At 39.5% G+C, this 144,179-nt stretch overlaps 1 protein-coding gene across 1 annotated transcript; it reads left to right on the top strand.

Annotated features, from left to right (window-relative positions):
- Window positions 1-39,715: 39,715 nt before the first annotated feature.
- Window positions 39,716-120,150, top strand: LOC122774707 (glutamate receptor ionotropic, kainate 3). Its single transcript, XM_044034185.1, has 16 exons — window positions 39,716-39,851; window positions 56,779-56,952; window positions 58,129-58,386; window positions 58,866-59,047; window positions 61,854-61,907; window positions 67,490-67,660; window positions 68,744-68,887; window positions 75,070-75,177; window positions 78,328-78,441; window positions 81,995-82,198; window positions 91,509-91,732; window positions 101,944-102,062; window positions 109,943-110,160; window positions 114,918-115,143; window positions 115,398-115,648; window positions 117,330-120,150. The coding sequence occupies exons 1-16, from the start codon at window positions 39,716-39,718 to the stop codon at window positions 117,693-117,695; spliced, it is 2,949 nt and encodes a 982-aa protein (XP_043890120.1). The 3' UTR covers window positions 117,696-120,150.
- The last annotated feature ends 24,029 nt before the right edge of the window (window positions 120,151-144,179 follow it).

Genomic DNA, 144,179 nt, shown 5'->3' with positions numbered 1-144,179 from the left:
TGAGCGGCGGCGTTCTCGGTGCGTGTGCTGTGTCTGCTGTTAGTTAGTTATAGGTGGCCTGTGCACCGTCTGGGTAATGGTGGGCATCCACAGTCGAGTTGTTGCCATTGATTTTAGTGCTTTTAGAGCGCATTGCTCTAAGTTGAGGGCCAGATGGTCGCTCTCTCCGTCTCATTCTGCAGCCTCTATTTGCTGGAGGGAATAAAAGACGACGTCCTCTTAAATGCTGAGTGTCGCTCTACTCTCCCTCTCCCGACCTTTTGTATTTTTTTTTTTTTTGTTTTTGGTGTCTCTGATGACATGTTATCATCTTCTAATCCCATCGAGGAACCATTTAAGATCATGATGCGATCTAGGTTTAATAAAAATGAATGTGCTCAAGGATATTCCTTCTCTCTCTGTGGAGACTGTGCAAATAATTTGTCAACATAGAAATAATGCAGATATTAATATGCACATTAAAGCAGTGCACTGGTGGTTTCTTTTATTGTTTAGTTCAGTGAACATTGTTCTGTCTGTGCAAGTCACTGATTTCCCCCATGTACAGTCCTTTTCTCCCCATCAGATTTGTTGTTATAGTAATGCTATGATGATCATATGTGTTACATTAGGACAACAATGTGATACATAAAGTGTGTATGCAGTTTAAATAAAACATACCGTTTTCTAAATAGTGCTTACATGTATTTTGAAAATGGCTGCTGTGAAAAAAAGGACTATTGTGCCAGTTTTTTTTTTTTTTCTCAGGACACACTTGAGCATCCGTGCACATGTCGTTTGAATTGAAGTTAGCAGTTAATATACTGGACCAACATCATTCCATTCAAAATTCTCAAGACGACAGATTTTGACAGATATTTTCAAGATCACTTGAAGGGAAATTCAAAGCAGTCTCCTCAAAAGAGCCCAAGATGTGCAAAGTGCCAAGGAAGGTCACACTAAATACTGACTTTCCCCTGCAGAAGCCATTTAGTTCTGACTATATTATTGCAATGTTTATGGTCTTTATATTTCCCGCATTAGTTTTGCTAAAATAACAAACTATAGGGTTAGTCCAATACCTGTGCACAGTAATGTGTATATTATAGAGTAATGGCAGATTATTATACATGTCTCTGTGGATTAATGTAACTAATTCATCATTTGTTGCGTCTCTTTACCCTTTTTTCCCTCCTAGTTAGGTTATTTGCTGCCTGACAGGGATTTATTGAATAATCAATTACTTTATCTACCTAATACTTAAAGCACTTAATCAGTGCCAGTTAATCAGTCTCCCTCATGATTTCATGTTGATTTCATTTCCTCAGCTCGTCACTCTTCCACCGTACAACACCTGGTCCAAACGCTTTCTTTTTTTTCATTTAGCTTCCCTAAAATGGTTCAGGGCAGTCATGACTCCGGACTTAATTACTGCATGTATGCATGTGTGTGTGTGTGTGAAACGGCAACACTTGCAGTAAATGTAAGCGGAGTAAAAAAAAGGGCTGCACTTGAAGCTGCTCGCACTGTGACCGCTCTGAAGCTTCAGTGGGATAAATTGGGTTTGTGGTCACCACTTTTTTGGTCGAAGTCTCCAAACGCAGCCACTTCAGAGGCGTGTTGTCGTTATCCACGCACCAGCAGCAGAGGGAGAGACTGAGACGTTTTCATGTGATTAACTCACAGGGCTACACAGGGAGTGCGCACACACACACACTCTCTTCATCCGCATGCTCCCCAAGGTTCGCCCTTGCCGGGGTTTGTGCGGGCGTCTCATCTGAAATGACTTGAATATTTTCAAGAGACCAAAGCTGTGATGGTACTTTAGAATTTGAGTTTTTACAAAGTCGAAAACCCAAAGGGCCACTTGTAGTGAGGATTAACCTCAGGAGGATGGTGTGGTTGGGAAATGAGAGGGCACATTATGGATAAAGTGTTTTATAATGAAAAACAATGAGGAGATACTGCGTCAGAAGTTGTATCAAATCAAGACGGCCATCAGTTGCTGAGTGGAAATGAATATTTCATTTGAATCTAAATTTAATCTGTCCCCAAACACAGAGAGAGAGAGGCAGGAGAAGCCTGCTGCTGCTGCTGCTGCTGCTGCTGCTGCTGCTGCTGGGGGTGGTGGAGGTTTGGTCTATGGGAGTTGTTGGAGTGAATATGAACAAAGGCTGGTACTGCAGAGGTCACGGAAGAATTGGATACAGGGAGAAGTGTCTCTGAGGTGTAATTCCATTATCTGCTGGTGAAAGCAGAGATTGAAGGGAGGGGAATGTGGCACTTGTTTTACCTGCGCTATCACACTCGCCCTTCAGCTGCTTGTATAAACACGGACAGATAAACTAACTGCAAAAGAAATAGTTGGGGCCCTTTTTCCTGTCTCTCCCACTCTTGGGCATCTCCACACACACACACACACACACTCAATCCACAACATTTTCCGAAACATATGTTTGGTCTCAGTGGGCCCCTTGTACACAATCCAATTCCATTCTCTCTGTCAGCACACTCACGGCTTGTCATTAGCTCCAATCTCGCTGATGGGAAACGGCAGATGTTCGTTTTGTTGAGCAGAGGGTCCGTCTCCAAACGCGCCTTCTTCTGCACTCTCCTGCGATCCTCTTTAGACGCATTAGAAAAAGGAAACATCCCAATACCTCCACAAACAAATATGTCTTCCAGGTCTGTCTTCTCTGCAGTGCGGTGCCTGTGTTTAAGTAAAACCAGTGAGGCCAGTCAACTGGTATTAAACGCCCAGTTGAATCCAACTCAAAGTGTATTAAATAAGCACTTTGTTTGTGTCCTGGAATAGGCGTAATAAATACACAACGCTCTGAAATGTGCTCGTAATGTGTCTGATCACTAATACTAACAAGACTTAACTGCGTCAGGCAAGTGCAGGTACTTAGCTCCTTGTTCAGTCACACATAATAATGATCATCCAATAATCCCAGCCACTAGGGGCTAATAGAGCGGCTCTACCAACCAGTAAGATAATCCTGTGACACAGCAGGGCCTCATCTAGCCCCGGTTAGCTTAGCCTAGCTGCTACTCACACACACCAGATGGTGTTTTCATATCATACCACAAAAGTGGGTGCTCTGCAGAGAAGGGTCTGCTGTAAGCATATGCTTCAGATTTCACATTCACAAGTTCTTCAAAGTTCATGATTTTCATGCAGAAATCAACCACTTTTGCTTTTATGCAGATATTTTACATAAAATACTGCACAGCAGGGCGGAGTCGTATGGATACAATATCTATACATATGTCATGGACATAGCATATATCGCAAATGCAATTTGATGAGCTTTAGTTCAATATTAGGAAATGACACATTACCATATGATATACCATTGAAATATGAACCACTATACTCAAATGCAAGGGTTGGAACTTAGAGATATTAATTGTTTCCAGCATTTTTGTATTGCATAAAAAAAACAAAAACAAAAACAAACAACATACCCAATATACAATGATTAAATTGCATCCTTTCCATGTGTGAAGCGTTATTCGAGTAGTTGAATGTCCATCTTTGTTAACCTCACAGCCTCAACATATTCACATTCGACAGAACTTGTTTTAACACAAGATGAAGACATTATTCAAATAATAATAATAATAATAATAAAACTATAAGAACAGCAGCAGTTTAATTCAGTCAGGAGTTAATAATTGATTAATTGTTGCGGCCTTATTAAATATATTATTAACCCTGAGCCATATAGAAAGTCTTGCTTGAATGTGCTTGGTTTTTGAATTGATTTCTAGTTCAACTTTAAGGTTTCTCTTGGAATAAAATATTTTTCATTAAGAACATTTTTTTTTGTTTTGTAAATACAGAGGAAAGTCTGGTTATGAGTAAACGATAGTAAAAGAAGTGATCAATATGTGCAACGCTGTATTGATCTAAATGCACTAAGAATTGAAATGAATTCATCTGATTTTATGAAGCTGCTCTGTTACTGTTAGTATACTGCAGTTACACTTGATGAATAAAGTGATATATTATATATTTATATAATATATATATGTATATAATACATACATATGTATACATAGATATATATATATATATATATACATAATATACACAATATCTAAATATATATACAACCCATATCCATCAGAAACAATAGCCTGATTGATTCTGTCCAATATGCCCAGAGGCCCCTCAGGGACTCCATGTCATTATAGCGTCTTGGTTTTGACAGTGTTTTGAAATTCATGGCATGCCAGTGTTGGCCATTTCCCTATGAATATTTCTGTACCAAGGCAATGAATCAAATTTCATGCTCTAGCCATTTGTCTTTATTATGTGCCCATGTCCTTTTCTGTTCGACTCCGACGTGTGGGCCCTCCTCGGGGCTCTGCTGGAAAAAGTCGAATCACATCAGAACAGTTTGAGAAGAAAGCTTGATCTGCGGGCGTTTCACTCTCCGGGTCATGCTTGCAATATAGCAGTTAATTAGAATCATCTTGTTGGAGGTAATTTGGTGAGGTTTTTTTTTACATGTCAGCATGGGGGGGGCAATCTGTCTTCACTTTTTTTTTTATTTCCAGACACAGTGTATATATTGGCAAACTGCACACACACACACACACACACACCCACGCACAATAGGCACATAAAATAATGCAGCAAAAGAGACAGAGGGAGGGAAACAGAGTCAGGGTAGTTACTTAGATGAAGCTGGCGGACTCTTATTTAGCTTTTTAATTAGCTTGAACCTTTTGATCCCAATTTTAAAACACACCGTGTTGCATTGCTGGCACCTTTTGTGTGTTGCCCTAAACCAGATTAAAAAAAAAAAAAAACAGCTTTCTTCCATGTGCTTTTCAAACAGCCCATCATTTGTAGCTTTGTTTTCTCCCCCTACGTTAGCATCCGCCTTATCTATTTGCCAGATGCTCCCCGTAAACTTGGTCTAACCTGAAACACCTCAGTTACACACGCATGACAATAACAAGACCTTTTCTTCTCGATGCTTTGGAGAAATCAGGATCCGACAGCTGAGGTATCGGTTACAACACGCAGGTTTTTAATCCTATTTAACTTGGTGTGAGGACAAAGAATGGAGGGGGACACTGTTTCATTCTGCCCTTTTAATCACGCTCTCATTGTTGTAGGTGCACCGCAAATGTCAGGTCTTGGTTGCTTGGAGTCCCTCAAATTGCTGTTCCATGACTTACGGAGATGTACACACACACACACACACACAGCGAGAAAGAAAGGATGTGCTAGTGTGTGCATGACAAGGGGATGTATAAGGGGAGCTGGCATACAATCCCTGGAGGGTCGAGGTAAAGCAGGACTTACTAATCATCTGAGAGAGTCAGCTAGAAAAGGCTCACCCTATTTTTCCCCTGGAAAGGAGGGAGAAGGAACAGATAAGACAAACCTCTTCAGGCTAAAACCACTACAAATGAATGGTTATCACCAAAAATATCCAAGGAAAGAATAGATATCCTGCCTCACACATCCCTCTTGCTTCTCATCCCCGCAAGGACTACCACAGGAAGTGCATAAGACTCCGGGGTTTGCTACTCTGACCCGTTGATGGATAGCCAGGAGGTTGGAAGCCAATGTCAATTTAGTTAACACAGCCAATACCCAGAAGAATCCACTCAGCACTCGCGCTGTGCGCAGGCAAGACAATCTGCGATTGGCCTTTCCGGTCGCAGTGAATGTTTTCAGCGGCTGCCGATCTACTGGCCAGGTTGCCCCCTGGAGAGCAGTGCGGTTAACCACAAAAACGTTCCCCCGTGACTCATCTGAAGACAGCTTGTCTGCATGTGACCAGGCTTCAGATATATAGAACAAGACAGACATTATCGTCGACAGGGAAAGGAAGGAGGAGGAGAGACTGTGGGCGGCTCAAGGCTGGCAGTACATTCCACTAAAGCTGTTAGCGATGCTCATGTGAAAGTGGGCCCTTTAATGTAAAGCCAGAAAATTGAGTAAGTAACGACAATTTCAGGAGGGAGTTCGAGACGTGGAAACGGCTGTCATAGTAACCGAAGCTTGTGCAGTTGGCAAACTTGAATGTGAATTATAGTGAGGCACTGCTTGTCTTCTCAGCAGCAGGTTCTTTTTTCTTTTTTTCTTTTTAATGCAACCTCAATTTATCAATCAGTCATTCTCTTTGTGTAGCTTTTTTCATTCAAAGGTATGCTACTCAAAGGGTTTAAAGTAATTAAACAAACCACGCTCACACTCACATTCCTACAAATACACACATGCAAGATGTATAACACATGTAGCAGAACATAAATGAGAAAGTTAAGAATTGCTATTATACTTCTCAACAACCAATAATAAGGAAACACAGGAGACTAAAAATCCAAATTAAAAATGGCAGGATGAGAGTAATAAGGCCAATAAATTAGCCATAAAAAGTCTTAACATAATCACTAAGTGGATTAAAGTGTAAGAAAATGTGAAATGTTTTATAAAGAGTCAGAAAGTACAAGCTAAAATGATAAAACAACAAACTAAATCGTAATAGCAGACCTTTTAAATTGGGAAATAATTAAAGTGTGGTTTGTATGTTAAAAGCAAATCTGATAAATAAGTAGGATGACGACTTAATTAAATTAAAATGAGCTTTAAAAACCATTAAAATCAATTTAAAAAAAATCATTAAAATCAAAAATAAGTGTTCTTTTTTTCCCTTTATAATCATGGAGCCAACATTTATTTAAATGAGGAGAAACAGTAGTAAATAGAATATATGGCTTTTAAATAAGTAAAATAAGTAAAAGGATAATTAATAAAATCAACTGACCCCAGATGAACATGAAATGGGCTGCGAACATTCAAGGACATTTAACATCTTGTCCTTTGTATTAAAATGTGTGATGCTTGTATGAATGAGGGGCTTTGAAGGTGGTAAGTAATGGCAGTTTCAGGTTGAGGCTTAGGAAGAAGAAATGACTGTAATAGTAACCGAAGCTCATGCAGCTGGCAGACTTGAGTGTGAGTTATAGCGAGGGACTACTTATCATCTGAGCAGCAGGTTTTTTCTTTTCTTTAAATAAATCCATTCATGACCACAGAGTTAATGAAATATCAGCCTTGTAAATTGTTTTGTTCCTTAAATCATGTTTCGCAGCCTCAGGTGTTTGTTTTTTTTTTCCTCCTCCTTTAGTGAGATCAGTTTTCTGTGTGTGAATTAGACATGTTTAAAAAAGACAATAAAATAACTTATTGTCATTATATGACCAAGCATACAATGAAATTACCGTCTCCCCTCAGTGCAACTATTAATTGATAAAGATTGACTTTGACCTCTGTTGTATTCACTGTATTCTTAGCTGATTTTATCACGCAGGTTGAAATATGCAACACATTCAGAGAGAAAGAAAATGCAGTTTTTGAACTGTCCAGAAGAGAATTCATTTTTTTTTAAATAAAACTGCACAATGTTGGAACTCTCCTCCTCCTTGCTTTTCACTGAGAGTGAACAAAATACCACGATGTGTGTCTGCAATCAGTGAGTATTATATGGTTTGATGGAAAGGATCAATGGAACTAACGCTGCAATAATGATATGCAAATTTAATGCAACATCAGCACTGTATTAGGTTAATTATTCTCATTCTCAAGCAAACAATGCACGTCCTTTTCACCTGCTGTTTTAGTCGAAAATGCCACTCACAGGTTTTTTAATAAAATGACTATTTCCAATGATTTTACCTTGTACAATATTTAAAACATGCGTTGGTAAACTGTAAAAGGGTTTGAAAGGTATTTGCATAATCTGACCTTCGTTTTGTTGCACTAAATGCTCCTAAAGGCTTCAAAACAAGGGAACAGCACTTCACTGTAATTATACATATAGACTTAACCATTAAGATAATTTAGAAGGTAACACTGTTTAGAAATGTCAATATTCTTAACGGCCTGAGAGGTCTATTAGAAATGTTACAAATTGTCGGTAAGTGGGTGCAACAGAGGTAAATAATATAACCGTCTTTACATTTGATGCCAATTTTAATTCCAGTGTGATTTATAACGCCTACAACATTTATTTTCCTTTTCCTTTTAACAACCAAAAGGCTTTTCTCTCTTTTGGCCGGGATTTAACTTTTTAATTGCATTTTCCATTTGCATCAAGGGACTTTTGTTTGCTCGACTGGTGCTTGGAGAAATTTACAATCGTCAGAACACTGACCACGTTTAAAATAATTGCCATCACTGAACTAATGCTCGGTTAATGTCCTGCTCGGCCTCCCTCTGCACTGTTCACATATGGATCGCTTGTCAGCGAGAGGGCAATTACCTCAAATGTGTTTAGGGCCGTCGCCATACTGTGTGGAGCACAAAGGCTGATACACAACGCACAGAAAAGAGCAGTCTTTTAATGAGATTATTTAACAATCGATCAGTCAGACAACAGAATATCTATGTATATATATATATATATATGTAAATGTGTTTATATAGCACTTCTCTAGTCTTGACGACCACTAAGCTACAGTTTTACCATTCACACCCACATCTATGTGCAGCACATTATCTATCACTCATCTTTTATACCCTACCAGCTGTCAGCACAGCCGTCACGAGCAACATGGGATTAAGTGTCTTGCTCAAGGACGCATGGGCATGTAGATTAGCAGAGCCGGGAATTGAATCCACAACCTTTGAGTTGAACTCACTCTACCGCTGATCTACCATCGCCTGCTGTGCCTTTTCGTATGTTAATTATTGTGGTGTCACTCTTATCGTTACATTATTTAATACATTACTTTTGCTGTTACCTACACACACATATAGGAAAGAATGGTATGAATATTTTTTTTTTTTACATTTCGTGGAGGACAAGAAGACAGGTGGTGTGACAGAAGAGGACACAAGATGGAAGCAGATGATCTGCTGTGGTAAAAAAAAAAGAAAGAAGAAGACAAAGAGATATTGCTCTGACCAAATAATGAGTAATTAAACTAAACATTGCACTTGCAGCCTGAATGAAAACAGCTTGTTCATCAACGATAAAGCTAATTGTTTACTCGCCGTAAATGGTTTTAGTCGAGACTCACGTTGACATGGAAACCAGCACAACAGCCCATGTTTTAGGTGTTCATATCTCCTTGGTGCCCATGCAGCATTATAGAAAATCCCAGACTCTCACCGGCAACAAGGAGGAGGGGATGACTTGAAAAAAGAGAATGGGGTTTTCTTTTCTCTTCACTTTTCCAGGCTGCAGTGTGGCTGGCTCGTGTGCCGACAGATCAGAGGCCTCACTTGCTCTGTCAATATTTTGGCTAAGCGTCGTGGGACAGTGTGAGATGACAGGACGGGCCTGGGGTGCGTATGTGTGCTTTTGTGAGTGGAGCTTATTAGTGCGGGGAGCTTCTCCAGCCACTGTCAAACTCAGAGCAGAGCAAAGGAGGAGATATTACCTCCAATTATGTGCTGTGGTGCATCTGTGAAGCGCTGTCAAGCTACTGGCCTGTACAACATCAGGGACTATTTAGTACATTTTTCTTTGAGATTATACATTAAATATCAGTGTGACAGAAGGGGAGGTCCCTCTTACCTGTTTCCTGTCTCTTTCCTTTAGAAAATGAATCATGTATTTCAAGTCATGTTCTTTTAAGAGGGCAAATGATAAGCTTTTGTTTCGGTTTCATTCACTTGCTCGTGCTCTTTTCTTACCAGACAGAAGACGTGACCTTGCCAGCGTAGACTCATTGTAATAATCCCTTGCCAAGGAGATGAGAACTCCCTTCTCCTGCCTCCGCTGACCCATACCCCCTCTGTTTCCTCACAAGACTTGCATTTCAATTTGTCAGCCCAATCACTGGAATCTCATGAGCTCCTGGTTGGAAAATATCCCCCATTCAATCCCTTCATTCTTTCAATCAATGTATGATTATTTAAAAGAAATCAAATGGCTTAAATAATCGGCTTGTGCAGCAGTTTTTCATACTTTCTTTTGGTCTCTTTTTTAGCACTTCATTTGATTGCATGCGCTAGTCAACGGTGCCTCCACGCAGCGCTTCCCTGGTCATCTGTGCACCTTGATTTGAGGCTCAAAGGCAGGGGGTGATGGTGAAAATAGCAGCACATGGAAATGGGCTGGTGATTGCCTTCCTCCCCATGTGGCTTTTGAGGGCTTGAGTGATCGTGCCCCTCAAGCCCCTCCTTGGTGGTTGATTAGCTGTGGCGCCCTGGAGTTCCGGAGTGACACACCGGCTCATCAGACTCCACTCAGCCTGTCAGGGACCCCCTTGATTGCACGTTGCTTAATAATTGTTCCGAGCACCATTCTGCTTCACTGTCCGGCGTGCTGCCACCTGATTTTTATGTCAGAGTCTGCGTCGTGCTATGCTTTTACTTTTCCCAATTGCTTTTCAGAGGACACGCCGCAAAGTTTCTGCTTGAGGGCACTGTGTCATAAAACACGCTCTCGATCCAGACGCTTCCAACAGGTGAACATACGATAACGATCGTCTGGACGTTCTGTGATTCTAAAATGTATTATCTCTCTGACTGTGTGTGTCAAATATGATACGGCGGCACGCATGAACACAGTGAGGCGTTACATGATTTCCCACTCACTTTTTAAATTAAGCAATAAGGTGAAGGAAATGATAAGGTCCGTGGATGCCAGTCAAATAATAAATGCTGTAATGATGTACAAAGACTTGTATTTTGTTCCAAGTTTCAACCAGAATTGCATCTAAAGAACGGTGGGACATTTACTTGATGCCGAACAGTTCATCTTCCTCCCTGGCTGCCAGTGCCAGCAGCTACAAATAGCTGCAGTATAATGTCTTTTTTAGTAAGGCATTTGGAGAAGAACTGCCCTGGCTGCATTAATAATCATGGAGTTAGTATTCGTGATTCAAAAGATAAAACCGTAACAATGGAGAATCCTGAGGGCTCTGGCCTGGGTTATTGATTCATACAGCTTATGTGGGTGAGCTGCCCCGAGGTGTGGAACTCATCAAATCATAAACTGTATTAATTATTTTTTATGTTCTAGCATCAGCCTTCAGTGACACTTGAATTTCTTAAAACTGAGACTTGTGCTCCTGACTATAAGGCACTGGCTGACTTTAGTGAGAAGTACATTTTTTAGGACTGAGTAGCCTTAAAGGGATAATTCAGATCTTTTGGAGTGGGGTTATAAGAGGTTTTGACACAGAGAGAGAGCCAATGCAAGGAACCAGCCTGGAGCATCAGTGTCATTGAAAACATGCACACCAGTGAGGACACAGATAGTTTTTAACCACTTAACAAAAGGCTGACCTGTTAAAATCTATGCCTGTGTAAGTCTATGCTAACACAAGTCACCTTGTTTATTTTACTCCGGAAACCACTTACTCCTCGTACTTAATTCCATAGAGAAAATCAGCATTTTTACATCACCTCACACAGGAGTGGTTTATTCACTTCCGCCTCCATCAGTTAGTTCTAATGTGTTATTTTGCAACTTTAGTGTTTGAAAGCCTCCATTCGGATTTAGCTAAGTGACAAGAGAATTACTAAATGAGGCCGCAGGAGACCAGCAAACTAAAAACACAGATTTTGGTTTGGGAGATTGAATAGCTGAGTTGTTTACAAAAATCAATTACTAACACCGGCAGCTCACCAAGGGCATGCATGTGTCCATGGTCTGGACCCTGCCTTTTACCCTATGTCACCCTATGTCACCAGGGATTGGCTCAAGCTTTAAGTCTGATGATGTGATTTGATGTCTCAGCAATGTACTTCCCAGACCAGGTGGCCTGTTAGGATGCTTTACACATACATGCCTATATAGAAAGTCCTGGTTCTGAATTCTTTGAAGCGGTCTGAGGCACTCAATGAAAAGTCTTTCTCCCCAAGGTGCCAGTGGGCAAACCTTGTTAGATAATGTGGACTCCCACATAATTCTCTAGTGCATGCAGTTCACCTGCTGCTTCCTCCGCCAATCCACAACCGTCCACTTGGTTTGTGGTGGGTGCCCCACAGCAGCGCTGTGGTATTTATTCCCAGCTCCATCAGCTTTGCCATTAGGTGTCACTTATTCTTGCACAGTTGGTCAGATATGTATTTGATTACACATGTATGTGGAACATCAGCAGTTATTATGATTTCCTTATCAGATCATTTCTGTCTTCTTTTTTTTCTGGACTGTGGCAGCACCATGATGAATACAATAAAGGGAGGGTTACACTGACAGGGTGAACTTTTATTTCTGTTGGAATTAAACTGAATTTGATTTTGCACTTAAAGACAGGGGCCACACGGTGGTTTAGTGGTTAGCACTCTCGCCTTGCAGCGAGAAGACCCGGGTTCGAGCCCCGGTTGGAACAAGGGCCTTTCTGCATGGAGTTTGCATGTTCTCCCCATGTGTGCGTGGGTTCTCTCCGGGTTCTCCGGCTTCCTCCCACAGTCCAAAAACATGCAATGTGGGGATTAGATGAATTGGACACTCTAAATTGACCGTAGGAGTGAGTGTGAGAGTGAATGGTTGTTTGTCTCTATCTGTGTGTGGCCCTGCGATGGACTGGCGAACTGTCCAGGGTGTACCCCGCCTATCGCCCGATGTAGCTGAGATTGGCACAGCACCCCCCGCGACCCTCTGGTGGAGGATAAAGCGGTTAGATGATGACTGACTGACTGACTGACTTAAAGACAGATGGTGTAAGCTGATTTTGTAATAAGGTGTGTGTGCTTGGTGCCTCCGAAGTAAAATAGAGAGGCATAGTGTGGTGTGGTCTCTCACTGTTAACATCTGTACATATGTCCAGTGTTTTTTTATATACTAAATCCTGGATTTTTTTATCAGTGTCTTGGCTCAGTATAAACAAGCAACCCTGTGTTTCATGTATCAGACACAAGCCCTGTCTTGGGCACTCTATTTATGCTTTCCATTGGTTTCTCTCTTGGTGTCTGCTCAAAGTCTCAGCAGGTGAAGTCTGCACGTAACTGTGAAAGGCTTTTCCACCCACCAGATAGTTGAGATGACCTCCAGTCACTCAGACCAGCAACTGCTTTTCACTCAACCAAAGCACATGAAAAAACATTTCTCCACTGTTTTTGGCTCTGTTTTCTATTTTCCATGCTTATGGCACGCACACACACACACACGCACGATGGAGTAAGACTTCAAATGTTACGAGACGACCTCCATGTTTTTCAGAATAACTCGCTTGCTTTTTGTGATGTGCAATTGCATTTTAACTGCATGCCAGCTTTTATCTTGTATTCTACCAAAGTAATGGTGACTGCAACATAAGATTTTTCTTGTCCCAAGGTTTACACTTTTACAGTACATGCATTTTTTCCTGTTGTCACTCGTTGGATAAAATCTCTCACTCTTGTTTCTAGGTACATTGTTCTAATTTTGGTTCTCATTGTCACTCGTGTCAAGGGAAATGAGAAAAAGAACTACAGGAAAGAAATAGCTGGTGATCTTAGACCACACTTATGAAATAAAGCTTTCCCTTGCTCTTTGGCACATTGATACATTTTCTTTATTCAATTACAGTGGTTTTACTTGCAAAGTGTTTAATCGAGTTTGAGCACAGAACGCTGTTGCTTTGATAATAGATATTCTGTCATAGCTGTTGACCCAAAGCGGTGTCAGTTCTTGCACAGGTTGATAGACTTTGCAGAGCCATTCTAATGAGAAGTAACTTCATCATCATATTCAAGTATTTACACGATATATAAGAGGGCTGTAGGAGATGAGTGGCTCACATTTATTATTTTATTGCATCAGACTTGAGGCCTCAGGAACAATAGTGGCTGCTTTGTCAAGGGCCCATGATGAGTAGGTACCTAATTAGTGTAATAATGACATGTTGGTTGAGACCTACTCTACTTGGTGTCGGTGTTTGTAACAGAGTGAGAACTTGAAGTTGCAGTTAAGTAAATGTATGGGAAATGCCTACGAGAGTGTGGTTATTGATATTGTTAAAGGTATTACACATATCACTGAGTGCTGTACTGCCAATGGCAAATATTATTTTGAGAGTAGCAAAAAAAGAAGGAATAAAAAAAAAAGTCTGTGCAGTGTTACCTCCTTAAAATCTGGCAGTGCTCCATGCTAGTCCTTCATGTACTAGCCTAGAGTGACATGCAGCAACGTGTGACAAAGTTCTTACTATTTTCATTCCCAACGCTGAGTGAAAAGAAGTACTTTGAATTTCAATAGCTGAACCCTTTGTCTATGACATTACTTGGTAAATGCATAGACTGTATTTAACAAATGAACATATAATCTTCCAGTTATAAAACAAATTTCTGTTTTGAAGCATTTTAGGCCACATAGACAGGAAGCTCCAATTAACGCTGCGTATCTGCGTCATGACCTCGTTTATGAAACCCTAAAGTTTCAGAACAAACAGTTCAGCCACTGCTGAGAAAATAGTGTTGTATTGTTTTCTTGGGCTCTGCGAAGCGGATCAGCACTTCTGTAATTTGATGTCGTCATCAGTAAACCTCACCACTCCTCTCACCACCGTAGCGCCTCCCGGTGCGGGCACTAGTCCGGGCACATCCGGTTGCGTACATTCAACCGCAGAAGAAGAAGAACTACTCTCGTTATAGCTGCTGAGATGCAGAGCATCCACTGTGCCAGAGGGGGAGCTGTGTATCTGAGAGCTAGCCTATCTATTACGTCACTTCCAGGTACCTGGCCAATCACAGGACAGTGGGAAAGCTCTCATTGTCTGGCCAATCACAACACAGTCCACGTTCTGGGGGTGTGGTTTTGGTCTGAAACAGCGCGGCTGACGAGAGCGTCAGTGAGGAGATATTTTGATCGGCTCGTTTGCAGCGATTAGGAGGTTTTTAACCATGAAAACAAGTTCATATATGTAAGTAGACCTCCATAACTAACATATATGTGTGATACAAGCAGTCTATGTCAACCAGAAATTCAGTGACGTCACAAAGAGACGTAACTAGGCACCTACTGGAAAACATTAGCTTGTTGTTCACTCATATGTAACGTGTTTCATCGTTTATTATCCTCGAAATGGAAAAATAATTTACAAAATTGTTTTGATTTTCTATCATAAAATAGCTGTAACTAGCGATTGAGACCGTTTCTCAAAAAAATGTTAACTTCCTGTAAATCAAATTACAGGAAGGATATGTTTTCCATTGACTATAACTGCAACAGCCATCCTACTTTCAGTGCGTCACTCTTCAAACCACAGGGCTATGTTCTTTCTCATCGACAGTCTGTGGATAAAATGATCATACACAAGTTCATATTAGTTGCCGTAAGCACCTGTTGTATCTTAATAAATCACTCTATTGTTGTTGTTGTTGCTCCTCTGTAAAGGTACTTTATATGCAGCGAAGAGCATGCAGTCACTAACACTGATGACTAAGGCAACAAGAAGCTGCGACAATGAGTATTGTATTTGCATTAACATATGCTTAACTGAATCAGACCTCATTACTGCTTTGTGCAGAGCAGACACGAAAACGTTTGAGTCTGCTTCCCCCAAAGTGTTGCGTGACTGTTAGTTGTTGTAGTTAAAGAAACCGTGTGGCGCAGAGATGACAGGAAAATGACAAAATACTGTAACTTGTTATGAATGTCAGATGGGCTGCTCAGAATAGCGAGAAAATAAGGAATTGTTTTTAAATTGAACGCACCATTTGAAACAGTTGTTTTAATTGTAAAGGCTGCAATTTAGGATTCACTGTTTCAGTAATTCAGTTATAATTCATCCTTACATTACAATATACAAAAGTTAATATTTTCATGGCCCATAGGATTTTTTTTTTAAAATCTGTGAAGTGCATTCATAAAATATGTCAGACAAATCCCGATTACACGTTTCCCTAAATCATTTAGCCCTTCATTTAAAACAAATGTGGTTGTTGCTTATATAACTCAACTGTAGTTCCAAAAACATGAGATATTGGTTTAGGTGAACTGATGAACTTACCAAAAATGATTAAAAGATGTCAAATAATACTTGTGCTTGGAATATATTTTCAGCATGACAAAAAAAAAGTGCTGGTTTTTACCGAATGATAGAACAAGCTAGATATTGACGCCACCATCCACCCTTCGTGTTGTCTTCCTATATGAACTGAATACTACCTTGTAAGGCTTCATACCTTCCTGGTTATGTGTCACTCCTGGAGCCAGATACATACACTCCCCTCAGTTCAAAGCAAGGCATGACATTTTGTTGACAAGCTGTAGCTAGGTGTCTGTGAGCGTGCCTGTGCCTAGGAAGACATGCTTTATCTTTTCTGCATATGCCATTCAGAAAAATCTGCACTGTAACTAAGGCCTTGTTTAGACTGCAGCCCAAATCAGATTTGTAAGCATATCCGATCAGAAACCGATCTTCCTGATCAACTGTTCACATTATATATTGTCAGTGATCAGATCTGATCTGCTTGTGTCCATACTGACATTGTCTAGCCTAGTCTTCCACATGGATTAATATAGATAGAGGCCACGCCCTGGCAAAACAAGTCGTCTAAACCTATGGATGACAGAACTCTATGCTTGTTTCTGGCTGCAGCTCAAACTTTCTTCTGATTGCGAGGAAGCGACAGAATTGAAGTAGACTGCTGAGTTGTTCCGCCTTTCGTGCTGCCATCACTGCTGGAATGGCAGTGGAGCGGGCAAACCAACAATTTCTGCTGTTCTTCCTCGCTTTTATTCCACTACATCAATCGCTTAACGTGCCTCCAATTAACTTCCGTCTCTCCAGATCTACGTCATTGTTGTTGTTGTTGTTGTTCGAGTTTCGCTGTGCAGAAGACACTTTGAAATCCTAGCTGAGAGACGATCAGGTTGAAACTGATCAACATCAAGCTAGATACAATCTGGATATGCTTAATAATCCAATTGGGGCTGGAGTCTTAACAAGACCATAGAGTCTGCCAGTGCTATATGTGTTCAGATCACTTAACTAGAGCATGTAGATGTGGCCAAATAATGATACTAACGCACATAGGATAATAAATGGCTATTCCCATTTTTTTATAGACCATTTTATTTAAGAAACCTGCTCTGTAGCAATATAGGAATGTAGGAGTACTGCATGGACATGGACACTATGATTAATGTAAGTTCACGTCATTTTCCCGCACTGTGTAAACATTATCGGTTGAACACACATTATTTAGTTTTAAAGAAACACTGCATGTCTCACACACAACTGTGAGAAACGACCTTCAATTAAGTCTTACACAGTGGTGTCAGTGTGTCTCCAAAATTAATCAGTGGGAAGTGTGTTCAAATATGAGAGAAGTGATACTTTCTCCATAATTAACAAACGGCTGTAGGCACTACACTCCCTCACTCGTCACCTCATTGTTGACACCGTGCTCTTTGACGAAAAACTTGTACAAAAATTCAACTTCAAATGCACTTTGTGACTATTAGCCGCCTCTCTTTTCATTCTTTCTTCCTTTCCTTCTTGTGAACCCGCTGGCACGCACTCACATCTTGACATTTATGTTTTCTTGGCTAATTTCAATCACGTTAGGAGAGGGTGAATATGACAGTTCATCCATTATGAAACTTTTCGGGATCAGTAGTGGCAAATATCACACACCAAACACACACACACACACACACACACAAGGGTTGGGCAGTATCGAAATTATAATATTGTGAAACCCCTCTACATTTCCCATGGGTGTAACATAATAATTGCTATTCATTAAAAAAAAATACATCATAGGGCTCAGAGGAAGTGCCAACATGAAAAAAAATATAAAAAGTATTCAATATCAAAGGTATCCCCACTCCACTGCTCCTGCCAGTCTCACAATCCCAGCCTGAAAGTCTGTTTTTGTCTCAGCTGAAGCAGCATTGTCACTCTTGTATCCTCTGCAGTAAAGAAGGAGCATCATTTGTGCATCAACATGAGCTTGGCAAGTATTCAAGCTGTTATTGACTTTGTTAACCTGACTTCCTTGTCTGGCGGCAACAAATAGTGTAGTGTATTTCTTTAGGATTGACCTGCGTAATGCACAGCTTAGTATCACTTTCTTTCTTTCTCTCTACTTGACGTCTCGCAAGCATTCAAAGCACCTCCATTTCCCACAATGTCGATATGTATCCAAAAACCAAAGGTCACCTGATTACCAAAACATACTGAATGAAAAGGTTTTCTGGGCATATTCAGTGATGACAATGCCAGGATTCATCAGGCTGAAATTGTGAAAGAATGGTTTAGGAAGCATGACTCATCATTTTCACGCATGGATTGACCACAACAATCCAGACATCATTGAGATTTTTTGGGATGTGCCGCAGAGGACTGAACACAGTGTTTTCAAGCAACGCTGTGGCGAATGTGTATCATGACCGAAGCTAAAGTCAGTCCAGCAAAAATTGGAGTGCGTGAGGTTTTTTCCAGGCAGTGCACAGCAAAATCTACACAACGACATAAACCTCAAAGCAACACGGGAGTAATTACATTTTGTAGCAGTGCTGTTATGCAAAACTGGGAAATCTCGCAAGGTTACATTCCTGAATTTGCATCCTTGTCCGAATCAGCACAAAAAATCGAATCAGTTCTTCCTTGGACCATGACCTTCATCCCTTGCAAATTTCATCAAAATGTATAATTTTGTACTTTTTCACTTACGCTGCTCACAGACAAACCAATGTTGCCTCGTTGGTTGAAGTAAAAAGAAAAACATACGAGAGAAAATTGAACGACAGATTTTTAGGTACGGCAGGAAAGGGATCATATTATCGCCCAACTCAAACACACAAACACACGCACACACACACTTCAGCACTGCCTCTTTTATAATTTTCTTGTCAGGCATAGCAGACAGTGTAATGTGCGAGGGCAAACACAGAGTAAACAGCGGACAGATTTTTTATGTATCACTGTAATGGAGTAATTACCCATCAGCGTACCGCTGCAGCACTCGTTCAACAAAAGCAAAATAAATCTTAAAAAAGGTTGTGCATTTTAATTACCAGCAGCATCTTTTGGCAGTTTAGTTTGTCACAGCAGACGTCAGTCCGTTCCTCACAGCTGGTGCAAAAATATTTGAATTCATTTAGTTTGCATTGAATTAAATATGTAATTTATCAAAGTGATCCGGTGAAACTTTAACTGGCTAGTTTGATAATAGATTTGTGATAACAGATTCACCACTTTTCATGCAAACAAACATATCCATGAAATATCAATCTCGCCAACGAATCAAAGTGTTGTGTCCTCTCTGCTTCCTTTCTATTTGAGCATAGTTAATAGGATATTATTGTTTGGTGACAATCACTTTTTTGTGAGTTTTGGTCATAGCATTCACGATCATGTTATTACGTGCCTCACACACAGTGCTTAGTTCACACATGATTAAACAAAGAAGTTGCGGAACTGTCATCAGTGGCAACCGATTTCAAACTGTTTGTCGTGTTTTAACCAATATCCATCTTCTCAAAGATAAAGCACTTCCACGTCAGTGTGACCTACATGCGGCAAGTAAATGATGAGACTGCAGATTATAACAAATGGAGGACTCCTGTGCTCACATCTGTCTTTCCCAAGCACTTCGGGAGACCACGGTGACCATCAAATACCAGAGGGGATGTTGTTCTTTACTGTAAGCTTCTGCTTCAAAAAAATAAAATGCATGCTGTGGCTTGTTTGTCCATTTGGGCTGCTGTAGAAAGATTGCAAATGCCCCCATAAAGCAAGGCCCTTGACTGAAGTCCACACAAAAGGCTTCTGGTATGTCCACAATAAAAGCAATTACAATTACACACAGGCAAATACTTAGTAGTATACACTTTTCTGCCAATAATCCACCCTAAACATTACACATTGAAGCTTAAACCTGTGCTTCAGTGACATGTCTCAACTGAAGCACCCTCCATGTGCTCTAGACGTACATGACTGTTAGTCTGTCCTTTTGGCGACATGACTCAGCAGATGCATGGACTTTCATGGTACATGTGTTTAAACCCACGGGCTTATTGATAAGGTCAATAAACAAATTGCTCCGATGGCAAAGCAGTCGTCAGGATTTTGGGCAGAACTGATCAGTAAGAAGGAAAATGATGCTGGAGTAGCGTCTAAGAGGAAAATGATCAAGTCTACTATACGCGCACACACGCATGGAATCACTGTGGTGTTCACAGTTTGTGTCGGCTGCTGTGCTGAGAGAAGAATGACTTGATTTAATAGTACGTAGGGGAGGAGGGAAAAAAAGCTATGAATAAATAAGAGGTTATACGGTGGTGCAATTCAAATCTGCTTTGGATTCAATTTGTCGATGGAATGGTAATAGGAAGGCCAGAGAGAGGAGGCAGAAAATAGTGTGATTTCTCTCACTCGCTTGCATCACACCATGCTAATTTGTCTTTCATGCTCTGGAAATGCAAAGCCAAAACCAACCACCCCGCTGCAAAATGACATTGTCGATCCTATTTTAATTGTTATTCTTATTATTTAATAACCAATTTAAATTGTACTCGACCACTAATTTTGTGCCATTGTGCTGGCTGAACATTTGTTTTGTGTTCTTCCTCGAAGATGAAAGTAGTCATCTCGAGTACCACCTGACATTCCATTTTCATGATGTCTGCATATGGCTCTCTTCAAAGACCTCAAAAAAAAGTGTGTGAATAAGAAAAGCACAGTGCAAATGGACCTCTTAATGACTCTCAGCAAGACTCCTCCTTATATCTTTTATGAGCCAGGAAGAAAGGCGCGCATCATTATACACTGCACATCTGAAATCCACCAGCAGTGTGATGCTCAACAAAAAGAATCCCCTCCTGGCAAATCGGGCGTAATGGGACACATTAGCGTATCGTTAGCCTGTTAGCGTGCCTGGAGGTCAGACACTGGCTGCCAAATTCCTGCTGCTGGAGAAAAAAAAGAGGAGCTGGCTCTAGATGTCTGTTCATTCATTTGCGAACAGATAAAACATGGACGCAGACAAATCTCTAGGAGATTTTGAATATTTCATCAGGATTTTTTGTGGGATGATTAATAGGTTTATATATTGTGTCAAAAATAGAGAATCGACCAATTATTTTCTGAAATATTTCTCAAACGAAGGGCTGACTCTGAAGTAGCCTCCTGTACCCCATTCTGCTGGTCAAAATTAATCTTAAATGGGTTTTTGACCAGTGGGAGTGTGTTTAATTGGCATTCCCTTCTGGGTAAAATGACTTTCTGTCTGCTTCATTTTTGACATTGATGCAGAGTCTGCCATTATTTCCAGTGTACCGCTAAGACACACGATCATAATCCATCCATGATCAAGAACCAAAGTGAAAGATAGTATGAAGTTGGGACTTTGTCTCTCATTGAAAATGTGCCAAAAACACCATAGTCAACATAATGAAAGTCAGTTCAAGTATCAACTATTGGAGCCTTTAAATTTTACTTTTTTACTTGTGTTAGTGACATGGGAAGACGGCAAAGTGACAAATCCATGAGAACACTGAACAATGCACTGAATAAATAACAGAAACTTGTCATAAACAATCCTGAACTCGATACCACTGAAATTAAAGATAATCAACTAAATTCACCTTCCATTAAAAAAAAACCAGCAAAAAACATGAATAATTCATGAACTTTCATAAATGGTAAATGGTCTGTATTTATACTTTTTTTTTTTGTCTTGATGACCACTCAAAGCTACTTTACAATAAGTTTTTGTCATCCACCAAATCCACAACCTTCCAATTGAAAGATGATTCACTCTACTGTCGCGTTTCACTCAGCATGGTGTCAGTGTTCAAACCAAATCATCTTGTAAACATGGTAAACATAATTCCACTTGGCAGTAACGTCATGGAAACCATACTGGAGCATTTTCCCCCTGCTGCATCTATTATTCATCTCTCTAGGAGGAAGATGCTTCAGGTATTTAAAATGTCACTAGTTGGAGTGCAGCAAATGTGAGTTAATTATAGGCCCATCACATCAATCAAATCAAATCATTTATGTGCTGAGAGTTGGTAAAAGAGAGTTCATTCTACATCCAGGAGAAAATAATTATGTGTTGCACATAATTATGTATATATATATACTGTATATAAGTATAAGTATAAGTTTGTATAAGTTATATATATATAAGTTTGAAGATGTGGCAGGGTTGAGATGGTTTGGTCACATGCAAATCTCCATAGAGAAGGTTCATGGATGTGATGTTGGGAAGGACGACATGAGGACTTCTGTAACAGAAGAACACACAAGGAAGAGGACAAGATGGAGGCGGATGATCCACTGTGGCGACCCCTAAGGGGGGAGCTGAAAGAAGAAGAATATTCTCACAGTGTTAGATGTGAGATAAAGTGTAAGAACTGTACTGGATTTGGGAATAAGCACAAAGAACTTGCATCACTGAAGTAAATGACTGTACAGTTCAGCAGAGATTCACAGGAAGATGGATTAAAACCTCAGCAACAGATGATGTAGATGGTGTTGGAGGAAGGAGGAAAGATAGATGGCGGCAGAGGGAGTGGTTAAAATGGAGGAAGAGAGAAAAACTGATGAGGGCTGTAACTGGAACAGCCACTCATCTGTCACTCACTCCGTCGATGGGACCGTACCTCAAAAATATCATCCAATTTGACTCACCTTCAAATTGATACGCTCCATCAGATGCATCTTACGCTGCATTACGGGGAAATGATTTTTTGAACAGTAAAACAAATGACCTGCTAGGCCCCTGCAGTACTATTGTGCAGTGTATTGTAGGATGTACTGCACTTTCCCGGGGATTGATAAGTGGCATTTCGATGCATCACGGTCCAATCTAGTAAGAGGGTGAAAGGTGGGAGAGTGCAGGAATCGTATGCCTGACCGGGGCAAGGGATAGTCAGCAAATAATGGGGAAGTCATCTGTGAGAGATGACTATCAATTAAAGGTACTTAGGGTGCTAATGATCAGCAAAGGGTCCCTAATGAGGAAATGTGAAGGTGGGATCACATCTCTGAAAGTCAAGTGCAGCGTTAAGATTCCAGCAGCTACGCTAAAAGCCATGAATGCACACAGGCCCACTCATCACACTATCAAGGTCATTTAGATGCTGTAATCAACACAGCTAGCGCTGATTCGGTGAGAGACAAAGTCGCCTCACTTTAAAGCAGTGATGGAGGAAAGCATGAGCCATGGTGCAGCAGGTGATTACACTAATTAGTTCCTTCTGTCAGCTAGGAGGCATGCTAATCAGTGAAACCACCTTGTGTAGCTTCAGAGAGCGGCATGAAAACCTGTAAACTCCTGGCTATTTCCTGTCACACGGTTGCTTATTTCTGCCTTATATAATGGGGAAGTGAGACAGTGCCAGTCTGTTCATTTGTCTGCTTCAGCATCTGCTGATAAAACAAAAAAAAAAAAGGTTCAAATATGTCCATGTACAAAAATGCAATATAACACACACAAGAAAAGAGGGGTCTCTTTTGCAAAACCTCCACGCAAGACTATGGATGACTTAATATCACTGTTCAATACCGATATCACAAGCTTGAATTCCTACTGTTACCACTATTGGTATTATACATTCTTTGACCCACTGTATTTCCTTGCTATAAACAGCCATTTCTGCCCCCGCTGTGTGGAGGACATTTCCAAAAATGAAGATAGGTGTTAGCAGAATTATGGACATGTATGATAAGGATAAACTGTATAGTTTTAATGATTTAATAAAAAAAAAAATCTTCTTGTTGAATATCTAAAAATGAGGAAACAAGAAGATTTGTGAAACAAAGGACCTCAATGTTGATATTTGTTTTTCCAAGGTGACTTGAAGGAAAGAACCTGAAAAGTGTTCATGTGTTTCAACTCCATCTTTGTTACATTGTTTTAATAGTGAAACTCTTAATCTATGCATTAAATGTGGCCTAGAAGAAGATACATTATATCATTGCTACTGTGGGGGGCAAATAAAAAGACAAGAAAACAAGCTGATTTGATGTTGCTGTATTGCCACATCTATCAATACTGCCCTCTTTTGCTACATCAAGAACCACTATGTCCGGTTGATTAGCCACTACCAGTTTGTCTGTCTGGATCTGGAGTCCCTTAAGATTTTAGCCCTGTTCTTCCATCTTGAACCTGGGAGCTCCAGTCCGTACTTGTGGCGTTCCATGTACACCTTCCCAGCGTCTTACACCCTGCTGTGATGTGCTGCACTGTCTGAGTGGCGTCTTACAGAGTGGGTCCTGTGTGCTGTGATAAACCCTGGTGCTTAGGGCCTGTTCCTGTATGTATGCATAAGTATCAGTAGTATATATATATACATACATATATATTATACTACTATTTAGTTGCACTGGTGATGTGATGGCTTTTACATCAGGACAACATTAGATATGTTTAATGTGTGTGTTCTGGCAACAGCTGTGGCCGGAGGCATTTCTGGATTGTCCATCTGTCCCGTTCATGAGCCAGTATCTCAGTAAAGCCTTGAGGGACTTCTTTAAATTCAGTACAAACATTCACTCTGTGATTAAATGAACAGATTTCTGTGGACAAAGGTCAAGGTCACTGTGACCTCACTTTGCCAATCACATTCCTATGAATTAGGGAAGGCAGGAAGGGAATTTCCATTACACCAGACACAAATGTTCATGTGGAGTCATCAATACAATCTGATGGTCAAAGGTCAATATATGGCTTTTGCCCTCAAGAATGCATGGGTTAATTATGATAAGGATTCCACACAGATAAAATGAGTGTTGACTTTTATGAATTTTACCTCCAAATTTTATGTCCAAAGTCAACTTCACTGTGACATCATATTGTTCTGCAGAGGGGGGGTAATTTTACTTTTCAAAGGATGTAAGTTCATTTTAAATCTGCAAAGATTTAAAAAAAAGAAAGTCTTAGAATATAGAACACGAACATAGTGGCATATTCCATCTATCTATCTGAAACTGCTGGTAAAGCCTCTGCTGAAGCTTCACCAATCTATAATTTTAGTTAAAAAACTGTTTATTATAGAGTTGTTTCGATTCAATGCCTCTGATACTGCCGAAAATGTGGGCATCGGTATCGGCGAGTACTGGAGACCATGCACCGATCCGATACCACGTAATTTATTAGACCTCCGTTAGCTCTGACACGGTTCTTCTTCGCTGCTCTTGAAACAGTTGCGCTGTGCTGTTTTAGAGGTGTGAAGAAGAACTGATCACCCGACACCTGTCGACAAGGAGCTAACGTTAGCTCATCATGTCGGCGGTTTGGTAGTATTTACCAGTTAGCTCCGTTAGCGTTGTTAGCTGCGCTAGCTCCGTTAGCGCGCCTACAACTGGAGCGGCCCGTTTTTTTAAACGAAAAGAGCAGCGCTGCAACGAACCAACGTACCTGTGTCCTGCGTATGTGTGCCTCTGTTTTTAAAGTTTAGCGTTACTTCAGAGACTCATTTTAACCATCTGGAGTCATGTAAAAATGATGTCACGCGCGTCTTTTCCCGGTCAGTCGTCATGGAAACATGAAGCTCTGCCAGTGCTGCGGTGTTCGGACCAGAGTCAAAACAAACGTACAAGCTGAAAGACGAAATAACATATCACTGGTAAGAATAAATGGTGTCCATTTGCTGTATTTGTTTGTGTTTTACACAGGGTTTAACCTGAGCCAAACATTATCATAATCACAGTAATGCAGGCATAGTATGATTTATTTTTTTTATAACACACCGGTATCGGTATTGGCACTCTGTATCGGCTGATACCCACAGCACAAGTATCGTAATCGGTATCGGGAGGGAAAAAATGGTATCGGAACATCTCTAGTTTATTACAGTTTTTATTGAATTACTGAGTTTTCTTTCTTTCTTTCGCTTTTGGATCCGTTTTCAACATTTTCCAGCTCAGCGCCAAGTTGATACATTTTGCAATAAGCTGCTTACTCAAAATGGTGACTTCAGGTTTTATGAAGTGTAGTTGAGTGAGGTTCTGGTATTGTGACACATAATTAGAGATGACTGCACTGTGCACATGTGCTGGGACCCACCTTCCCCTATTCCTACACGCTTAAAACACAGATTTGCTCTATGGTGTGGGAGAGTGAGCAGTTAACAAACTTCAGTTTTTAGTTTGAGAATGCTGTCTCAAGAGACTTAACATATTCTTACGTGTTGAAATCCTAAAACAGATACAGTGAAGTCAAGAAAACACTGTAGTGGTCACTCGAGATCACTACATAATTTGATTTTTGAAGCTTCCTTATAAAAAGGAATTAAATGTGTGAATATGGTGTCAGAGTTTGGATTAACCTCATCAGGATAACTTCCTGTTTTGATCATTGTTCATGAACACCTGCTTCTGATGAATTCTTTTCAGCACATTAGCAGCGTGGATTAAGGCCGATCTCTCTTGGCTTTAAGAAGAGAACATTGGCCGGGCAGGAAAGAGCACAATACCACTGACACTGTACACTTGCTCAGCACCTCTGGGTATTTGATTATCTCCGTAGCAACCTGCTCACTGATGACCCCCATTACCTACGTGGCACTCAGGTCAGACTTGTATTGCGTCAAAAGAAATGTTCTTCCTGACAAGCTCGTACATGAGGCCAAAGAAAATGTGGAGAGGCTGGAAATAGTTCTCTATTACACTGAAAACATTTGTTCCGCTCTGGATTCATTTAGACAGCTACATACTGTACTGAGCGAACCTTTTCAGATGTCTGTAATGAGTAATATTTTTTGAGGGTTTTGCTATAGGGTTCATCCGAAGTACATTGATTGGAAATAAAGGTTTTTGTAATCATGAAAAGATTTCCTTTAACACACATCTTCATGCATTTGGACAAGTTATGGCTCTATAGGATGTGAACAATGGGTTCACAAATTAGTTTTTACAGACCTGTACCCAGAGATTGATGGTGCGTTCAGGCGTCCCTGCTAAAATCAGTGTGACCATTACCTTTTTTTTTCCAAGATTTGAATTTTATGAGTTGTTATGTTCAACTTGGAATGGTTGACATGATAAAAAATAATTCATTATGTTTCATTATCTACTAACTCAACTAAAAAAAGTGTTTCCCTAACTTTCCATTACTTTTTTTATAGATGACAACTCATTGCAACCCACTTCACAATATAAATTGTATCACGAGCAAATCTGTGCATAATATAAAGTCTCATACTATTATTACTGTTATTTCTATGAATAAATAATTCAGCCATTTGCACGAGATGCATGCTTGATAAATGAATCACAACTTCATTTTATGAATGTGTTATTTAATAATTCTTAAGTAAAAAGCTGGAACAGTATTCAGCAAATTCATCTGGCGACAGAGAGAGAGAGTGTTGTCTGCAGCCTGACTTTAAGGACGAGCAGACACAAATTACTTTTTCAAGCAAGAGTCTCATCGTTTTATTAGGCCATTATTTTTTGTTCACGATTTCCTAAATGAATGTCATGTAATTAATGTGCCGCTAATGCACAATCAATATATAAACTGTGGGAAAAAAAAGTGTCTTTACATTATTTATTGTAACAATTAACTGACTATGGATTTTTTTAACCTGTTATACTATCACACAATCAAAATGCACATGATTTGCAACCCAAATTATATTTTTTTTGAAAGAAAAACAACCATTATATTACATTTTATTGTTCCTTATGTTTGATATTATATTATTTACCAGAGCAGGTTCACTAATGATTAACACCTCAGTTTTAAATGGAGAAAGATAGCTTCTCATTGAAACCACAGTACATGTGACTGACCAGGTGAAACTTTTGTACAGGCAGGTGATGGTATCTGTCATCAAAATGAATTGTCCATGTGAGAAAATGGTGTTTTCCTTTACCTTTCTTTCAGATACTATCCATCCACAGGTGTGAGCCTCATTTGCAGCAAATCTGGGCCACAATCCCTGATTAAATGTCAACAGAACTATCCGTGTGTCTCCCGGTGTTACCCTTAAGATTTCAGATTATAAATTCAGAAGCAACCTTGTCTAGATACTGGCATCATTTCAGGCAGTTCATTTTCAAGACCACTACTTGTGTTAATGAGGCCAAACCCTCCTGAGAATGAGAGCGAGAGGGATTTCGTGGATGCCAAAAACAGCAATTCTTCAGCAATGAATATCATTTTAATAGTTGTATTTTTCCCCCGTTTCCCTTGGCAAACTGAAAGCGTGACTGAGTGTGTCTTTGTCATTTGTCCATGTGGGTGTTTTGGAAAAGAGTGCAAGGTTTCACATATATTGCAGGTTATTTCTCCATCCACTCGGCTGTGTTAAAGACATGGTGGAAACATATGTCATCAGTTATCATGTTTTTGCTTAAAAATACTGTTAATGGACGATGTGATGGATGAAAGGCTTCCTGTTCAGCTTAGTTCATTTTGTATCACTGACACTCAACCATCCCTCATTCTTTTTTATGAAATAGTAAACAAATATGCTGTTTCACTCTTAATGATACTATCATGGCTACTCCTAATGGGGTAATATACTGATTGATGATGCCACAAATGCTATACTAATAGGAAAACTATTCCAGGTTTTGTGGTCTGACAATTCAAAATGACAAAATACATGTATTTCTTTTTTTTTTTTTACTTTTTTATGTAATTTGAACTATAATAATTGTCTTTTAACATGATCATTTATTTAAACCTTTATTGGTTGTGTCTACTCCCAGAGAGCACATGGTTTATCCCCTTTGTATATAAGTTACAGCAAGGATTTGCCATCATGCTGTTCAGTTAGTATTCCACTCGGAAGATGTAGTCCTCTGTGTCTCGTCTGTGATTAAATGTGTCTTTAACAGCTGCTGAGTCATCGGCAGCTCCACCACTCACTGCTATGTTCAGCTCAGATTTTCAAAAGCAGCGGATTTTTCATCTCTGCCCACAAAGATACTGTAGGTTACTGAACGAGTTACGACTGCCAACATACGTCTCGGTTTACTTAACAACAACAACAAGCTTCACCAATGAAGTTATGTATATGTAAACTACTTTAAATGATACATTAGTTCAAGGTGACCCCAGATCAAATTGAATCACTTTCATGGCTTTCATTACCGACAACCACAGAATATTTGGGATGTTAAGCCTCTACATGGGACCTTTATTGTGAATGTGTGTGTTGTTGTCGTTGTTGCTGCTCACCAGAGTATTTGTGTTATTATAATATGTCTATTATTCTCTGTTTTACTATCCAAAGATTCCCGAGAAGTGTCTACATATCGTACTACAACGATTGTGTTTTGAGGTGTGGTTGTGTGAGTCACACAAGTGCAATCTCAAAATACACATGTCAGGAATATGTTGGGTTTTTTTTTATTTAATCATTACAGAGATTTCATATACAGAAAACTCCATAGAGAAAAGCAGCAATTTTACACATCGTAACACACAGGTATTTGATCCACTGCTGCTTCCATCATAAGTTCAGATGTGTTATTTTGTAAATTCATGAATTGAAATTCCTTTATTTAAATGTATTTAAGTGACACAAACTTGAAATGAGACAGCAGCAACTTCTGTGTTCCCCTGAGCTAAAAAAAAAAAATGCAAATATTCTCTATGGACTTTGGTAAAGGACAATGCTTGGTTTCTGCCAAAGAAGGCTGTCAAACTTGAGATAAACAATTAGCAAGCATATGTTAAAGATTTTGTAGACGTGGATGTACATTTTCTTAGGTGAGCTACAATTTGTTTTTCCTTGTGTCTTCTGCAGTCAGTCCTGACAGTGTCAAGTGAATTGTACCTTTAATAGATATTCATGACAATTTGTGAAAATTACAGTATGGGCCAAGAAAGAAGCCATTCAATGTTCCTGTGGATTCAGACAAAGAGGATGATCCAGCAGTGAGCTATGATTGCACTATAGGGACTGCATGGAGTCTGCCGAGTCCCATTCCAGTCTGTTGATGTAATTAAGTGAAGTAAAGCTTTTTGTTATGTAGCTTGGTGGAGTCAACAATACGGTGGCCTACAGAGACTTCACATGGCCAATGGCACTCCAGTAATCCCAAACAGTTCTCAATAAAGTGAGCTGCAGTCATGGCCCCTATATCAGTCTCTCACGAGAAGTCCCAGGCACCCACCCACATCTGCCAGGGACAAGCCTTCCTGCGACTGCCTCTCCTCTTCCTCCTCCCACTGGCAGCAGGGCAGGCGGTAATTAATTTCTGCATTTTAACTGGGAGGCAAAACGCTTGCGTCCTGGGACTGAGGCGTGTGCCACCAGCCTACATTCTGGATTCAAGGGATTAGGATAATTAGCCCCCGGAAGAGTGGGCAAGCAGATGGAGAGAGGAGATGATGGCACCTTGTGGCCGGGGAGGATGATCCCTCCTGTTCTTTCCTCTAGTTTAACGATGAATAGAAGCTGTAAACAATTGTTCTCTGAGCAAAAAATGAAACCCAAACACTTTTGCCTCAGGATAATCCATCTGATATGTTTTTGTTGTTGTTGTTTGAGTTATTTTTATGCTTTATACAATCGGATTTCGTCCGGGGGATAACTTAAAATGCTAACATGTCGCAGGAATAGCGGGAGTGTGTATGGTATTTGTGTGGTTGTATGTGTGTATTATTATTTCCTTTACCTCTTTCGGGCGATAAACATTGACATTCTTTTTCGGGACCAGTAATCATTATGGTGACCAAAGCCTGGTCCTAATGAGGGAGAACCTTATATTGGGTGAGAGAAGGAGGGGATTATATTGAAATCTTAAAAAAACCCACATTCAAAATATAAAGCCTAGAAGTGCACCAGAATTACTGTAGATTAATTTTGAATGCCTCTTTAGAAAAGTAAAACTGTGATGTTTTATGGTTTTGTTGTGAAAATGGAGAACACAAGGAATCTAAATATCTTTGAAGGAATACTGGAAATGGCGGCCACCACAAATGTGACCAGGGTTAAGATTAGGATGAAGCATGAACTGGTTAGAGTTGAGGGTTAGGGATAAGGTTTTGGTTGTGCAGTGTACAACCCTCTGTATGTATGTGTGTTTCTGCTAATGGGCACACATGTAAGAAAGAGCTGATGTTTCACAGAACGTGTGCATGCTAATACAGTGTGGTCATGGATGGGCAGGGCGATGTGACAGCGGCCCTGCTCTCTGCTGTGGCTCAGCCTGCAGGATCACTCAGTCACTTAATGAAAAAAGAGAGTGGACTTGTTGCAGGTCACTGATGCAGAAAACAGATTAACTCAGCTGGGCTGTACTCGTCCCAATATCATGTAGAACAAAAGCAGTGCCTCGTGAAGGCACGAGTGCAGAAAGAGAATGTGGGGCCTGTAAATGTATATGGTTGTGTAGCATGTATACAGTGGGTGATACAGCTGATATAAATGTCAATGTTGCAGGGGTTGTATATGACAATAAGGTATAGAGAATAATCCTCCAATTATCTCCCTAAATTATATATCATCATATCTTTTTTTCTTCATTTAACCTGGATGTCCCTACCCTCTGAGTATTCTGTGCTGAACATACATATATTGTAGTGTTTGTGTTTGCTATTGTTCTTTTAAAATTCAATTCAAATCTCAAACATATGAACAATAATTTAAACCAGTGATTTCCAAACTTGATGATGACAAACGACTGCGACGTAAACCGCAACAAAAGCAATTGAATTTCTCAGTGATTTTACCACCGTGTTATTTTTAATTAATAAACCAAATGATTGACAAATGAATCCCTAGTTAAAGAAAGTGATGCACGTTATTTAAAACATTGAATCATATTGAAAAAATCTTGTTTCATCCGTCTGTGGCCTTTCAAGACAGGCAACCACATGCCTCACGTAATCCTCTAAACCCCTAATATTCCATCAATGGACGTGAGAGTGCCTGAGTATGGATCTTCCTGCAGATTATTCCATGCCAAAGGTGCATAGCAGACATGAATAAATAAGATGTAAGGGGTAATAATAACAAACACACAGTGAGCCCTTGTGTTTGGCGCTGTAGCGGCATCACTGACAAAACTAATATTACAGGCCCTGCAATGTGTGTACCCCTTAATGATTTCCAACGCCGGCTGACAGCTATCTGTCCTCCCCGAGTGTGTTTTTGTGCTTTCCGCTATCCCTCTCTCGCTCTCTCTCTCCTCATGAGAAGCTTGGGGAAAATAAATGACACTTAGCTCCGGAGACTCCGGCGCAGTGGTGCACTATCTCTGAGGCTGGCGTCTGTCAGACCGCAATAGGGGGCCTGCAATTGTGAATAGGTTTGACTGTAGTGAGAGGGAGTGGTGGTGGTGAAGGAGGGGAACCAGCAGTGCAGTGAAGGCTTTTGACAGGTAGACAGCAGGTATGGGTAAAAAGGATATACTTGTTGTGCAGAGTGGGTTGTATCCTCCCCAGTGTTACTGATAGTATGTTGTTGTTTTTTTACTAAATCAGTGGAATGTGTAAATGTGTAAAACTACTATGACATTTAAAGGTGCGAACCTGACTCAATGCTTTTGCATTCTATTTGTTTCCCGTTCCAGGGGAGCATTTCGGATTTAACGCTGCACTTTTAAAATGTCAAAGTACTTGGTTGTGTTTCGGCGGTAATTATAACAACCTGGTGAAATAACTCTGTCAAGCAGTGAGTGAGAAACAGCCTTTGAGGTCACTTCATAGAAGTGGTATCACTATCATCCTGTATAGACTTGCATGGTTACAGTTCAGTGTGGTGTTAAAAGGCTTTTCTCGTAATCACACCGACCTTCAGTTAGTCTGGAATTTAAAGTATGACAGCAATTATTTGTTTATTTAAAATAGCACCTGTGGCTCCATGTGAAAATAAAAACAAAATAAATAAAAGCTGGATGCTGTCAACAGATACTGAGGTAATTGTGGATCCTCAGAAGGAGTGAGAGGTGGTGCACAGTTGTTTTGCATCTTCTAAGGCAGCCATTCAAAAATGTGAGAAGGTTTCAGCCCAATTTTAATTCTGAAAATTGTTTGTGGCCTTTATCAGAACCTTAAAGACCAATTCTGATGACAATACAAGAGTTTAGGTCAAATATAGATCAAATATATCCATACATATGATTCATTTCCTAAACCAGCAGAAGTAGACATTTGGGTTTTGAGTCAGGCCTCTGCATATCAAATGTACAAAAAAAAGTGTTTCCATTAATGCAACAGAGCAAAACATAAACATACATATTAGATGTTTAAATGTACATATTATTAGTACATATATAGTTTTTTGTTGCTTAATTCAAATCTAAGCAATTCAAATCTTTAAAAAAATCTATTAGACTAGGTGATCTGGTATACAGTAAAAGTTATAAATACACTCAGATACTCATACCAGGGTATCAATCGGAATGCATGAAGAACTATTTGACCCAGTCAGGAAATTCCATTCCCTGTTGTGTTACCTTTCTTCTCAAGTCCAAATTATTTGGCTGAATATATCAAATTACAATAAATTGTGTCACTCCATGATAAAAAAAATATATCTCCCCTTAAAATTATAACAGCCCATGCATCTAGATAATACCAAATTGTCTTCTAAGATAGAGATGCACATCCCTACTTTCTATTTGTTTATTTTCATGACCTCTCACCACGCAGCTGCAGTATTCCTTCAGCCCATATTTCGAGAATCCCTGCTTTAAGGTTTGAAGAAGAAAAAAGTAAAACTGTTCTCAGTGTGTATGCTCGCTTTAAGTTACACAAACTTTTCCAAAAAAAACATTGTAACGTTAGATTTTATCAGGGCACATGTGGAAAAAACCTGGATTTACAACACTGTGCATCATACCAATCATAAATCTCCCAGGGAGATAGAACAACATCTAAAGCACATGTATCATTTTCTTGTGCTCTGCTCTAAACTTAGCTGTTTTTATCTTCTGGGAAAATACATCCAGACTTGGTTCTTTGTCTTAACAACAGCACCTGGCAGAACCTCGACAAAGCCTGTAGATCCTTTACAGCAGACGACAGCTCAAAATAAGAATAATTATGTCCAATTCACCTGGTAAGCAATCATTTCATTCTCCTTGTCACAATGAATAAGGTTTAATTTGCAGGCAAATATTACATGATGAATTATTGAATAACTCATCTCCCAAGTCAAATGAATCTTGAGGATTGATGATGTGAATGTAACCTGTGATCAGAGTAACACATTTCATGAGTCATTGGTGGCGCGCTTCACATTCCACAAGGGCATTACCAAGTGATGACTTGATTTTGACTGACTATCCCCATTTGAATCCAGGTTGTGTAAACATACAGTGGACGTCAGCGCGGCACTCGACCGAATCGTGATTGCATCGCTGCTCATCCTTTTTAATTAAGTCTGTTAACGGATTACGACAGTGCCTGAAGCATCACGCGTCACATGCAAACGTCCTTTAAAAGTCGACACGGAGGCTGTCCTAATGTTCGGGATCCGGTTTCAGTGATGCACAAAATGTATGCAGCTGCACTCTTGTTTTTGCCTACACTATTTCACACCCTACATCCAAAACTATAACAGAGCAGTTCAAATATGTAGTTTCTTCAAGTCCATCTGCTTTGATTAACAATACGGGTCCTTGAATGTGTCCATTCACTTGCCTTGCAGTGTCTAAGTTTTCACATTTCAAGTACAGCAGTTAAAGTGACTGTTACTAAACCAGTGCTCTGTGAAAGTATACTTAAAGAAGTCTATCTCAGCTGTTAGATGCTAAGTCACACTGTTAGCTCTCCTTTAGACCAGGCGCCACGCTTGCTTTGGTCTCTTGATCCCACAAGCACCCTTGAGATGGCAAGGTGGATTTAGTAGTAGCCTCCTCATACGTGGCTCTATTATATTGTTAGATAAGCCTAAGAAAACAATGGCATTCTTCTGTGTCTCAATTGGAGGTTTAACAACAGGATTTCCAAAGGTGTCCACAATAAACTTGCAGCAGCAGAATTCACCACCCTCTAACAGTGCAACCCTTATCTTCCTGAAGTTTTTATTGGCTATTTTTAATGAGCCACAATGGGTTTTATGAAACGTACGCTGAGTTAGTTATTGGACATGAAGGTAGGGAAGGTACATTGTGACCAGCCACTTTATTAGGTACATGTCATTGACTGCTTCGTAATGTACATATCTAATCAGCCAATGATATGGCAGCAACCAAGCAACAGCCTGGGAAATAAATGTGATTTAAGTGACTTTTAATGTGGCATGGTTGTTGGTGCCAGATGGGCTGGTCTGAGCATTTCAGAAACTGCTGCTGGGGTTTTTCACTCACAGCCATCTCTATGGTTTACAGAGAATGGTCTGCAAAAGGGAAAATATCCAGTCAGTGCTTCGGTTCTCTGGGTGAGAATTCAGAAGACCATCTCTGGATGCATAACACATTGAACCTTGAGCAGATTCACCACAGCAGCTTGCAGCAGAAGACCACACAGGACACTTTATTAGAATTACATAATACCTAAAAAGTAGCTGTTGAGTGTTTGTTGTCACTGCATATATGCTGGTACAGTGCTGGGAAGCATTTCACCCCTTCATCAAAAAAGCCCTGTGTGGAATTTGTGTCCATGACAACAAAACAAAAGCACAACAGTCACCATCAACAGTCATTGTTGGCATATGTGCCCCCACAAACAGCCTTTTTCTCACTCTGCTGTAACAGTTTGTGTCTGACATATCATGAAGACACGGCCAGAGCAAGCTGCTCCATTTTCTTGGGTTACCAGGGTGATGGGTTCTGCTGCCCCATCTGATTGGTTGTGAGAGAAAGAGCAAAAGGTGATAACACTACCATCGTCAAGAAAAGTCTGGAGATTTTGAGCTGGGAACAGTTGGAACAGCTGCACAAAATGGTGGCTCTCTCCTAATTGGGAACAATTGGGAAACAATATGCTCCAAAAATCCTACATAGCCACATTACACAAAATGTATGTGGTGTTGCATATTGGCTATAAATGCAATCCTTTGGGATCAGTAGCTCCCACTGTGGTATTTCCCAAGCTATCTGTTCCTTGTGTGCCTTCCGGTGTAGGTGCACATGCATGTGTTTTGTATATTGATATAGATTTGTGTTAACCTCATCCTGCTGCTCAGGAGCAGTAATATATGTCTGATTCTCTGTAACGTGTCTAATCGTAAAAATATTTTGTATGTTGTATGAACTGGACAAGCTGCAGTCTCTGCGGCTGAATAATGGAAAAAGAAAAAGGAAAAAATACATGGTTTGATGTATACCAGCAGTGAAGGAAAAGCTTAAGAGGGAAATTGTGAAATGCAGGATTAAATGCATGACCTTGATTTGACACTTTGCCACCAGCATAGTGGCAGGCAGACGGGAAATCGCAGTGTGTGCAGTTAGTTTTGAAAGCCTTTATTAGTAAAAGCCTCATAAGAAAAGCTTTCATCCAGGTGGTTTCAGCGGGTAATGAACTTGTCAGTGCTGAGGTTTTCGGACTTTGTCGGCTTTGTTGTTTTCTGTTCATTTCAGCACCTTGATTTCTCAAGTCTCTACTCGGTTGCTTGTTTTGCGCCAGGAACACATTTTAGCTTCTCCCCTTGGACCCAAGGTGTTGAATTGCCTCTCATTCAAAATAAATAATCCGCTCCCATAATGCCCCTACTGTGTATTGCCACAAATGCTAAGCAGCCAAAATACTGTTGTGTTATGACAGGATGTTGTGCTCCTTCTCAACAGCCCATCACTAGCATTATGCCTACCAGATAAAAGCACAGAGACATAACAACACAAGAAGGTATGGTTAGCATGAGGTATGGATTTGCTTCCATCATTCTTTACTTCATTGGAGATTTCTTGCCATTTCCTTTTGGCAGAGGAAAATGCCAACAGCTCCAGGAGCATACATCACTTTGCACTCCTGGTGGGATGAGGCTTTATACCTTTTATGGCCTTGTGATGCTTTTATTTAAATTCCATGGAAGTGGACCACCATATTATTTGCCATTTTTAGTAATCAACATTGGCCAATTTTGTTCTCAGAAACTTGGCAAATGCTGCTAAGTGCATTAGAATTTTATTTTTTACCCATAAGTTTATTTTTCCTTATTTTATATTTAGTCCATGCCATTACTATATACTTTATATAGGTACACTGCAGTGCAGGCACAAACTTCCAAACGATTGGAGAAACAGGCCATATTTTATCTGACGGAGGATAAAAAGATCGGCATCATATATCAGTCATTGGCTGTTTGGATCAACGTTGGTCAGGCATATTAGTCGACCACTACTGCACACACATGTCTGAATCACGAGTTCCATCATCAATAAATATTAGGAAGCACATTCCACATTCGTCCAGCTCACCTTCTCTGATGAGCTTGCATGTCCTGGATCATGCACAGACTTCACTTTTCCATCACAGGTTTTTCTCTTGGTCTCTTCAGTCAACAAAATGTCCTCTGTGATTTTGCACCTAATCTCTTTTTTTTGCCGATGAACGGTTTGCCTCTTGTGGTGTGGCCTTTATATGTCTGGTCTCTAAGTTGTCTGTGGATTTAAGTAATCGTTCTTCCTTTGGAAATGTTTAACTGTTGCATTTGTCCAACTTGGTCAATGTATGTCTTATATTGGCACACATTCCTCACCATCAATATTGCTTTGATTCCCCTCTACCGAGTCTGGACTTTTCATATTTTTGTCAATGAAGGCAAATTGCATAAGAGTAACCCAAGGCTAAAACTAATAGAGGCAGTTCATGTTAAAACAATTATGTTGTTCAATTAAAGCAATTAAGCAAGAGGTGGCAATACAGCAGATAAGAGTTAAAGAGAAATTCTCTCGTGCTGAGGCAGGACTGGGCAGGAGAAACGGTCTGACAAACAAGAAAATGGAAATGAGCAATGGGGGCTTTGAAAAGGAGAGAAAAAGGAAGAAATAAAGAATAAAGAGGAGGCAGTAAAACAAAAATAAGGAATGGCATTGGCTGTAAAACACCACCGGCATCCAACCAATGTTTAAATGGTCAAAATAAAGCGTAAAATCTGGGCAGCAAGAATTACCTGTGAGTCATAGCCAATATTTTTGCTCATCTGTTAAAATAAGTTCAAACAAATGGTGGCATGAGCAACGTTTTCAGCTCATCTATATGCACATTAAACCTTTCTACCATTTTCCTTTGATTTTAAAGCAAAAAGGGATTTAGCCTTGCCATTCCAACATTTCTCATATGGTCTGTGCTACTGTACCAGCTCATGTGTGAAAGGTGTCTGAAGCAGAAATCATTATCATACTTCAGACAGGCGAGTGTTTCCACTGTGTTTTTCAGGTGGGCGATCAGACATGATGCACAGCCTGTTGTATAGGCAATTCACAAGGTGCACACGTGTTACGTGGTCGTCCGACAACAAAGTGTCGGCTGATTGTCAGTACTCCACACGGAGCTACTTTGGCAGGGGAGCCATGTTCCATGTCAGGGATCAAAGCAAACAGTGGAGACAATTTATGCTGTGCAGTGTGTGTGACCATCACTCTGAAGGCGAGGGTGGAGCGAGCGAGGTGAGAAAACAAGTTACTGTTGTTAGGATGTCTTCGACTCTTTCAAGTCACCTTCAAATCACATTTTGTCAAGTCAGGTTTCACATGAGTAGAGAAAGAGGTTTAGACGTTATGTGTCTCTCATGTGAATGACCCGACACAGAGACAGGTTTGAAGGGAAGAGTTTTAAATTTACAAATTATTCACTTACTAGGATGATTTGTGACATAAAAAAAAAAAAAAAAAAAAAAACTGCAAATCTCATGAATGAATTTGTGTTTTCGTGGCAAAAATATGTTCTTAATTAAAAGGTAAATTCATTGCCCTTCAGGATGGAAATCTGGTAAGTGAAGTGGAATAAGAGAATATTGAGAAATGCACAGTGTAAGGGAAATTTCATGTGTGTGTGTGTGTGTGTGAAGTAGAGATCTGATGGGATGTGACAAGTATAATCTGATAGATTTGGTGAATTTAATAGAGAAAATATAAAAATCTTAAGAATATTTCTACAGCATTGCCTCAGGACTTTATCAGTGCCTGTGTAATGAAACACATACTTAATGGGTTTGTTTAAAATGGCCTAATGGTGTTCTTGGTCTGTGTCCAAAGATTCTCAGAGAGGCAATGCAGGAATAATTTAGACTAGATTTAACTTTGGGCAGTAAATTTTTGTCAAGGGCACTGATCTCATTAGAATTTTTTTTCCCCTGTGCCATAGACTGGCGTTGCTTTTTTGTGCTTTGGCTTTTTGACTCACACGTGTTTCTTTGATTGTGATTCACTGCAATCAACTGCGCGAGGGAACTTGGCACTATGAACACAGATCAGTGATGAGACTCGTTGCACCTGTCAGGGCTGACCAGATCAGGTAATGAGGAAAGTCCCTCAGGATGTTAACGAAGCCATTAAGCACTCATGTGTGAAACAGCCAGGAAGCCGGTGTTTTAAATGCTAGCAGCCAAATTAAAATTCACTTCACATGGTCCTGAAATGTAAATATCCTGCTTTTTCTGCCTCCTTCTCTGTGCTCTAATCGGCTTTGAAAAGACGGTGCAAAAGTGCATAGGAATAATGCTTGTGCTCTGTGATAAAACAGGCTGCTTTTATTATAAACCTACAATAGTCAAACCATGTTTGAAATAGAACTCAAATATAATCTCCGGCGCATTTTGTTCTCCACACTGAGAATAAATGATTCTCCTTCAGAACACAGTGTGCACACAACAGTTTTCTCAGACAAGTGTCTTGTCGTATTCTGTTTTATTATCCTGAGGACAACAATGGCATGTCTGGAAATCGTAGGCTGATCGAAAAAAGAAAGTAGTCCCTGTTCATCTGCCTGATGTAGCTTACTGTTTATATGGACATGCTCAGAAATGGAGGATATGAAGCAAAGTTGTGGGTGAGCTCTATGGACAGCACTCAGCTCATGTGTATTGGGAAGATGAAATTGACTGATCCTGCTATGACCGTTCTCATTGAGGCCTTGATCATCAGCGGAGGTCTGCTATGGTGCCATGTGATATACTGTAAATGTCATTATTCACCCTTTTGTGCGCCAACCCCTGTACAACCCATTGTTCGAAGGACATACAAACGGGGGGGGTCAAAATTGCCACGACTGGAACAGAAGAGACTGCATCAGTCCTGCATGGAACACATCATGCAAGACTGAGGAGCACACCTTAATTTCAGTATGAATGAAACCACGTTGTGTGTGTGCATGCACAAATGCGTAGCTATCAAATGAAAAATCCAAACTCTACAAGAATCAAGCCGAACAATGCCGAACTGTAGATCAGTTAAAAAGACTTGGGTTAATCTCCAACAATTACCAGGGAAATGTCTAAAATCTCAATACTTAACCAGGGAGTCTGGTATATTTATCGGCATCACAAATCCTGCCGCTGTATTTTCAGTCCAGTGACTGCTATATTGTCATGGAAACACGACCTAAATCGTGCCGTAGAGTAGAGTCAAACATGTTGATTTACACATGCAGGAATGTGCAGTGGCATTTTAGGAGACAGGGGCTCGGGTGATTGTTAGTGTGGCAAATCTTGAACTAAGAAACATCTCAATTTCAAGAATCATGCAATCGTGCAGATGCGTAATGATTCAGTATGGGACACGTAATAAATAAAGCATCAAATTTGAAAAAATAAATGAATGACAATGATTTCAAAGGAACACCTTAAACTGGTCAGAGGGCAAAACGGCAGGTGCTTGAGCGCTACCTGGAATCAATATGTACACCTGCAAGGGAATGTGCTTGTTGCTTGTACTTTTCACTCAAATGTGTTAAAATGAGGAGAGTCGACCTGCAGCGACTCAAATTTAGATGCTAAGAAATGCAGATTTTCACTCAGAAGTTATCAGTTAATGTCCCTCAGTTGACTGCTCTTTCACAGTCATTGCTCTCTGCTAATCCTCATGAGTGGCTCTCTACTACTACACACAACCTGAGGGGAATAATCTCCCTCCTCCTCCTCCTCCTCCTTATATACCACCCGCAAAGTTGGGGAGTGTGGATAAAACCGACCGCCCCGGGGATTTCAATTCTGATGCACTGCGATTGGTCTTGTTCCAGGGGATGAGAAAGTTGTCGCGGACACGGTGAAGTTAATTTCCAATTGAGTGCCTCCTGTCCCAGAAAGTAGCCAGAGGTGTCCCATATGATGTCACCTGCACCTCCCCTTCATTTGTCTACATTAACTTTGCATGTGTGGTCCGTCCAATAATAAGTGGGGCAGATTTATATTTAGCCTCGCCTGCAATGACTTTGAGAAACAGGGTGACTATTCGGACCTCTTTCACTCACTCTGCTCGAGGGTCTTTGTTAGCCTCGATAACAAAAATGTTAGCATTATATTTGAATGTGCAGTCATTTCTGCCACTAGAGGGGCTCTCTCAATCAAAACAATGACAAAGGACCTGGTTTTGAGGACCCTGGGGAGCCGCGTGTCCCCTGTGTTTTTGTGTTTAACAGGGAGAGTAACAGAACACACCGTGAATGGCAAATGTGACAAATGGAAGAAGTGACAAATGGACTCAAATGAAAAAAAATATCAAATATTCCCCTCCTTACTTTTGTTTCATAGAGGGCTTGCTCCGGAAAGTTATAGCAGAGACGGTAAAGAGGAAGGATTATGGATTTTTAATGGATTTGCAGTGTTTTGGCAAATGTAACTATACGCAACAAAATAAATAGCATTAATATGGTTGTATTACACAGGGATGGACAATATATCAATATTATATATTCTATTATTATATATATATATTAATATTATCTATATTGTGACAATTTATTGTCCTAAATTTTGGATATCAGCATGATATCTGTGATGACTCTTCCTCAAACCAAAAAACAGTAATCGATTAAAAACTGATTAATTGTTTCAGCCATCAAATGAATTATAAATACCGAGCTGCCTGGAGAATCTGTTATTAAATGGATTGCAGTGCTTTACTTCCTGTCTGTCAGTGATGTTTACTGCTTTTTATAAAAGACAAAACATCCTAGTTTCATAATGCCTCTGGCGAAATTCACTCATTTCTACAGGGTGGGGGGCAGAAGTAATGGCTCTGTCAAAGAGTTATATATGACGCTGAAGTCAAACTCTTGTTCTAATTATGTTAAGCATAAAGCAACTACGTGCCTGTCGAAACTGCATGGCAATAATGTGGCTGAGATTAAACAATGCCTCTCCATTTTAGTACGGACTTTGAAGCTACTTGCCGCAGTAAACACGGACCTTGATATTAATTGCACCCTCAGTTGTTAAAATCAATCTCAATTGCACTCCACCACTTTTGCGATCCAGCGTCGCTGCCTCGCTGTTCGTTTTAGAGACTTTAAATCCAACGTGTGGTGCTTTAACTCCACGGGGTGAGTCAATTGGTTCGGCAGCAGGTTTGCGACCGTAAAAATTAAAAGGTCCCCTTCAAAGAGCTCCTAATGAAAATGACAGCCTCAAGCCCCCAAATGACCACCACACAAAGAATGTGAACATAAAAGTGTATGTGGAGGGCCTTGAGGGTATTGAAGGCGTTTACACTTGGCCTTCAGTGTTGCTGTTTTACTGACACTCATCACTTAATATTGATTCTCACATAAAATGCAATTCAGTGGAATTTGAAAAGACTTAAAAGTAAAAGTTACTCTCCTCATATTTCACTCATGGGCTATTCTCGTATCACCTGATTGAAACGTCAGACAATGAGAATAAGAGACACTGGACTTGCTCGCGGAAGATAGTGAAAATAAAACCACTGCTGTGCTAACACAGCGGCCTCCTGGAAACAAAGGAGGGTGTTGTGTTTTTTCCACACTGTGCTGTTGTCCAGGGCCGACACTGCCTTGCTCCGCTGCAGCAGTAGCAGCTGCAATTCTCAGACAAACGCTTGTGTTCTGCTCGCATGGTAGAAAAAGCCCACTCACTCACATACAATCATACAGTAGACTCTGTCTTTGAAGCGGCAGCCTGGGAGAAAAGAACATGTCACTTTCACTTTGTGCTGTTGTGTTGTTTGCTGATGGTTTTTCGGCAAAAATGACAGAATTTTCTCTGCAACATCACTTTTGCCGTGAACACAACTGCAAAGTATTTATATGTTCATTTCCATTAAAAGCTGAACCATAATGTGTGTTGTTGAATTTCAGTTTTCAATTTCATTTTGTGGGTACACACAAAACTGTGTGAAATCATATTACCCAGGTATAAGAGGTTAAAGGGATAGTTTGGGTTTTTGAAGTGGGGGTGTATATGCTATATTGTAAAATGATTTATGTAAAAGTAGTGGAAAAGCTGAATGGTAAACGGTATTTATGTAGCACTTTTCTTGTCGTGATGTCCACTCAAAGCTACTTTACACTCAATTTTTGCCATACACTCACACATTCATACTGTGCATCTGTGTGCTGTGGTTTTCTTTCCTTCCGATTACCCATTCACACACTGCAGGCACATTGCCCAGGGATACATCAAACAACATGTTGACTAGCGGAGGTAGAAATCGAACCCTCAACCTTCCAGATGAAAGATGACTTGCTGTGCCGCATCAGCACAAATGACTTGTTAATAGCTCACTTTAATGTGGTAAAAGACTGTACTGGAGTGTTCTGTATCAATGAGAATTCAAGGTAGTGAATTGAGTATTGAGCTCAGAAAAGTGTTATTGTATAATCATATTACCACTGAAAATGTGCTATTCAAAATATAGCATGTCATTTGGATGGTTTTTTTTTTTTTTCCTCAGATAGTCCTTCAGATGGTGTCTTCCTCAGAAGTTATTTTGTTAGTTTGTGTTTAACCACAGTTGGTGTCCTTACTACCTTTGGGCATTTTTTTAAAAATATTGTCATATATTCTCTGCTGTTCCTCTTCATATCAAAAATGTTGATGTGTCACTCTTCAAACAGGCAGTGTGCTGAATGTTGTCTATGTAAATCACCTTCATACCAAGGTAAATCAAAAAAAAACTAAGCTATCCCTTTAATTACATTAGCTAATTTGATGTGACATGATTTAAACTGAATGTATTATGTTGTAATTTTCTTTTTACAATTCTTAATGTGCATACTTTGGTACTGGAGCATTTAGAAACTCTTTTTTTTCCATTAAACGAGACAAAAACTGGACATAGCAGAGTGTCTAGCACTATATTTTTAAACCAAAAGAAAGAGGAGGAGGCAATATCCAGCTGGTGAGGAAGCTAATTTGGGGTCATGATAAAATTGCTTGTTGGCAAAAGTTGCCAACGCTATGATATTTAAGTGGATGTTGTAGGTATTTTGGGGTATGTAAGTCTACTTTTCTAACACATATACACACAAATGCACATTAATATTGAGGATGCACCATCTAAAGCTTTTGTTCCTGCACAGTGCGGAGCTGTTCTCCTGCTGCTGGACACCTTTGTGTCCTGCGGTGACTAAGTGCCAAGGCTGCAGGTCTGCATAATTCTCTGCCACCATATGTGGACAAAGAGAGGTGGCAGTGGGTGAGGAGATAGATGGGGGAGGGAAGGTGATGGACACAGCAAGCTTGGCACATACACAGCCTGCATCCACCTGGTGTTAGTTACCATTGTCTCGCACACCATTTTCCTGGCACTGTGTTTGATTGCATTGGCGCTTTAGGGTGAGGATTTGGCACGGAGTGGGTTTTATGTCCATGACAACAATAGGCCACAGACAGCGGAGGTGGCTGTTTGTATTGTGCATTGTGGTACAGGATTGTCTAAAGCAGGTTCACTGTGCATTGTGCACTGCTTCTGGAAAGGATCTGAGTTTTCGAAAAGGGCACCTGAGTCACACTGCTGTGTTTGGCTAATCAATTTGGTGTCCTCTCTGGGTTCTCATACAACATGATGTTGAAAAAAAAAAAAAAAGTCTAGTAGGCCTATGTACAAATAATACATGACATGGTGTTCCTTCAAAGATTCTGTTCCTCCCCCATCCACCTGCACACAGGACAATGCATTTGGACAGTCTAAACAAAGCGATATCATCACCTAACATAACCACAATTCAAAGCTTTACCTTAAACTTTTCTGCCTCATTATGACCTGGTTTTGGTCTCCATGAGGACTACTGGTCCCAAGAAGGTCAGTGTTTATGCCAAAAAAGGTCCTATAGAGGTAGTAAATAAGTAAGGCCATCCGATGTACAGTATCAACAGTATAACTGAGTAGAGAATGTATTTTATTCCCCCGTTCCTTATTTTCTTATCAGGAAGTTGGCAACCCTAAATAGCATTAGTGATTACAACTTTCTATATCAATCAAAAACGCTTAAATCATCTTTTAGTAGTTATCAATGATGGATTCAATATGGCCTAAAAGGAAAAATGTATTTCATTTCAGTTTTGTGAGCGTACAGTACAACAGCAGAGCACTGCTGCATCCCTCTGTGCACAGCTGAATGATGAATGATGAATACATTTGATAATTCATCGCCAAATACTCTGGGTTACTTCAGCAGACACAGACTGCAGAACATCTCTGCATCTTTGACTGACAGTTGACCAGAAATATTCAGGCTGGCTTATTAAAAACCAGGAAGTGACCCATTGACACGGCAATGTTTTTTATAGCACACAGCGATAAAAATACACAGATTACCTCTAATTTGCGGGGGGAAAAGGTTTTTCATTGCAAGCACGCCCAAACACCCAAATTCATGACCGGGATGCCCTGCACAGTGCAGGGAACAAGCTCCCGTCCTGGCAGATTATCTGGTGTGAATGTTTGGGAATGATAATGAGATCAAAACACCTCACTAAGCTGGGAAGAGAGGGTGGGGACCGGAGAGGGAGAGCGAGCAGGGGAGCGGGGGTGAGCGATAGCTGCGATAAATTGCAGAAGCAGAACCACTTGAGCATAAAATTAGATTTTACAAATGTGTTGTTACCTGACAGTCCACTGACAGAGGAGATATCACAACATTATAGGGCTGCAAGTGCGCTACTAATCGTATCAAATAAATAAGAATGCCTCTCAGCTGTGATGGAGCTCGGTGGAGATTCAATGTGGACAGTGAGTTAGAGGGAGAAATAACATAATTAAAACATCCTTTCTCATTATGGACCAAATTCAATTTATATGATAATATATTAGGCTGTGTACACAACTATGCATTTGTCTGTGCAATGTTGTGACACCTAAAACGTTGGTGTCAAAGATTTTGAAGAGTAGCTGTTTTCGGTGACACGTCAAGTTTGTCATATTTGAGCGTTCAAGACTTCACACGAAGACATTGTCTCCATAGCAGTGATGCAAATATGTGTACCTTAGATTCCTGAAGACTTATGGGGATTCTGTTACTAGATACACAAGTGTCTTTCTACAAAATGGATCGCAACAATAATGAGACAATCATTTGGTGGTTACAATGTTATGGTAAATACATAAATCATTAAGACATGAATGAGTCAGTCTGAGTGATGAATGGAAGTCAGCTTAGCAGACACATCACTGGGTCTGTGTGTGTGTGTGTGTGTGTGTGTGTGTGAAAGAGAGAGAAAGATAAAGTTACTGAGGCTAGACAATACTCTGTATATGAATGAGCATCATAATACACATGTGGGCAAAACATACACTATGTCATCCCATATTCCAGCAAGTTTCAGCTTGATATTTCCAGTGGATAATGATGGTGATACTGTGGAAAAAGTCTCAGTCGTGTTGTGTAAGCAAACGTGTGTGACTTCCATATTCATTTTTTATTATCTTTATTAAGATGCATCGAGAAAATATGTGCACTGAACATAAATATAGATGAATATGCGATTCAAAGCTGGTCTAACGTAAACTGACATAAGTGACCTTTTTCACTGCAGCCATTTTTGACATGAAATAGGAACACACGCTATGTATTCTTCCAATGGCATCAAATTATCATTCCATTTAGGTTTGAGTAGCGGTCACACGACATACTTAATATTTAAGCTTGTAGAAGTTTAAATGTTCATTTTTTAATACTTCATACATATTTCCTACATTTTTTCCTTGTATTCTAATAAATAATTGGAAAAGAGATTGAGAAATTACTATATACGATCATTACAACATTATTGCAGTATTATTGTTACAGTAACAATAATACCATCAATAATTAGCATTTTCTCTTGTCACATAGTTTATTGCTGTAACTTGCAGCAGCTGGTTTCATGTTTGTTTCTTTCTTTTTGTTTTTTTCTTTTTCATATTTCCCACTAGGTTTTAAGTATAGCATTTCTTTGTGTTAACATTCTCAAATCTATACCAGATGCCACTTGTGCACACTATAAGAGGATTTCAGCCCATCTGCATGTGTTTGAGAAACTGTATATTAAGATCAGACAGACTGTCTTAGTCTGGGTTTATGAGTTTAAGTAAATTAGTTTACTGTTTTTGTGCATCTACCAAGTGCTGACGTCAGTTTTTACCAAAAATCAAATAAGCAACCAAAGGATTAGACGTAGACTTTATCACTCAAGTGATGTAACTTGAAATGTGACTTTCCTATTGTTGGCAACATTGTGGGGATTCTGAAAAAAGAAAAACGAAGCGGGGGAAGAAACAATCTAAGGACTTATTGTTCTGATTTTGTCCATTTACATGCATTATCATTGTACAAAGTCCCTGATGTAACTCATATTGTGACATGGCCCATTTAATCCTTTAAGCTTCACCATTCTTTAGCTTGTGCACTGCTTGTGATGTATGCAATGTAAGCACCCTCATTACAATAAGACACTAAGACGGCATTTTACAGCATGAACAAACTGCTTATGATCCTAATATACTTTTAATCCCATGTAAACACAAGTATAGTGGAATCATATGGTGTAATAATTGAGAGCAAATCAAAATGTAAGATGTCTGAGGTAGTGAATTTGTGTTATTTATACATATATGATGAATACTGATAGCATATGATAGCCATATGCTATCAGTAAGACTTGATGCTACTACAGTATGGCACTCATAAGCGCAGATGTGTTACTTATATATTCAAGACGCATTAGTCATTCACACAGGCAGTAGTCATTTTTTTGCTGAGAGATTTTTCTATAATTGTTCTACTGTATATCACATTAACATATTGCACACTTAATCCATATGGATTGGACTGGATGTGTGTAAGAGTCTTATTGTTCCTGTGCATGCATCATAGCTCTTCTCTTCCTCTATACTTGGATATTAAAGGCACAGTGCTGGAGCTGAATGATTCCGGGGATACATGACGTACTGCAAATGGGATTTGACTTGCAATGCATTTTAAAAATCAAATGTCACAACACATAATGTGGTGTGTGTTATAGAATTCAAAACACCTAAATCACACATACACTGTATAAACCTGGGGAATTAAACATTGCAGCAGATGAAACAACCAAAATGAAAAAAACCTGTTGAGGTCGGGATGAAAATATAAAACTCTAAACAGTTTAGCAAAAATAGCACATTGCAACCTTTCTGATTTGTAAAGTGTGTTACAGCCTCACAACTAAATCTGAAGCATCACAGGAGACACTGACCAATCGCAGCATGGTGCAGAGAGTGAGCCGGCACTCTGTTACACTTCCTGTCAACTTCCTTTGCTGCAGAGAAATCTAAGAAAGGAGGAACATTTTAAAAGAGAGTCGGACAATAAACGCAACAAAACAAATAGAGTTTCAGAGATAAATAGATTGCCTTGAGTTATTTGTCACAAATGAAACAAGTGCATAATATTTGCGCTCATTTGATGGACGCTGCTCAGGACACAGCACTGTGATCCCAGAATGTTAGTATTTTAATAACCTGGATATGAAACTCAACCCTGGTGCAGCGCTCCTGCTTTCTGCAGCTTACAGAGTCACCAGAGTAATTAATCACCAATTAATCTTTTCTCCCGTGTCCCTAATAAGGATTTTATAGAGTTACTGGAGCTTCAAAAGGAAGACATGCAAACACGGTGAACAGGTCACTGATCCTCTGCTTTAACACATAGACAAATACAATCCCACTATAAGAGCCAGTGGCAATTTAGAGTCTTTGATGCACCTGAAGTGCATGTGCTTGGACTGCGGGGAAAAAACCAGATCAGTGGGTAAGTCCCAAGTCAACATGAGGGGGGAAAAGACCCACAGCTAAGATCAAACCTAGAACCTTCTTGCTGTGAGGAACTAATGAGCCATCATGCTACCAGACAGCATTAATTAACTAGCATCCTTCATTTCCTGTCATGTCGTGATACTTATCACTGATTAAATGGAAAAGATACCTGGGCTGCGTTTACCGTGAAACGATATTGGCTAACTTCTCCCCCAGAAATTGGCTGCACTGCTAAACGTATGTGTGTGTTCTTTGTGCTGGTCATTGTTTGCTGCCGTCATTGTGAAACCGAGTGCTGTTGCACGTCCAGGGAGACATGGAACTATTCACGGGGAGATTGGGAATCCCTCCAGTGAAAAGAAAGTACAAAAGAGCAACACTCTGAAATGCAGTGGGCGATCACACATGTATCCCAGAGCATAATGAGCTGGTGTCATTGTTTGGACGCCTGCACTGGTTTTCTGGCAGCAAAGAATTGGTTCCAATGAGTTGAACGTACTGTATAACATAATGGAGAATACCTCTAAATTTAAATTTGGACATTTAATGCTGAATAATGTAACTTTTTAACAGTTGCATTTACTTAGTTTTGACTTCAGTGATCTCAGTTTTGTCAGGCCACAGTTATTTTTTTTTTAAACCCCATGAAAAGTAAGGTTTGTAAGGTTTCGAAGGTCAAGTGAAGTCATGTACTCAGTGTTTTTGTGAAACTGGTTGTCAGGTCAGATTCATGCTCGGGCAGAACATAACACAAAGGTCACTGGTCTTGCCGCTACTTTGCACACAAGGGCTATGGTGCTGTAGGTTTCACCGCAGCTGTAAAGTGTGATGATATAATAATTTCCTTGCTTTGCTTTTAAATAGTGGGTCCTGACTTTGTTGGGAACATGTGTTGGAATGTTAAAAAGCTTAGCTTATAGGTAATATTTCAGTTAGTGTTAAAATGTGTGTGCGTGTGAGGGATTACTGATATTTCCACCACAAATGTGTACAGTGTTGCCAAATATCTGTATGCCAAAGGAGAACAATGTAGTCAAATGAAGTGTATAATTTGACTCCAACAATTAAATGTACCTCACTGACAGAGAAGAAACGATGTGATCACATCACCCCGATTCTTTCTTCATTACGCTGTCATCATATTGTAATACTGGGTCGTATTGTTTTGTCTTTATTTTTATTTGTTCTTTCCATTGCTGTGTTTTTACTGATTTTATGTGATGACTTATTGTCCTTTCCCTTTCAGTTATGTGTATCGTGTGAACTACACTGATGTGTGATGAGGGATCTAAATGTCATGACCGAAATAAACATATGAATAAATAAATAAATAAATGAAATGTTGTTACTCAGTTCAATTTTTAAGCAGGTAAATGTAATGTAAAGGAGACCAAAGTGCTTTACAAAATAAAAGCATGTCATGAAACATAAACCAAAGCATGAAAATAAAACACAAAGAAATAAAAAGTGAAAATAAAAGAATAAAATAGAATAAATATTGTCACGACACTACTGGGTATTAAAAGCCATTCTGAACAAATTTGTTTCAAGTTTGGATTTAAAGAGGCCCAGGTCAAGCTTATTCCACAATCTGGGGGGTGTCAACTGAAAAGGCTTGGTCACCTCACTCTTTGTATCTTGACTTGGGCTGATTATAATCATGCCTTGATTGTGAACAGTTGAAATTTCAGTTAAATAGGCTGGAGCAAGGCCATTTAGGGCTTCAGAAACAAACATTAACAGAAACAAACATTAACAGAAACAAACATTAACATTACTGATCACAGTTTAGTGATCAGTTGCATTTTGCAGTAAATGGAAATGCAACAGGGGTTGTTTTTAAATGTGTTATGAATGAATATGCCCTTGACCTTAACATCTGTCGGATTCTGATAATCTGAAAATCATTATCTGTTATGTAGGGCTGAATAAAAAATATGTTTGTATGTTTTCACAGTGCATACATAGGATTTTGATATATATTAAACATTTATTGTGTTGATATTGAAAAAAATTATGTCAATTTTGAACATTTAATCTCTCTGTCATAGTAAAGCAGAAATACACTTAATGTAAATTACACTAACATTATCAAAACTAATTCCACTGTGGACATAACAGGCCAAAGTCGTCAAACCAAAGATCTAAAATAGTAAACGGAACCAAATGGATTTATCCATTTAATTCAGCCTCCTTTTGGCAAATAATCATCCTATAATTCAGATTACAGTCCTTGAAGTGTGTATCATTGCAGTGCAGATTAAAAATACGTTCTTGCAGTGGTTCTAACATGATTCAAACCAAATTGGCGAAGATGGCTTACAGGCAGTCTGCCACTGCAGCAGAGACTGGGTATATGCTTGTGTATTTCCCCACTTCCCACTTCTTTGTGTATTATTTGCGTGTACATAACATGCGGGGCTCTCTCTGTGCTGCATCCCATGCTTGACTTGCCTCAGCATGTATCCTTTAGGCCATGCAGACCCCTCTGCACCCACAGCGTCTGTCTCCGAATTAAATTCAGCTCAACTCTCATTTGTATGCAGGCCAAATGTTTTATTAATATATAATTTAGTAGCTTCAATAATTACATGTCTCGCTCTTGTAATCTGCATTATGATCAGATGAACTGGTTTTAAATCTTGATGAACTTGTGTTTTTGCTCCAATATCAATATTTAACACTCCAGGTATAGTGTGTGACATATTCTATCAGCTATGATCTTGTAACTGACTTTACATTTTGAGGCTTTTCCGCTTTATTTATGCCTTTGCTTCATGTGATTAGATCTACACATCTTACAATCTCTGTGCTGCAATGCTGGTACATACTCATAACACTGAATGAGCTTTATCAGTGAGAGAAGTCTCTTTGTCGTGGGCTTTTTTTTTTGTTAATACTAATATTTAAGGTATGTATTTTTTTCTGAAGTGACTTTTTGTCATCTTTATTGATTGAAAGTCATAATAGCATCAATAAAGTAATAATAATAATAATAATAATAATAATAAATAAAAAAGAAAAACAAAACACGTTATCTGTAGCCCTTACAACTGGGGCAATTCAAAATCAGGGTGCATCAAGATAAAAAAAAAATATAATAATAATAATTGGAGAATTTCCAATATTTCGATATTACTGAATGGAGAAAATGCTTAATAAGTCATATGAGTGATTTAAAAGTGCTGTCTGCCTCGCTAACATTCAATCTTGGTGATTCATTTTATGACTTTCCTGTCAGTCCAGGACTTTGTGATATATATTGATCTTAGTGAGGATTTTTCCTTTTTCTTTCATGGTAAAATTGGTATCCTTGGTGAAGTTGCCGTAACTTATATTGGGGAATCTGTTCCCCTCCATATCCGTAGGTTTTCTGAATTTTCTGAACTTAAATTGAACCAATGGAAGTTAGATTACAGACAGAAAGGTTGCATTTACAAATCTGAACCTGTCTGGAGCAGCACCAACTAAGATATGGTGCCCGAATTCCAAAAAAAACATATATTATTATTGGTAGTAGTCATAGTCACAGTAGTATTATTGGAATTATATATTTTTTTTTTTTTTACTTTACATAAATATTACCAGACTTACATATTGAGTTATATACCACACTTCTGTACACTGCTTGCTTGTATATACATGTACATTGTCCCCACCCTTAGACAATGGCACTCCTACTCTTGCAATTACTCACATTACGCAAATAAACAGGAAAAAAGAAAGTTTTGGTGCTCTCTCTCTCCACTTGCAGCCATCAGTCTTTGGCTTTTGAATGCAGCCGATCCACAATTTACTCAAAGAACATATTATGGAAATGGATGCAATTAGTGGCTGATTTATATATTGTGGCGGAACCTTGGAGACTAATTAAAGCCCTTTGTGCTCACGTCTATAGGCATGCTAATTTGAAGCCTTTTGAAGACAATTCACAAGATCTCGTCTCAGTTTCACACGTCCCAATTTCCATGCGTTCACAGTGACAGTAATGATGAACATTCAGCATAGTTGGGTGAATAGGAACTTGTAAACAATGTTCCATGATATAACAATCGCTTAATTCCAATTGTGGTGGTGCTAAAAAGTACTGCTTTTCCCTTGTTTTACATTACTGACGGCAGGAACCAAAAACAAAAAAAAATAGGTAAACTAAATCATCCACACAGGATGTGTTTGGAAGGAGAGTAGATTTCCCCTTGTTTATTAAATTGGTTAAAGTGTTTCTGAGCAATGCACATTTTATCCTCTTAACAGTCAAATTACTATATACTCCAGTGATTACTTAATGTTCTCTAATGAGATTCCCCTATGAAATGGAAGGATTCATTTATTTTTATGTGACACATTCCTCCGGGTGGTTTATGCATCACGTTCCCTTGCAATCCGGGAAGGCTTTGAGTCATAAATAGTGAGATGATCTTGGCTCCTAGACTTGCCACTCTGCTCACTGCAGCGGATATATGACTCTGTGATCCGGGCACTGGAGGTCTGTTCAGGAGCATCGGCGGGTCACAGATGCTGTTTACAAGCTCAGATCTCTGTGACCAGGTATTGTCTAGGATTAGAGAAATAATACCAGGCTGGCAGACTAGCCATGATGGTGGCAAAAGCTGAAAGACAAACAGCACACCAAAGCACAATACAACAAATCCCTCTTAGTTTTTTTACACATTTTTATTTACTATTTGTATTCATAATTTATATTTATATGGGCGATATTTTCTTAAATGTTGTATCGTTAAGCACTTTGAGCTGCATTATATGTTTGCTATATAAATAAAAAGTATGAATATTTCCCATGTTTATGTTTAATACTGATATTGAAATTTCTTTTCTTTATCTGATTCTTGATGGAGTAACAATGGTGCAGCTCTGGCTCTGTTGTTCTACTAAATAAGTTTTTATTAAATTGTTTTTCTGTGTCTTTCAACACTTTTACAGGTTTAAAAGAAGCCAGTAACTATGGATATTCTTGTTACTGTATAAATAAATATACTACTCCAGGTTTGTAGTCGTGTTTCTCTTTGGCAGTTTATCGTTAGATGGATATCTTTAGTCTTTGTAGGTTGCAGAGATCATGAGTATGAAAAAGAAAATTGTACGCTGCCGCGCAAATAGCAAATGGTTGATGGAAAAGAGTGGCTGGAACATGACCAATAAATGCGTCTTTTCAAATCAACAACACAAAAATACTTAGTAGTCACATAAAATAATAACTGTCAACACAACGCAACCAGCCATGAGTTATATTAGGGTTTCTCCATCCTGGTCCTGGCGCCCCACTGCCCTGCATGTTTCTATAAGTTTCCCTCCTCCATCACGCCTGATTCAAATGGTCGGCGCATCAGCAAGAACTGCGGAAGCCTGATAACGACCAAAGGTGTGGTGTTGGAGCAAGGAAACTTCTAAAATATGCAGCGCAGTGAGGCACCAGGACCAGAACTGAAGAAAGATGTAACTCAACATCAGCTTGGTGTCTCTACTGTATCCATAAAAGCACTTGAATAAAGATAATTGTTACTTTTTATGACAGTAAACATTTCCATTAGCGATGACAGATGGTGTCGGAGACATTTTGTTTTGTTACTGAAAGGGATACAATGATGAGAGTGCAGGTGGAGGAGACAGACTCTCCATAAGTTGATGTTCCTACAGGCTTCATTTTCAGAAGCTGTCTAAACTGATTTCTTTCAGGCTGCAGCAAGAGCCACAGCAGAACCTTGATGTCTTACATTTGACAATACTTGTAACATTTGGCACTCAACTGATTATGCAAATTGCACATTGTAGAGCACAAACTGTTTTAATGTGAGATGTGGAGGATATGACAGTGCTTTTTTTTCCAAACAAAAACACAAAGCAGGCAAAGAGTTGACTGATACAAAACTTATACATGATTAAGACATGTCACATTTCAAATATAATGGAAATGTTACTGCAGTGTATACACACACATACACATACACACTCAGCCACTCAGTGTTTGTACAGCTGGTCTTCTGAGGACTTGGCAATGAGTTCCATTCATTTGGACAGGGTAAACAAAGCATTATACCTAACTCTATAACTAGTTAATACCTAACTCTAACTTTAACCTTTAACTCCATGTCAATCTTCATCCTAAACTTTACCTGAAATTAGGTTGGTCGACTGGTCCTAAAGAGATATCAAATACTAACACACGCACATTATTGTGCAGTATCTTACTGTACTGAGGACACTCATAGACATAATGCACTCCCAAGCCCCTTAGCCTAATCTTAACCATCACAACTAAATGCCTAACCCTAACCCTAAAACCAGGTCTTAAACCTTAAGAGTTGTGAGGCCTCGACAAAATAACCTAATTTAACCCAAAATGTCCTCACCTTCTTTATATGTTTCTGGTCCTCACAAAGCACACTTACAAGAACACAAAAAAACACATTGAGAATATCAGTAGCAAAACTAATTGAAGGTACAAAGGCTGAGATAATCTGTAATCCTTACAATGGAATAAACTCCAGAAATGCTGGGTCCTACATTTCCCATAATGCTTTCAATCATTTTCTTTGATTTCTGATCTGAATCATTTTCAATTTCTGTTCTGTTCTGTTCTTGGTTTTGAAACCACGCTTAGAAAATGTGATGACATCGCTATAACAGCATTGTAGTTATCAAACTAAAAGTAGCTCATTTTAGTGCTCTAGCTATTAGATTAAATTAGATTAGATTAGACTTTATTGATCCCACAGTGGGGAAGTTCACACATTTAACAGACTTCCCCAGGAGAAATTACCTGGTCTGTGTATACAGTCAGTGCGTTTGAATTATCTTTTTTTTTAATAACATGGTTGATTGTTTCAATTGTGTTGTATTTGTACATTGGTTACCACATATCAGGTATTGGTTTGACACTATGTTCATGTACTTGTACACACAAAACTACTCTGATATAATCACACCCAATAACAAAGCGTTTCCCTACGTTCATATCAACAGACTACACGATTCGCCTACTAATTTAATTTACAGTGTTTGTGTATGTGTGTGAAGTGTTTTGCTGCTCTCTCTGTTTCTCTCATGTTGGCCCCAGCTTCAAACTGACACACACACAGCAAAGAAAGGACACACAGCTGGAGTGAAAATAAACAGCAAACTAGGTTTTTTTTTATGTGAAATAAAAGATTCTCAAAAGTAAATACGGACAAATGCCAACCTCAACATAAAAAAAACAGCCAATATAATATAATGTAATATACTATAATATAATATAATATTTGCTTTTACCTGTAGTTGTCAATTTATGCAAATTTTGTATTGATTATTTTGATGGAAGTACTCGTATCAGTACTTGGGATTCATACACAGTATGAGTTGATGTATTCCTCACAATAAAGGATGTAGTGCTGGTTCGACTTTGATGTGAACATAGACACACTTTATTTCTGTTTTGAGCAGCAGTCCATAAAAAATACTTCTGAATTTCTTGTAAAAGAAGAGTAGCAATGGCCTAATATCTGCTCCAACGATGTGGTTTTCCGTTGAAATCAAAGGACATCTTAATGGAGAGACAACACTCTGGACAACTGGCCTGATGGAACACACAGACACACGCATCCACTTCCTTAAATCCATTATGGCTTTAGACTTCAAAGCTCATACTGGTTCTTTCCAAATTCACTGAAAACAGAGAGGGTTGCTCCAGTACATTGTGTAATGTGCACTGCTCTCCTCACTGCACTGAGAGTACAAATGCCTCTCGATGTCTTTTAATGTAGCCTTAGAATCTGTATTTGTCGTTCTGCTTGTTGCAATGTTCGAGATGTCGGTCTTTACATGTCCCTCTGTTTTGTCTTTCAGGTGGGATTTTTGAGCAAACAGATGGACCTGTTTCACTCGTCAGTGCGGAGGAGCTTGCCTTTAAATTTGCTGTCAATAACATCAACAGAAACAGGACTTTGTTGCCAAACACAACATTAACATATGACATACAGAGGATTAATATCTACGACAGCTTTGAGGCGTCAAGAAAAGGTGAGTGACTTTTTTGGCGTTTAGCAAAGGCGACGGGGATTTAGACGTCTAAGGAACAAAACATTTGTTTAGTTTAATGTGTTTTTGGCTCAAGAATGTAAAGGTCCAGTGTGTGATATGTAGGAGGGATTATTTGCAGAAATGTAATATACTACCCGTAAGTTATGTTTGGATAAGTGTATAATCGCTTTAAGATAAAAAAAAAAGTTTTTCATAGCCTTATAGGCTTATTAGTCTTTCATTAAGATAAGAGCCTTGCTTTACTTATGTTTACATGTTGTAGCAGAAGCTTCCCACACAAACAATGAACTGCTTTTCCCACATAAACCCGATGCATAAGGAAATGGCAAACAGAGTGGGAGAGTGGAGAGAGTTAAAGATAAAGTGTAATTACATCTTGGTATGTGAAGGCCACCACAGTTACCTGCTTGGGAAAGGGAGGCATGAGCAGAATCCTCCATGTCACTAATTCTGACTAATTCTTGGGGTCGGGTCATACTTACTCTCAGTCTGTGTCTACAAAGAGGGTCCGCACCAGTTTAAAGTTTCAAGCATGTATACTAAATCTCACATTTCATGGTAGTAGCAATTATTTCTCACCATACTTCAGGGTAGTGGTTTGCTAGCACTTTAACCTTGCAGCAAAAAGACCAACGTATGCAACCCAATCCGACCGAGGGCCTTTCTGTATGGAGTTTGGATGTTCTTTCCATGTGCACATGGGTTTTCTCTGAGTTCTACGTTTTCCTCCCACAGTCCAAATACGCATGCACTGGTTACTAGGCGTGAATGTGAGAGTGGTCGGTTGTTTGTCCCTGCAATGGACTGGCGACCTGGGATTGTTCTCCAGCGGCCCAGCGACCCTCATGTGGAGGATAAAGTGGTAGACAATAAATGAATGAGTTGTCTTCCTTAAGCAAGTTTCCTTGGTGACCATCTGCTTTGGTGTCTCTTTTTACCAAAAACAAGAGCACGGCACCAATTGGAATTGTCTGTGTAGTGATTGGACGGCCCAATATGGAAATTTAGCGCACCGCTGTGCAACAAGTATGACCTGGCCCTTAACCACTGGACCTTTAATCCCTGCCTTTATGTTCTTCAGAATGCATACTGGATGCACTTTGATAGGACAGAACTTCCTTTCCTCTCAAACTTTGCTCTTTTCTTCCTCTTTAGCTTGTGACCAACTGTCTTTAGGTGTGGTTGCAATATTTGGGCCCTCACATAGCTCATCGTCAAATGCCGTGCAGTCCATCTGCAATGCACTGGAGGTGCCGCACGTCCAGGTGCGATGGAAACACCACCCGATGGACAGCCGGGACACCTTTTACGCAAACCTGTACCCGGATTACTCATCGCTAAGCTACGCCATCCTGGACTTGGTGCAGTTTCTCAAATGGAAAACAGCCACTGTTGTATATGACGACAGCACAGGTGAAGACACTCTTACACTCTTCTATAACACTGGGTTTAATTACACTGGATCACAAATTATAACCATTTTTTTTTGATCAGGCACAACCTGATCATGTAAATAAAGAGCACCAGTAGTTGCTTCCCTCTATATATGTAATCATTCCCTCTTGCACTAAATGATTTCCTCATTCAGTTCATATAAATCTGCTCCTGTTCACTGTATCTGCCTTCTTTGCCATTTCTGCCATTTTGTTGGAGGATGTTCCAGTCATTAAATTTGTTTCCATTGCACTTATTCACATTTACCTTTAATCATTGTGACAACTTTGCCACCTCCTTCAAGATTGAAGACTTTTTTTTTTTTTTTCCATTTAGGTTTGTTTTTAATGCATAAATTGAAAAGGTGCATGAACGCAAGCTCATAGAATCTCAGCCATATATTCTCTTTGCATTTTCAGTGGTGCTACGCCTAAACTGGTTCTGTCTCTTTTCCTCAGGTCTTATAAGACTACAGGAGTTGATAATGGCTCCATCCCGGTACAACATCCGACTAAAGATCCGGCAGCTTCCTGTTGACACACAGGACACGAGACCTCTTCTCAAAGAAATGAAGAGAAGTCGGGAGTTCCGCATCATTTTCGACTGCAGTCACCACATGGCAGCGCAGATTCTCAAACAGGTCAGTGCAAGGCTTTCATGGCATCACTGACCCACCTGTCAGAAATTGGTATTGCTGCTATTCTGTCCTTGTCCTTGAAGCTTTCTCTGACTCTGGATGACATTTATTCTATTTGTAGTGAATGGAAAATTTAAGCCTTTCTTACCAAGAACTTGGCAGTGGGTACGTGGGAGTGAAGTGCTGCCCAAACTGACTTTAATATATGTATTTTATATACATGTGTATATCAAAGATATAAACAACTGTCAGTCAACAAAACACTGTCAGTATGATGCACACAGTGGAGATTGTGTGGGTGGTCTGATGCTCTATAGATGTCAGTAGCAGGCTGCTGGATGCCACCACCACCCCACCCCCACCCCCCCCTTCTCCTCTATTCACCAGCTGTCAACTTCTATTAACATGTTTACCAAGTGTTTCATCTCCTTTCATGTTATTTAAATAACTGAGTCCTCCCAAGTTGCTCAAATCTAAGTTGACATATATGTGCTCATGGCCAGTCTGCACAATCTCGGGCCATGAAATCAGTGTCCACATGACAGAGGAAGTGAGAGAAGGTTTAGAGGCAAAAAACCTTCAGACACTTCCCGTTTCTTAAACAAATCATCGTTAAACAGTGTTTCTTTTTACATATGAGTATTGAGTATCATACAGCAATAAAAGGTTTCTATTTAAAGCATGTGCTGATTTGCTGTGGTGCATTATGGAAAACCTTTGTGTAGATTTCAGTCTGTTTAGATCTGCAATGTTACATAAGATAGTTAGGAAGTGATTTGTTTACTGTCAAGGAAGATGGAGGTAATGGCAACACTGCACCCTCTAAAGCAGGGGTGTCAAACATGCAGCCCGGGGGCCAGAACCGGCCCGCCAGAGGGTCCAATCGGCCAACAGGAAGAATTAGTTAAAATTTCACACTAATCTAAATGTAATGTCAAATGCTCCAGATACCTGTGACTAAATGTTTGTGCCTTTATAGATCCAGTGTGCTGTGTAAATAGTACATTTAGGCATGATATTGTTGAAATTGCACTTATATTTCTCAAGAAATCTCATGTTTTGTAAAATTATCCTTCAGTAAATGTAAAACAAAGGAGAAAAAAACAAAGGGGTTCTTTTTGTTCATAGGTTATTATGCTATTATTTTACTATTTTTACTGGTCCGGCCCCCTTTAGATCAAATTGTGCTGTATGTGGCCCCTGAACAAAAATGAGTTTGATACCCCTGCTCTAAAGCGAGACGGCCGCAAACAGTTTACAGCGCGACTGAAAACACAAAGAAGTGAATTCTACTGCTCAAAAAAACAGACACAAAAAAATGTTGTTCAGCAGTTTGACATCAGCTCGGTTCATGAAGACTGAACGGAGGGAGAATAATAACGGCAAGAAAATCGCCAAAGGTTTGGGGAGAAAGAGCGATTGGGACAACTCACAATTATGTTAGTGTTTTATATTCATTTTTGTTTATATGTTCTTGTTGTGCTTTGCTGCAAAGAGGAGGATAGAAATCCAACTGTATTGACCGGGAAGTGAATATGTGATCAGTCAATCGACCAAATACTGTGAAAAATAGAGAAATAGTGAAAACTCTCAGATTGTTTCTTATCCAAAGATATTCAGAAGAAAGAAAGAAAGAAAGAAAGAAAGAAAGAAAGAAAGACAATGTAACGTGATCTAACTGGTGCAGGTGCATGTGTGTGAAGCAGAATTTGATGTGATTATATTTTAAAAATGGTTTAAATGTCACATCTGAAACACTGTTTAAGGCCCTTGGGATATTTCAATTGTCATGCTATGATTCTCAACAACATGATGCATCCTTGTCTTCATTTTGACAAGCTCAGTTGCACGCAACGTGTCTGTCAGGTTACACTCCCTCTCAGTCTGGATGGTAAAAATAGTTTGCACGTCCTTGTCCTTGTTGTTGTCGTCATTATTGTTGTTGTTGTTGTAAAAAAGAACACTTTTTTTTGGCCCTACACCATCATAATTGAGTTTTAATTTGTATAACAGTGTTTGTGCAGCTGTGGAAGAAGAACATCGATGAAGAACAGAAAATGTTGACTTGAATTCTATTGCATCATCACTGTAAATGCGTCCAAATAGATTACTTTAATTAATGAAATCTCAGGCTCACGATACAAAACATCACTCACATTTTCAATGTCATGCATTTGGCTTGATGTCTCTCGATGGGAGGAGGGGGGAGGAAAGGAGGGGGGGTGAATTTGCCTCCATGGAAGCACAGCATCTTATTTACATAACCTTGGCTTCTTTTCTTTTTTCCCCCCCCCCACCAACAACAGATGGTACAATTAAATGGGAAGCACAACTGCCTTGGGAACGTGCCTGCCTTTGAATGTAGATTGAGTAAAACAAGTGGCAGTGATGGAGTGTTCATCTATGAGACAAAGATTACCGAGTCCTTGATTGAAAGCTCGTCTCTCTCTCTCTCTCTCTCACCATTTCAAACAATTTAGATGCATAGGAAGTCATCGAGTACTGTTGCCATTCTGTAAATCTCTGGACCACATATGGTGCAGAACTCCCAGCAAGTGAGAGCGGAAACTTACTCACAAAATGAACAGCATGTTCGTCAATATGCTCATTAAAAACGTTGTTTTTTTTTCTTCTTTGCAGATGAAAGTCATTTGTGTACCTCTCCAGTTTTGTTTGTTCTCACTGAGTTGTTAATTCTAAAATGGCACCACAAATTGACCGTTCTCTCTCTCTCTCTCCCTCTCTCTCTCTCTCTGTCCTCCATCATCCACTTGTTTCTTTCCCATTCTCTGTCTCGGTATCCTTCCAGGCGCAGACCATGGGAATGATGACAGAGTATTACCACTATATCTTCACCACTCTGGTAATGTATCATGCTTGTAAATGCAAATAGAGTCCCGTTTGTTCTCATCTCTCCACCGCTTGAGTTTTTGATGAATAGCAGCTAATTGCCAATGGGCTTTGGATCCAGTCCATTATATCAATTTTGTTTGACAAGCTGGAGGCATAATGGAGTCTTCAGTGTACTGTAGTAAACACTCTACTTCATAGCAAAGTCAACAAAAGTCTTGGAGGTGGCAGCATTAAAAAAAAAAAGGAAACAAACAGCCTGATTTTTGAAACTGACTGAGACTCACAAATTTACAAAAGATTTCACAGGATTAGGTCACATATTTACAGTAGACTTGGACTATTTAAATGCTTTAATAAAGTTAACTTACCTAACTTCACTACTTTGTCCTATGACCTGGATGACTGACATTGAATTGATCAACTTATGTAGGTTTTTCTGTTTCTAGATTTAGATTTTTTAGAAATCGGGCCGGCAAAAGGCTGACATATCATTCATTGGATGAAAAAATATGTTTGTCCAATTTTATTTTGCCATCACTATCTAATAAAAAGAACAGTTTAATACTATGAAATGATACACAAAACTGCGTAACTTGATAAACGTGTATTGACCAACATTAATAATGTTGGTGAAATGTTTATTGGATGAGATTTTGTGTTTTCGCCGCAGTGCAATAATCAAAAATGAATCTGTCAAATAAACTTTTGGATTAAGAATACAGTTTTAGTGACAGCATTTTTCAGGTTTCTTTCTATTCTCAACCACAATCACTCCTCTCTCCCTCCATCCAATATATGAGCAGTGTTTTTACAATATTTATTAAATTTACTTTGAAACGATGCACAGATGTGTCATTTATAAAGGTGAGATGAGCAGACATGCCCCATCCTCTCTATGTTACATGTATCGTACAAGCAGAGAGGGGGAGCAGGAGCATAATGTGGTGTCACGGTGCAACATTTTGCCAAAATGGGGCACTTCACAGCGTGTGTGCATCCAGTTCATGACACATTTTAAATGTTATATCAACAGCTAAAACTGAAGTTATTGTTTTCGGATGTCATAAAGCTTTATTTGCATTAGTTCAGAATGGCATAACATGCATGACTGTGCAGAAGCAATACTATACTGATCATACAATATAATCAATTCCCAATCATTCTATTGGAACACGTCCAGAAAATATGGCAAACACGTATGCAGTTTTAAAATGAATTGTGCATTTTGTGTGACCTCTCCTTACACTTGAACAGTAACACGACCCTGGTCCTCTTAAACCTGCAGTGGAACCTTGGTTAATGTTGCCGGTAAAAACCTTCAAGAGTTAAACTCACCAACTTTCAGTCACATCATGAGCCACATGACACTTGTACACAGTACTGTATGTCATATTCTGTTTAATTGTAATGCATATTTATAGTCTACAGTGGTGGACAGCAGTGGGTCAGGGTAGTCTCCAACAGGAAAATCAAGAGTTTGATCCCCAGCTCGTCTAGTCTACATGCCAATGTGTCCCTGGGAAAGACACTTAATATTGCCTAAGACAGGGGTGTCAAACATACGGCCCGGGGGCCAGAACCGGCCCGCCAGAGGGTCCAATCCGGCCCACAGGATGAATTTGTTAAAATTTTAAAATTAAAATTTCACACTAATCTAAAGGTAATGTCAAATGCTCCAGATACCCGTGACTAAATGTTTGTGCCTTTATAGATCCAGTGTGCTGTGTAAATAGTAAATTTAGGCATGGTATTGTTGAAATTGCACTTATATTTCTCAAGAAATGTCAAGTTTTGTAAAATTATCCTTCATTAAATGTAAAACAAAGGAGAAAAAAACAAAGGAGTTCTTGTTGTTTATAGGTTATTATTCTATTATTTTACTATTTTTACTGGTCCGGCCCCCTTGAGATCAAATTGTGCTGTATGTGGCCCCTGAACAAAAATGAGTTTGACACCCCTGGCCTAAGAGATCCAGCCACTGGGGCGCATAAGTGCATTCTTGGTGACAGTTCCAAGCTGGGATAAATGGAAAGGGTTGTGTCAGGAAGGACATAAAAAGACTGGCATTAAAATCAATGCCAACAAAAAGTAGGATCACCATTATTATCATTTGGTCTTTGTCAATTTCCTCTTAAAAGGACCACTGAGTAGGATTTGGTGGCATATAGTGGCGACGTTGTATAATTAAACTGTACATGAGAAACATGTAGATACTAATTATGGCAGCACAAAAATAAGAGATATAAACACAATAGTTCTTATTTATTTTTAAAAATATCTCCAATTTTGTGTGGTTGAGACACTTACTGGACGTTTAATCCTTCTAATCCCAATCTTCTTAATCCTACAAAAAGTTACATTTAATATTTGACCACAAACAGCCTGCAAATCCTGTGAAAAGCGCAAAACCAGCTGTATTGTCATTGTTTGTGTATAGCCTGTAACAATTAAAAAAAAACAAAAAAAACTTGTGAGTGCCAGTAAAAACACATGAGTCACAGCATGCGCGTGTTTCCTCATTTCAAAACGGCACAGTTGTCATTTTACTGTCCACTGCCCACGTTTATTAAATAGCAAATCGGACCACCCATGTGCGTGCTGGTCTAAAAATGATTGATGGTCTGGCTCATTGTTTAGTTTTTTTTTTGTTTTTTTCCTGACATATTTTCACAATTCTCACTTTTTCCTAAAATGATCTTGTCGGGCTAATATAAGCAGAGGCAGAAGAGGGACACGGCTGCTCTTCACTCTGACACTGGTGACAAACAGACTGAATTGGAATGAGTACCAGCATGTTCTGTTCTGTTCCTTTCACTCTCTGTTATTGTCTCTGCTTCTGCCTCCCCTGTTCTCACTCTCTCTCTCTCACACACACACACACACACTCTCTCGCTCTCTCTGTCTCCCTGGATTGGGCCAGTCTGTTGTGATAATACGATATGACATAGAGGTCCAAGCGTGATGGGTGTCATCTTTTACGCTCGACAGCGTGGCAATGACATTGTTCTGCCGCGCATCGTGTCAGTGTAGCAAGTGTACTACTTCAACGGGGGGAAATTTTCATTTTTTTCAAGTACACTAGTTTATGTGTTAAGTATAACAGTTTCCAGATAAATGAAATAGAAAAAAAAGGACATTTAAGTTTAAAACTCTCATTTGTTATTAGTTTCTGCATTAAAGGTCCAATGTGCAATATTTGAGAAGGTACATGTGTCACCAACACTAAAGGTCTCATGGCTAAATTAACGCTGGGACTTTTCTCGCTATTTTTCTTATTCTATTCTTTTAGCCAAAAACTGAGCTTTCTTTGGAAGTGAAGTCAGAGAGAGAGTCACCTTCAGCTGACATTGAACTATTTTCTGCCTCTACCTCATCTGGCTGTGTTTGTTGCTGCATCCAAATGAAATGTATACCATAAACTCTGAGCTTTCAGAGATCCAAACTCTTATTGCTCATGAATATGGGGATTTTTCCCATGATCTCCTCTTGTCAACATGATAAAAAAAGCAGCATTTTATATATATATATATATATATATATATATATATATATATATATATATATATATATATATATATATATATATATACATATATTCAGGTTCTGGCATTTACTCAAATGCAAATGCTGGACTGGCTACCACAAGAGAGGCAACAAACAGAGAAGGAAACATTAGTACTCTCTTATAAATGTACAGTTAAAGATCCAGTTTGTAACATTTTGAATCATTTATTGGTTAGATAATGAATATAGGACCCATATGCAAAGTGTATAATCACTTTAAAATAAATACGGGAAAAATACAACTTTTTATATGTACTTTTGGCAACAGCCTTCCATTATTGTGGCTGCCATCTTGACCGGTCATGTTTCTGGTGCATTTTGCATTTTGAAGTGCAAATTTATTCTGCAAACACAAAGACACAAAGTCTAACGTAGTTCTGTGATGCTCTTGGGAAAGTGTTGGAGTGAGGGGAGGAGTCACTATGAAATGTCACTAATTCTTACACATTGGATCTTTGGTATTTGTTTTCTGCTATCTTGTGAGGCAGAACGTTGCTTGTTGCACCTTTAACAATAAATCTTCCCTGATGGGATGCTGTATAGAATCATAGTGTAGGATCTATTTAAATATGTTGCCATATTGTTGTCAACACCATTAATGAAACCATACCTACGGGCTTGATTCAGGGGAGAATGATGAAAACATGCTATACATGGCAGTACAATTCCCCCTCTACTAAGATGTTTTATCTTCTGAGGTGTGGAAAATGCCGACTTATTAGAGCATGAAAAGGCAACAGCACAGTGGTGTGGGCTAATAACTTCCTTGTCCTTCGAAATGAGTCTGTCATTGCTCCTGTCTCGCAGCAGCAATCTCCGAGAACCTTAAAGCTGAGTACATGCAGAAACACTTATGCATGTACTCAGAGATATGCAGCGTGTTCATCCTCAGGTAGAGATTTTCTGCATAATTCTCTTGTAGGATTATGTTGATTCTGTGTCACGGATGTGTGTACAAGCAGTGCAGCGCTGCAGAATTTAAAATTGGAACAACTCGCTTCTCTGGGATTGCAAAACACCCGCAAACAAAATGAAATTGTCACGAAAGATAAGTTTGTTTTCATAAACAATTCTCTCCCAATTAGTTTGTATTCTTAGCTTCAGAGCATCTTGTAACCTGATCTACTCTGTGCGAGTGTTTCTGAGTGTCATACAGAACAATAGTGATTTACTTTGATCCATGTTCATAAAAGATAGTACTGTACTATATTCTAATGGGAAAGGCAGGAAAAAAAGGAGCAGTATTTCAGTGACTGGTGGAGACTGTTCTTTAGTAAGTGTCTTGCACGCTCTTGTTCCCCCAGCACTAACCCCACAGGGTGTTAATGAAATATCTATGTTCATCCAAATGTCTTTTCCAAGCCCCCCAGCCCTTTCCGACACGACGTGTCAACATGTGACTTCACACTTCAGCTGCAACGGCTGCCCCAGAAATTACAGCAGCTCAAATTGAATTGCTTTTTTGCTTAGAAGTTGCCAAGGGAATGCAAGTGTTGAATTATTAATGTGATCCAACAGACGTAGGGTTTTGTTGCCCTTGTTCTTAATTGTTTCATTATCTAAAAGCAATAATTACACTCCCCAAATATACAAAATGTATGTTTTTCAATAATTTATATCATTTAACTTGATGAAGAAAGACATTTTTATGGACCTGTGTATAACTCAAGCTTGTGGTTTTTGCAGCATTGTTATGCGAGTGCAAAAACAATAACAATTTGTCAATTCTAAAAGGATTTGCCAAAAAGTAACTCCGCCACAAAAGAGCCTTTTAAGATTTCATTTATTATGAAGAGACTACTTCAGACGCCTCACTTAAGTCTCCTGATCTGACATTGAAAGCTGCATTTCTCCTTCATTTCTCTCCATTTGGTCTTAATATAGAATCTCTTTAATCAGATGCAGCGTCATTGTCTTTTTATGTGAGGAGAAAGCAAACAGGATAAATACTTTATAACAAAGATGCTCAGCACTGGCAGACTTAATGAGAATCCACGCATTTTATTTCTGTTCCCTTTCAAAATAAAGGACCTGATGGCCATCGACCTGGAGCCATATCGCTTCTGTGGGGTCAATATGACTGGCTTCCGCATCCTCAACGTGGATAATCCCCAGGTTGCATCCATTGTGGATAAATGGTCGATGGAAAGGCAGCTACCACCTAAACCGGATTCAGGCCTGCTGGAGGGCATCATGACGGTATGTTTTATCACTGTGTTGTTCCATTTTATGTCGGTCGTCAAAATGTCAACGTGAAGACACCACACATAGCTTATCCGTCTCTCTTATCAATAGTTTTTGCCCATTGTAAGAAACAGTTTTAATTCTGAAAGTATCCCATCTTAAACTCTTTCACCTCAGTATTTATTATCACTGTATATGGCAGCCATTCCCACTGTAGCGTCTGTATGAATACTGTCTAATAGTTTGGCATGTACACAAATGTGGATGATTTTGCTTCAATTTTATCAAACGTGAAATGAAAAAAGACATTTCTTTGAATTTTAAATAATATGGCAAGGGGGAATAAGAGGAATGTTAAAATGCTAATACATCCAGCATCTCAGAAACAAGTACTGTTCTGGGATTCAATTGACAGTAATAGCCTCTGTTTATTCAGATGCAAAATGTCTGTTTGATTAGTAGACACAAATTAGGCAAGAGTACAAGAAAGTTATGCAAGGTTATCAAAGACAAGCTCTCTGAAGCTAAACAAAAGAAAAGGAGAAATCTTGGGTTCTGTTTTAGCATGGTGATAGCTTCCAACTCAAAACTATCCAGCTTGTGCAGCTTGTTATTAACCAGATGAATGAAATGTAGATGATCATGTAAGTATTGGAGATTTATCGATAAAAGTAACAAAGCCTGACACGAGCCACATTTGTATCAAACAGCTTGAAGAACAGCTAAAGGGAGACATTAGTCTTTGGGTTACAACATTTTAGCCACAGCAAGTTTACACTGAGCTCATTTACTTGAATGGATTCACATGTCAATCATTTCCTAATGAGCAATTTCAATTAATGTGCAGTTCCAATTCTTTTAATTTTCCCAATTGTAGAGTCACGTTCATTATCAAATGTTAATTCATTAAGTTAGTGCAGCATGTCAGTGCATGTGTCAAAAGCAATTATGTTTCCATTTTCCCTTGTGCCATTATTGAAATCTACCATGTTTTGTTTCTTTGGGGGAAAAAAACGGATTGAAATTTAAAGTTCAAATGTAGCCTTATACAATAACAATATAACCATATACTGAAATAATGTTTACCCCTTATTCCAGACAGATGCAGCTCTGACCTATGACGCAGTCCACATTGTGTCCGTCTCGTACCAGCACGCTCCACAGATGACGGTGAACTCGCTGCAATGCCACCGTCACAAACCCTGGAGATTTGGAGGGCGCTTCATGAGTTTCATTAAAGAGGTGATGGCAACACCTTTGGCCCGTTTCCATTTTGATTTAAGTTTGATTTATCTTGTAGCGTGTCGACTGTTGAACAATTGCTGCTGAGACTGGCGCCTAGTGAGTGTCGAACATCACAAAAGCAATGGTGTGAGGACAGTGTAGTCATTTGGGGCTCAGGTATTTACCCAGTAAATCAATAATATCCGCATACAAAGAAAACCAAGTCGTGACAGACACATGAAAGCAGGGTTGTTGTCAGCTTCTTATATTCCCTGTATTCATAACCTATTTTCCGAAAAGCGCGTACTGTCACCTTTTGAAAGCACAACTTGTGTAATCAGCTCTTATTTCATCTAACATGAGAGTCTGACAGTGCCTCAGAATACACAAACAAGTCTTTGCAAAAGGCAGGTGAAGGGTGCACAGAGATGCTACTATTTGTATCTTGATTTGTTCAAACGACAAAAATGATTTGTGTTTGTCTTGGGTGTGGTGTAGCAACGGTAGAAATTCCTTTTAATCGTGGTTCAGATTATTGAAGAGTTAAAGCATTAACCACACAGATTGGTGGTAATTCATACAGGCTTTGTGTTTAAATAGAATCAGTCGTCTGTGAGAGCTGCCAAAATTGCAAATATCTATAGGGTAATGACTTTGATAGCAACAGGGTGCTGTCCTGATGAAAGGGAACAGCTCAAACCCTCGCTGTAGTACAATGCAGGACAACATGTCATCAAACATGGCTTTGCCCAGAGATTTTATTCCAGGGATTGCATCCTTACTACGACGTGTTTCATTTGAAAGCTGCATTTTCAGGTAAAACTAAAGCCTCATCCAGATCAGTATGTCAGTCCTGAGAAGCTATTCGAATCACCACATGATTATTTAGGTACACTGAGCATATGCATTTTGGTGTAAACAGAAAATGGACTCCTCTGTAGTTAAAGTTTCAGAAAATAATACCAATGATATGACAATGGTACTGGCCTCATGTGGAGGATAATGCGGTAGAAGATGGTTTGATGGCTTGATGAACGCCTACAGTGAACAGATGATAGTCGTGTTGTGGGTGATAAGAACCAGGATGAATTCAGGAAGTGAATGTGGGTCACTGCGTCATCGTTTCCCAAGGTATCAGTTTTTACCTGTCCAGACTAAAATGCAATTTAAAGTTTTAACCTTCCCTGTTTTTAGGACTCTAAAATGCCAGGGTAGTGTGGCATATCTGGAGCAGAATTTATGCATTTTTAAACTGAAAACAGAGTACTATGGTGTTTCGGTATCCATGGATGAAAAACACTGCCAGTGTTTTATGAGCTCCATTTCTGGCATTTACAGCCAGTATTAAGTATGCTTTTTGGGCAGTTTGGGCCCATTTCCTAGTGGTTTAGTGATCTATTGAGCCTCACTTTGATCACAGAGATGATGTGGTTGTAGGTTTCCTGCGCCATTCTCACCCATCCATAACATGACAATGCCCTTCTTCATTCTACAACAGCCCACACTGACAAACCCCACCAGAAATGTGCATTTCATGTTTTCAAAGTGGAGGCTTATGTTGCAAATTAAGGTTGAACGACATCCTTTCTGGTATGCTTAGGCCACCATAGTTCCCCGACATGCTGCTTATAGTTTCACAATTAGATATCACCACCTTTTACAGACTGGAACTGTAACGTTAAAACTGCTGTGGCTACCTGGCAACATAAGAACGTTACAAAATGTGGATGTGACTGCGAGCGGTTGTCTGCAGGTCTGTGCCAGCTCTGTGGTTGGCTGGTACCCTGTTTAGGGTATGTCCGACCTCTCGACAAGTGCCAGCTGGGATATGTGCCAGTATCCCGTGGTGTGCAATGATACAGGGACAGATGGATACGCTGTCATTACCTGGCCTGCACTTTACCTCCAGCGAGAGAGGCTGGGGAGCTGTGAGTATGCGGCGTCTCTCTCATACAACTGGTCCAATGACCTATTTTCTTCAGTCCAGGTGCACAGAAAGCAAAGCGTGGACACACATATGGCCTCTGATGTTGTTCATCTACTTAAAGGTTCAAAGTGCAGAAATTAAATGTAAAACACAGAAGGATATGTATGTGTTTGTTTTTTGTAACCTAAGAATCAGTAACCAGAACAGACAAACCAGCCATAACATGTGCTCTGCATTGTGACAGAGAATCTCACAACACAAACAAAGACAAACAGCATCTTTTGTAATAGGCAAAGGCCACCTTAGATCTCCGGTGTGCATGAGAAAGAGAGCTTCATTCTTCAGTCATACTATTAGATGTCACTGAATGTTCCACACAAATCTAACCAAAGATAATACTAGTGATTGTGTAGATCAGTAGCCATTCCCCTTCCAGTCTTGGATACCTTGGAAACAGGGAGTCGAATATAGGGTAACTGATGACCTGTCTTGTAATCTGGTTCAGTGGTACACAGGGAAGGACCAGGAGTCATGTGTAAAAAATGAGTACCCTCGTATTTCCCCTACTGCTTCACCTTGAAAGACAGCGTGATTCCATTTGAGGTTTGGTATTTCCACCATGTGCAGCTCCTCCAGGAGACCACCTCACCAGCAGGCAATATCCTTGACATAACAGAACTTGATCTTCCAAGACTGCATGCCATTCTCTTCACTGGTATCTGAAGACGGTGTTTGACATTGCCACAGCTCAAATCAAATCAGATAAATATGAAGTGACCTACAATGTCTGTGTGTTCTGCAAATATGGGCACAGTTTGTTGTTTATGTTTTTATTCCAACTTGTGGGATCAAGGGCGGCAGACTGTGTGCACTTGTATTTCAAGACTTGTTTGTGGTCCGTCCCTAAAAATAGGAGCTGTCATATTGAAGAATGACGTGTTGAGTTTACCCACCACCATTTTACTAGACTTTACTTAACGTCTTATGGTGATATTGCGGAATATAACACGTGGAGGACTTCTCTCTCACCCTATCCTTATCTAAGCATGTCAGGATATATAGTGGCCTTTGCATAGCAGAAAGAAAATTGTGTTTCTCTATTTATGTATGCAGATTATGTTTCAAAAAAGCAAATACATATTAGTACGAATTATCATAATTATTTTTTAAAGCAATTCTACACAAATGCATCCCAATATATTCTCCATGGAAGGGGGCCCTAAGTAAAATAACTATTATTACTGTAAGTCTGTCTCTATGAACTATGTCTATCATCTGTGAAACAGACATAGTTTGTTAAATGAGAACGCAGGTCAGTGGTGTAGGACAATGTATTGATGAATTAAGAGTAGCTTTTAGGGATGAAGCCCACATGATAAAGTTAAAAAAGAACTCTCCCTGTGTACACAGATTTAGAGTTACACTGTGTAGCCATCCATTTATAATGACATATCCATGATGAACACCTTGAAGGGAGGAAAATGTAATTCTTGTCCTTGCCCTCAAAATGCGACTGTTTCCAACTATTCCCAAAACTCCCAGAATTTATTGTGCTCCGCGTGCTCTGAAATCTGATGCCTCATATTATCATGTTACTCAGCTACGCTTCCCCATCTGCTACAGAATCTATGAATACTATCTGTGTGTGAGTTGCAGGAACAGTGTGTGCACCTCTGCCAGGAGTGCAAACACAATATCGCATCAGCTCACACCATTACAATGCACAACACTGTCGAGTGTGTGTGGTCAGTGTGAAATAATGAGCATCGTTAGCCATGAAGATGCAGCATTACCAGCAACTTCATGTGATCACGATGAAGGCTAATAAACTGTTGTTATGCTGTTGTTTCTACGCAAACAAGCTGTAGTGTGAGGCTCCAAAAACACTTACTCAGGCCAGATTTACAGTGGCACCATGATGAGTGTCTGACACATTCTGAAGGTCGAGCTGGCCCTCCGGCTGTGATGTGGATGAGGCATTTATGTCACTCTTTGAATTAGAGCAGTTTGAACATGCCACGCACCTCTGCAGCGATATAGGGTGGGGGAAATGAAGTACGAGACCATGTGGGAAAAGTGGAGTGTCACAGACTTCACCTTGAAGCTTTGATCTTCTCACAACAAGTTATGGCAAACTTCAGTGAGGACAGGTTAGACCTGTGGCCTGTAGGGTTGACACATTTTGGATTTAAAAAGAAATGGGAACACGCTGCTGCTTGACAAGATTACACCAACTAATATTTTTTACATGAATAAAACAACAAAATACATTTCCTTGAAGTCAATGTGGAAAGGCTTATATAAAACTGTAATATACCACCCAACCATAAGTATGTTTTTAACCAGTGGGTGAACTATACCGCGGCTTTGGGGGGGCGGGGCAAGGACTTGCGGTGTATTTCCACCGTATCTACTCTCCTCGGCTCGGCACAGCACAACACGGTTTAGGTTGCATCTCCACTACAAAAAGAAGTACCAACTTAACTCAACTCAACACATCCATTAAAGCCTGTACGTCAACTTGCCTTAAGTGAGCACATATCACCACATATCGAACCTCCACACACACATCAAATCTGAATCAAATCAATCAAAAAACAATATTTTGCCAATATTTGCCAAAATCTTACAAATCATGTTTCCAGGGGAGCTCATGTCTCATTAAGGGGGCTAAGAACCCCCCCTGGCTCCCCCGTAGTTTGCACCACGTTTTTAACTATAAACATGACATGAACAAATCTGTTGCCCAACCAACTTTCATACAAGGTCAGTGCAAAGTTGCGTCGCTCGTATGAGGTGGCACAATGGAAGCCGCGCAGGAGACGTCAAATTGACAGCTGTCGTGCAACTTTGAATATTTCAATTTATGTGTCAAAATCAAGTGACGTGTGGTAGCAGTGATCAATCAGCGTCTATATTCTACCAATGTCACTCAATACTTTTTCACGTGTATTTAAGTCAAGTTAGTTTCAGCCATAGCTTGTGATCAAGTTATTGAATAAAGGTGGTGATATGCCCCATATCATCATGTTTGCTATTTCCAGTTCAGTTTGTAAACTGCCAAGTCCTGCCATTCATGAAATTCCGATATTATATTATTTATATATTGTATAAATATTCAGATCTTTGAGCTGGCTGAGCATAAACATGATCTAACATACCGGCCTGGATTTCACCATGTTTTACTTGTATGTTGTACCCTTCTGTGTTCCAGCTTCTTCTGCTAGTTCCATGTCAAAGCACCAACACTCTCTACCAATCAGTGACAGGCAGTCTGTTGTTGTTGTTGTTGACATTTTAGTGTCAACTCAGCTCGCTAGGAATATTGCCAGAGCAGGTACCAGGTACTGTCCCTAATGGAAAAGCAAAGCCGAGTAGTGCTCGAACTGTGTGATGGAAAGCGCCAATACACACTGGACCTTTAAGAAAAGGGATATCCTCCATATGGTTGGGCATGCAATACAAATGCAATGACACAACTAAAACCGGCAAAAACAATGGATAAAAAGGGTTTGTTTTATTCTTGTTGACAGGGTGCTACAAACAAGTACTTAGCAGAGACTGTCATCCTTGCTTTTACAAACACATCAATGGACGTGGTGGATATCAGGAAATGGTAATGGGGGCAGTTATGTGTATTTTCCCCTCATGGGGAATCAAGCAAAAGGAGATGGTTGTTAATTAACTTTGTAGTCAGGAGGGAAAACGTTTGGAGGCGTTGAGATGTAAAATGTAATTAAAAAAAAAAAAGGAAATGCAGCCTGTTGTGCTCGTACGTCTGGTCTGTGGCTGTCCATGCATGTGTGGGTGTGAATTGTCTCTCAGTCAAAGGTAAAGGGTGTTGCAATTTTGTCGACAGCCCTTCTGTACATTGATTAGGGTCCGAGCGCACAAAGTGCTATTTGCAATTATTTCCTTTGTTCATTTATGTGCACGCAAACATTGAAAACGGTGTGACGACAGAAGAGGTCGACTGACATTGGTTTTTCAATGACTGATCAGCTTTGTCAGTTTTGAGTGAGAAAAATAAAGTTTTGGTGACAGCAATTAAAAAAAAATAATCAGAATAATTAAAACATTCCAATTAATTGGCCTGACTAATTAATCAGACTCCCTCTAGACAAACACCATGGACACAGAGTTAAATCTAAACCAAACTAGGTAACAATTGATTGTGAAGAATTATGGTACTGATTTACTGACAATGAGGTTTGCAATTTTCATTTGTTTAATGAGTATGAGTCTAAATGTGTATTTATTTATTTTTTTTCAGTCCCACTGGGATGGTTTGACGGGCAGACTGTCATTCAACAAGACAACTGGTCTTCGTACAGATTTCGACCTGGACATCATCAGTCTAAAGGAGGACGGCCTTGAAAAGGTAACTGTCATTTAAAATAATCTGCATATTAACATATGGTGCGTATTTCAAAAAAAAAAGTAAAACTTCAGTGATGCTTAAAGCATAAAAATAAATTAATGGATTATTGATTTTGGAAATGCATTTCACATTTGCTCCTTGATGTGGAACGGATAATGCAAATTTGACAGTATAATTTACCTCCTAACAAGGAAGCAAATTGGTTGCCTCAACATAAGCATAGGTTAATGGATCATAAAGCAAATTGGATTAGGGCACACATTAGGGTGTTAATTGCAGACTCTCTTAATGATAATACGAGGTGATGCCCAAAATGGTGTTTGGTGGTAATGAGCTGAATAAACACGTTTTACAAAAGAGGGAGAAAATGAACTAAGAGGTTGGTAATGTAGACTGCATTTTATGTTACTGTAAGGCAGAGTACCTTCTGGACTATAACAGCTTTTCTCTTCTAGAGGGCTTTTATACATTATGGATACATCAAATAGGGATAAGACCCATTATGACTTCCTCAATAACCCCCTGAAGACTCAAGCCCATATAATAGCTTGAGCTTTTCATCTTGTAACACTTCTGTTCGAGAATGGGGCTTGTAACCCTGATGTGGTGAAATTATTCAACCTCTTCTTTTTTTTTTTTTTTTTCCCACCGGCATCTTGACCTGCATATGGTCAATTATGTTGAAGTACATTCTAATTACAAAAAAGCATTTGATGACACATTTGCATCTCCTTATGATTACTCTGACAAATCCTATGCACTCCAGCATGTTCTTGCTGATCCAGCATTACGCTGCGGACTGCAATTTCTTTTTTTTTTCTTGATATCCGTGGAATCAGCTTAACTATTTGAGCCTGTCAAGACGTCGACTTTTCTCAACTAATCCACTGTAATTGAATATTGGCCTATGTTTGACCTTGTGCTGGAAGTGCAGTGCTACGTTTCACTCGGCACCAGCGCATTCATTACTTAAATGTAACCCCCTCTGTATGTATATGCATGTGTAAATGCTTTGATATTTATTGTTTTCTTTAAACACGTTAAGTCAATTGAACTTATTGTAACTGGGTACAATCAGAGCGAGTTTGGCAAAGAGAAGAGCGTTCACTGATATTTTGAAATCTGTCTCTCCTGGAGTTGTCTTTGGTTTGCGACAAGCTGTAACTAATGTGCTTTTCAAATTAGAGCATATGCCGCTCTCTCTGGATTAGGCAGGCAGGACATTAACAGACATTTTTCATGCCTTTTTTGTGGGGCGTTGTGTGTCTCTCTAAATGGTTCCTCCTCAAGCATAAACCCTAGTGAATATTAAAAGCTGCATTTGTAGTAATAAAGAAAGTGGTAAAAATGGAAGGAGGGTTTTGGTTGAGGGCCTTGACTTGCAAACAGAGATTGTTACAGACAGCCAGAAGACTATTTTCTGCTAATGATATGTTCCAGAGTGTGTCTCTACTATATGCAGGCTTTTTGCCTGGGGTCTTCTCGCATGTATAACTCCCTTTATTTGTTCAAATCTCTTAGCTTTTCTTCCTGAGACAAAATTACACTACTTTACATTTTAACACTCCACGTTATGTATCTTTCATTCAAATAAACTGTCACCCTTTCTGAATTATGTTTGTTTATTTTAGTGTCTTTAAAGGTGGAGAGTGGGCAGGATGTTGTTGGTGTCATCCATAAAAGTTATTCAAATCAAGTGTTCTAAGAAAGAAATACATTTGTGCCCCTCCTCTATTTACAGCCTAAGGGAAATTGAGCCATGAACAGGAGACTTGAACCAATCACAGGTCATCTCTGAGAGAGAAAACACACCTACTGGCTCTTCTGCTACTCTTACTCTGAATGCATGTCCCTTATTGCTACACCAGCATCATCTATCCTTCAAAGAAACCTGAACAAAAGAAGGAGAGACAGACAATAAAAGCTATAAAACAGCAGAGAGTTTCAGAGAGGGAGATTTTGTGTGATGTAATATTTCACATATATAATATATAGTGCGTCAAACGCTCATCCGGTGAGGAACTTCAGAAAAAAGCCTTTAAAAAATATTTACAGCAACAACACAAATTTAACGCCCTTCGGATGAACACTCAACTATTTTCATGTGAAATTTTTATATTTCTAAAATAAATCCTGCATGGTAACACACAATTGTTCCAGTTTCTTGCACTTGGCAGAGTTGCATTGATTCAGTTAAAACAAAATGCAATTAAGAAAAATTTCATAGTAACAATGACGGAAAGGAAGTGGGTGAAAATGTGATCAATGTGCATAAATTGCACTGTAAAATCCACATAAACAATCTGTATGCAAGCATATAATGGTTGGCGTGGAGTTGTTGGACTTCAGTATTATATATGACCATAGACTGTGTTTATGGAAAAGTAGAAGCTGTCTTCTGGTTGCAAAACAAACTCCTAAAAAAGCCTGGTGCTTCATGATTTGACTGGATCCGTGTCAGTTTTTGAAGCTCACCGATATCACTAAAATGCCCTCTCATATTTGCTCTACTTTACTGTCTATGTCATACATTGTCTTGGAAACTTAGTTTACAAAAAAATGCATCATAACCTATTGAAGATGACCTGAAACTAGCAACTGAGACCACTGACTTCTCAGTAAATGTTTACTGACAATATAAATCAAATGAGAGGTAAGTTCACTTTCCCATAAACAGTGAAATTGGGATCTGTTTTGCAATCAGTGGTATCTCCCTCTAGTGGCGCGTCAACAATTTGCTACTTCCTAGACTGACTCACTCTGCAAACCAGAAGACTGCTCACTTTTATAAATAGCCTGTTTTTAAGTTGTGCACTCCTTTCAAAATAATTTAATGTAGTTTTTGAAAACTGGCTTAATTTAATATTTTACACTTTCTCAAAATGTGTTTCTGTACATATGAACGATCGACTTTAATAAAACAATGTGCCTGATTTATTTTAAGACATTCACAATATTACATGTTTGCTGTCCATAACACTCAGGCCTGCTCATGTGAAGGCGATTCAGTTGATACAAAGGTGACTCATCTCATGCTGACAGATATGTGTCCAACCTGTCACCAAGGTGGGAGACTGGTTGCTGCTGGGGGTCATGACCCCCCCCTACAGACACAGCAAGCTCAGCTAACACACAATTCATCTGCCACAGGTGGGGAAGTGGAGCGCGTCAGGAGGTCTCAACATCACAGAAGTGCCAAAGCGAAAAGGGGTGAACATCACTGATTCCCTGGCTAACCGCTCCCTCATCATCACCACCATCCTGGTAGGTCACCTGTACAGACCAGTGTTTATCTCTCTCCAGGTTTCCATGAATACAACACTAAAAAGAGATTTGATCATCTCTGTGACTTATTATGTTTGGATTTAAACGTATAGCAAAAACAAATCATGTCTTACGCATCTCATACTGCACTACCATTGTAAAATAACTGACTGTACCAGAACATGACATTTGTGTAATTATGCAGCAGTTCGTATGCACATACTAGTGTCAAACCAGTCATAACTAGGGGTGAACGTGATACAGAAAGATAAAATAAAATGAATGCGTTACAAAATGTGCCCAAAATGTGGTCCAGGGAGCAGCTTCCTCTCAGTAAGGGTTGCAATTAGATTCAAACATTCAGAAGGAAGTGTTTTTTCCTCTTACCTGAACGTGGACATCACTTTCCCCCAACCAGTTATATCTGCCTTCTCCCTAGCCCTGGATCCTAATATGTCCCAAAATGTAACCGAGGAACTGCTGTAAAACCAAGCAGCATTTAATCATCTACTTTTTTTTATTTTAAGTTGAGCTCCGTTCATTATACCACAGCCACTGTGCAATATATCCGTGCTGTGGGGATGCTACTAATTCAGAGTTTTGGCCGACATTAATGGCTTAGTCCTGCTCTTTAGGTGATTTGAGGAAGCTTGAATGTATCACCGCAAATAGCTTCAAGCTGACATTCTACACCGCGGTAGAAGAATTATGCTTGCTTTTTTTCTTCAATGACCAACATGGATCATCAACTGGCGAGGTGTTTTTTGTGGGATGTGCAGCTTTAGGTCATATGTTTCACTGTGTGTCTGCGGAGAGAGACCTAAAATCTCAAATTCCATTCCAACAGGGACAATGTCTTGCTAGGGCCGCGTCCCAATTTGTATGTTTTTTTTTCTATGAGCGATGCATGGGTACCAGTGGACCTCCTGTCATAATCCCAAGCAAGTCTCTTTGGTTACCGTCTTCGTCATCTTCCCTGCACTGGTATGTAAAGGTGCCTGTGTGTGATCGCAAAGATCCATTTCAAAAGTAACACTCTTACTGGAGTCTAGAATTGAAATGAGTCAGCTGGAAAGAAGTCAGTTGGGGAGTGGATTCTAAACAGCTCAACTTAATTAGCTACCTGGCTGCGGCTGATGCATCGGCGGTTCACTTGGCAATGGCCTACTTTGGTTTCCTGAACTCAAACGATGTGTCATTTCAAAAATGACTGAAAATTCCAAGAGGTACAATGATCCCTGTTATCAAATACAGCCTCGGGCTCAGGAGCAGTGTCTGCTTTGGCAAACGATCCTTTACCAGTGAATCGAATGAGATTTTTTACATCATCAGCATGTTAAGTGTAAAGTCCTAGAGGGGGAAAAAAAAAAAAGAGAAACAACAGACTTTTCCAGAGAATGGAATTAATTACATGTTCAGATGTTAAGGAAGAACTGGATGATCCCTCTCCCACTTTCACATCACACTGATTTGTAGCTCCCCGGTTGCATGTACTTAAGACTGTCACTGGATGCTTAGGTCTTTGTGGAGCTATCAGGGAGGTGCTGACGCAGATGTTCCCAGTATTGCACCTTTTCAGGGCAGATGTACAAGCTACAACAATAAACACTATCATTATGCCCATGTTGGACCACAAGGCTGTAATTATGACAAGTGAGGTCAAAGCAGGACATAATTAATGCCTACCAGGTGCCTTCTATGTTTGCTCTGTCTCAGAGAGGAGTAATGGAACAGGGATTTAAGTGGTGTAATGTTGAACTGGTGTGTATGAGGGGTGCTGGATGTGTTCCTCGCTGAGCACTTGAAGTGCTTCAAGGTTCATTTTAAGTTTTCGGAAAAACTCTGAAAAGTGCATTTGAATATCTCTGATTATTTCACTGGGAATCATTAGTTTAAGATCATAAAACTGACAACATTTGGATCGGCGAAGAGAGTTTCAGCATTAATATCAATCTCCCCTCTTAGCGTAATGACACTGTATCAAACTGATTCCAGCGATGCATGAACAAGACGTCTGACAGCTTTATAGTGATAACTTTGTCGAAGAGATTAAGGCACTTAATGTGTTTTCCCCCTTACATTAATTGTTTGCACTCCATTGCCTGTAATGTCTCCGTGCAGGCCCACCTCCCTCCTCTTTCTGTTATGCACGCCCATGCTGCGACTGTGAGCGTAGGACTGGTATAAACACTTTGATTTGAGTTCAAACCTTGGGGAATAGCAAGAATTGGAAGGCTAGAAACAGATGGTAATGACTATTTTCCCTTAACATGCAAACTTTTTTTTGATAAAGTTAATTGGACAAGTTGAGCAAAGTTTGTGGCTAAGCGCATATTCTCTAAACGCATTGTCATCAAGTATTCATATCTTATTATTTATTTAAGAGGCCATCCTAAATGTAATGTCTTAAATGCCTTCATGTTTTAATGGTTAACAATTAAAGATGTTTATCATTTGCTGTATGTTTTTCTAAGCAATTTTATTTTTGGAATAACTTAGGTGAGGTTTACAGGATTGTTTACAAGCCCTAACAAAACAAAACTGTGTCCACATGCCACCACGACGTGATGTTGTATTGTTGTTGCCGCCTCTTCTTGCCTCATCATCTACACATTCTCCCATTAAAACAATATCCCGGGGGAATAAAGAGTGCTTTGATTGCCCATTTTCTCTTTGACTGTACAGTTTTAGAAGAGAACAAAAAAGGCAGAGGGTCACCTTCACTATAGAGAATCAATTACTCTGCTTCTGAGCTCAGTTTGTAAATCATACAGCTGGCTATTGGAGGCAATAAATAGTATTACAACCTTTGCATAAATGGACTGACATGTTTTCGAATGCACAGCAGGATATGCAATCTATCTGGCAGGGAAATGGTAACAGGCACTAAATAAAGGAAATCATTTATGGATTACTCTGTGTTAGTCATCGTCACTGCAGGCAGCAGCTCAGCCGCTCTCCCTCACAGGTTGCTGACAACTGGTGAAGACAATGTCGCGTGCGCGTTCCATTTTAATGCCGTGTTCTGCTCCCGATCAGGCTCTGACACAGCCCAAACCCGTGAGCAGCGAGACAGGATGTTACAAGGCAGTAAAGAGAGTCAGCTACCTGACCATAAAATGAACCAACCTGTGCTCTGTGCTGCTATATAGGTCAATGCACAGCAGAGTGTGTGGGGAAGACAGCAGGTTTGGATAGCTCAATGCTACAAGAGCGCTGATAGCACACGCGTTCCTTCTGTGCACATCACCATCCCTGCAGCAAACAAAGGTTTGCAATGTAAAAGACATTTACTGACTGTATATCAGAGTCTTTAAGCGTCTCAGGTCTCCTTCCACTAATACCTCGACATAGGCAAAAGCCTCAGCAGTCTTTCATATTGTAACGCTCCGTGTAGCCGCACACTGAGCCAGAACCTGCTGTCACTGCCTGTTAAAGGCAACAGCGGCTCATCAGCTCAGATCACTTTACTTCAATTAGGTGGATGTGCTGAAACAAATTGAAAAAGCTGACCTCACCATTGCTTTTCATTTGATCTTTTGGGTCTGTGCAGGAGGAGCCATACGTCATGCTTAAGAAGTCTGACAAGGCGCTGGTTGGCAATGACCGTTTCGAAGGATTTTGCATCGACTTGCTTAAGGAGCTCTCAAACATCCTGGGCTTCACGTTTGAGATTCGCCTGGTGCCGGATGGAAAATATGGCTCCCAGGATGACAAGGGCCAGTGGAACGGCATGATCAGGGAACTTATTGAACATGTAAGTTGTCTCTCACATTTTCCCTAAAATTATTTCAAGACATTGGTTCATTTGCTTTGTGTTTGTTGTTTTTTGAGTTAGATGTGAAGCCAGTAAACTTAGCAAATACCAGGCAAGTGGAGAATAATTTACAAAGCACAGTTCATCAATTTAGCCTCATGTGGTGCATTTGTGAATTTGTGCTATTGTGTGCCTCACACTGTTTGCATCACTGGATCATTTACTCATGTAAAAAAGAAAAAACAACAAGCAGTTACTCACCTGCTACAGCTGACCAACAGCCAACAACAAACCAACAACTTTTGCCAAGTGAGACACAATATTTTTAGTGGTTACGGGGGTAGTTCACATTTCTTGCTCACTCTCTCTTTTTGCCCTTCTAGCTCACTCAACATGTGCAAATACAGCGTCCATTTCTGACAACATTTTGACTTCACTTTGCCCAGTATGTAATCATATTGTCTGAAAAATGTTCAGGTGTCCACTGTGTGCACAACAGAAATCTACTTTTCATATGTTTTTTGTAACACATGAAGCGCTGCAAGTTAATTATGGACCTTTAGAAGTATTGGTAGGCAGATTTGGACTGTGCATGGCTGCATAGCTCTATCATCTAGTTTACAGTCTTTGTGCTAAGCAAAGCTGTCTGCCGGCTCACTGCAGTAACATATGAACTTCACAAGGATTAGAAGAGTGTTACAGGAGGGCAATTTACAGCAAGTAATTGTATTTTAAAAAAATGTCAATTTGTTTTTCTTTTAATATGTCTTGCGTCTATACTAATACAGCGCGATTCAGTGTGTGTTTTACATAATCACATGAACTTCCAAGAACCTGCTGGTGTAGTGAATTTCCGGTTATGCCCTCCATGTGGACAGTGATATGGTTATGATTGAGTATGAGTCAAGGAGGAGACTGCAAAGCTGTCAGTTACATTTATGACACAATTATGTCAAGGTTGCCTAAATGTTACAAGTGCGTTGATGGAGTTCAGTGAGACAAACCACTTTTCCTTCAACTGGGTGAACCAGGGGTCTGGGATGAGCATGTGGAATAAGCTACATATTTTAAGGAGAAGAACACACTGCCAGTCAGTTTCCTGAGGCAGAGCAGGCGATGGCTGTTAACTGTTTCCAACTCAAAGATTCAGCGGCCATGAAACAGCCTTACATGGAAGTAATGGTGGCAATTCCCTGCTGGCATTTCATAAGTGTCCCTGTCAGTGCTCTCTCTTTGTCCTCAGCCCCATCAGGTCAGCGCTGTACTCAGCTGAAAACTTGTAATAGCTTAAGTGGCATTTAGTGCAGGGAATTGTATGGCAGGAGTCAATGGCTTGGTGCTGAAAGGGGTGGAAAAGGTGGGCTCCCTCTGCAGCACTTTACATCACCATCCGAGCTTTTTTGCCGGATCCATGTTGATAACAATAACCTTGAAGCGGACAAATGGATTAAGAAAGGTGGAGAACGCTTGCATGAGATGGAGATGCATGACTGCGTCATTCAACGGCAAACGCATGCTTTGTATAAGTCTGATTTAAAGAGAGATGGTGCAGGTGTTCATTAGTCTCTACATTAGCTCACAGTCAAAGAGAGAAAGAGAGTGAGTGTGGTATGTGATCATTGTAGGTGTAGCATCTAGTGAGTGAGACCTCTGTCCTCTGCTTAAAAGGAAGAACATGCTGGTGAATACACAGTGTGTATATATATATATATATATATATATATATATATACCAACGTGTACCTCCATTTACTTTCGGTTTACAGCTTCAGAAATTGGGAAATTATAAAGCAGCAAATAAATACAGGTAAAGAAATGCATTTGAACAATATTTATTTTGATAGCACTCCTATATATTTAAACCTTTAAGGTCTATTGCCTCTGTAAATAGCCGCAGAAGTGAAGATTAGAATCTGCACTGCAAGTTATTGCTTTTACTGTTGCTTATCGCATGACCAAGAGTGCGTGTCGCCGTCTTTGCGGATTTTTCAGTCGCTTCTATTTTGTGGTCTACTGCTTTCCTCGCCTTTGTCAGTATGGATGAGCTGTTTGTGATTCAGCAGACCCGAAACATAAACTTTAAGGCGAGCTCAAGAAATCTGACCCTGGAAATGATACAAAGGCTCCAGATTCCCTGACAGCGGACTACAAACTGCTGCAGCTCTACTTATTTTGAATGTTTAACAGCTGCAGTGGCATTTTTGCGACAGCTCGGCATTCACACAATATACTGCAATTAAATTAATCGTGCACACCATACAGAAGGTAAAAATAAAGGGCCAATGTCATGCTTTTATCTGTTCAATTTGTATTCATAACTACTTCGTATTAACCTCGTAAAAAACCCATTTGCCCCTAACACAGATAAATAAGATCTATAACAGGATCAGTGCGTTTACTTAAAAAGGGTCATGACATTAGATAAGGTCTGAGGCAGTATAGAAAACAAGGGAAAGAGTCATTTTAAGCAGGAATTAATGCACAAGTCTTGCGTATTACATTGCACGTTGTTTGCCTTTATAAATCACAGTTGCATTGCAGAAATTACCCAAAAGTGTTTGATTGACATGTTTTTAAGAGAACAAGACTTGGGTTTATTAAAATCACTTGTAAGCCTTCATTCATTCTGTAATTCATCAAGCTCTGTGGCACAGAGGAGAGGTGACAGAAATGGAGTTAGGCTCAGTGTGTGCAGCATACAGTACGGGCGTGTGTGTGCCGTATTATGCAGTATGTTTGGAACATGACGCTGCTACACATTTTACTCCCCATGTAACCGAGGTCTCCGAACGAGAAAGTGCAACGTTGCCAAGTGCATGGATCCAGTATTGTCTAACATTATTAGCCTCTGTGTAGTCACAAGGGTTGCTGCGTTGCCAAAGGGCATTGTTTGTAAGGCGCTAAATGATGCAACAGGCCTTGTTAAACTTGATTTAGTCACAATAAATGATCACTTTAATCATGCTGTGATGCAAATGTTAATGGCGTGCTTAGCACATCATTTGTTTCTGTCATGGTAATTTATCTTTGCTTCAGCAGAAAAGGTATAGCCAGAGTGCATCGTCTCCCACAGAGAGATGGTTGGCTACATTCTGGCCTGAATAAGAAGCTATAGTGGAGGTTTACATGTTAGGGAAAAACATGATTTATTATGTTGGCCTGATTAAAATGGGACTTTTAAAATACATATGAAATTGTACTAAATCCCTTTTCTCAAAATCAGACTAACACAAACTCAGTGAAATGAGTTTTGCATGTCTACAGTATATGTTCCACAGACCCGCCCACAGGTTTTAACCCAGAACAGAAGAAGCTAAAAACAACAACAGCGTTTATGAACTGACGAGGAGACTGAATGTAAGCTCACTTAGCTTCAAGTATTAAAACATTATGATGTTAATGTGTGGTACAAAGACAAAGAATGGTGCTCGACGTTTTACTAACTAGATTGGAAAATACTTAATACAAACAAGCCCAAAGGGAGCATTTCGCCACCTAGTGTAGTGGAGGTGGCTGCACTTCATTGATTCCCCCGATAATGCTTGCATACTGGGATAGTGGTCTAATTAAATGGAGTAGCTTGATTTAACTGTGCATGGAAATGTACTGACTGATTATTGATGGTGTGTGGTGGCATGTGTGTGTGACAGCTACAGAGTTGCACTACTGCCCTCTTTCCACATCTCCATATCCCCGTCTATTTCTTGTTTCTTGCTGCTTCTTTTTCTTTCTCTTCTTTCTTCTTCTCCCTTTAGAGGTCACCACAGCAGATAATCTGCTTCCATCTTGTCTGATGCCTGGTCCTCTTCTTCTGTCCTAACCCTAAGTCCTCGTGTCCTCTTTCACAAGATCCATGAACCTTCTTAATGGTCTTCTTCTTTTCCTCCATCTCCATCATCAACAGCCTTTGTCTAATATCCTTTGTTTGCACTTGACCAAACCATCTCAACCTTGCCACCTCCAGCTCCGCCTCCTGTATTTTAGAAAGTGCCACTGTTTCCAAGCCATGCAGTGTAGCTGATCTCAAGTGTTTTTGGTGGTTGAGGGAAACATCTAGATGAAAGCTGCAACTATATTTACAAATTGATTAGAAATAGCTATTTTGATAATCAATTGGTTAAATTAGTTTTTTTTATATTGAAAAATACATACGATTTCACCTTCACATATTCTGGTTTCTTTCGTCTAGGACAGCACATTGAATATATCTGGCTTGTGAACCAAATAAGAAATGAGGAAATCATCATGTTTAGGTTTGGGAAATGGATCGACAAGGCAAATTTCTACAATTTATGGTTGAAGCAACTGCTCAATTATTCAAGAAAAGAATTGATTTATCAAAAAAAAAAAATAAGTTGCTAACGTAGTGTAGATTCTTTCTTTTTTTTTAAATCTTAGAAGAAAGATAAAAGAGAATAATCATTGACCGGATGATCACTAGTTAAACCACAACAGCAAATCCTGTTCCAGGGAACCACGCTGAGGCTGCTGCTTATGTGTGTGTGCTACATCATCAACCCTTTGTATGTTTAGATATCAGACTACTTGATATGAGAGCGTTTTGATCTATACGCTATCATGTGTTTACACCTGCACTTAAATGTCATACTGTACATTTACTACGGAGCAATTTGTATGGACATGTACAACTGGCAAGTACAACCTTTTTATATTCCCTCAGTGTCTCAACACTCGTGTGAAGCAACCATTAGTTTAGTGGAGTGTGTCTATGTGCACAAGACAATTCACAAAAATGGCATCTCTAAAAGTTCAAAGTAAATAAACAAGACAAAAAGTGCCACACAATGATTCTTTTGTATGTATAGAAAACCAGACACTACCTGAACTAAGACAAATATAGCCCGTAAAGCAGTCTGCAATTGTGTGTTGAGCGACAAAAAGCCTTGGTGCATCATTTCTGCATGTTTGGAGTTTGAGTACAGGAAATGCACTCATACCCTTCACTGGCCTTAAGGGTTTAATTAAAACAACTATAGGAAACAGCTCAATATACTAATGCTAAGTATGTTTAGCATTAGTCAGTGGGTCGAAAAGGTCTGAATCAATTCATTTGTAGACCTACATACCCAGGCTTATATCCACAGTGCAGTGTCAGCACTGGAGAATGGTGTACACTATTGCACTATTACCATTCTGCTAGAGATGAAATGAAACTGGTGTTTGTTTGCATTTCTTTAAACAACACACACTTGTCTTTTAATTACAGTGGTCTTGGGTTTGTACTGAGCCCATACAGGGACAATGCCCCTGCACGATAGTGTTCCAGGGAAGATTTGTTTATTTGTGAAGGTGTTTACTCTCATTAAACTCGCATTATGCAACATTCTGTCACACAAGATATCAGGAAACACAACAAAATACTCATTGTCTGTGTTGTTATTGTGGCCAGTCTGGCAGTTGCATTTGAGTACCTTTGGAAATGTCAGCGCCTGTGTTTAAATATGTTGTTCACATGCAATTGTTTGCCCCCATCCCCAAATCCTATTCACTACCTGTTATTGGAAGCTGGGAGATCAGGATGTTTTGCGTGTTGTGTGTATGTTGTGATCACAATTTTGTGGGTTCCACTTACACAGAAATAGAACACGACTATAACAGCCACTCAGTAGTGGCAGAATGACAGAAAGTAGTTCTAAGTGTACAGCTGAAGGCAACTGTCTGGATTTTCCTTTTAAAGAAACCACATTTTGTTTTGGGCTAAGAAAGCTTCAGACAAGGGGAGAAATAAGACCAGCCGGGCATTTCCGTGTCTATGAACTGGAAAATGGCTCCAAAATGAGCCACAGTCCTCCTCCTGGCCTCATAAAGGACTTGACACATACATCATGTTCCTAACCAACTATAATAGGCTTATAAGCATTAGATCATGTCATGATCGCTTTTATTTTGCAGTGACTGGTGGCACTCAGGTATTCCATATTGGACTTTAAAAGTGGCAAATCATTTGCAGAAGCAGCAAACGATGTGTGATCATTGTGTGACACTTGATCATACACGAGAGACATGAGAGACTTGAGAGACATCAAGTGGTACAGTGCAGTTCAGCTCGTATTATTGCAGTTTGGATTTGCACACTCTGATCTGGCTTTGGTTTCCACCATGGGGGTTATGCGAGCTGCATGGTGATAGCTACATCAGGTACGTAAATAGCCTGATGTCATGCGAGCTTGGTACCTTATAAATTCCACAAAAGAATTAGATCCAGCATCGCCATGTTCTTTCTTCTTACCATGTGGCTGTTTATCACAAGAGTAAGACAAGCTTTGTTTGACAGTGTTTTTCTCTCGTTGCACAGAAGTGACTTTTCTTTGTTGATCTTTAGGAGCTGCAGCGGTACCCGAACAGAAGGGTGCCAAAAAGTGGGACAGTACAGATTGGTTATTTTGGTATCCTCCTCAATGCTTTACAAAACTCAAACCAACCCAAAACCAAACTGTACTATATAGCCAGTGGCAGCCTCACATTCACAGTCTATTTCCAAATAGTTGAACCATCTTGGTGGCAGCTTTGTGAAACCTTGGGACTGTCATCAGGTGAGACAGTGGGGTAGTAAGCTCACCATCTGCAAAGCCAGATAACACCAAGCCCGGGCACTATCAGCTTTATCTTGCTCGTGCCCAGTTTGTTTGCCTCAGCATTAAAACAGAACGCGGATGTGCGGCATGCATATTAACCTGCCGTAGGGACGTCTGGAATCACACGCTGGTTGATCTTCCGGCTGAGTGGCAGCTTGGTTCAAAGCTGCATTTGGCAGCAGAGAACAGTGGGAGCACTTTGTCATGTGCAAATTTAAACAGAGACAGCAGATACACGGCATGATGCGCCAGCTTTCTCATATTTTCATCTCTTCAGAGGCCACCGTGTGTTTCACCACCATGGTGCTGACCACAGGGGTACGTAATCCACAGTTCCACATGCAAAGTAGAAATGTATTCTTTCTGACTTTTGTTTACTGTGGCGTGGTAGTTATGTTGTGAATCTGTGGGAAGAGCTGTCTAAGCCACAGGAAAAATGAAACTCATATTATGACTAGCCCAAGGGCCCGGAGAGTGAATAAAAAGGACATTCTGAGTTCACAAGAGGAGGGCAGACGTGGCTGCTTCATTCAGCTCAGCTTGTCATCTCATCAACATTGCACGAGTTTCCGAAACAAGATTTAAACTGATGTTACGTACGTCCCACAGTTCTGCATAAACTACCACGACAAAAGTAGAGCCTCACACAACGCGGTTAATATGTTGGTGGGTGATCTGCTGTATGAACAGATCCTGTTCCTCTCCCACCACTCAGTACGTAGGAAGTAAAAGAAAGCTTCCCTTTGTGAGCTGTCTTGTTTCTTTGAGGAAAGAGGTATCCGAGCGTGAACCAAGCAGCTGGTTTCATTAACCTCCTGTCCAGACATGGTGCGGGGGAGTTGTGGGGAGCCGTCGATGTGAGCTGTAATTTCCTGAACATGCAGTCATACACATACAAAGGGTGACTGAAACATATCCTGGCAGTTTCAACTGCATAATGCTGTAAGTGTGCCATTATTTAATTCTACTGACATTAGATTCAAAGATAGATTTGTATGATGCGTGATACCCCCCACACACACACAGACACCCTCTCCCCATCCGAGCTCCCAACATCCCTGCCCCCCTCTACCCTGAACATCTCCCCTCTCGCCTAATGGAGAATACCAATTTGCCTATGGACGCTGAAATAGCCATGCTGTTATATTCGTAGACAACCCATGTACACTGTATACTGCAGTGTACAACTTTTATAAATACTCCCAGCATATTTCAATTTTCTTTTTCTGTTTCTGAAGATTGCACTGACCATGCTGCTACACTGATATGTGGACCGTATTGGACCACTGACAATATGTGTCTTTGAATTGCCCCCTGGGGGCAAAAAAAATGTAATCCATTGTTTTCCAGCAAGTTATCAAATTTAAATGTGATGGGAGGAAGGAAAGCATCGTTATTGTCATTATACAACCGGTATTGCACAATGAAGTTTCGATGACAGATCAGAGACGCTGCGACTGAACGTGCCGCCACAACGGACCAACCTGACCGAATGTGTCTAACATGTTTTTTTGATAGTGGGAGGAAACCGGAGAGCCCATGGGAAACTCACACAAACAACATGTAAACTCCACACAGATAGGGAATCGAACCCAGCACGTCCTTGCTGTGAGGCAACAGTACTAACCACTATTGACCACTGCGCCACCATGCCACACACATGGACTAGCATAGTCCATGGCCCCATAGTATTGATTTAAGATTCTGTGACACTCCAATGAACAACAGCATTCTTTTAATTGCTAAATGCTAACGCTGAGGTTTTAGTGACCCATCAATAGTCATTGATTTATTTTGTTCCCAACTTTGTGGTTTTACGAAAGGAGCAGTCAGGGTATCAGCACTGACATTAGGAGTCGTCTTCTGGGCACCAAGTTACTTGGTAATTAATTTAAGTTAAGTTAGAAGTGTCCTGCAGACGCGGTTACTTCTGAAAACCAAGCTGCTCGCTTGGCCAAAAAAGAAAAGGAATTGCTGCCTTGAAAAACAAAAACAGAGAATGTAAGTATTTGGAAAAAAAAAGTGTTTTTAAATAAAAAACAACCTTTATCCAGGCAAGTGTTTCAGCTTTCTGTCAGAAGTAATTGGTTTCGAGACTACACCTATTCCCCACACTCCGGCATTTTAGAGCCCAGAAAATGGAGGAGGTTAAAAATGTGGCTGGCTCCATTTTCATTCGAAAGGTCTGGGTCTCCATTTACTATGGACAGACATAAATGGAAACCATTGGAACCAATGGCATACTTACTTACCTACATTCACTTCTTAATGCAGCTACTTGACTATCAACTGTGAACAAAATATTCCAATATCACTTACTTTCAGTTCCAATTTCACCTCTTCATCAGTCAAATACATGCACTGTACATTTGAATGGGTCTTAGTATGGAAGCATGTTACTTCTGTAATGGAGATGAAACACTTCTCAGGACGCAGCTCATTTTAAAATGGAAACATAGATGTGCTACACTGAGCGTGTACATGCCAACCTAAACAGGAAGCAGATTTCTGTTGTGAAACTGAAACTGAATGTAAGTGTTGATGGAGCCAGAATAAAATGCAGTTTTCAAACAAATAGAGACAGCAGTGTTTTCAAACGTCTTCATATCTGAGGCTCTAAAATCCGTGGGTAATGTGGACACAAGTATTCTAAGCAGAATGTTTGCGCTTTTAAATGAAAATGGAGAAATGAATGTTTTCATTTGTCTTCCACAGAGAGCAGACTTGGCTGTGGCTCCTTTCACCATCACCTACATGCGTGAAAAGTTTGTGGACTTCACCAAGCCCTTCCTGAACACGGGCATCAGCATCCTGTATCGCAAGCCCAACACCACCAACAGCGGCTTCTTCTCCTTCCTGAACCCCATGACTCCAGACATCTGGGTCTACATCCTCCTGGCGTACCTCGGGGTTAGCTGTGTCCTTTTTGTTATTGCCAGGTGAGTGCAGGATTTATATGCTCTTCCGCCCATCAGTCTTTCATACATTTCTCTCTGGGGCCCTTGAATAGACGTAACAATTTACCCTGCCATCACTGCAATCTGAGATTTGAGGACATTGGCCAGTTAATCATACTGTGGTAGCTGCCAGGTAGTGATCAAGACAGTTATGTCTGCATGGGCTCGCAACAGCCTGACAGTGGGAGGGAGGAATACACACACACATACACACACACAAACCCTTAAGTCGGAAAGGCCTTTTCATTTTGACTTTCTTCTTTTCTTGTGCAATTTTATCTCTGAACAGTTATGTCCCCAAACTGCATTCTCAGTTATGTTTTGTAAGGACCTTCCCAAAGGATGTTTTTTTGTTTTTTTTTCTCAGATTCCATCAGTTTGTTAGCTCCATTTTCATTGTTTTTTACATGTTTCATTTTCATAACTACGAAGTGCCTTGCATTTTTTGATGTGAGTATAACTGCGGGGCGACGGCGGCATCTTTGGTTTGATTTTCGGCTCCACTATTCTACATGCCGATGTGTCCTTGGGCCAAATGGATAAAAATCACGTCATTTTTCCATCATTTCCTAATACCTCCTCAGCGTGGGCGGGGTTGTCATAGCACGTCTGTGTGTAACTGCCGTGATGTCTATACGTGACACAAACTAGAGACAGGCAAAGCAGTTTGTGTACTGAATCATTAGAATCAGTTAATTAAAAAAGATTAGTTCACCGTATCGTTCAGTACTTCATGCATGACCGGAGCGGAGACTCTGTCTGACACAGTCACTGAACTGAAATATGGATGAACGAGTTGGGATTCAGGTCATGATCTCCGGCTTTTAGCAGCGCTGTTGCTAAACACACCAGACTCCTCTGTTAAATATTGAGATATTAGAAATGTCCTTGGTAAATGTTGGAGAGAAACACATGTTTTTCAGGATTTTCAAGACTTTTTAAGTCAGTGGCCGGCAGTCTGTCGGCTCAGCTTGCTTGGAACTTGCCAGAGCAGGTACCAGGCGCTATCGTGCTAGAACTGTATTATGATAAAGCGTAATTAACCTCACATTTCTCTTGACGTGAAAGATGTATGAAAGATAGAAAACGTGCTGCAGATAGATGTGCTGTATGAATGTGTGTAAATGGGTGTGAATGGTAAAACTGTAGTGTAAAGCTGTTTTCAGTTGTCATCAAAGACTAGAAGAATATAAATAACTTTTACCAGAACTGTGATATGAATTGTACACACTCTCTACCGTTGTCGTTTGACGTTGCACCAGTTGCGATGCAGGTCGATGTTAACAACGCTCTGCACACATGTATAAGCAAAAGCTGCATAGGTTCCGATATGACCACTCGCACTCGTCTTGCATGACCACATATTGGATATATAACCAATATGTGACCACATGTTGAAGGCAATGTTCAGATCTACAGCCCTGACGTTCAAATGTGTGATGTTCATGATTGATTTTGCCATGCTGGCACCGTGGACTTTGACATCAGCAGCATGAACACACAATCAAAAAGCTGCTTAGGTTCTGATATGACCAATTCCACTCATGTTGCATGACCGACTTAAGGCAACATTCAGATTAAATCAGATATGAAGGTTCACATTTCTCACTACAGGTGTCTTGTATCTGAACATGACTCCCACCTCGAATGGCACATGTGCGCAAAATCATACATGCAGTAAAAAGCTGCTTAGATTCTTATATGACCACTTTAATGTTGCATGGCATACTGGATATATATATATATATATAATATATACAATCAAAAGACCACAAGGCTCAGACTATGTATCAGATATGAAGGTCGTAACTACAAATGTCTTGCATCTGAACATGTGCGGCACACATGCATAAAATTGAGTGTGACAACATCAACAGCATGCACATCCAGTAAAAAAGAACTGCTTAGATTCTGATATGACTGCTCTGATTAATGTTGCATGGCCACATAGGAGCACATACTAATGTGACAACAATCTGATTTGAAGATCAGTGTCCACACAGCTTTGAAAAAAAAACCCAGATCTTGGTCACATGAACAAAAAAATGTTGTTTCAGCCTGAATGTCATCTTTTGACACATCACCAGTGGTGCCGGGTTTGGCAGTGTCTTGTAACCAGACGACAGCCAGACATCTGTAAAAACATTTCCATAATTTACATGGAAACTTTTGGAATATTTCCAAAATTCCAAAACTTTTCACAATCCCATGGAAAGTTTCTGGAAATTTACTGGGAATTCCCCATCCCCTTGCAACCCTATCCCACACAGCGGTATTTATAGACTGGAAGAGAGAGAATGAGATGTCCAGGAGGTGCTTTTGTTCCTAAGTCCAGGCTCCTCACTGGGCCTAAATGTGCATTCATACCAGGGAATGATTATCATCACCCTCCTTTCCTCAAACCACCAAAAGAAGCTTCAACACCATCAAATGACATAAAATGACATGTAATCAAACAAATATCTGTAGACAGGTAAATGACTAACATAATTCCATTAAGGAAAATACTGTGTGTTCCTTATAAAATTGAGACTGTTTGTGGGAAAGGGCTTTTTAGGAGACTGGGTTGTCTGGGGAGATGTCTATGAAGCTGTGGAGCTTCAAATGAAGCACCCATGGAAGCAAACATTGAATTTAGCAACACAAAAGTAAAAAAAAAAAAACCTAAAGCAAAACTCTATCAAATGTATTTATTTTGGATAACCTAAAAGATTGCTGCCAGTATAAGTCAAAGTCATTATGGATGGAGATTATTAGTTGATGAAATCCTGGTAGTAACATTGTCTGTATTTCCTGCCACTTCTCATGCAAAGTGGTGCTTGAGGAAGTTCTAGAAAAGCGGGGTGTTGAAAGAAGCATTTGCGGAGTTGGAGAGCAAACAGCTGCACTTCTCTAACCTCCTTCGTTGTGGTGAGCCCAAACAGATTCTGGAGTGGCTGCACATAAGTACAAAATCATCTTAAATTGTTGCATCTGTCTGGCCTTGATAGCTGACAAGCTGCATCCCAAAATGTGCATCATTTGACAATGGGAAAAAAAAAACAAGAAAGCAATCACTCATCTTCACATCCTGAGGGCTACTTCAACACAAGTAGGTCATTTTAAATATTGCTGTTAAGGCATTACCAATAATATCGGACCAGAAAAGGGGAAAAAAGAAGCAGACCTTTTATATACCACTCATGTTCCACTCATTTAGAATATAAACCAAAATTGTCCTTTCAATGCTATTTTGTGATTTGAGTAGGTAAACCAGCCATTTCTTATATCTCAGGGATAAACCCATAAGATACTTGGTATCAGTATCTGATACAGTATCTGTACTTATGATGCAATGTGCATTTTATTGATTTCTTTCAAAGGTAGACACTGTTTCATAGAGGTAGGTGAATAAAAATGGACTGTAATGTAATTATCTTAAACGTGCCAAGTTTACAGTACATATAAGAGAATGTAAGGGAAAAAATACATTTGATTTTTCCATCGTCAGCATCTTGTGTTTCAAAACAGTGGGAAAACTAATAAAAATACATATATTAAAATGAGTTTCTAAGTTTAGCTTTTCACAAAAGAGAAAAGAAACACATGGGATATAACCTTCCAGTTTTCAGTCTGATGTGACTGATTTTACAACTACTAAAGCATAAATATTTTATTTTTCCATTTTATTGCCTCAAGACCTTATTCTTTCTTCTACACTGATCACCACCTTTGCTTAGTTTTTAGTGGGTTTTATTTCCAACTAAATCACATCGTTTGATGTCCCCAGTCAAAAAAGACCACCATAACAAATAAATTGATAAGACTGAATTATGTCCTTCCAACTACCAGAACACCTTTCCACACACTCATCCAAACCACTAGATGGTTCACTACCTTGTTAAACTTTGAATTGTATTGAAAAGGTATAGTTTTTAAAATGACAGCAGTTAAAATACACCGGTCACATGAGACCACTGGATACTAAAAGAATGGGGGGTTCAAGGAACTCGGGAGAAAGTGTTTTCATCATAGGTAGAGTTTGAAGCTGAGCTCACATGAAGTCATTCGTCGGGGTCGCTAAAACAACCGACAACTTTATTTTAAATTATTTTATTACAAATAATTCAGTTTTCAATACAATGCCTATCATTTAGATAAAGGAGATAAACAGACACATAGAAACATGTCTTCCAACCAAAATGCACTCCAGTTACTACGAACAAAGCAAAGCGTACACAAACACAGAATACATTTACCCAACAATGTAGATTTTACATTGGTTATTGTATTATGAAAGTGGACAAAAGGGAAAGCAATGAGAACAGCACTTGGTGAAAGTGCTGAGGAGCTATTTGATGTCACTGGTGCTGAAATAACCATTGGCTTTGACCAAAAGGCATTTTGTGTGCAAAAACCTCACACTTGTACTTGGAAATGATCATAGTAACATTAAGCCTATAGAGCACAATGATCCACTATAGACAGTCTTAATAAACTCTCATCAAATGATGATTGTGCTGCAGAAAACATGAGCCTTATGCAATATATAGATCCTTCATACAGAATAAACTTAACTTTAACAACATCACACAACAAACTGAAACATAACCAGTGTCTTACCTAGTGTACAAGTAAAATATTTATTATTTTTGATTATATTTATTCATCAAGAAATGTTTTATTGGACCTATTTTAGGACTTGAGCCACCCACAAACTCCGCCTTTGTTTTTCATCAAGGTTAGACGTGTGGCCACGCCCATACCGCATGTGCAACTGAGCAGGCTGTGTCTGTTTATACAGTAAAATGCAGATGTGTTCAAATCTATTGAAAACGGACTGTGCATTTGTTCTGTAAACTTGTTTTGTCACATACTATAAATCACAAATGCAGAAGAGCCTCAAGTAAAAAAGAAAAATCATATAGGAGGAATAAAAAAAAAACAAACAACTGCAGTCAGTGTTGTCGTGGTTTGAAAATAAATGACATTTAATGACTGGCAGAAGTGACACATTAGCAGAGAGTGCATGTTGCATAATTGTACTGGAGTGTGCAAATTAAATATAATGTCTGCAAATGCAAACATGGTGTTTTTGCTTTGTATGATGTTTGGATGCCAAGTTGTTTTTGAGGCCTCCTCGTCTGTGTGGGCTGTTCTCTTGGCTGACATTTAATCGTGTTGTTTAGCAGGCAATTTGGTATATGGTTGCACAGCACACAATCTGAATCTAATGGCTCTACTTTCAACCACAACCTTTTTAGAAATTAGGGGTATTGGATTTTCACCATAATATTTCCTGCGTGGAGACTGCACTCACAATATGTTTAATAATTATTACTTTCATTCTCTTGTGCCATGTTTATATCCAGGCTGTGTTTAGATGTGTGTAAAGCAATCACATTGTCCATGCCTCTTCACCGTGTTATCTGACCATGGCTTTCAATTTATATTAAAGAATAACAAAAATTAGACTGGAGGAATGAAATGAAATGGTAGGGAGAAGCAGATTAGTTTGACAGCAGCCCAGGGCCTCTCTAATGGGGGTCTTAAGAGAAACACTCCAAGATGAAAGCACCAGTGAGTATATTGGACAGTGGTAATATTTATGTGCAGGGAACAGCACTTGGACAAAAACATTCCCTTATTGGGAATGTCTAATTGGTTAAATAGGATGAGATTTAAAATGGACTATATTACCAAATGCTTCTGCAGGATGTAATTAGATTGAAGTGTCTCTTTCTCTTGGACAATATAAATGTCAGCTAATTAAATGTGCCTGTATGTACGACGGGTCATTAGAATGGAGGATGTGCACTTAACTCTCAAACTACTAGACTTGTAGGATGGTCATTGCGGTCATTTTGACCATCTTTTGAACAAATTGTTCCATTTGTTTTTCTCCCTCTCTAGGGGTCGCCACAGTGGATGATTTGCATATTTGATTTGGCAAAGATTTTTATGTCGGGTGCCCTTCCTGACACAACCCTCCCATTTATCCAGGCATGGGACTAGCACTACATTAGATGAACCCCGGGGGGCAATTTCAGCAGGAACTCTAACTGGCAACCCTGGCAACCCACTTGGTTCTGCCCAACAAATTGTTTTTAATAATGAATGTAAAATTTAGAAATGCATAGATGTGCCATGTTAGAATAGGTAATAATAAACATGAACAACTTGTATTTCAAACCACTTTATGGTCGTACAAAACCTTATGAAGCCCAAACTGATCAAAACGGTCACATACATGTCTATGACAATTTGCTAAACAATATTTGTTTAAATAATTAAAGTACCATGCAGTAAACTTATAATAAAACATGTCAAATCAAAAGTAAGTTGGCTCACTGAAGAGCATTGGGTTGTTTTTGGCGGGCAAACATTGCACCATGGTTCCATAGTTACATAGTGATTCATTTTCAGTTATTAGCTTGCGAACATTTAAAAACAGTCTGAATGTCTTGGTAGTTCCAGTGTTATCTCCATAATGGGTTCCATTTCACTTCTCTGTTCTTCTGCCATTATACCGCTGTCTACTATAGCTCATCAAAGTAACAGATATGCCACATTTCTGAATGAGATACTGTCAAACTCCCCTTAGCAGAACACTGGGAATAAAGCGGCAGGAAAGTTTTTTTTAGGAGGAAAAGAAATGATCATCGTGATAAAATCAGCTTTATTTTGTTGGTCGGCCGTTCAGCTGCTGGAGGCAGCAGAGCTGGCTCAGTGGGATTAGTGCCAGGTGAGTTGATTGGCATGGCTGTAACGAGGTGTCACTCATGCTTGTCACTAAAAGGGTGGACGTTTTTAGTTGATGAACTTTTGTGAAGCAAAGCTGTTTGCCAGAAAAGAGCCAGACAGCAAAGCACACGGATGCTCAGTCTGTTTGAGTTGTGCGCGCGGCCAACCAACAGTGTCTTTGGAAGAGCTGTATGTGTGGTAGGATATGTTACAACTGACACTGTTGGCCGCAGCCCTGCGAGGGAGGGAGGGAGGGAGGTGTCACTTTTTTAAAACAGCTGATCCGTGTGTGGAGCATATGCAACACATTTGCACTAACTGAGACTAACAAAGCATAAAAAGAAGCAACACCATAATGAGTTCACACAAGAAGTGATTTACTTCCTCATAACTGATTTTCAGTCTGGCATGGGTTCTGTTGTTGTTCTTTTCATGCATTATCGATGCTATATTTCCTTCATTTTTAGATTCTTTAAAGTAGCCACCTTGTGCTATGAAATCAGCTTTTCACGCTCTCAATCTCAAGTTTATACCATTTGACACAGCACCCCACCACTCTCCTTCTCGGTCAAATAGGCCTTACTTAGTCTGGAGGTGTGTTCAGACTTCAACGTTCCTGTTGAAAAACAAATCATTGTCCCACTATGCACAAACCAGATGGCATGGCATGTCACTGCAGAATGTCGTCATAGCCACGCTGGTTAAATGTGCCTTAAATCAGTGTCAACCGCAAAGCACCCCCACAACATCACACCTCCTTCTCCATGCTTCATGGTGGGAACCTCACACGTGGAAACCATCTGCTCACCTTTTTCGTGTCTCACAAAGACATGGCAGGTGGATTTCCACTGGTCTAATGTCGAGTTTTTTTTGTGTGTTTCTTGGCCCGAGCAAAACTCTAGTTCTTCCTCGCTACTGACTTCTATGCAGCAATTCAACCATGAAGGCTGGATTCACATAGTCTCTTCTGCACATCTAATGTTGAGATGTGTCTGCTCCATGAATTCTTATCTGAGGTGCTGTTAATTTGCGGTTTCTGTGGCTGGTAACTCTGCAGCAGAGGAAACTCTTGGCCCTCCTTTCCCGTGACGGCGGTCATTAGAGCCAGCTTCATCACCCCATTTGATGCTTTTCTGACCTTCACGTCTTAAAGTAATGATGGATTATTGTTTCTCTTCTCTGAGTTGAGTGATTCTTGCTGAAATTAGAACAGTGCTAGGACTATTCACTGAATAGAACTGTGTGCCAACTCTCTTCATATCTCCTCATGAAAATAAACAGATGGTCTGAAACACATTAAGAAGGCATGAGACATTCACAAATGAACTCTCGACAAGGGTCACCTGTCAACCATTCCAGGTGACTATCTCATGAAATGGATTGAAGGAATGAAAGACATTTGCTAAGCTGCCATCAAAGCAGAAGGGGGGCCACTCTGAAAAGTCTTTCTGGTTTATTGAGCACTTTTTTTTATTACTACATAATTCCATATGTGTTCTTTCAAAGTGTTGCCGTCTTCAGTGTTCATCCTCAACGTATAACGTCACAAAAACGTGAGATGTGTCCAAACGTCTGACTGATACTATATATCGGGGGAAAGTAGAGTGACATTTAACGTGTTTCATCTCAGGCATCTGCCTCTGAAAATGAACAAACGTGTCAACCAGAGATAAAAATGGAAAGATGGGCTTTAAGGAGTCCTTTCATTCTCAAACATGCAATTTGATACCATCTGAAAAAAAAAAACATTTCTTTGTGCCTCACTGGTCACTGATGGCGACAAAGCATATTAGAGAGATTTCAAAAAATGTTAAAACATAATCTCCATGAGTTGATTTAGACTGATTAGATTTGACATTTCTTTAAAAATGAAAGTTTCCACTTTTTAAATCTGGTAAAACTTGTGGTAAAACATCCATGGACGGCCGGTCACATTGGGTCTCACAAGTTATGATGTCCACAAACTAAATTAAAGCTGCACTAGTCAACATTTTTTTTTTGTGAGAGCAATGCATCATATGACTATGTGTAAAATGAAAGCTGCTGCTTATAGTGATGAATAGACTGAAAAGAAAGTTTCAACCCACTCTGCAGTGCCCTTCAGCTACTGAGTTGTGGTTTTAGTCTTAGAGGCCACAGCCTTAATGTTTTTAACGTCAAACTTGTTTCGAACAGCAATCAGCTGTTGTCAGCTAAAAAGCTCCCAAGTAGAAACTCTACGTTTGAGCGGCCAAAAGTGAATGGCAGACAAACAACCAACATTCATCTTGTGGACAGAAACACGACTCTAAATTATTACCACAGTTTGTCTGTGTCAGCTGCGTCTGTAAATAAGCAACTGTCTGCTAATGTTCACCGGATCAAATTTACAGTATGCGATACTCTCCCCATTGCTGTAAATGGAAAAAAACGACGACGACCTGCTGTTCTAATAATTGATTGTGATTCTACTCCAAGCCAAAGGTGAAACTAGCTGTTACTCTCCACCTTGTCTGATGGGATACAGTTTTTTAGATTCTTCTTAAAGTGCAAATAATGTGATAAAATAAAATATCTCCTCTTGACTTTCTCACCTCACAGGGAAATGTGAAATCTTACCACTTATACAAAACTTAAATCAATAAAAAAGTCACTATGTTAGCACTATATGTTAAATTAGGTTTCAAATCAGGAAATTCAAAAACATTCTAGGCTCTTAAACGATGGGGGCGTGTCCTCTGGAGGAGCCCAAACACACACATACTCCCATACACACCTTAGTGGGGACTAAATGAATATGGGTGAGTTGGTAAATGCTAATGCTGTGGGTTTTTATATTGTGACAGTGTTAGACAAGATTAGCATGGGTCCTTGAAGTCCTTGAACGTTTTTGAATTTAAAAATAGGACCTTAAAAGTGTTTGAACATCACCTTAATGGGTCATTGAAAGTGTTTGAATTTTTGTTAGGTAATGTCTTCCGTCGTCAATGGCCCTGGTTTGTTACGACACCACTGAATTGCTTGATGTACGTAGACTAGGCCTAATGTTGAGTAGTAATAACTGACGGCATTGTGGACTGTATACACTGTCATTTATGCAACATTCTATGTAGAACAACGAGCGAAGAACGTTAAGTAAGAGAGAACAAATTCCATGATCTCGCTGCAAATCAATAAAAGTGGGCACCACGGGTGAAGTGGCTCTTACAAGTTGCCCTCCTGTCTTGAGCTGTGTCTGCACTTGAATTTGAGGGAATTGCTCCTGGAAAGTTCTTGAATTTGCTGTGAACCAAGGTGTGGGGATGGTGCTTTGAGGAGAAACCTCAGTCTTCACAGTTGAAACACATTTTCACATGTTCTCAGAGACTATTTTCTATCATAGATAATGTGTGAAGAGGAGAAACTCACTGCATTTGCTTAATACGCACTTTAAGGAAAGGCCATGCGTACAGAAGTGATAAATAATAGATCTAAATCTCTTTCATTCCCAGGTTCAGTCCATATGAATGGTATGATGCCCATCCTTGTAATCCGGGGTCAGACGTGGTGGAGAACAACTTCACCCTCCTCAACAGCTTCTGGTTCGGCGTTGGTTCCTTAATGCAACAAGGTATAGTAGTACACATCTGTCAAAAGCAATACCACGACACTGCCCTCTTATACCGTGCATGGCTACCCCGCACTTTCTGCCTCTTTAAGCTCCGAGATTTACATTCCGTGACTGTTTCATAAGACATTTTCCTGTCACGAACAACCACAGAGCTCATGACAAAGGAAGGCTGTTGTCAGCTACCTGCTGTTTAAAAAGAGAAGAGTAGGTGCCAGGTACTTGTCAGAGATTGGCAGGTAAGGATGGAAAACACTGCCGCATTTATTTGCCCATAACGCAGTGGCTGGCCCTGCTCAAGAGCTTTCTGAGTGTCGGGACAGAAAGGGTAACTTGAGGTACATGTCTGACAAATGCCAGCTGTCAGCACATGCTAGATCTGGCTGCTGTGATGTTTTCAGCACTGAATGAATTACACCCAGTGACCCACTGCAGAGAATCCATATGTCTCGCTCATCACAGCACAACAACTATAGTAGTCTTCCAATTAAACGTCACTGTGATTTTGTTTATAAGATGACTGTACACAAGTATAGATGATGCGACAGTTCCCATAACATTGAATAGGGAAGCTGTCTACATTTGTGAAGTAGGGGTGGATGATATCAGCTCAATATAACAGGCACTTTGTGCTAATTATGTATAATACTCTAAATAAAAATTAAGGCTTTTGATGTTTGATATGAATCAACGCACAAAGTTTAGGTGCAAAAATAATACACACATATAACAGAAACTGACAAAAATAAAATTGATTCAATTGAATATTTGATAAAATTTCATGTGCAGACAAATTTAACAGCAGAACACTAAACAAGCTAATATAGTATACAACTGAATGTTCACATGTAATGTAGTATATACAATTCAATCACGGCTAATGTGAATCAAATCGCAATCACAATATTTGTCACAAAAATCACACGCAGATATTCAAATTGTATTTTTAAATTTGATATGTTTTTATTTTTCTGTTTATGCCAATTGGTATCAAATGTATTATTCATGTGAATGTGGTGTAAGTGTGGGCACAGTGCTACAGGATCTACAGAGTCAGTGTAGGTTTGCATTTGTATTTACTTTACAACAGACTTGAACTATATCTGCAGAGCCAGGAGGTGGATTTCCTCTCTGACAGCTCAGATGGGTCAAATCCTATCTCTGCGTGCTTGTTCAAGGATACAGCTTATGCCTCCTACAGACTTTAGGAGATCATTATAAGTCACTCTGTGCGACATGGATCTATAAACATGGCTGAAACATGATGCACGCAGACTATATGATGCTGGCACAAGTCATTAGCTTGCACCTGGGGTATACAGCAGAAGATAAATCTTGTTCTTTCAATCGTTCTCTTTATGTGTGCAAGAGGCAGTGGATCCCACATACCGGCATGCTGTGTACGTTCTGCCTCCATTTTATTTGACTGTGTTGTGTTGATTAAGACTCCATTTCACTTTTTTTATTTGCTAGTCAGTAGATGTAGATCATAGCAGCACACACACACACACACACACTGTGAGGTTCAAAAGGAATTGTTCGGCGGTCAAACAATGCGGCGTTCAGCGGTCAAAGGAATTGCCATGATTGTTTCCACCTCCTTTTCAAGTTACATTCACTCCGCTTGTGTCTCTTTGACTCAGGCCTCACACAGCTGAGTAAAAAAGGGAGGTGGTATGAGAGAATGAACCAAATTTAAATAAAACAAGTGTCGTCCCTAATGAATGCTATACGTAAAACACCTCACCCTGTTTAGTGTTGGGCAAATTATGCAGGAAGTTTAGGAAGTTAGTAATTGCATATAACTAATTTTAAAAGCAAAATATTACATATATTATCATATACTTTCTATATTTGTTGGTAAATACAGCCAATAATTGACAAAGCATTTACTTTAGTACTGAATCCACTGCCATCAAACTGCAGATGCTGCTAACTTTTGTCCACCAAAGTTTTCTGCACATTCCTTCTGATGTGACCTTTCATGACCTGCATGACACACGTATACACATCAACACTCCTCTTTAGGACAAAGAAGAAAAGTAGAAAGGAACTGCAGTTTTAATTCCACCGTGAGATGGAAAGAAAACAAACAAAGGGATACAAAGGTGTCGCTTACAGGGACAGGTAAGCAAATGAAGAACCTAATGAAGTCAACTGTGGAGGGGAAAAGACCCAAGTAATAAAATGTTTAACCTCAGTGTAACAAGACAAATCAAGAAGGCTCAGAGAGACTCAGGAGTGGATCTGTGCCCGTAAGGATAGCAAACACATTCAGCAATTCATTAAGCACAGAAGCTCGGCAGCACTCTTGTGAAACTGCATAGCAGCGCTGCCAATTTGCCTGTGCAGACAGAGGGCTACGTGTGCAGCAGCAGCGGCGTGCCGAGAGGGAGAGAAGGAGAGAGAGAAAAAGAGAATCAAAACAAAATGAGCTAGTTAGAAGCCTATATTATTAAACTAAACAGGGGAGAAATCGCAATTATAATTTCTGCAGTGGCTGAAAGGCCTGTCTGTCAATGCCTGAGCTTCTGTGTTTCCCATATCTATAGTCGCAGAGTGAAGCAGCTGCTAATCAGCTCCTATTCATGGTTTCCTGAATAAAAAAAAAAGAAAAAGAAAACGCTCTTGATTACAGTGATAACACAAAGTTCATGTATCGGTGTCATAAACATGAGCATATCATGGGCAGTACTGTGCAAAAGTGTTAGTCCACCACTAGATTTGTTATTTCAGCAATGTTCTAATGAACATGGACAAATATCTCTTTATTATTAACCCCGAAAATGTATTCAGTATTAAAAATATAAATCTCTACAGGTTAAGGTGTATTTTGTGAGATCTCTCCTTCACAATTTAACAATGAAAGATGCTAGCTCTTTTACATCTAAATGGAGTAAAATCTTCATTAATGTCGCCGGGTACAGCTGTTTGGATTTCTTGTCCAAAATTGCTGCTGTGAAAGATTAATACTTTTTATTTCTGACAAACATCTGCAGCTCCATTAGCAATGTCACATAGAGCATATGATAATAAAACACACAACAACCACAACTCGTTACACACTGGCGACATGATCAACTCATCACAGCAAAGAAAGAGAAGTCCTTTTACCATGTGTTTGAGAATTGTTAAATAAAATAACCTACGACTTTCACACAGTGCTTGTCATGCTGTGCAACTCTTACTACATAAACTTGACTTCTGTACAATATCTTGATATTGCGATGTAAAACACAAATGATCCAGGATTACGTCTGACAAAGACAGATTCCGACTTCCTGTGATGCCCATTTGTCCTACAGTGGCTTGTAGCACATGCTGCTCCCTGCTATCTGCAGCAACGTTCACTGTGTTTGTGTCACAAAAACACGAGCAGTGACAGCAGCTGAGACGGGAGCCTTTTCCTTGACATGTTTAAAATGCAAATGGCGTGTTTGAGGGGGATCCAAAAACATCTAGCAGCTTGTCTGTAGGAGGGAGGTGCCATAGATAACACAAAGAACACAAAATATGAGGAGGTGAAAAAGCAAACACTTTGTGCAGTTCACAGCTTGTGCAACAAACATATGTTTGATCATTTTACATGAATTGGTTTCCACATATAAAATAGTTTTTGAAAATATTTTTGACTTATTAGCGGTAATTTATTCCCAATTGTCTCATTCTCGGTGAGAATATCACTTGTCGTTTCAAACTTAGAAGATCATAGTCTTTGTTTTGTTTGTTTATCTCATCTGTGAGGAAATCTTTCTGTATTCAATCGACCTAGAAATGTATATCTGTGCCCCATCTTGTGATTCAGATGGAGATTTCCTTTCGGTTGTAATGAACATTACCATTGCCATCACAAGAGTTATTATTTAAAAAAGCAATTAACAACTATGAAAGCTGTGAGCTTTGAAAGGCAGCTTTTGTGTGACGGTGCTATTGAGAAAATGCTAAGTGCAGGTAATAGTTCTCGTGGGAAAACCCACTTCTCTCATGTTAAGTCGGCGAGTTACTCATTGCTTGAGCATCATGTTTAGCACAGTGCACCACTGAATCCACTCCTAAAAGAAAACCTTTCTTTCCCATCAGTCTGACAATTCAAAAAGCACCATTAGATGCAAAACAGGAGCGTTGCAGCGTCAGACTAATGAAACACACGTCAATCTTTTAGGAATAGTGGCCACAGACATGAACTATTTAATTCTTAGGTATGTAATAATAATTTAATAAAACCCCATGTTGCTCCTGATGGCTGTGCTGGCAGTGTGTGAATTGGTATGAAAGACGTGTGATTGAAAATGTGCTGCACATATGCTGTATAAATGTGTGAGTGAATGAGTGAATGGGTGAATGGCAAAACTGTAGTGTGAAGCAGCTTTGAGTGATCTTTAAGACTAGAAAAGTGATGTATGGATACAAACCCCCAAATCTCCATATTCAGCTTGATACATAAATCACAAGAGTACACACAAGTAGAATTCCAGCTAGAGTTAAAAATGTGACCGTTTTCCTCAGCTCAACTTTTTTTAATATTAAAGGCAGCATTGAATATGTAAGTAGAGAGATTATTGCTTCAGAATGCCTTTCATATAGTGTGCATGGCGTGATGACAGGTTTACAACTTTCACTTGAATGCAGCCATAAACACATGTATTAACAAGCTGCTGTAAAGTGGCAAAAAAAAAGTACTTCACAGTGTCTTACTGAAGGCAAACCTCCGGATTTACTTCTAAAAAAGAAATTTTGTTCTACGGGTCACTAAAAGACTCCAAAGTGACTGTAGGCTGTGGCTCCTCCCCCTTAACTTGAAAGTACCTTGACGCATACATTATGTTTCAGGTTTATTTTCATTTAGCCCTGTTAGCTTACCTATCGCAATTACTTTTGTTTTAGTCAAACATTTGTGCTCAGATGTGATAACACTGCTTGCATATTGGACCTTAAATACAAAGTGTACATTATTATTATTATTATTATTATTATTATTATTATTATTATATAATATTATATATTATATTATATTATATTATTATAGTGATCACTTTTTAGAGCAATCTTCTCACATACACTATGGACACAAGTATTAGAACATCTGACCATTACACCAACAGGGACTGAAACGACGTACTCAAATACATATACAGTACTTTAATATTATGGAGTTGGTCCCTGTTGCAGCTTGTTTCTATGGGAATTTGTGTTTGTCATTCATTCTGTAGAGTGTGTGTTAGGTCAGACACTTGATGTTGGACAAGATCACAAAGGTGCTCGATGGGGTTGAGGTCAGGGTTATGTGCGGGTCAGTCAAGGTCTTCTACACCAAACTTTTCAAAACATGTCTTTATAGTCCTTGCTTTATGCACTGGGGCACAGTCATGTTGGAAAAGGACAACGGATCTACCTCAAATGGTTGTCACAAAGTTGGAAGCATAGTATTGTCCAAAATGTCTTGGTATGCTGAAGCGTTGAGATTGTCCTTCATTGGAGATAAGGGATTAAAGGTAAACACATTGGTTACACAGTTCCCCGGACTCAGAATGAAACAGTTTAAAACCTAGTGTGTAGCTTTAATGTAAACAAATGTTTTATTTCTCTGTATTTCTCAGCATGGTAGAAGTGATTCATTTTGTATCAAGGCAAATGGGGCCAATAGCAATGCAATGTGTAGTAAAGTAAAGGTCAGAACGCAGCATACAAATAACGTTGCATTTTCTTTGTGAACAGTTACATACTGCAGCTTTGAATATATATATATATATATATATATATATACTGAACATATATATATATATATGTATATATATACACAGTGTAAAACTCCCACTGAGAATCTCTCTGGTGATAAAAAAAAAACTCCAATAAAATCCATAAAGACAGTATTTGTACGTTTTGTAAAACTATCACTGTACACAACTCGCAGCATTTGTGCGAATGAGTGCAGCGGTCTGTGAGATATGTTATGTTTGGTTCTCTAAAACAGTGTCACTATCGTCTCCCGTAAAAACAAAAACATGACACAAGTGCCTCTTCGAGGAAATGTACCATGTTTTGACATTGGTTTATTTCCCTGGCACAACATGACTGATCTGCTGTTTGTATTTATTAGTCCTCTGATGCAGCACCATGTGCAGTTCCCTGCTGACAACAGGGCTTTATAGTGTGGAGTTCAATTGAGTTACCTATTGCCTCACTTCATTTTTAGTGCAACCGGAGAATGCATCGGGATCTTCCCTCTCTGAAGTCACAGTGAATTAAGCGATGCTACTGTCTTCCCTTGTTTGGAACCACGTAGCAGTCTTTGTCAAACCACAAAGGACAAATCCAATCAAATTTGGTGGGAGAGGTTAAAGAGCTGACCACTCTGCCCCCCTTCTGTGGGCTTGTTACTCTTCAGAATTGGCCTCATAAATCTTCTCAGTGAAGTAACCGACTGCACAAAGCACAAGGGTATTTTAAAGGTTGTCAGAGATGAGATATAAAGTAACTTTAGTACCAGTCAGTGTGCCACTGTAAACATAGTATTAACTCAGCAGAGGACCACTCAAAGTCAAGGCTGATTCAGAGCAGTATTGTCACTCTGATATACAATAGGATCCTACTGTAGGTCTTGACTTTCCTTTCCTTTTTACATTGATTTATCCTGACTGATGATTTGTTTGCAAAATACACCAATGTGTTCATCTAGAAAGTCTTTGGACACAATAGATATATAGTAGGAAACCTGTGTGAATTGTAGTTCTTTCCATTGCATGTAACAAGTTAGGAATAGGGAATTAACATTCATTAATAGAGCCACTATAATGTAACGTGTTGATGAGAGTGATATAGTCCACTTAAGAGGGAGGATGGATGGATGTATGAATGGATGGATGGAGGTATTCATCTCACATGAGATTGTTTTTGATCCCAACTTGACTGTGGCGATAGGAACAAACCCTCTAACATAACTAGAGTCTGTATTTAAAGGGATAAACAAGGATTTTGAAGTTTTGTTGTATGACGTATTGCCACATGGTCACTGCTGACTACTGCAGAGAGAAAGCTTGAAACAAAGTCACGTTATCTCGCTTATCCCGCCAATGGACAGCCTCTTGTCAGACTGTAAAGTGCTCACTCCTGCTCACCAACATCTACTTTACTTTATTAAGTATGTTTATGTTACTCGTGTCAATCCAAACAAAGGTATGCTGGGAGGTAAAGACACAGGAATTATATGGAGTTTGGTGTGGGAGAGCAAACAGTTTTTCAATTAGCTACAATCGTTTTCCTTGTGTTTCAAGCTGGTTCAGCACTATGTGCCATGCACATACAAGTTCACTTTCTTTTTAGTATAAATGGAACAGCAGGTATGCGTGAGTGAAGCATTTCCCCAACACAAACTGTGTAAAGTATGGCGAGGCCAGTGTGGGTCATTTTAGAGTCGAAAGCCAACCAAACCAAATAAAGTCCGTTTTGCAGGTCTGACCTGCTTCTGAGTTCTTATCTTAGATTTTGGCTTACAGTACCTTGATCAGCACCAGTGTCGGTCTCAGATGGAAAACATTTGAACAGACTTATTGTAGTTTTCTAGTAATGCCGTTAAATGGCTTTTGCCTGGAGGAGCTTCGTGGAGCAAGACGGTTAAAATGGAAGCAACAGCCAAATCGAAAAACCATCAAAAGGTGGCTGCCATGTTGGATGTATACAAAAGCTATTAGACATCACTTCTCCGTTGTCGTCACATTAAGCCCGCCCTTAGCTCACCAGGGGTTTGTGATTGGTCTGTCAGTGAAATCAAATACTAGAACATCCAAGCGACCTTGTTTCTGAACGTTAAATGAAGTCACAATGTTGGCAGGTCCAGTTTTGTCTAACTAACTGCTTTGTACTCTCTCATTTTGTTTTGCCCACAGGCTCAGAGCTGATGCCAAAAGCACTGTCGACCAGGATCATTGGTGGCATATGGTGGTTCTTCACGCTGATCATTATATCGTCCTACACAGCTAATTTAGCAGCATTTCTCACCGTGGCAAGAATGGACTCGGCCGTGGACTCAGCTGATGACATCGCCAAGCAGACTAAGATCGAATATGGCGTCGTCAAAGACGGCGCCACCATGGCCTTCTTCAAGGTACTGTACGAGCATCAGTACTGTTGAGTCAAGCTTTTAAATGTCAGTGTGACAGTTCTCAATCATTCAAGTCATAGTCATCTTCGGAGCCTATAGCCAACTTCTGAAGAAAAGCTTTTAATGAATGTTTTATATATTAAAAAAAAAGTTATTAGCTGTTTTATTATTGGATGAAGTAGATACACCGTACAATAACAGCATGACGAAAACAGTCACGCTAGAGCTGAAATTAGCCAAGTACAAAACACACACACAGTAATAATATTGTAAAATATATGTGTTAAACATGGCAGGAGGTTGAATCTTGAGGTTTTAAGTAGACTTAAAAAAAAAACATTCTATAGCACTACTTTCTATATCCATTTATTTCCCCCCCAGTTAGATCTTAGGTCCCACAGCAAAGGCAAATTCCTCAGCTTCTCCACTTCTCCACACTGTTTGATGTGTTCCTCCATAATGATTTTTTTATTCCGAAGTTTCAGCGTTTGCCTGCAGGGTTTTTCCACTTTATTTTATTATTTTGAGAAATAGATGCTGCAGCTTCTGCTGCTGCTGCTGCTGCTGCTGCTGCAGCGGTGCTGAATAACACATGTAACAGAGTTACAGTTTCTCCAAGTGAGAAAATGAAAACACTACACATTTATATTGAGGTTCATAAGTTTACGACATTCAGAAAAAAAAGAAAGAAAGATGGATTCCTATGCCCCCCTCCCCCTCAAACTGTAGCTATAGCTCATGAATATTTTATGCAGCATTGATAGAATTTGCTGAATGTTGTTTAGTACTGGATCCCCCTGGTTTGATCATGTAATTGGGTTAGGGATATTTGCTGATATCATGTGCATTTAAAAACAATAGTGGTGCATTAGAACTGAAGTCCAGTGGGCTAATTTAAAAAAAAAATAATAATAATGTTAAGTTCCCACACAATAATATAAGGTTGCTTACTTATTACACTGAAATTGCATGAATATTAAATGTGGTGCGATGATGAATAGGGAGCCTGGATTCAACTCAACTCGTTGACCCTTTTGAAAAGAAATCAACCATCAGTTCCCCTGAATAGCTGTGCAAAGGGAATGTATTTTAGATCATTCGGTGAACTTTGATAAACTGTCGTTGTGATTATCGCATCATAAATAGAAGGAGACACAGGTGTCTAATTACCTCATCAAAGCTGCAAGGCTCAAGTGCCCTCTGCTCCCTCTCGCTCTCACAGAAAGGCTTAATGATGTCGACTCAGTGAGGCAGAGAAGCTTGATAAATGCTGCTGAGCACAGGGAGTACATAAAGGCTCTGGAGATGTATGTTTCTGGGTGGATTCGGTCTTAGACTTGCAACACGATAGACAGACTGTGTTTTGCTTCGAATCACCTTAAATGTGATATGATTTGTAGCTTCACAAGAGACTTGCAGAGAACTTGCCAACATAAAACAGATGGCTAGTTATGAGCCAGATGTGGCTTTGTAACATCAACACAAGAATACCTGTTTTTGAGAAAAACAGTGGGTAGAGTGGTTATGTTTTACAGCAAAAATCCACTTCTGACAAATGTTTGCCTGTAAGCTTTTGTTCCAGTTTGTTTGCAATTTCTAAACTTGATTTCTTCATCTGACTGCCTTGTAATGGATGAACCGGTGCAGAAATGTCTCCTTGGTTTGTCATTCCTCCCACAGCTAACCTTTTTAGGAAAAGCGCCTATACTACAGGTGCATTCTGAATCCTTACTCACACACAATATCACACACAATGATTTTGGGGTCCTTTATCAACTGCAATAATATAGCAGTAAATTACATGATGTTTCTGGGGGAATTGTAGCTGTGTTGCTTGCATCATGCCAATTTCAGCCCAGCATGTTCTTAATCTTATATTAGCTTTAATCTTAAATGGTAGCAATCTCAGAAGAATGGTTTGTGTTGATTTTCACTGAGTATTCAAAATGGCAAAATACTAAGAGATATACCGATATGATCGAGCCTTTTCTTAAATCACATGCTCTAGGGGGGCCCCTGGTGGTCACAGTGCCCTTAGCAGGCCCTTAGTTCACTTGGGCTTTGGGTCGACTATGTTCACACTCTTATTCCTCATGATAACCTTGTGTGAATTATTGGTGCAACTTCTGGCACATCCTGTCTCTAACTGGTAACTAATGGAAGCTAATGTGATATTGACTGTGAAATTCAACACGTGAGAACATCACCCGTTACACCTCAAATCTGAAGACGAGATACATGGTTCTCCAACTGTGGTACGTTTACTACCAGTGGTACGTGCGCTTCCTCTGGTGGTACTTGGAGGAAAATCAGAACAACTGTTCTACCGTATAATATCAGGGTATGTGATGAGAGTGGAGCTGAGGAATTTGGACTGGAATGCGTAGAAAATGAAACAAATAAAATAAAAATAAAAAAGTAAAAGTATTAATATCTCTCACTTTATCTCAATGAAGTATATGAGAGGAAGAGGAGGGGATGATAGAGTATTGAACATGGAATAAATCTGCATCCTGTGACAAATCTGTAGCTGACTTTATCTATTTACACCATTGTATTTTAAAGTTGGTGTTATTTCAAGGGCTGAATATTTTCTCAGCTGGTACTTGGTATAAAACGTTTGAGAACCGCTGGACTAGGACATACCTGTGTTTTCTACTACACAGTAAATTTTGCAGTGTTGTCAATTAAAAAACAATTCTAATTAGGACAAGATTTAAGTAAGATACAAGTGGGATTTGAGGTGAAATGACTCTTTTATTGTTACTTTAACATCGCTAGAGTGCTTTAATGTGTATATAAATCACAGTAGAACAGTACAATGCAACAATAGCTGCATTTCCCCAAGTACAATACATTTAATTAAATTGACTCTTTTGGTGTTACTTTAACACTTTTAGATGTACTGTCTATTATGGGATGGGAGGACGTCCTGAGGGCTGGCCTCAGCAAATCGAATGCCTTTATTGACATTGCACAGCTGCACAACGAAAGTCAAGTACAACGCTCAGTGGTTAAAAAAAAAAGATCAGCGATAAAATACAAGAACAACATGCTAAATAAATAAAAAAAAATAGTAGCAGTTCAAAGAACTGAACAAAGAAAGAACAGTGTATTGCACAACCCCAATATCCATGATTAGTTCAGTCTGGGAGTGTGGGCCCTGAATGGACCTGTAGCACCTCCCAGAAGGCAGCAGTTCAAACAGACAATTTACTGGGTGAGAACAGTCCAGGATTATGTTGGTGATGCTGGATTATGCTGGTTATATTTAGCCGCTTTATCAACTCCGTTGCTACAGACGGCGGGGCTAGGAACAATCTGAAAACCTCCGAGGCATATCAGTATTTACCACAATGATGTTGTTGTTTCGTTAGACACGTGCGCACATTGCGACACAATGTAAGCAAGACAACTGCCTCCAAAGAGATGTTTTCACACTCTGCTGAAAGAAATTGCTGGATGTCATTGTAAAACCATTTTACACCCACGAGACATTTTGAATAGTAGATTGTTACAATGCAAACAATGTTACAATGCAAACCAACATCCCATGTACCAAGTTCTATCCATTTTATTTTAATCCAAATCCAGAGAGGTTAAAAAAGATGACAACTTTGTGATACTTGTAACACATCCTAATAGGTGTTTTCAAGGTTTGATGACATTCACAGATTTAACTAACAAATGATGTATTTGTACTGGAGTTATACATAATGAGGGGTTTCTTATAAGAGCATATTTTATCATTTGAAATGGCTTAAAGTCTTTAGACAGTAATTATCTAGGATTAGACATGGCATAAATGTGACCTCATATGAAATTGCATGAAATACCACATTGCCTGATGCAAGACTAATGGAGAGGCATCCTATTATTGCTGCTTCAGTGGCAATCATGAGAACAGATGTGCACAAAGCTTCAATTTACTCTTGTTTAACGCTGTAACAGTGTAGTAGGCGTTGACATGGCTATTCCTTTATTCCAGTATTGTTTGATTATTAAAAGTCGATCAATTAATGTTTTTATTCATGAAGATATAAAACTGATTTTATTTTTTTTATGAATGACTGCCTTGATAAACATAACATTTATATGACTAATGTGTGGTGCATCAAGGTGGCAGCAGCAGATAGCATTTAGTTTGTGGACTTCATGTATTTTTGCAGAAGTGATGAAATTTAAGAGGTTTCTTGAATGCATCTTGAAGCTACTCCTCTACATTCAGCTAGCTGTTGATTCAGCAGAAGTGATGACATTTTGCCAGGGTTTTTTAATGCAGCTCAACATGCTGTGCACCCTGCATTACTTTCACTAGCACTCATGAGCTGGAGTTAAGAATATTTAGATGCTCAGCAAATAAACCTGTCAAATATTCTAATATCATATTTGCTTGAACTGTCCATTCCCCTTATCTGTGGGAATAATCCTGTGAATCAAAAGAATATGATCATGCATTTTGTCAACTGTTGTGTATTCTTTGTGAAAGTCTGCAGATATTTAATGTTTCATATACAGTAGGTGCACAGTCAGTTATTTTGCACTTCATGAGAGCCAAGCAAGATTTCAGATTTCAGCTTTAACACCTTGGGCTATAAGTTTTGAAAGACATGGATCGATGCCCAACTATTCCTAGTTGGTAAAAACATCACATTTTTGTATTTTTTTCTCAAGAATTTCTTCCCCCTTTCTGTTGCAAGAGAGATGGAACAAATGAGGTTCAAAGGGATTTTATTCTCCTTCTTTTCCATCCCTCTCAGAAATCTAAGGTTTCCACTTTTGAGAAGATGTGGGCCTTCATGAGCAGCAGACCAAGCACATCGCTGGTGAAGTCTATCGAGGATGGAATTCAGAGGGTGCTGAAGTCAGACTATGCCCTCATTATGGAGTCCACCACTATTGATTACATCACCAGGAGAAATTGCAACCTGACACAGGTGGGAGGACTCATTGACAGCAAAGGCTATGGCATCGGCACCCCCCTTGGTAAGACATGCAGACAGCCTACAGATATGTTTCAGAACTATAGTAACATGAAAATAATAAACTGAAGTCTGTTTTATAAGAGATGTGTTGGTTTTTGGAGTATGAGAGTGAGGTTTTGCTTTCTAAACAAAGCAGCAGCTTTTATTTTTGGTACTAGTCAGACTGCATGCCACAACGCATTTATGAACCCTATAATCACAGATTCCAGCTGGCGCTTTTCCTCCAAAGTAAAACAGGCCTTATGTTGCTTCCAGGTTCTCCATACAGAGACAAAATCAGCATTGCAATCCTTAACATCTTGGAGGATGGGCGCCTACACATGCTCAAGGAGAAGTGGTGGAGTGGGAGCAGCTGCTTGGCTGAGGAGCAACATGACACGGGCCCCATGGGGATCCAGAACCTGGGTGGTATATTCATCGTGCTAGCCTCTGGCTTAGTGCTGTCTGTTTTTGTGGCGATTGCTGAATTCGTCTACAAACTACGGAAGACTGCAGAGCGTGAGCAGGTATGTGTCTCTATAGATCACATGTAAAATGTCATGATATCTAAATTTCAGCAGAAATGTTGCTAATCAGAGGTTTGAAATTGACTGCATACAAATCAGTAACAGGTCATGAAGAGATTGATGCAAATACATCGGAACACAGACTTTTGTACAGATTTTTACTGATTGTGTAATGGAGCTGCTTTGCTGCTGTTCCTGATTCTGTCACTTCGAATTCTTAACAAAGTTTCTCCCGAGATTCACAAGGCTCACAGTGTAATTTTGCTTGCAAGCGACTCTTGCAACACCTGCCATGCTCGTGAGATGTTTAATCTGCATCTTACTGTCGCGTTACCTTACTTCTCCAGTTGAAGAGATTTTGCCAAAGCACTTAAGACATTACAAAATGAAGAAAAATGGATGTCTCTGAAATGTTGTTTTATTTTAATTCCATAGGCATGAGTGCGTCAGACAGACTTCACTTTATATTTTTAAATGTCAAAAATGTTTGCTCAAACATTAGGCCTCAGGGTTTTTTTTGTTTGTTTTTTTACTTTACGTTAACACAATAAGTCGATAGTTCTGATAGTTCTTAGCCGTGAACCTGCAGTGAGTTATTTTTTGTCATGAAATGAAAATAATACATTTTGCTGGTCTTTTATGGAATATCTGTTTGAAGGTAAGCAGTGATAGGGTCAACTTATGTGTATTTCAAATCAGAAATCAGTGTTCACACTGATAGAGAGTTGTATTGCATTGAATTAAATTGCATCAAATTCAGTCATATACTATAGTATAGATGCTTACAACATAGCCTCTAGGGGTGGGTCAAAACATCGATCTGGTGAAATATCTTTGTCCTTCCTTGTGCAATACGATAATTGATACCCCAGAGCAAATACTGATATTTTATAATGGTAGAGAAAATTTACGTGAAGAGATGCCCTTTATATAGACTTTATGCACTTTATGTTCTCTACAGTATGTTGTGAATAAATCCTCCTCCTTTAACTTTTCACAGTTAGACAGATATCGTGATGTATTGCTATATTATTGTCTTGTAATATATTAATTATCACAGAATTGTTGTATCATGATATTATTGGTATCGTGGACCGTGTATCGTGTCGCGTCGTGAGCTACTTTGTGATTCTCACCCCTAATAGCCTCTAAACAAAAGAAGTGCTCTTGTCATGGCTTTCGGTTTTTGCTATAAAAGGATTAGCATGCCATTGGCTAAACCCGAGGAGTACTAGTGGCCATTACACCACAACATTTACTGGCATAACTGCAAACTGGAGCATAAAAATGTATCCATTATTAGTCATTAGTGATGTCAGAATACAACAAAGCTGTTACTGTAAATTATTACTAATGTGACTCATGCTAACAGAGTATTGGCATGCATGTGAATGCACCTCACTCTTTCTTACAGAGCAACAGTAATGAAGTGTGTGCAGGCTTCATGTGGTGGTGCTCCCATTTGACATTGCTGATAGCCACAGACGCATGAGCGCACACGCACACACACAGACTGGCATGAACTCAACATGGATGTTAGTTTGTAATGTGTTTTTGTGCTCTTTGGACTGTTGACACTCTCTGCTGTCAGAACAACTTAAAGCTAAGGCATTTACCCCCCATCCCTTTCCCCTCTTCTCCCGCTTTCTCTCCTCCCCGCTTCCCCCATTTTTGCCCAGAGGTCTTTGTGCAGCGCCATGGTGGACGAGATCAGACTGTCGTTCACCTGCGAGAGGCGGGTGAAACACAGGCCCCAGCCCCCAGCCATGGTGAAGACGGATGCGGTGATAAACATGCACGCCTACAACGACCGACGACTCCCAGGAAAGGACAACATGAGCTGCAGCACTGGGATGACTCCTGTGTTCCCATGACAATGTACTCCCCCCAGGGCAAGAACCTCATGAGTAACGTGTCAGGGGCAGTGCCAGAGAGTAGAGACAATGGCCTAGACGCCATCACCAGATACACCATTAACCACAGTGATTTTGGGACACTAACCAAACATGGGCAACTGAAAATGGCAGCATCAGCCACACAGGTATGACCACATTCGCCACTGTAATCCAAACCCACGAGAGATTCGAGAAATTCGGCGGAGGCCCTGGGAAAAGAGTAACACCCAAAATAATTAGTCTTGAGTCTGATGTTTACGTGTGCAACACAAAAACAAAACAGAAAATGAGCAATTTCAAGGAACACTCAATCACTAAAAAGACCGAATTTTATTGGACTGAAGCAATCTTGATGAGAATGGCAATAAATTACATATATATGTAAAAGGACAAGGAATATGAGCTTTCATTGAAGTTCAGTTTTGGCACACATGAAAATGATTATTTCCTTTGTCCTGTTGATCTACACACAAACTCCTGGATGGCATTTGACAGCAGAAAATAATGTTACCTCAAATTTGTTGTCTATAGGCTTACAATTGATGGGTATTTTTGAGTTAGAGGCTGCAGGATAAGATAAAGGATCCTTTGAAAGGTTGGTCCACAGGAATGTTTATGAAAGTGTGTTGAGTTGAGTCTTGTTGGGTTGGAAAACAAAAGAGTTGAGACATAACAGTTTGGCAGTAAATGTAAGTTTGTTATAGAGGAGATTCATGTGAAGTGACACACAAAATAGTAAAAGACGATGGTTGAACCATGGATTATTTGATTTTCTTTAATTTTTTTGAACAGGATTGAATTTTAATCATTGCCAAAGATTCATCCATTCAACAGAAAATGTCAGTCTTAGTTTTTGGAGAACACACCATGCACCATGCAAAGTACTGGAGTGTTTTAAATAGGATTACTATCAAAGGACCCTGCAATACAGGATCATTGTGTTTGGCACAGTTGCCAGTGTCAAACCAACCTAAGCTTAAACCACCAACAAAGTAATGGAAAGCATTTAAAAGAGTCTAAAGCCTGGTAATTACTGAGTTGTGTGATACTTTAAAATGTGATTAGCAACAGAAATGCTAATCACACTTTCATGCTGCACACAGAGATTGTTCTTGTGTGATGGACACCATCATCTTTTGCCATCGATGATTAGGCGTCCCCACATCCATGAAGACATTCAATCGTCAAACGTCGGACCCCATTTCCCCATTTTATTCTGATTACCTCAGTCTACTGACTTCTTACGGAAAGTAAATTCAATATCTCTTTTGCCAAAGCATACACCGAAAATGGTGTGAGACTAAGTTTGGCTGAGCAACAATTATCTAAAGTGTCAGGCAACACAGTATGACTCAGGCTTACTGGTTACCCTTTCTGATCTTTTGGCCCTGAGCTCAAAAAGTGTAATTATTGAACTGTCAAACAATTTGTTCTAAAAGTTCTGTTTTCAACATTGGGCTGATGAAACAAGAACAATGACATGGTGGAGAATATCAGGTATGTGTGCTAATATCTGCAATTAATAATGGATTTTAAATTACTGAGATAAAATGACTGGGATCAGATAACTAAAGGCCATTTTTTGGGGGGTTAATTTAATCAAAACAAATCTATCAAAACACGTGTTGTTGTCCATGGGTAAAAGACCACTCATTGTCCCCTATTAGTTCTGAATGAAGTTTTTGAACAGTTACTTTTTCAGTCTTTTTTCCAGCCGTGATTCCAGAGGCATTTTGGCAGGATAATAATATTTTTTTTTTTCAGTGAGTGTAATAAAAAACTATCCAAGGCTCTAAATGAGAAGTGATTTTGAGGGTTATCTCAGAATGTGTTGCATTACCTGCTGTAACCAGTGTTGTAGTGTGCGGACATGCTGAATGACAATGTGGGGAATAGATGGACAACCAGAAGAAAGACAATGATTTTGTGTTCATGTTGACTTTAGTGTCTATTGAGAATATGTATATCTTAGGCAAATGTCATGCCGTACGAAGATTCGCGGAGTCTGTGAGCTGCTGTCACCAGGGAGTCAAACAAATGACAAACCTCTGTGAGGTTTACATTGTCAAAACGTCGGAAGAAGAAGAAAAAAATACTAACTTTGAGGTCAAGGAAAATACAATCTGTAAAACTTAGCAATGGTTTGGTAGAGATTTATTGTATAATTGTTTATCGATTCCCTTCTGCAAAGTAGAGTATGTAGATAAGATCAGCAGGAGAAAATGTATTTTGCTAAATTTATACTGTTAATTAATCCTGTTCACAGTCAAATATGTTAAAGATGCTATTTATTTCATTAGAGATCACTTTGTCCTACTTCCCCTGTATCACAAAAAAAAAATCTGTTTATTTATTGAATGGAAATTCATTATATTATGGTGCGTTGGATTACTATAATCCAGATGGGGGAAACACATATATGTTGGTATACTTTTATGAAGGGTAGTTTATTTCTACAAGGTGAACATAAAACAGAAATTAACAGAAATGTTGTAAGAATTTATGGGAAAACCCCTTAGAATAGGCTTTTATTTCATGTAACTGCCCCTTTACTCCTTGAAAATTCACTTCGGACCTTGGGCCGTATTCATGAAGTTTATACTAAAAGTGAGAAAAATATAAAACAAGTCTTGAATGAATGAAGACAAAAATCACTTAAAAGATATAAGATAGTTGCCCCTAACCCTTCTGTTACCATCCTGTCATCGCCGACAGGATTTGGCATGCGTACATCTCATTATCATAAATTCAAAATTATGGACTGGAGACCTTTCCACGGTGTGACCCCGCCTTTTGTCCTATGTCAGCTGAGGTTGACACAGCAGCCTCCACAACCCTCATGTGGAGGATAAAGCAGTAGAAGATGGATGGATGGATACCGGTAAGCAGAGAAATAGAGCTCTGCACCCATATACTTGTCATTACGGTAGCCCTCAGGACTTCCACAGAATGATTCACCAGCGCGTCACACATGATTGACGTCAGCTTCTCAGTACTGTAATTCCTAAACGGTTGAATAACTGCCAGATATTGAAAGTGAAAGTTATGTAGGGAAAAAAAAAATACGGAAGCACTCACTCATAGAACATTATCAGGGTGGTCATAAGAGGGTTAAAGGAGCCCCTATGAACAATTTCTGGGAAAAGTGAGGAATACTTTTAAGTAAGAAAGAAAACCATGTTGTGCAGTTATTAAATGGTCCAGTGTGTTAGGCCTCCTGCAGTCTGTGAGATTTCAGCAATCGTATCGTGATAAGTCCCACTGTGCAACATGGATCTAATGAACTTGACTAAGACGTCAGGTATGACACATGCAGAATTTACAACGCTCACATAAATTGTAGCCTATGGTGAAAGTCATCAGCTAGGGATGCACGATATTGTGGGCACAATCGGTATCTGCAGATACTGGCTTTGAAATGTATTATTGGATATCGGCAAACACGCCAAACTCCGCCCATATGACAATTGACTAAAACAGTACACTGAACAGGCTGCTACATCCTTGACTTCTACACTGGCACCCTCTATCCAACTATTAGTTTTTATGTCGTTTAGGTTTACGCGATGAAAAAAAAATGTCTATCTACATCTGCTGTGACATGAGTCCGAAAAATATATTCATTTCACTACAGAAAAGTTGGTCACAGGGAAAAACGTATCAGTGTCAGCTATCGGCCCAAGCACCCATGATATATCGGCATATTGGATATTGGCAAAAAGTCCAATAGCTGTGACACAAGATGACAAAGTTATAAGCAAGTGTACTGTAACCCAAATAATGGCATTCCATGTACATTTTACATTCCGTGTCACACATTTCATATTGCGTTTTCTTGGTAGTCACAGTACAGCATAGAACCACTGTTTAAGAGTTACAATCAAAGAAATCTGTACGATCATTTCATGTTGGGCATCTGATACCGATCTAAAGAATTTGTGACTTCCTACGATGAAACTGCAGACCACAACAAACTGAGATCTCCATTCCCACCCTTTCCTTTCCTATGCATACCAGAAAGAAGTAAACACATCCACAACATACCACCGCCTCTTTATTTTTGTTGAGGTGAAGTTGCATTTATATAATAAGTTTCACCTTCAAAGTATGGAAAGTAGGAAGCAGCCTCCCTAAAGCAAGGCCCTGACCGTAAATATAACAAAGGCTCATTCTAAGGCTATGAAAGCCATACCATTTTGTTTTAAAGCAATCATACACTTACAAACTCATGAGTAGTACACTCAAATTCTGCCAATAATCCCTCCTATATCACACTGGACCTTTAAGATAGCTTTGCGAGCAGATACTGCAACACATAGCTACTGCTGCTCTTCATACTTCTCTCACTGGTGCTGCAGAAGGGAATTCTTTTGCTCTGCTACATTCTCCCATGGTTGCCTCTTCACTTGCATTGTATCATCAACATAGAGCCGCACTTTCCTCTTAAAACAGTTTCAAACTTGTATCTAAGCTCATGTTAGATTCCGATCATCTTTGCTGTCAATGTTTCTTCACCTTTCGTTCTCTTTTTTTTTATTTGATCAACAAATCTAATTTAATTTTCTAGCTAGAATAATTTGTTCAATGTTAGGACCTTTCTTAGAGTGTTTGTGAATACGGCCCCTGGTCTAAAGTACAGCCACAGCTGATGTGTGGTTATACTACATTACTGTTGGCCTCATGTGTACTGTAGCCTTTCATGCAGGTGATTCAAAGACTTAAGTTTGCTTGTATTTCACTTCTCTAATATGTGAAAAGAAGGAAAAAAAATATATATCCTAATCAAAATTAGTTGGAATTACAACAGGGTTTCTGGTTTGGCTGGTTCAGTCAGTTTGGTTACTGGATACATATAAATATATATAAATATATCTTTTTATAAATTAATGTGAATAATAATATGTCATTTTACACAAAACAGTTTGAAATGTGAGAGAAAAGTAATGCAAAAATGTGAGCTACATAACCTGTGTTCCATTAGCAGCGTGTGTGTGTGAGTTCTGATTTCCCAGCAGTCATGACAGTCTGCCTTTTTTTCTGTAAACCTTTGTTTTTAGTTGCATAGCTTTTATCATTTGGCAGAAAACCTCTCGAACAATATAATAAATATGTTGGTGCCAACCAGGGTTTTCTTTATGGACATGCAGAATTTTTATGAATATAGTTTTTGTAAGGTTTTGTATAAAAAAATACAAAGGGGGAAAAAAGAGGATTTTTTTTTTTCCTAGTAACTATACGTGTTAAGAGAAGATTAGAATGCACATCTGAATAAAACACTGGGGCAATTCAATAAAATGTTAAAGAAAAGCTATTGAATTATTTTCTTTTTAACTCACTGTGAATAATTAAATTGTACAGTTTGCTGTATGGGTTATATGAAGTTTTAAATAAAAAAAATTACAAACTATTCATATCTCCTGCTTGATTACCTGGTAGTAAACATGTAGAAAGACATGGCAATAGCATCAAGTAAATCATGTTTCTCATATGTATATACATATGTATAAACTGTATAATGAAGTTTTATATCTGAAATATGAGATAAAACAAAAGGCCATGGAAATCTATGTCTAGTATTAGTAATACACATATTTTACTATGGGCATTTCATATACTGTATGTTTTAAACACATATTTGCATATGTGCAGTGGATGAATATTTAGCATGTGATAATAATATATCAAGTGTGTTATCACTATCAGTAGAAAGACACTCTCACTGGCCTGTTCAACTGCCTGATTTTCCAAATATCAGCCAATCAAATGGCAGAAACCAAATGCATGTTCACATCAAGACAAGCGGCTGAAATTCAAACTGAAAATTGAAACGGAAAGGCAACAGAAACTCAAATAACCACGTGTTCCAAGATATATGCATGTGGATCCTCTCTGAAGACGCAACACGTTAACCCTTGAAGAAGGTGAGCTACAGCATTAAAAGACTACGCTAGTACTACATTCCTGTGTACCTTGATTTGATTTGAATTTTTAGGGCATTTGACTGAAAGTAATTAAGTGTACTGATGGTTTCACACAAGCAAACATGCAAATATCTCATTTGCACAAATCTGTCTCCAAGAAAAGTTAACAAATTCAGCCACATCCTTGGTTTACAGACTCATTGCTGTCACAGTGGGATTTTTTTTTTTTTGGATCAGTATCACGTTGATACTATGATACTATATTGTATAAACATGATCATTATATTGTATAAATGTGATCATTTTATGAGAACCAGAGCTTTTGTTTCAGTAAGGCGAGGATTTTTATATATTTTTCACATGCAGCAGCTGAATATTCTGTTTTATAATGAAGCTTAGGTTTCCCATGTAAAACAGAGTGCTGCAAATTGAGAGAAAGGAAAGAATAAACACCTGCTTCAAATGGCGTTCACGCATGAATGAGTATGTGTCATGATGTGAGCCAGCCAATCGATGGCGATAGGGAGAGATTAACCTTGCTGGCGTTGAGATGGCAGACGTGCGTGTTAAAAAAGCAGGGGGGGAAACCCCAGGCCACGGTGTCGAGGAGCAGCGGGTTCATAATGAGCGATGGGCAGGGGCCTCGCACCTAATGGGAAGATTTATTATCTTTCACTATCAATTAATCCCTTTGGACAGACTGGGGCCAGCAGGAGCACATTGAGAGTATGTAAAGGAGAGAGAGAGAGTCGTGAAGGAGGATGGGAGGCAGCCAGATGGAGAGAAGAAAAGATGTGAAGGGACATGCGAGGTGGAAGGAGCAGGAGCCAAGAGGAGTGGGGCAAAATGAGAAAAAGATGGGGTGAGATAAGAAAAAAGCCAAGGAGAATGAGGGAATGATGTGAAAGGTAATACCCACAACAATTTGAGAGCTATAAAGAGAGTGAAAGGAGAAAAAAACACTGGGTCAATGACAAAGTGAAGAAGTGACGGGGGAACAGTTGATGATAAGATATGAGCAATGAAAGACAAGGCAGGAATTAGATTACACGGTGGAGCGATGTGTGACTGCAGTGAAGAGATCTAACTGAGGAAACATTAAACAGAAGTTGGAAGACTGAAACAACACAACAAGCTATTTTCATCACGTAAAGATTTGCTATATGATCAGCCTTTCTATCAGTAAACGACAGTTTAGTTCATTTTTTTTTACCGTTTAAAAATAATCAATGCATTTCAGAGGACATTTAAAAGGTTATTTCCTGTATGTTTATGATAGATAAAATGTTCATGGGCACTAATGAAGCATAATGCAGAGACATACTATCGATCTAAAGTGGTTTACATAGTGTTGTGAAAAGATGAATGACATTTGGAATTTGCAGTCCTACATAGTACATGTACGGAAGCACATTTTATTCTATCCTGAGTCATTTATTTTTTGGTTTGTTTTTAAAAAAAAAAAATTCTGATTTTCTGACAATTGTTTTTTCTGTTTTTTCGTTATTGGGAATAAATCTGCCTCCTGTGAAAAGTCCGTAGCTGCTCGGATTATTTACACCACTGTATTTTAACGTTGGTGATAATGGTGTTACTTCAAGAGCTCAATATTTTCTCAGGTGGTAATCACTCGGTATAAAACGTTTATTAATATAATATTAGTTGAATTAGCGATTCGCTGTAAATAACTGTGAACCAACCCTACCTCTGTGTAGCACAAGTGATGTGTCTAAAACACTTTAAGAAGACAAGGAGCTCCACAAATTAAATCTTGACAAGGGCCGCCTGTCAAATGAAAATCATTCCTGGTGACTACCTCAAGAATCTCACTCACTCACTCACTCATTGTCTAATACTTTATCCTCCACATGAGGGTGACGGGGGGGCTGGAGCCAATCCCAGCTGACATCAGGTGAAAGGCGGAGTACACCCTGGAAAGGTCACCAACGCAGGAACAACACACAAACATCCACTCTCACGTTCACACCTACGGTCAAATTCGAGTTTTCAATTTAGAGTGCATGTTTTTGGCCTGTGGGAGAACACCAGAGTACAGGCACATGGGGAGAACACGGAAACTCCACGCAGAAAGACCCTTGGTCGAACCGGGATTTTAACAGGTGACCCTATTGCTGTGAGGCAATGTGCTCGCCCCTATTCTACAGTGTAGCCCACCTCATGAATCTGACTGAGGAAATGCCAGAAGTGTGCAAAGCTGCCACAAAGCACAAGGTGGCTACTAAGAATCTAAAACATTGTACTGTTATACAAAAATACAACAAAAGAAAGTATTCAATTTACGGCAATATGACTGGACCTTTAATATATATGACTGTGCACAGTGTTGTGTATTTTAATAACATACTGCATGGACAAAGTACAACCTAAATCTGACCTCCAGCGTCGCTGCCATGTTGGCGAGTGCTTTGGTGGAGTGCTGCTCATGCAGACTGGTGCTGGATTTCTCACTCACAAATCCATGGCACAAATCCAGACCTGTGCTCTTTTTGATGACCTTGACGGGGCTCGTCAAAGCGTGATGTTCTGCTTCACACTACAGGGTGATGTGCTGGAGCCTGATGGCTGTGCATCACTGACCTGTTTGGGAGTGAATGAATAGCTGACCTGTGCCATGCCCATCTCGGTCAGACCAACTGGGTGAGAGGCCTATGCTTTGCTGAAGCTGGGCCAGAGGGATTGGCGTGATAGGAGAGTTGATGTGCACTCAACCTTATAGGCAATGTCATCATCCAAGAAAACTGAACTCCCTTCAGGAAGCTGAGGATATGTAGCTGTAATAGGATACGCAGCCAAATAAAAAAATGCTCTGGAGAAAAGACAGTGGATTAAAAACTGGGGCACGTTAAGTTAACTTTAAGTTGGCAAACTGGAGATTTTCATGAAATCAAACAAAATTGTACATATGTTGTGTATTAGCATATATTCTGACTTTCACCAGTGAATGTTTTCACGTTCTCTAGCAGCCTCATGATATATCGTCACTTATGCTGAATCACAGCTGTAAGCTGTTGTAGGCCATCCAACATGTCTTACTGGTGCTTTTATTGTGAAACACTGACTGGAAAAGAATCAACACAATGAGTCATCAGTGCAGTGTTTAATTTTGCAAGGGAATCATATAAAGGAGCTTCCATCTGTTTGATGAGGAGCTGGGGTTGTGAAACTGCACATGTCAGACCCTTCAGTAGTAAAACATTTATTTTGAAATGATAGATTATGGAGGAGACGCACTAAAACAGGGGTAGTCAATCTAAGTTTGAAGAGATAATGACGTGAAGCAAAGGTCAGACACATCATAATGTCTAAAAGTAGTGTTATGATGATTCAGATTTATCAAAACATGACTTTTAAATCAAAGAAGATGTAATGAAATCATATAACAATAGGTTTTTTTTATAGTTCTGACATTGAACTGGGAGAATTATGAATAAATTCTCTATAAAATGTGTATTCTTTTGTACAGCTGCAGCAACAGCTGAGTCCGCTGATTTGTTCAACAGTTTGCCATCTATGGTGTAGAACCCCAAATACTTTTTTCACGCAGATTTAATATGATTTAGAGTTGTGATTGTTTGCTCAGGAGGACATTTAAGCTTGTTCTTGTCCAACATTTTCACCACAAAACAACACAGTAAATGGTCTGTATTTATACAACACTAGAGACCACTCCAATCTGCTTTACACTACAGTTTTGGCATTCACCCATTCACTCACACATTCATACAGCTTGTCTCATACAGCTCATTTTCAACGACACATTTTCCATACCCAATCACACGCTGCTGGCACAGCCATCAGGAGCAATGTAGGGGTTAAGTGTCCTGCACAGGGACACGTCAGCATGTAGACTAGCGGAGGTAGGAATTGAACCCACAGCCTTTCAGTTAAAAAAAGACCACCACTGAGCCACCGCCGCTCCAACACAACATCACTGTTGTCTTTTGATGAGCCAAGAGGCCATGGATGCAAGCCAAGCTGCACTCGCAGCACCCTCTGGACAACTTGGGAATTACTTAAAAGTCTGAAGCGCTTGTAGGCTGTATATTTTGAGCTGGTATGGGTTTCTAAAGTTCGAGTTTGAACATTCAAGGTTGAACGGATATCTGAATTTGGGATAAAAAGAACCGGCCTCTTGTGAGTTGACTATGTAGAGAACTGCACCAGCAACACTGAGGTCCAATATGGAAACTACCAATACCTTCATATGTGAGCATTGTACCAGAGCTGGATAACACTGTCCATCCCAGTAACATTAAAGAGGATGATCAATTAATGAGTGTGTAATTGCCGCACACCATACTGCTGTAATGAAGTGGCACCACAGTGGGAATACTCATGCATATTCTCCTCTCCATAATTAGCTTGGCATTACATGTATCGTGTCTGAACAGGGAGATACCATATGGCAAAACATCGGAACAAGGGGAAAACCATTGTTTATTCCAGACCCCTTCGCTTTCATTGCGAGTCAGACAGAACACAGCTATCAGAGTTTTATCTTCTGAGCATCATGTTGAATTATCTGTTTGACTTTAGGTGAAATAGCCTGTTGGAGACATTGCCCGTGAAATGCCGTAGTGGCTTGCTCTTGCTATTCTGTCGTTGACCCTGATAATGACTGGAATAGAGGCTTTTCATGAATATAAATATCAAGAAAAAAGAGAGAGAAAAGGGTGAAAGGCAATTTTCTCCAGTGTACATAAAACAACACTTGGACATTTAATGCAGAGTAGGGTTTGTCAAGGAGGTACTACATAATGTCACAATATGCACTCACTGGCCACTCTACTAGGTTCACCTCTTTGGTTATGTAACCTGTTCAGTCCTCCCTACAGTGAACAAAAACACTAACCAAGTTTTAGCATCTTTGCAAAATCACGCAATTTTTGTGAGTTCCACGTTTAAAAATGAAATCCAAATTATTCCAGACACATCAGATTTGTAACTGTACAGTTCCATTGAGAGGGGGAATATGTTGCAAATGTACATATCTGATTCATATCTAATTTATTTCCATATACGAATGACGCTTGAAACCGTGAAACCCATGAAACCCAAGCTTGAATTCATGTGCTTTTTGCCTGCTTACACCTTCGTGGGTCATATCTGATTTGTGCCACATGGGAAAAAAAATGCAGTGTAAATGTCCTTGCTGAGAATAAGGAATAATTATTGATTGTGCATATGATGACGGTTTTTGAAGTGTGGTTGTATGAGGCATTGACAGTCAGTGTTTACTGCACTGTGCGTGACTGTAGCCCACTCCCCTGCACCAGGAACCTGACTGAGACAAGCACTAGACAAAAACTCCTGTGTCCTTTGCAACCTGATTTTGGTGCAGGAGAGTGAGCAGCTCACAACCTTCAGGTTCCAGTAAGAAAAGGCTGTGTGGTATATATACTGTATTAGGAGAGCCACATGGCTAAAATCCATCTTCCTCAGTGTTTCCACAGCCATCTTTTCAGTCAGAGCAAGTTCTTGTCTCATGGGGCAAGTCAGAGACACACAGAACACTCACTGTCAGTACCTCATAACTTAAAAAAAAATAAAGAAAGTCAGAAGCACAGAGAAACATCTCTTTTTGTGTGTTGGCTCCGGAGTTTTTGAAATGCTCAAAAAGCAGTCACCTGAGAGACGTACTGATACATGATAGCTGATAGCGCTCCTTAATTAAACAAAAAGTATTAATTAAAACAAAAGTATTTAAATGACAACAAATGACACTACACTGCAGATACAACAAAGATCCAATCTGAATATACAGGAATCTAGATTTACTGAGACATTTGTACAGTAATGGATTAGACCCAATAAACCCAATTAAACAATAATTTTATCATTTCCTTATCACTTGCTTCAGCAGTCTTCATAACCTATCAACTGCCACGACGGGGAGTCTTTAAAACAATGCATATTGGAAGTGATTTTCACCCAGATAGTCCCCACACATACAGAAATAACTGTTTTCAGCCGCAACAAGACTAACCATCAGCTCAAAGAACTGATGCCAAACCACCAGAGTACTACCTTGAAGATTAGCTGGTCGAAATGGTCGTGGCATGAATTTTTCATTGAAGTAACTTCAGAAAATGCTAGATGTTATCCTGTCATCAAAGGCTGAGATTCCTTTGAAAGCCTCTGGCATCTGTTTGAGTCCATGCACAGAAGAATCCCGTCTGTTCTTGATGACACAGGGACAGCTTTGCATCACTGTCATTCCAATGCATTTGTAAGTAAGCTTCGTCTAATTGCTGAGCTGTAATGTTTGTTGCCTGCAGGAGGTATCCCTCTTATAATTGCACCAGCTATTATTTCCTTTGCCTGTGGGATGTACCATCACCATATCTCAGTGTTTCCCATTAATTACCTAGACTGTGGCAACCCGCTGCAGACTAATTTGTCCTGCCATGGTCTCATAATGAACCGGAAAAAAACCCTCTCAGAATTACATAAAGGATCTCTAATGTCGTCTTTTGCACCGTTGCTTCATTGCTGATCTGTGCACAGCCCCTCTACAACAAGCACACAATTGTGGGTATGTGGACCATTAAAAGCTATATAACCATTTTAACTCCCTCAATAGGCAGGCAGGCAGGCAGAAGTGTGTGTATTAGCAGAAACTTGGCTACACTGGCTGTTCACATGATGTAACTGCAGCAGCCGCTATTGTGTCTCTTGCCTTTCTCATTTTTGCAAACATGTTTTGTTGTGGTCAGTGTATAGCTCCACAGCATCTACACTTCCCATGCATGTGGGGATCTTGCCACTAACCGGTTGCAACTAGCATTTATCCCATTAAAGAAAGTAATGGTCCAAGTTTTCTAAGCAGTATGTTGCATTTATGAAACGTTTCAGCCATACTACTGTTTATCACTGCTGTGTTTCAATCTCGTCTCGGTCTGTGATGCAAAATCACTACCTGTGTGCAGCACGGCAATATCACCAGGTGACACAGGAACAATACACTGCTAAACTGAGAAATAGAAAGAGAGTCCTGCAGAGTTGATAGACTGGTTTGAACATAACGGACATTCACTTAAATATTTATGTTTATATTTAATATTATGCATTACAGATTTAAAGCCCTGACATGGTTTCAGCTTTCCTTTTCTGCAGAGGTGTGCACACAATACATGGTAAAACCGTTCTCCCTGTTATGATTTATAAAAGCTTGTATCATGATCCATCTACATGAGAGGAGACTATGTGGTCAAGACAAGGATAATATAATAAAACCTTTCAAAGTGTTAACCTCTCGTCGTAATCAGACAGGAAAAACCTCAAAAGTATTTGCTCCTTTCGAGCTGTGAAGATACTGTCAGCGTTTTCTCCCAAGGTTGCCTGCAGCAAAGCAGTTTGATGTTGGCCATGACCAGATTCCATTTGGCTCCAGAGGGGGATGAAGTTCCCCAGCAGATAATTTGGTATTCTCTATTAGAATCCAATATATGATGAGAATAATATTTACATGTGTGTTTTTTATGCATCCCTGACCATTACAAATGGCTTAGTTGCTGTTGGCTTATGTGCACAGACTTTTCAGTTATGAAAGCAGGCAGCAAGCAGCAGCTTCCCTGGCACATTCATTTTAATTGTCACTTCAATTTAACACAGTTATGATTTATGATATTACAATAATTGTTAACAATTGTATTAAGTATGTACGTATGTATGCAAAGTATGTATAATTTGTAAACCTAATGGGCAGAGCCATCTCTTTGTATTCATATTGTCAAGGTTACAGATGAACTAATGTTAAGAAATGTTAAACATTTACTTAACATACAAAGACATTGTATTATGTAATACATTACTGGGATAAATATTTCAAGAGCAAACCTTAAAAATGAAAAATAAGAATCAGAAACGAGATCATTATGAATCTATAAATTATAAAATTCTGCAGTGACTGGGAAGATGCAGGCTCCTCCTTGTGGCACTTCAGTATAAATCACTAGGACTATGGTGGCGAGCAAGACAGCCATGCAACATTTTAAAGATTTTATCCATTCATTCAAAATGATCCTGATAATGGAAACTCAATAAGATCAACTTTCACAGATCACATTGTTCGATGACAGCCTTTATTGTCCCATTCAGATCATGATGATAACTAAAGCACAGGCTTTCTTTTAACACAAGGAGGTGTGGCAAGTTTTGCTTCACTATTGCAGCAAAAATGAAATAATTGCCCAAGCTATATTCAAATATGATTGGGAAAAACCTGCTTCCCTGCCTAAGGAAAACATGATATATCCTTGGTGATGGAAGCCAGACAGTCTCTCCTCTCTATTTTCTATAAGAGGACATTATATGACCTGTCCACAGGGGAAGGTGCTGGAGGGTGTCTGGCTTGCCGAGGGAAAAGTTTATGGGCTGTGAAGGCCAATTTGTGTGGCGTGCCGATGGAGCCCAAAACAGCGTTGTCACCCTTCTCCCCCTGCCGCGCTCCGATGGAACGTTGAAGGAAAAGGACGATCACTAAGCAATCAAATCTTGTGTTCAAAACTGTCTCACATTTTGAGAGGTAGTGGCATGGATGTGTGCACCATAAACTGCTCATTAATACTGAATAAGGAAGTGACAGTTGGAGGGACTTGGCATCCACCTCTCTTGGCACCTGAGGCGGGAGTGCAAGCGATGGCTGAGTGCTTTGTTTAACCCAATATGTGGTGGTTAGGGGAGGGAGCAGCTGCTTTGGACGTCGTTGACCAACATCCTATTATTTAATGTGAATCTTACAGAAAAGTTACCTGTTGTTACCCATTAATGGCATGGTTTATTGAAAAAACACCAATATATATATATATATATATATACACACATATATACAGTATATATATATGTGTGTGTATATATATATATATATATATATATATATATATATATATATATGTATATACAGTATGTATATACATATATATATAGTTGCATACATTATGTTACACAACTGTTTTCATTGGTGATCAGCTGGACTGGTATTAGCTGACTGGCATTAGCTGTTGCGGTCGCTTTTGTTTTGGTTTGATGTGCATGCTCAACTATGACAACCCATGGCACTCAAGCACTGCATACTGGACCTTTACATTATCATTTCAAATAAATAATATGATGCATTGCCCTCTATTGATTGGATTATTTGTGACTTTTGGGAAGTTGAATATGCCAGGCAACAAGTCGAGAATGTCACGCGCGACGGAACATCATGGACATATGAATAAACACACATGGAGTCGGAGTTGACTGTCTAGAGCTAGACCATTCTCTGAGTGCTATCGGATGCTGAAACATGTTTTCTTTGTCAAAATATAAAAAAAAAAGAAAAAAAGAGAGGAAATGAAATGAATGATGATAATGGGGGCGGGACTAGTTAAGCTTTGCTTCTCCCGCATTCCCTTTCGGTTATGTATATTGTGTGAACTGCACTGTTATGTGATGAGTGATCTAAATGTCATGACCGAAATAAATAAATAAATAAATAAACTCTCAGTTTACCTACTAATGACTAATATCAAGTTTTTTGAATCTCTTCTCTTCTCTGTGCAATATCTTGGCAGCATTTCCCCTTGTTTCAGTCTCAACATCACCTTTTGTGTGACTTTACCTATACAATACAGTACATTGCAGATGAATACACAATCACATATTGTGGCAGTAAATACATTAATAAACGTGTTGCACTTTCAGAATTCATAGCAGATGACTTCCGCTCTGCAACACTGGTTTTAATATCCACACAAAGCTACAAAATGTTAATGTGTAGTCAGTGAAAATAACTATTTATGCCCGCAACTGTGTTTTATTTGTGTGGATCCTTCTTGGCTGTGTTTATGGGTGAGGCCAAATATAAAGTCGTATTTAATTACAGAGCATTATTGTCCAATGAGGCTTTGTTAATGCACGCTAGTGTCTCAGATATAAAAAATAAAGAGGCAACACCTGTAGCTGACTACAAATGGGAAAGTGCATTGCCTTTTTTCCAACATGGAATAACAGAATCCTTTAATTTATTAGTCCATTTTGCAATAGAATTGTGTTATCTACCTATAGCTGAAATCAATTGGATGAATAGCTACATTTTGTGGCAATTGTTGATGAACTAAATGAATACGATTAAGATTCATGTGTTGGGAATGAGAGTTGGAAAGGTGCTTACTGGAATTGGTCCAAGCACTTACGAGGATTTGGGAACCACAACACTCTTTTCCAGTTCCTTTCCTTTCACCTCTCCGACTAAAAGACCGTTAGGAAATGCTGTCTGGCATGAAACAAGTGGCATGGGCATCGTTGGCAGTTTGTGCCATTGCATATGGGAAGTCCTTCAACGTCAGCCGTTGTGCCGCAGGCAGCATTCTAATGAGGTCATCAATAACCTGCAACAGCTGCTCGGAGGGAGAGACCTCGTCTGTTGAGCTCGAGCCACGAGTGACTCTGCTGTAACTGAACAAACAGCTCCAAAATAATGAGTGGTATTCGATGGAACACGCAGAAGTGCTCAACTATGAACCATTAAATGTTGGAATGCAGTAGATTTTAAAAATGTGACAGGAATGACAGCAAATGAGAAGGTTCCAACTAAATCCACTGTGACTGCCACTTAGTTCACCATGATACTTTTGCTCAAATGAGGCTTCCAAAGCAAGGCTATATAGTAAATATGACACCAACATAACTGATCAGAACAGATTCAAGGCCATTTGTGTGTCTTTTTTAATGAATACTGTGAGTGTATAGCAGACTCTTTATTTTGTAGGGTTCCTCTTATTTGTGTAATGTATTGGTGGGCTCCACTGCAATGTGTTTGTATGATGTCACACGATTGAGCTGACACAGTGATCCTCACACAGCCTACATACTCCATGGTTGAAAGGCACAGTATACAGTTCCAAAATGTACCATGGCAAGCTGAACTTCTATACAATTTGGTGAAACGCCAATTAAGGTGTTGTGCATTAGTTTTAAGCTACAGTGCATCACTTTTAATAATTGATGTTGTTGTTGGTGAACAGAAACCTAACATTTGTGTGCTGTGTCCTTCATCTGAAAAGGGCTCTGTCAAGCAATACTATCAAACCTGACTACACCTGTAAACACTGGCAACGCAGAGGTAGAAGGGGATAAGAAGCAATTATCCCATCAAACTGCTGAACAATCTGGTTTTTTGAGCACTTCATTGCATTTTTCCAACCTGTTTGCAACCAGCTCACTAAAGCAACATTGTTGCCTCAGTCTGACTTGACACAAAACAAGATCTAAACACAACTACACTGAGAAACACAGAAAGTCTTGTTGAGCTGATAGGCTTAATTAGCATTATGTGAACTCATTCGACAATGAGTCGAAAGTAAGTGACATTTGTTTATGCTGACATTGTGCAGTATAGTTTAAACATTGTTTTACAAATATCCTCAGTCATGTGGATATTGTTTTTTTCCAAACCCCTGACATTTCATCATCTCCTGATGTTCATAATCTGATCAGCGGCATTTGACATCACGCTCATTACTGATGGATGGATGCTGACAAATCCCAAAGAACAAATGAGGGCCATGCCGCAGCTTTTGTCGGGGGAGAATATTAATCTACCAGTGTAGAAAGACTGATTGGTATCTTGCTGTTGCTAGTTTCGAGAGGCATTTGTGACCTTCAGGTTTTGATGTTGGCAGCTAAATTTGGATGAATGACTTCCTAATGCTCAATTTCCTACTCTGAAACATGTCAATGTCAAGGTTTTGTTCATCCGGCCATATTGCACAGTATTGGTTTTTATCATCATTGCATGGTTGACCCCTTTTCCATCTCCATCTCTGTGTTGGAGGCACCATGAACTCATCTATTTGTGTGACATTTGCAACATGGCACCTGTAACCTAAGGACTCTTCTGGTGTCTGTGTAGCTGTCAGAGCAAAGACAGCATGTGTATTTCCATGCTTTTATCTCTTATGGATTTAGGCCAGTCCATTCCAGATTGGAAAAAAAAAAAACAACAACACTGTATGACACAAAACAGGTGCAACTCTGCTCACCAGTAACACAATGTCTGCCAGCCTACTTAGAAAGCCTTTCTGGGGAATACTGTTTTATGGATGTCTAGGTTGAACCTGTAGTCAGAGAGTACACTGTGCAATTCATACGCCTGCCATAGGTACAGATGCTGCAAGATTTTTTATATCTGCACATAATAGTGGACTCAAAAAGTCTCTCATATATATGTACACAATATATTCTTGCAAGAAGTGAGAGCGGTTTTGATTTATGTGTTTGGGGGCGTACATTATCACTCAAGTTGGGTATAAACAGTTAAAGCTGAAGTATTGCATGTGTCATCTGATAATTGCTCTTGTAATACTATTAGACCTGACCTGAGGGAGCGTTCGTGAGTGTGGGCAAGAATCCTCTATCCCTAAAACTGCTCAACAATTTGATTTTTTTTAAGCTGTACAATTCACTCCTGAAACTGTGGGTACTTATCTGTGCTTTCAGTCATACGCTAACCTGCTGGCTTTACTAGTGCAATGTTGCCATTACTACGTATCTGTAGTTGCACACTCAAGCTTTAAATGTATTCATAGTTTGTTTAGTTCAATGAATTGTCAGTGAAATGTAAAAAAATATACCAGTGCCTCCCAGTCAAGCTGGGGTACAGCATTTATTGCGCTGGTTGGCTTATAAATATGTCACTACATAGATCGTAAAATGACAACTGTATTTGAAATATTGTGTTGAAATTATGCAAAACTGTCAGTTTGTCTAGTTTTATATGGCTGCAAAGGAACTGTGAGATAAGTAAAATGGGCTTAGCTGAGTAAACTTAATGATAATGGGGCTCTTTAAGTTGCTCACTACTGCTAGAGATGCATTTTCAAGTGAATTATGGACAACACCTGCCATCGGCATATGTTTAAGGTGTCCTAGATTAGTTGTGTGCTGCCATATACTTTATTTGCACCTTGCAACTCTGCAACTTATTTGATAAGAAGTTTCATCTCTGGAGAAGCAGAGCTCCTGCTCCAGTCTGCTATCCATTGCAAAGCTGTCAGTGCACTAAGGGAGGGAGAGAGCAGAACTTTTAATAAAAAAAAAGAAAAGAAGAGTGGAGCGATTTGATTGGACATGGCCTTTGCTTGTGTCCCGTCAAACTCCAACAAAGTTTGTAACTGTCGCAGATGTTCATTTCTGTGGCCATCTGGAACACACACACATACTGTACATATAAAAATCCTCACTCGCGGTCTTGTGTCTCCTCCAAGCTTGAGTCCTCTACCAGAGGCCTGGGAGCATGAGGGTTCTACACAGTAGCTCAGATGTTCATAGGACTGCGCTCCTGTGGACAGAGATCTCACTTGTTGTTCATAGAATCTATTGGAGCCACTCCCCCAGTTTGGGAGTTACAGCCCCTAATGTGCCTATCAACACTGTGATCACAGTTACTCCCTACAATTTTTCTAGCTCCTCTATCAGCCCTTGGTATTTTCTCTAGCTTTTCTGGTTCCGTCTGTTTCCATCTGGTTCCACATCTACTGCTCTGTTGACTGATGACCACTATGTCCGGTTGATTAGCGACCACTGGTTTGTCTGTCAGGATGTGGAATCCCTCTGTCATTCTCAACCTATTTAAGACAGTATTGATGTTTACGTGTGCAAAACAGACCTATACACTATAGCATTTGTTGATGTCATTACAGTTTATAAATTAAACTGACTCGGAAATATGGCTTTGCAATCAGCAATCTATAAACTCTTGTCAGCCCAGCAAATTGCTCCCATTGTTGACTTAACTACTATTTTTAAATCAGCTCAACAAGAATTTGTACATCTTTGAGCAGATATTTGAGTTAACTCCGTCACTCATGTGCACATGCAACCCTGAAGCCAGTTTGAACAGGTTTTGTCAGCTCTGTGAGCTGACAAAACCTTCACTCTAGCAGGTAAGCCAAGCGTGTTTTTTACTTTCATCATGCTGAATTAGTGCAGACTGACGTTTTTTTACTGTATGTCATTGTCTGCTGTTTTCACTATATTAATTGTAGCTAACTTTTTTTACCAGGCGGTAAACAGCACGGTCCGCTCCCACCGTCTCTTATCCTCTTCTTCCCGGTTTCCCCTGGTCTAGCATGTCTTCTCAGAATATGTTTTTTCTATCGCGAGTCCTGTAAACATGGGGGACCATTGCGCCTTTTCCAGTTAAGGTGTTGTCACGGTGCGCCATTTAGATCAGAGTGAAAAGATTTTTTTCATCCACGACGTCCTATGAGCTTCAGGTCCCTGCCTGATTGATAATTTGTTAATTGTGCCAGCGGGTGGAGCTAATATTGACAAAGTTATGATTCACGATCATAAGGGGCATTGTTGTGCTTTATTATTTTTTTAAATTTACCGGATGCTCTGTGCATGTGGTTTCCTGTTTGGGGTGCTCTAATCGACGTGAATTGATGCTTTGAAAAATAGACCTGCTGCCTATTTCTGTCGGATGCCAGAACAGAGCGTGCTGAACCCTTGGTGCTGCAGTGCTACTTGATAGTAATCTGCAATGCTGGACAGTTTGGCTATACTGGCATGACACTGTCTTGTGTCCATAAAGTACTGCACAAATGTCACATACAAATTAAAGTTGTGTTTCATGCTCAGACGTAAGGCTACATTTTCAGAGCCTTTTACAGAATGAGAACGATTCAAAAAGATCATTATTTTTTCATAGTTACTGTTTTTTATCATAGTAACAAAAACAAACATTTGCATTTTTGTTGCTTGCCATATAGTTATAATTTAAAATCAAATTTACTTTTTTAAAATTAATTTACTGATTACAGTGATGAATGAAAGATGATTCCCAACAGACTTTTTTCTTGTCTCTGTTTTTGGCTTGTTGATGTATTCAGTAGAGCTTGGTGTTATTGCATTAATTATTATCAGACTTGCTGTTATGTTTTTCAGTATCTATTATAGACAAAATACTTGTAATATTGCCACAATATTGTAACAATCACTTGGTACTGTCACAGACTATTGAGACCCAGCTGTTGTCTATTCATTCATTGAATATGGATGGGGTTGTCATGGCTTCAATGAAATGCATTATATATATAGTGTGTTTTTATGTTTTCATGCTGTCTTCATGCTATTTGTGTTTCTTGTGTTTTAGCTTTGTAAATTCACCAGCAACAGTCAAGCGACCCTCTTGAAACATCTTTGCCTCCGCCATGTGTTTGCGTATAAAAACACTTGGATCATTAAGATCACACCTCTCAACATCACACTCGACAATGTGTGATTTTAAAGAGATGTGCAGTGAAAAAAAAACTTTTTGGAACCATCTCGGACATCATTTCAAGAACAGAGAAACTGTACAATGTTCAAACACTCCCCCAACCTTCTGTTCTCACAAAAGTCGAAACAATAAAAATTGTACATGTAAGGATTTTCGAACAATACAAAGAACTTATACTGAAGATGATATAACTGATGGTGAACAATCTGATAGTGAAGCAGGTACATCAGCTCATGATGTTGTGAGACGAAATGAGGTTGAAGGTATTGTGGAGGGTGTAGGTAGTGAGAGCACAAATTAGTCTCTCTCTTTTTGTCTATGCAAACTGTGTTGCATGTTTCTCGAAGTGCAACACAAAACATTTGCATAATCTGCTGTCTTTCTCTAACATTCAAACTTTCAACAGTGTCAAAGAGATCCTTTCAAAACATAAAATTGTAGTAAATGAATGTTTTGCAAGAAATTTCTCCCGCTATAGCTCTAACTAATCCACTCCTTTTAACAATATCAGACAAAGGCTCCCTATCTATCTATCTATCTATCTATCTATCTATCTATCTATCTATCTATCTATCTATCTATCTATCTATCTATATATATATATATATATATATCTGTCACTAAGGTACTCGAGACTTTACTTGGGTGTATAGATTGTTTTTGACAAAATTGTATTTAATCAAGCTTTATCTGGACACTTTAAGTCTTTTGTTGTTATGTTGTATTTAGGATGGTTTTCCTGTGTTCACTGGTAAACTGAATAAAAGATTTCAGATAACATTCAGCTGTAGTCTGTATTATGAACTATCCATCTATTGAACAGTTTTAAAATAAAATGATAGCAACATAATTTTAGCTTGATTTATAAAGGTAAAATGTATGTTTATTCAACAAGAATATTTGTGTTAAGTGAATCAAGAAACATATGCCATTGAAGGAATAATTGTATATTTATACAACAAGAATATCTATGTTTAAAGAAGGTAGAAATACAATGCATTCCAGCAAGAAGTTCTTTTGAATTAAAAAAAAAAAGTCAACTTGCAGCACTAATTAAGTTTCTGAGAACACAAGTGTGTAAAGTAATAAAGTCATATTTGACCAATTCATTTAAATATAATTAACAGACTATATAAATATTATATAAAAACAGGGAAACACATTGCTCCAATAAATCAGAATATCTCTAGTAACAAAGTACCATTTCCATATGAGTGTGTTCTGTAGTTCTGGTTGCATATCCAATACCAATTTACCACACAGCTAATTGTAAACCTACTCTACATTCCAGTTGTTTGAAATGCGCAACACTGCAGATGTTATGACATGTGGGTTTAGATGGCACATTTTAATCCTATTTCTTTTAGGATCAGACTTGAGGAGCAACATTTATCCTTGAATGGCAAGAAGACCTTACTCTGAAGTTGGGCAACATGAATAAAAATTTCCGATAAGCTCCTTTTTTTTGTCTGTAGTTCTGCCAAGATGACTCGTATGCAGAGGCAAGTAGGGAAGGAAGGGTATAAGGATTAGGAGGAGGTTATATCGAAGGCTCAAGTGAGAGTGGCAGCTGTTGGAGCATCTGTTGAAGGTGTGTGTGTGTGTGTGTGCACACGCGCCAGAGCCAAAACAGCAGCTGATAGCAGCATTGCTACTATAATAATGATGTAAATCCATAGTGGAGTTAACGAATGAGACCAAATATTAGAATAAATGTCTGCTGTCTTCTCTTAAAGTAGATTCATGCAAAACAAATCTACTCGTGTGCAGCCTCCAATTCTTCTGAACACCGAGACTCTCTGAACCTTCATTCTCTTCACTTGAATTGTAGTGGCTTTTATCTCATGAATGTACCTCATCTGTCAATTAATCACGATGATTATACATTTATTTACCTAATGGAATGCACTTAGCCCTGCCACTCCTCCTTAAAATGATATATCGCCTTATTGATAGACTGATTTCTGTAAAATGCTAGTGTTCCCCTAATTGTCCCTATTGATTCATTTTCAGCATCTCATCTCAAATGTCTCCTTTATTTAGTTATTTCATTTATTTTTGAGTGCATATGTGTTCTGGCTCCAGCAGCACCGTTTGGGTAACTTATTATAACAATGTTAAAAAGTGATATCTGTTAAGATAAGTTCAGATTGGTAGCTGGAAAGTATAGTACAGTAGTGTTGATTACATTATATATAAGCTTTAACTACAATTGTTTGCATGCATGTTGCAATCAATTTATTGTTTTGATTCTCTTCTATTTCTGCCTGTTTAGAGATAGTTACAGATTTGTTTTTGAATCATAAAGTTTTTGTGAACTACATATCAACACAAAACACTTATACTTTCAAATGCTTTTTGAAATCATCCTGGTTATTTTCAATTTGCAATATCATGATGGATTATCAAGATTTCATTTTAATTTGTCCACTACAGAACGGTTGGTTCAGTAGTCCCAAGCTTTCACTGGAAGTTCACTAGCCCCCAGATCATTTGAGTTTGGCTCCTGGCTTAAAGTGTTGTTCAAACAGCAGCAAACCGGGAAGGAAACAAAGAGCTGCTGGATGTCTACCATTGTTATCCGTTGTGTTGCGTTCAATGTCATTGTTCGTTGTCATTCACCAGCATGACACACAACGCAGCCATGCTGCCTCACACTGCTGCTGCTGGCAAAGCTTTGCCACCTCCACACCATCCTTCACCTACTAGATCAGAGTTTAGAAGACAATTGCTTTTCAATGTCTTGCTTGGGGTCGCTCTTATCGGGTCTTTCCTACATTGTGCTCCATGCTTGGCCAAATTCAGGGAGCACCGAAAAAGCAGAGCCATCAGCTATTGAAGTATAACTGCATTTCCATTTGTTGCAATAAATGGTTTAACTATAACAAGAGTGTTCTTGACTGAACAAAAAAAACACCACGAGTCACGCACTGCAGCCTTCAGTGAGGCAGTAAAGGATCCAGTAGAGTTGGATGAGAAGCATTGGAGTTTGCAAAAAAGTGAGTGTAACATGGCGTCTGACCTCCCCTTGTCCTCTGTGTAACTTCAGCAATAGTTAACATCATAATGCTGCTATTTATGGCACCTGTTAAATAAGGCAATATCTCAGGATCGATTTTGCTGCCGCTCGCTCTCCCCCTTTGGCACCGTCTTCCAACACACGTTGGATTTGATAACTCGAGCTCTATTGATTTCTCTATAAGCAAAAATAGTCTGCACAGAGGCATAAACAATAAAAAAAAAAAAAAAAAGTGTTTGATGTGTCCTCATGTTTTGTTGTTTAAAGATGGAGATTTAAATGTTTTTTGGTTCGTGTAGGACATTGTGACTTTATTGTATGTGGTGTTATAATGTACAGATACAAGAAAAAATAAAGTCACTTTTAATCAATACATATTTACTGCAAGGTTGTACATTTCCAAGGCAATGCATGGAATCGGGTAGCTGCCTTATGACTTAACATGCTGAAGGCATGATAGTGGAAAGAATGTCAGTCCTCTAGCTGCAAGATTGTCTTGTATGCTATATGTCTTGTTGACACGGGCATGAGGAAAAAATGTGTTTTTGGTGGGATGAAGCTGATAGAACCCTGAGATGATATTCATGGAGATTGCTACTGACAAAAATGGAAATCGTGAGTGTATGTAACAAATGCAATGGAGGTTGAGGTGAGGCAGTGTTTGAGAAGGTCCAGGGGGATGGGAAGAAGAAGAAAAAAACTTTTAGAGGGGAATAGAAAGAGTCAGAGAAAGAGAGAGACAGGGAGATTTAAATGGCAGATTGGGATCTGGCTTCCTCAGTTGGGGTAGAATGTGACAGAGAATAATGGATGTCTGTGCCTGGTGTGATTAAGAGGATGTACTAAACCTGTGATAATGTGCTGATATCATCTTGGATCTGCTTTGACGCAGGCCGATAATAATCAATGGACCAAGACAGTTGAGAAGCTGCTCACTTCTCTGCAGCTCTTCAACTGACCCGACATGTCCACTGTGTTCATGTCTGTATGATCTCCAACTATTGAAATAATGGTTCCAGGAAAAAAAATAATAATTTGCTCTCAAATGAATAAATGAATAAATAAAAAAGTTTTATTTCACTAACAAAATAATGTCTGCTCCATTGCTCAAATGAACACGATAATTTTACCAAATTTTTTTTGTCTGAATTGCATTCAATTTAAAAAAATAAATAGCATCTATAGGACTGCCATGGAGTAAACACAGGCAGCAATGCATTAACACTCATTAATGCTCAGTATCTAAGGTCCTTGGACTTTGCTGCCGTTGCGCATTTTAATTTTAATCTTAATCAATGTTCCGTGCTCTAATGAGAACACTGGTTTTTACACGCTTGTTGACCTGCCAGATCAGGATGCACTAAATGTGATCAGAGTCTCATTAGCCAATAGTGAAGGTAAGTACCAGCCTCGAGCACCGTAACAGCCCAGACTAATGCTGTGATCCCTTTACCTTGTAGCAAATAACACAACAAATATCACTCCGTCTTCTAAAGGGATAACACTCTCTGATGAACAGGAGATCAATTTAAACAGGCCACACGAACAACGAGTGGGTCTTCAGTTCAGTACCTGTGGAAATATGGCTGTCGTCAATTCATTCCATACTGTCATTACTACGTAACTGGTCCTGTGGGACTTCTTTACTGCAGAATAACAAGCCTCTGCATCGCAACAGCCATATGTCCTGGGTTTTCCCTGGGGAAGATGCTGCTGCTTAACCACATCGCATTTCCTGTCACTTTCAGGCAGCGTAAGCCTGATAGCTTATATGTTGTTTTGCCACGATGTATTAAGATGAGGTATTTTCCTTCTTAATGTGAGTAAAAACCCACATTCACACTATGGAATCTGTGGTAATTAATATTGTCCGTGACACTGTGAAAACCTCTTGTCATTATGCAGCATTACTTAAAGAGACAAGAGATAACTTTCAGGCCCCGAGTGGCAGTGTATTATTGTTTGGTCACAGTCATCAAGACACAATTGTAGCAGGAAGCTGGTACGGGTAACGAGCCAGTTTTGTGTTGTGCCATAATGAGCACCCCTCAGTGAGCAGGCACCAAGTGAACACCAGTATCCTCTTCATTGGTTTGGTTATGAAAGCAGTGCCTGTGTGTGGTAAATCATGTGGTGATTTTTCAGCAGCTCGGCAGCCAAGAGAATAACATAGTGACTAAAAGGCTTACATGAGGTCCATTATCAGCACATATCAGAGGCAGGAAGAATGACCTCCAAAATGTCATCAAATAAATGGTCAAATACATCCTGTTGTATTTACATTTCATTACTAAAAGTGTGCTAAAACGCGATCAACTACATGACAAGCTGTTTATCACGTACATCTTCTCATACATTAACGTAGCAGCAGTGTGCAATGAAACCAATGGAAGCTCAGCTTCAATTA

The sequence above is a fragment of the Solea senegalensis genome, linkage group LG9 (genome assembly GCF_019176455.1).
Source record: "Solea senegalensis isolate Sse05_10M linkage group LG9, IFAPA_SoseM_1, whole genome shotgun sequence".
Lineage (NCBI taxonomy): Eukaryota > Metazoa > Chordata > Actinopteri > Pleuronectiformes > Soleidae > Solea > Solea senegalensis.
This window is presented reverse-complemented; position numbering and strand designations above follow the sequence as displayed.

Bases quoted from the DNA above. Each gene is read 5' to 3' on its own strand.
- LOC122774707 (XM_044034185.1), top strand. From the start codon at position 39,716: ATGCTCAGAAATGGAGGATATGAAGCAAAGTTGTGGGTGAGCTCTATG. The intron at 61,908-67,489 runs GTAATGTATCAT...TTCAAAATAAAG, and splicing joins ACTATATCTTCACCACTCTG to GACCTGATGGCCATCGACCT. The intron at 82,199-91,508 runs GTAAGTTGTCTC...TGTCTTCCACAG, and splicing joins TCAGGGAACTTATTGAACAT to AGAGCAGACTTGGCTGTGGC.